Source organism: Melampsora larici-populina (assembly GCF_000204055.1).
Source record: "Melampsora larici-populina 98AG31 unplaced genomic scaffold MELLAscaffold_28, whole genome shotgun sequence".
In the NCBI taxonomy this organism is placed as follows: domain Eukaryota; kingdom Fungi; phylum Basidiomycota; class Pucciniomycetes; order Pucciniales; family Melampsoraceae; genus Melampsora; species Melampsora laricis-populina.
The window spans coordinates 236239-378346 of record NW_006768792.1 but is presented as its reverse complement, the minus strand read 5'-3'; the positions used below and the strand labels follow the sequence as shown (position 1 = coordinate 378346).

Genomic DNA, 142108 nt, shown 5'->3' with positions numbered 1-142108 from the left:
GCTATTGTTTCTATATTGGATTCAGCTGGTTTTTCTCTTACATATTTGAATGAAAGTTTGAACTCCCTTGAAGAAGATTTAAGAATGCAGTCAAAAATTTTATTGCACTTTGGTCAGGACAAGTGCAAACTTCAAAGAGCACATGTATCAAGCATTGCTCATGTTTGACACACTTGCAGGAATGAGGAACCAATACACACAACCAGGGACTTGAATTTGATAAACATTTTCATCACATATAGAAGAATAGTGGTTTGGATTTTTGGTTGGTGATCATGACCATGTATAATACAATCCATGATGATAATTTACAAGCAAGGCTTGGCAAGAGTGAGGGATTGAAGATTTGTGATGTATGCAAATCAGCGAGTCATTGCAATCTCTGATAGTCGTGATAACACTTATGTCTTTCATGTACTCGCGAGGAGAAAACATATTTACTTCAAGCGTTCCATTGATCTTGAGGCCAAAGTGACTTTGTCTTACAGAAGGAAGGTATTCACTCAGTTGAATAAAAAATTCAACTCTGAAGGTAGTCGATTGATGAAGCTTGCCCCATTGCAAAAATGATTATCTTAAGAAAAGAGACTGGCGTTGATGTATATTGGTAAGGTAAAGGAGATAACAGTTTATTCTGAGGGAAAGCATGCCCATCATATGCAGAACGCATCTTAAGAAAGGGATGAAACCGTCAAGTTTAGATATCTGATAAAGAAACAAAAACAGAGAGGTCTGGTATATTAAAAATCAAAAAAGCGATCAGTGTGCAAACTATCTGAACCGGATCCCATTATATTGAGTTCAATCCTTGCAATGTTTGCAGGATAAGCTTGTCTGTTGAGGTGTCATCAAAAGAAAGCAATACAAGAGTACAGAACTAGACCGTGTTGTTTTCGAGCTAAAAGGAGCACTGGAGTCTTCAAATATCTCATAATAACACACGTCCGTGAAATAGACAAATAGTTTCCGAAATAAGATGGTAACCACAAATCTCGAAGTTGAAGCTCAGACACAACTTGAGATCGTATTATGATGCGAAGTTGTCTTCAAGTTGTAGGTGGGACGGACATCCCTTGGCTAACCGGATACGAGGGGGGAACCTCGTTTGGACGAGCTGAAGTATCAGGTGCGAGCTGTTGAGTATTGGCGGCATATCGGTCCTTGGAAGTATCAAGACTCGAGCCGCATATCTGAGGCCAGCAGTCGCATGAGAAACAGCAACAGGTAGAATTAGATCTACCTACTCAGAACAAAGAACCAGTCAGAAAACCTATCAAACGATAGAACAGAATTGAATAGAAGAAGTGGTGCTTTACCATTGGTGGTCGTCGCGCAAGGCCAGATTAACGATTCACAACAGGTGAAGCAGGCAGCACTCGCAAGCCTAGAAAAGTTCAAATTAGCAAGCTACTTGATATGCTCGGTAAACTTGCGAATTACTCACCCGCACGCACTGTCCATTATGATCTGATTAAATGAATTATGAAGCGGTCTGGGTACTCGTTTTAGATTGAAGTGAACGAATGTTGCTTGGAAGTGTTGAGTGTTAATGAGGAACCAGGGGGCAATTTGGGGTACGAGTTTCTGCGTTTGAGAGTCGAGGAGGCGTTCAAGATTTTGGATGTGTTCCAGCTCCTATTTAGAGGCACAGGGCAACCACGTGTTTACCAACTCAACTCGTACATACATGCGTATTCACGACGATCGTGTTGCAACCTTGAGAGGGTAACTTTGCATACCGAGGACTGGAGCAGTCTGAGCCTTGAAGGGAATAAGACTGAAGCAGCCCGAGCCTTGAGGGGATTGTAACCAAAGCAGAGTGAAATCATTCCAGCTTTCGGGTCTCGGGGTGACTCAACTGTCATCCTCATACGAAAAAACAACTGTTGACCATTTACCGGTCCGCGGCCCACACGCTCACGTTCATCTTTGTCCAAGCTCCAACTGAAGGTTCAATGCCAAACCCAAAAGCACAGCAAGCTGAGCCCGTCCACATCTTCTGAGTGGGATTCCGAGGCTGCATTCCACCGCAATCTCATTTAATATTAGACATATACGTTCGCACTATCTTCAAGTAACACCTCGAGCCAAAGTATCAAGTACTGTGTCCAATGCTTGCATGCAAATTTGACCATCTACCCTGTGGATACTCAGCCCAGAAACTGACGAAAATGGAACTTGAAGCCTAAGCCTCTCTGACCACTGAGTCGTGAGTCAGACCCTCGCCAATCACCACCGCTTCTGATGAAAGTTCTTTTTGTCGAGGATACCGCGCTTGCACAATCCAGTCTCGTCAATGTCCTACTTGTGCTTTTGCTTGCCTCGTTTCACTACCATTTTCTTGTAAATATCACACTCACAGTGAATGCAATCAGTCCCTCAGAAACCTGTTGCAAATATGTGACTTTGCCTATCTTTCCAATTTTCTTGAGTCACTCTTGTATCTCAGTGGATACCACAAACATATTTAGACACTCACATCATTGGGACTGCCCAGCTGGGTCATAAAAAAACTTTGATAATTTCTCAATTGTAGAAGCCATTTTTGTAAGCAAGTACTAAGGTTCTTGGCATCACCGTCAACGTAAGAATCGTCGGTATTCTTGAGCCAACAAAAAATACCCAGATAATGACATGAAAAATACAATTTACACATGAGGAGGTGTCCATATCTCCAGTTCATTTCAAATTTGTGCAATTGATTGTCCATCAGCACGTGGATCTGAACCAGAAGCCCATACAAATCTACCGGTATTTTTGTCCACCACCTTTTGAATTACCTGACCTCGTCCAAACATCCCCCTTTTGGGACCCGTGATGATCTTGACTTGATGTCCCATGTCAGTGAGCGCCTTTGCCACATTTTGCTGCAGGATGGATGTAAAATAAGCATTGTCTTTCTAAGAAGGCATTTAATAAGATCACAGACATCGATTCCTTCCTCCAAGAATATCTCACCGTTTATATCACACGCGTCCGCCTGATCATCGGTTGCATCGGGCATGGCTGCTGAGATACAGAAGCGCGGTGCATCTATTGATCCATTCCGATCAGTCCAATCTTCTTACAAATCAAAAAATCAACCTAGTCAAAAAGCTGACCAAGAGCAGATTGAACACTGAATCCGCGATGCAACATATTCATCAAAACTTGCAGATGGCCTTGGGGTTGCATGAAGCCTGGAAATGGCGTTCAAAGTCATTTGAGCGGATCAAATTGCGCATCATGATGATCTAGATGACCAGTCACTGACCTCCCATAACGCCAAAGGACAAGAACAAGTCATTCTTACGGGTGACCATTGCTGGGATAATTGTATGGTATGGCCGTTTTCCCGGCTAGATTTTGGTACATGTCCGACATTTGGTTAGTAGAGCATGAGAATCAAAAGGCTTTCGACAGGAATAGGAGGAACGTACTTCTAAGCAATTAGGATGTTTTGGATCAAGAGTAAAGTTACATCCTCTATTCTGTAAGGTGAAACCACATCCAGCAGGTATAGCACCAGTACCACTGGCCTCCCATTACATTATCTCGTGAACTCGTACAAAAATTGAGAAAAGACAAGCTTACAATCCGGCATAATTCGACATGATGAAAGAGCAAGCATTCCCGTCCTTATCACCTGTGGTAAAGTAAACTGTTTCCTGAGTTTTGATGGGAGATCCTCTGCTGACATTCGCTTTAGCTTTCGTGGGATCGAAAAGCTTCGACCTACTCCTGAGGTATTCTTTATCGAGCATTTCTTTCACCGGGACGTCTTGCTTGGATGGGTCAGCCACATAAGCCCTGGTATCCGCAAACGCTAGTCTCATGCATTCAATCAAAGTGTGTAGCCACTCTACTGAGTTGTGTTCCATCTTTCCCATATCCACCACTCCCGACTCTTCAAGGCATTCAAGTATACCCAAAGCCATTAAGGCAGTCAGTCCCTGTCCATTAGGGGGAAGCTCATGCAACGTGACGCCGCCTTGGTTTGCGGCATGGTAGGCGTATGAGATCGGATCCACGGGCGTGGATGTATGCGAGTCAAGGTCAGACAATTCCATGACTCCGCCCTTAGATTTGATCACTATCGTCGGAAAGAAGAATGAAAGATCAAATAAACGTAATCCTGCGGGGTGCCACATGCACAGATGCACTCACACTTCACGATTTCTTCCGAGATTCGACCCCGATAGAATCCGTCCCGCCCATGCTGAGCCACTGTTTTGAATGTTTCGGCTAACGTTTTGTTCGTCATGATCTCTCCAGTACGAGGTGCCCGTTGACCATCAAGAAGCATCTCATGACCATTCGGACTGGCGGCCTTTAAAAGAGACTCTGAACGCTGCCATTCCACAGACACAATCTCTGAGACTGGAAATCCTTCATCGGCTAGACGTATAGCGGGCTGCAAGACTTCAGCTAAAGAGACACGACCAGAGCCAAATAGTTTGATTGTGTCCACCCAAGCTGCACATGAGCCTGGCACCGTAACACTGAATACATTACATTGACCGTAGCGAGTCTGACGTCAGTAAGGGCTATGCCTTCAGTTTCAAGCTGAGTAAAAACAAACGAGTTGATGTTCTTTATAGGAATCTCACGACCAGATATGCCCAACTCGCGAGCCTTCTCTAGACTCAAAGCTGCTGGACTTCGCCCACTCCCATTGAGTCCCTTGAGGCTCTGATCGGCCGAGTTGAAGAATAAGCAAAAGGCGTCCCCTCCTATTCCACAGTTACAAGGATCGACGACATTCAAAACAGCAGCGGTAGCCACGGCGGCATCTGCTGCATTGCCACCTTTGTTTAAGATTTCAATTCCTGCTGAGGAAGCTAAAGGATTAGGGGAAGCAATCATGCCCAGGGTTCCTGTATCATCAAGACAGTTAGATGCAAAGCCTCGGGCTAGCTATAGAATGAATGCTGAATGACAGGCCATGGTGATCGATCTCATGTGTGACCAAGCAAAGCTGATAGAAACGAGGACACAAACCGAAGACGACGCTCCGCCGGCTTGGAAAGGCGGCATAGTCAGAATTGAAGGCAGGCTCGATTCGGTCCCATTGGATACGAGACGAAAGATCATTCATATCGAATGAGAAAAGGGCTAGACAAAGCTAGGGAGAAGTCTTAGAGTGTGTCGTTCTCCCCTGGTTGACTGAAAGGAGTTCTTGTATAGTTTGAAATCTGGCGAATAGAAATGGTGTGATGACGTAATGTGGGCTTGGGGGTCAAGAGTAGATTCGTTTCTTTGAGTAAGATGGATTGTTTGTGTAAGATTTACACAACTGGATTACAGCTGATTACAGTGGCCGTGAAGAGTTCTCATGGAGAAAAGGCGTGCTAGACGTCGACAAGCATACAATAACTCATTGAGCAATTGGGTGAGCTTAGACTCAGAACCATTTTGACATTGTCGTTCTTTCAACAAATTGAATACAATGCAGAAAGAAAAGTCTACAAAACTTGAGTTGCAGAAGGCTCGGAGGCCAAGTTCACATGAGAAATTTTGTGATATCAAAGGCAAAACATCGGGCATACGACAGACAAGTCTTTAACGGCCCAGCGTATCGGTATAATTAAAAATGTGATCGGAGGTATAAAAATTGTGGTGAATGTAATAAGAATCTAGTCAACGAACTATGATCGAAAACAAAGTCAGCGCAGCGCACACTTGGCGGAGGTGGGGAAGACTATGAGACAAACCTCTTTCCGCACGACATACAAGGACCCATGTAATATAAGTGATATCAAGGGGAACTGTGCTTCATGAGATCCTCATAGATCGCGAACGTTATAAAGCCGACGATAACCCCGATCATCTCCCACCAATCGTCGACTACTATTCACAGCCATCTTCATTTCCTCTTCTGTGACATTTTCGACTTTGAGAAGTTCTTTAACATTGAGAATTAAACCGGCAGCATCAGGTGAATGTCGATGATAGACTGTATTCATTCTTTTCTTGAGTCCTAGCGAAGCCAGGGTATCTCGTTTCGGCTTGGGTAGACCGATTGCAGATCGAAATAAAGTGACTCGATAATGAGTAGTTTTCGGTTTAATTTCGCATTCTTCTGAAGCCACTTGACTTGTTTTCGTTTTCTGCTCAATAGGTTGAACAGAGCTAGAGGTGGAAGCTGTCGTAGCGGGAGGTGTGGGCTGAGTCGAAAGATAACATCGATTAATATTTGCACTCGGAAGCGTTCTAGTGAGTGGATGAAAGCGAGGAGCGATCAATCGAGAGACTTGCTGGGTCGCTCGGTATGTCTGGGTGACATTTTGCAAGAGCATCGTATGTTGGAGGACGTTGTGATAAATTATTGTGTGAGGCTGAAAATCTTTGCAAGTCCCTGGACCTGGGGATTTGAGGTTGGTGGTGCGGTACCGTAGGGAGAAAATGTGTTCCGGCCCCAGACTTCACGGTCAGTCACCGGGCCGGTGTGGATCCGGCATGGGCCCTGGGGTACTCAAGAACGGTACCGGGTCGAGCAGCCCCTGTTTGGGCCTGCCATTTTTTGAACTAGTTTGAGAGCTTAGGAGGTATTCTTAATAACATGAATTGTTCACAATTAAGCATACAACCAAGAAGGAAAGAACAAGAAAATGATGGACTTTGTACCTGCTATACCAGGTGTATCATCAAAGAGATGTAATGCTTTTGAACCAGAAAATGCTTCAGCCTTCCCCTGGACTATCCTTTCAAGAAAAATACAGACAAATGGGGGGCCTCAACTTCAGAAAATTCACAGTCCAAATTTAAGTGTAATTCAAACTGTTTTCCGAGCAAGTGTGCTTGTTTAATATCGGAGTAGGGCTAGGATTTGGCCCTGGCCCTGCCCAGCCAAGTGTGCCCAAACATTTTCCAGGCTAGGTCAAGGCTGAGCCCAGGGCCTAAGCCCTAACCTGATGATAGAGACAAGGGGACATGGCCGCTCTATGTTTTCTGTACACTTGTTACTTCTCGCAGTTGTTTCTTATTTTTCCTTGTTTGCTATGGTTTGGTTTCTTTACACTGGTTTGTTTTCTTGTTCTATCCTTTTTGGCTGTATGCTTAATTTCAAACAATTCATGTTATTGAGCATACCTCCCAAGCTAGCAAACTAGCTCAAAAAGGGCTGACCCAAACCAGGGCCTGCCTGATGCTGCCTGGTTACTGTCTTGAGTACCCCAGGCCTGAGGCGGGATCCAAAGCAGCATTGCAGCTGGGTCATAGCCCTATATTTGAGCAAGGAGGCACATGTGTTATGTTTGTTTCATGCATGGGCCACTTCCTCAGACACCAATGTGATAGATCCCCAGAACAAAAAGGTTGTGTCTGGTGACCAAGCAGGAATTAAGTATTGGTTTAGACAAGGCAGTTTGCTCCTCTCCATTTGTGAGGAAAAACAACAAATCAAGAGTCCAGTCCAACAGCATTTGTGATTTTCCACCTTACAATTTTTCATACCCACTTTCAACACACCCACCTGCCCTCAAAAGACACAGATGTTGATTCACAAATTTTGGTCAACTCTTTTACCTACCACTGTGAACATCATTCAACTTCCCCAAATGGGAAGGGCAAACTGATTAGAAGTATGATTTGTCATAAAAGTATCTCTCACTGCACACCTGAGCCATGCCACCCACCCTACATATGGCAGCAGGCTGAGTGAATAGGTGGTTACCATGTACATACAGGTTTACTCAGTTATGTGCTCATCTGGATGTGTGAATCATATGTAATACGTGCTGTAACATTTTCCAGCTTGACAAAATCATACCAAAAATTGACTACATACACTGATTCCAAGACTTTGTGTAAGTTTGTCAACTAAACTTCATGCAACACCCTTTTGGTTACTGACAGATGGCTACAGAAATGTTGCCTGAGTAGCCATGATGATTTATGTAGTGGATTGTTGGGACAATTTTGTCAATGGCAAAAAGCTACATGATGTATCACATGTAATTTATTTAGTGTAAGGATTACATGGGATTACAGCATGGGTTATGACAGGGTGGCATCATTACTTGTACTTCACCCTAGCTCCACGAAGAGATTCTTCTTCACCGATACATTTCGGCTGGAGCTAGGTGAGTGATCATCACAATTTCTCTTATTTTGTCTTATCTTTCAATTCTTCTCTTATCATAGTTAGTAGTAGAGGCTAATGACCGATACATTTCGGCTGGAGCTAGTTCTAAGGAATTCAGGAATAGATAGCGGGGTTTTTTGATTACGTTTTGGAGCTCTGCTCCTGTGCCAACTGCCAATCTCCCACATTCAGTGAAGACTTCTCTAGAAGCCTTACACTTTTTTAATCAAAAACTTTGTTGATCAACTATAACCACCTCTCGAACAACCACCTGTCAAAATTCAAACTCAATTTTTCTATCTTGTTCCTTTTCTTTTTTTCCTTCTTGACACCATCTTGACTGTGCGACGTGACAACTGCGAAACCTTTGACACCACGACACCCCATTCACGTATGGGATTTGACTTGCCTGCCAACTTCATTTCCGACCTAGAGAGCCTTTTTAGACGCCTTCGACAACAGCCAGCAGCGACAGAGACACCTCCAGCACCACCACCTCCTAGGTTTAATTATAAACCAGAAGCAAGTGACGAGACGAATATCATACCGTATACTTTGACAGCTTCGACTTCAAAAGCCTCGACTGGACCGTCAGATCAAGATTATCAAGATCCTACCTTAACTGCAGACCGCACAATCGTCAAAGACTACTTTGAAGCCGCACTGGCTCAGTCTACACCTCATCCTCCCGGACTTTTCGTTTTGACACCACCGCCAATGACCGATCAATTTATATCGGATAAAGGAAAGGAACGCAGCAATACCATGGAGGATAAAGACGCCCTCATAGCACGTCTGCTAGCCGAGAACTCAGCCTTGAAATCCGACAGAGACCGGATCAACTCACTCGAACACTCAATGAATCAATTGATGTTGTCTATACGCTCTTCGGACAATCGTAGTCCTGGTAGTGGAATCTCACCCGGCACGGCTCGATCGACAAATATTTTTTCACGTTTCCGTTCCCCGGGTACTCCAACACCAGCCAGTTCAAGGAATCTAGCTACCGTACCAGAAGAAAGCCGACCACCAGTTTCACCACCACCACCTTCAGCGACGGTGCACGAGCAAACCCACGAGTCTGTACCGCACACCGTGCACAGACCCCCGGCCATCATGACAGGACCTGAAGGTTATGGCACGTGGCCACGTCATGCTAGCGATGGAGGCATAAGATCACCCCAACGACCATCACTTATCGACGCCATCAATCCTGAACTGCTCCATCGACAGCCCGTAGTACAAGAAGTCGACAAACCGGTTCGAGCCTGTGAAATCAAACTGAACGAAGCGCCAAAATTCACGGGTCTGATAGAAGACCCGGCGGCGTTCTTTAACTGGAAACGACTTGTGGAACAATTTTTCAAATTGAAACGTCTCGATGATACGAGTGAACGGTTGACAGTACTCGGATCAATTGTCATCGAAGCACGTGCGGGCAACTGGCTGAGAAGCTGTGAAGACAAACTTATGAATCTCTCTTGGAACGAAATTATGCAAGCGATGGCACGCGCAACGCTCCCCTCGGGTTGGCTGCTAGAATCGGAGAAGGGTGTTCGTCAACTTAAAATGAAACCGAACGAAGATTTTAAGACTTATGCAGGTCGTGCTAGAGATCTATTTACCTTAATTGAAGCACACACCTCTCTCAATCTCAAGAATCTAGCGGAGTACGTTGTATGGGGAGCGCCAGAAGTTTTTCAAAGGTGGATCACTGATCGAGGGCTACTGCGCGTGGAGCGTTTCTCGTGGCTTGAGTTCGTGACGGCCGCCGCAGATATATGGAGTCTGTTACAATCGAGTCATCTATTACCGGGGCAAGGAGTTCGACAAGCGTCCAACTATAGTTATAACAACAGGAACACGTCGACTCACCCTAACACAACGAGTGGTAATGAGAACCGTACTGCCGAGCAGCGAGCTGACTACGCTTGGCATTTTCATCAATATCTACGTCATCTTGGAATCTGCTCCGCCTGTCGAACGAAGTGTGGTAATCCTCAGTGTCAAGGACCTATCCGAGGCCCGTACATCAACTTACCACCACTGAGTGTATTCAACCCGGGACCACGACCCCCACGTCGTACCAATGGTGGGAACACGACACAAACAGCACCGGCAGGAGCACCGATAACCAAACCAGCTGGACGACCACCAGCCACGGTAGCGGTGAAGGCAATCGATCAACGCTCTGAAGATGAAGAAACCTTATCACTATTTGCCAAAGAAATTGAAAGATACGAAGAGGCTGATAAGGTGTTGATTGCTCATATGGCGGAGGACAAAGGCTCAATGTGTGTAGGAACTCAAGCTCGTAGCAAGTCTATCATTTTGAACCTTGTGATTAACGGAACTCATGTTCGCGCGTTAATTGACTCCGCAGCCGAAACCAACCTGATGTCCGAGGCAACAACAAAGAAAGCACGAATTCCGCGTAGAAGACTGGCAACACCAATCGAGGTGAGTCTCGCCATACCCACCAACACCAAACCTCATGTGATCACCGAGTTCTCGTTTGCTAATGTCAGTTCGGCAAATCCCAAACTACGCTTCGGATCAACGTTTTTCAAGATCGCTCCCTTAGGCAAAGGCTACGATGTTATCTTAGGAACGCCATTCTTGGAAAAGTTTCATCTCGATGTTTCTCTGCATGACCGAACGGTCACACATGTACCTACTAAGACAATCTTGTTAGAAGAATCAAAGAGAAATGAAATTATTCATTCATTGCAAGGTGCCATGGTTTCGTGTGTAATAAACAACCTTGAAAAAGTCCAAGAGAGTTGTGAATTGTCGTCACGAGAAGAACAAGTTCTATCGGAGTTCTCTGAGTTATTCCCAGATGAACTACCATCAGTGGAAGATGACAAGAAAGACGATTTCATTCCGCCTGAAGGGCAGAATGAATCTTCAAAAGTTGAACACCGGATAATATTGACCGATCCCAATGTGCAAATCAATGAACGGCAATATCATTACCCGCCTAAATACCTATCATCATGGAGGAAATTGATTGATCAGCACGTGAAAGCCGGCCGTATTCGCAAATCAACCAGCCAATACGCGTCACCTTCAATGATAATCCCCAAAAAGGATCCATTGGCACTACCGCGTTGGGTGTGTGATTACCGCACTTTGAACAAGTATACGGTCAAAGATAGGTCACCTTTACCTAATGTTGATGAAGCAGTACGCCTGGTCAGCACTGGAAAGATATTTTCCATCATTGACCAAACAAACTCATTTTTTCAGACGAGAATGCGAAAGGCGGATGTGCCACTTACCGCGGTGAAAACACCTTTTGGATTGTATGAGTGGCTTGTCATGCCTATGGGGCTGACAAACGGTCCGGCAACGCATCAAAGTCGAGTAGAGGAGGCGTTAGGAGATTTAATAGGAGCTTGTTGTGTGGTTTATATTGATGATGTTGTAGTATTTTCGGATAGTGTGGAGGAACATGATGAACATGTGCGGGAAATTTTGCGTAGATTGAAGGCTGCAAAACTTTATTGTTCACCATCAAAAAGTAAATTATTCCGACAGAAGATCAATTTTTTGGGGCATGAAATCAGCGCGGATGGAGTTTGTCCAGATGATGCTAAAGTGGAGAAAATTTCAAAATGGAAGACACCATCTTCACAAAAGCAACTATTACAATTTTTAGGAACAGTACAATTTTTGAAAAAATTCGTAGATGGATTGTCACATACGGAATGCGAGAGGTGTCAAGGTGACAATGCAAAAATCAAAAAACAAAAATCACAATTCCCGGGTGCGAAATTCAAAAATCAAAGACAAAACTACAGAAAATACTCAAATACAGGGCAAAAACCCCTGTACCGGAGTAAAAGTCATGGCAGAAACCCCTTTCAGACCAGGTTACGGCCCAAATTTCAGTAGATTTACAACTTGAAACTCAACATTTGTCACCCCATTGTCGCATTGACACAAAAAGTACCAGGAAACCACAAAAGAGGACATCAAAATTCAAAAATCAAAAAATCAAAAAATCAAAAGTCGAAAATCAAAAAACAAATGTCGATAATCAAAAAACGACAATTAACAAACCATAAACAAAGACCCCAAAAATGAAAACTTCACATTAGATGATGAAAAGTGTACCTCTCTACCTCTACCTCTCAACCAATCACACAACCCACACACCATCACCGATCATCTTAGTCATTCCTCCAACTTTTGTTATAGTCTCCACCCATCCACTTGTTCAACCAAACCTACACTACACTGAACCTCTTTGATTGTCTCCACTCTTCTTCATCCTTATTTGATCGTCTTCACTCTTCTACACTACACTGAACCTCTTTGATCGTCTCCACTCTTCTTCATCCTTATTTGATCGTCTTCACTCTTCTACACTACACTGAACCTCTTTGATCGTCTCCACTCTTCTTCATCCTTCTTTGATTGTCTTCAATCTTCTTTGATATTCTTGGATCGGCTTCACCCTTCTTCAATATTCTTGTATCGGCTTCATTGTTCCCTAGTATTCTTCAATTCTCTTCGATCTTCTTCAATCTTCTTCAATATTCTTGAATCGGTTTCAATCTTCTTCAATCTTCTTCAATCTTCTTCAATCTTCTTGAATCGGTTTCAATCTTCTTCAATCTTCTTCAATCTTCTTGAATCCTCTTCAATATTCTTCAATCTTCTTGATTCGGTTTCAATCTTCTTGAATCAGTTTCAATCTTCTTCAATGTTCTTCGATCGACTTCAATCTTCTCCGATCGACTTCAATCTTCTTTGATCGACCTCAATCTTCTTCAATCAGCTTCTTCTTCGACTTTGGTTTCTCTCAGATACTCATATTTCACTATCATGAACCGACCTACTTGTCCCTTATGTCAAAGTACTCTCCGTCAAGGCGAACACAAAATATGTGGACCCTGCCTTGAAAACATCAATGCGGACCGAAACAAAAAGGTTCCTTCTCCCCCCCAGCAGGCACCCACCCAAGCTTCTCAACCCCGCCCTGCCAATCTCAAGGTCATCAATGCCAAAGCAGCTGTTGCAGCCCGTACCTCGACTTCCACTGGTACTCATGTTCACCAACTTCAAAGCGACAAGTCAAAGCGAGCTGCTGCCAAGAAACAAGCTAGCAGCAACCGCATGTTTAATGGTCACCCAGCAGCACCTAAACCTCCACCTTTCACTACTCACACTGGCCGAGTATGCTCTGTAGGATGGATGGTGATATACGACACCGGCTCTTTCGCTCATGGTCTACTTCGGGGAACTTTCACTGTGGATAGGTCATCGTTGACACTCTTGGACGACACCAAGGAAGGCATCTTCAACCTGTGGGACCACTCGGTTGACTCTCCTCTTTACCCCCAGGCACCCAAAGTTTACAACTCTGAGTATTTCAACCTGGCCAAAACCGGCCGTGGCCGGAAATCACCTGTGGTCTTACATAACAATGAAGTTTTTGCCAGATATCTTGATGACACTAAAGGAGAACCTAGCCTCGAGCTAATTTTTCTGGCTGACAAATATGTCAAAAATAATCCTTGGCTTCGACCTTCCACCAGTAAGCCGGTACAACCTCAACGACAAGCTAAAAGAAAGGCATCTCAACATTTGACTTATGAGGAGATGTTATTAGATGATGGAGATGAAGAAGCGGATTATGGTGATAGTGATAGTGATAGTGATGGTGATCTGCCTTTGAGTGTCGAAATATTCCAGCCAAGCAAGAAAGCCAGGTGTACACCTTCAACTTCAACAAAAGTCACCTCACCACGAGTCACTCGAAAGAAGGCTTCTAATTTTAAAACCAAGAATAGTACATACACACTCCCGCCACCCATCACCCCACGAAAATCTCCCCACCGTGCTCAGAGTGATGTGGCTCCTGTAGCTATGACTCATGTGATACCACCTCACCAGACAGGTAAGCTCACCGCTCTTGTTCACTACTCATTTTTGGTCTGGCTGACATGCCCTCCTTAGTACCGGCCTTTGATTTCAGAGAGGCTATTGATATCTCCGTATTTGGTCGAAAGCTTCCCATGGCTTGCCCTGTTCCACCTGCTGAGACTACAGACGGTTTCACCGTTGGGAAAAAATGCATTTTGACAGGAAATGCAGAAGGTAAACCTGAATGGGTGGTAACACCGTATCATTTCAAAGTTGATGAAAGTGTGGTGATTGGAAAAGGTTCTTTCAAGACATGTTACAATGCCTTTGGAAGAACACCTGGTGGTGAGGTGACTCCGATGGTTGCCAAGAAGCGGAGGGAGCTGCCTCCCAATATGACTCATCTGGCTGTCCATAAAGAATCCGGTGGAGTGTATGCTGCTGTTTCCATGGTGATTGAAAAGTTTAAGAAAGCCGCTTTGGGACTGAATGAAATTCAACTTTTCCCTGCAACGGTTGAAGCTATCCAAAACATTCGTGTGAGTCAAATATATGGATCTCATTTTATTCAAGCTTTCTCGATGACATGTTTTTATTTTCCAGATGGTTCAAAACTTTCCGGTCTATGCAGGAAGCAGTGCTACGACAGAATGTGCTTATTTCTTTGAAGAAGTACTTGATGTTACACAATACCGCAAGTATACCAGCAATCACAACTTTGAACTCCGGCCTTCAGACAGTCCTTTAGTCAATGAAGTAATGCAAGCTCTCAGTCATTGGTCTCATAAACACTATGGCGGAAGAAGAATGGTTGCGGATCTTCAGGGGGTAGGTTTGGTTTTGACAGACCCTTTGATTGTGGATACGAGCAAGTAAGTACTTTTGTGCTTGCATTCCAACATTTTGCCTGACGGTTTGTTTTGGCCCCAGTATGGCTTGGTGCGAGGGAAATACTGGAAGGAAAGGCTTGGAGAACTTCTCTACCCAGCACGAATGCAACAAGATATGCAAGCACCTGGGGTTGCTACCGCCAAAGGTAGCAAAATTAAGTCTACGGGAGGAGATGGAGCTGTTGTATGGAGGTAAGTCTGGGGAACAGACTCATATTCCAGCAAGAGATTAGCACAAGGCCGAAATTCAGGAGTAAATTCTTTCCTTTCAATCTGTATTCCAAAATTTGTTGCTCTTAAAAAAATCAAAAATTTACAAAATCCCTTTGCTCACAAAATTATCATCTTAAAAACAAAAAAAAAACATGTATATATCATTTTAAAAATCTGAGTGCTGAACCTTTTGTTTCCTTATAAGAAGTAATCTTATTCTGAAGATGGTCCAAATTGGCCCGTTTCCGTTGCATCTGCTTATCGTAGGTCTCTGCAAGGCCGCTGTGCAATTTTTCCCAGCTCTCATCATCCAAACCAACCCGCTGTTCCATAATCTCCTTCATTGCTGCCACCACAGTGGTACTGATCTGAGTGCTACAAGCATAAGCAAGTACATGGTCTACTGCCCCTTTACTCTTTCCAATCCCTTTTCTTGCCTTGGTTTTTTCCCTTGTTACAGCACCCTGCAAGTATGTTGTCTTTTTTTTTCTCCTTCAGAAAATAAAAAATGTTCGGTGTTGTGGCAAACATCTGTTGCCCACAGTAATTCTACCACATCAGCTGCATTGATGTCTACAATAAACTTGAAATAGTTACTGATGTGAATTACAAACTTGGCACCAACTTGGGGATGCTTCTTATCAATGCGGTGTCCAGTCTTCTTCTCTAGTTCAATTTCTTCCTTCCTCTCGGCCAAAAGTTCGAGTCTTCTTGCCGGAGTAATAATTTCAGCTGTAATAGATTACATATGTCAGCAGATTGGTCATAAGACTGTGAATATTAAATACTCAACATGTGTTCGCATCAATTAAGCAGAAGAAACCCGAAGCAAATCCGGTGGCATCAAAGTCACAATGAACTCCGTTGCGGAATCCTCCAGTGGTAGCAATCACATTGGATCCCACAAATGCCTTGTCCCCAAAGACTTGGGCATTGGGTGATTTCTCCCACTCTTTGCTACCAGGCACCGGCTCTTTTGATCCCCACGACGGGGCATCAGTGTCTTCGGCCAGCTTCTTGTTGGAATCATACACAAATAGAGATAATGAACATGTCCTTTCAGCATGAAAGTCCACTACCCAAGGAAGTTCATCTTGGCGGGCTTCGTCCTCGTCTAGTTTGGCTGGGTCCTCGCTGGTAGATGAATTTTGGGCATAGGTTGCTGGTGTTAAGACATTGAACAAATTAACTTTCTGAAATGTCCTCCTGTGGAAAGGTGAAGATAAACAAACCAATAACTGTTCCTCTTTGATATTGTCCAGCACGCTTAGATGATCTGTGACCAAATGCTTTCATAGTACCTTGCCGCTCGTGGGGCGGTAGCATCTTGACTGCATGATTTTCCTTGATTACACCCCGTGCTTCAGAGTGTTGATGCATGATCTTGATAGCCCTTCGAAAGTCTTTCCAAAGTTGCACTTGGGCAGGGTCAATGCTGGCGGGGTCCTGCAGCAAGAAATGTCAGCCATGTGGAAACAACAGAAAGTTCAAGGGACTTGACCTCTTTGTTGAACCTAGCAACACATATAAGCTTATTTCCAGCCAGATTCACAAGTACCACAGTCCCATAGGTCACTACTCGCTCTTTCCTGTTCCCAAATTGAGGAACTCGGAATACATCACAGTCCTCTGGCAAGCCAAACCGGTCTTTGATTCCTGCTTTGATTCTTTGACTGACATGTTCTCTTCCAACATCCCGGACCGGATCCCGTTGGGCATTGTGTTGTTGAGCCTTCTTCCGCTTTTGGTACTCGACCATCTTTTGCTTTCGAAGTTCAGATACTGGTTTGGGCATCTACAGGGAAAAAAACATAGCTTTGATTAATGGTATGTTCAACACGTGAATATTTTGGAATGTGTGTGGGGATGCAAAGAAATAAGTGAATAAAATTTTGGTTGTATGAAATGATTCAATGTGAGATCTTATGAATGAATAATTGAATGAATAAGTATTGAGTAAATTCTTGAGGAATGAAATGCGGAAGCACTGAGATACATTTAGCAAAGGGTTAGGCTGGTAGTTGGGGTACCCCTCAGTCACTTGCCCTGCCCTTCACGAGACATAAACATCTCTGCATGTATCTCAAGTGCCACCGTCTTCAATAATTGTTCGTGAGTAAATCATGAGAGGTAAATGTTTTGAATTATATGAGTCTTCTTTTGCGATGAATTGAACAGATGTTTGAGAAATGTTGATTGATTTATTCATCTACATTCAATTAGATTCGGCTTCTTGTGGATTCTTCAAGTTTCCATTTCTTCTTGAGGATATAATATATCTTCTTATATGATCTGTCTTCATCTCAGTGAAGTAAAGAACAGACGGGAAGACAAAGGAAGAACATGGATTACCTTGGTTGATTCAACAAATTGAAGGAAGCGGACAGAACAGAATTAAATAATAATAAGATCGGAAGAAACTGGGAACAAAGGACTGGTTAAATGCTTCCACTCAAATGGTGGCTGAGTTGTGGTCAGCCATTACATCATGTATACACATGTAGCCTTACATGTTACAGTTGGTATGTTTACATATCTCACATGTCATCATATGGTTCACACAAGGTTGTACCACGGAAAGTTTTATTACTCAAGAACCAATGATAGTTGACATTGCTTACATAAGAGTATTTTGGTGAGAAAAGAAGAAAACAAAACATAGAAGATACAAAACATTTACTCAATATCCATTGCATCTTCCTCTTCCCCTTCAACTGTCAGCTTGGTGTTGTTGATCTTCACCAAAGGGATATAAGCTTTAGGAAGAATAGCACAAGTCATACCTGGTACCTGCACCGACCAATAGTATCCAATGTCGTAGGCCAGGCATATGGCCAGCTGAATCTTTTGAACCTTGACTTCACCAAACACTGATTTCCCTGGATGAACTGACCGCTTGTGAGGGAAATACCCTTTGACCAAAAGTCCCATAATATAATCATGAGTCCGGCACCAAATCTTCTCCAACTTTTGAATTTCTTCCGCAGCCTTGATGATTGCCATAGCATTGCCCACTGGCACATGCTTATCTCTTGAAGCCAACATTAATCCTCTAACACCACTAGTTATGAAACCGGCCAAGGAACCCCATGCAAACCCAACCTCCTTCAATTCGTCAATCTTCTTATTGATATCTTTTTTGATTTGTTTTTGCTCCGTATCAGTTGCTTTTTCAGGAATTTTTGAATGTAAATCCATTACAGCTAGCCCCATTAATACATCGTGAACACTGACTGAAAAGTTTTGAAGATTATTCAATGTACCGGCTTTGACCACTGCTGATTCGTGTGCAATTAATTGAGATCCTGACGAGCCTGAAGTAAGTAGATTTTCTCCGCCACCGCTGGAGCCTAAGGTTGGACGAGTTAATAATAAATGAGAAACAAATCTATAACTATTTTCATAAGGAGTAGCATCCGGGTTTTCTTCAAAGGTATTCTTGTGAATGACTTGATCCCCAGCCACCGCAATAGCATCTTGAAATAAATTAGAAACCTCTTGACGTTTCTTTTTGGAAGGACATACAATAGGCCGCACAGTCCACCATACGTGAAAAGGCCATAACTTTGTATCCAGGTCCGGATTGAAAGAATCTTGAAACAAAGAAGGGCTCCATAATTCGGAGCTAAACAGCAATTCACCTTCAGCAGGTGTGAAGAATTGAAGTCCTGTGACATAAGGGTATGTCAGTTGATTTACTTTACCAAAATTCAATAAATCATATGCACTAACCTTGCTCATTAACAAATTCAAGCCATGCTGAATTAGACATCTTGCTGCCTGAAAAACACGTTCCCGGAGGTAATTGGAAAGATGGCTTTTCCAAGAGAGGAATATGTTCAAGCCTCATGGCGATCAAGTTGAAAGCACTGTCTCTACCTTTGGCAAAGGTAGCTGAAGACATCTTTTTGGCCGGAAATTCGGTGAAACTTTGACAGAAAACTTCTTGATGCTTCAGGATAAAATCCGTCTCCGAGATTGCGGGAGGTAAGTTGGCTGGAATAGTTGCCACTTCAGTTGTGTCAAAGACTGGAATGTCTAGATCCATTTCGTCTTCACATGGTGTGACTTGGACATTTGTTTCTATGAGAGACGAGAATGGTCAAAAAGAGAGGAAAAGTTAAAATAGTGTTTTCACAGAGTTCTTACCCTGGTTATGACCTGGCCAAACGTAAAATACAAACTGACCCATTTGGTTCTTGATGAGCTGAGTAATTGGTTCCACACTGACCCATTTGGTTCTTGATGAGCTGAGTAATTACGGTTCGAACCAGGTCCCACGTCGCTGGTATTACGTTCGGATGCCTCCGTAGTGACCGGATGGGGGTCGCCGAGAACTTCTGCAGGTAATATATTAACATCTGCAGGCAATCTCGAAGGCAGATCAGAGGCGGAGTGCGTTCGGGAGCCGGAGGCTGTTTGGGAGCCGGAGAGCGTTCGGGAGCCGGAGGCTGTTCGGGAACCTGAGATTTTTCGTGGGCCGGAGATTGTTCAGGAGCCGGTGAGCTTCGGGGCTCCCTGATTTTCCCTAACCCATCTTCCTCATCCTCAAGTTCGGAAGATGGGCCAGGAGAAGGTTCCGGGACGGGTGGTGGAGACGATAGTGCTGAGGAGATTGGTTCTCCATCTAAGTCTGAAGAGGTTGATCGAATGACTCCTTTCCGTAGAGAATTTTGAGATAAGTTGACCGGGGGAAGATCTAGTTCATCTGAGGTTGAAAGTTTGTCTTGATCTTGATGTTCTGCTGGTTCTTTTTCATTTTGAGATTCGTGTTGAACAACTTCATCATTTGATTTTTCTTCTTCCTTGTCCTCATGGCCACCAGAATTCGAATCATTGTCTCCTTCGGCATCCTCATTCGAATCATGTTCATTGATTGGGTCTTTGGGTTTTGAGCTAAGATTCAAACGGGTCCGTTTCGAGCGCATCTGAGTGCCGGAGTAGCTGGGAGCGGCTTCGCGGGTACGTTCAGAACGCCTTCGGTTGGGCGGAGGCGGGGAGTCATCTTGAATCCAGATGACCTTCACATTGGGTCGAGTTGGTGGACGTTTTCCTCGCTCTAAGTCTGCAAAAGAAAAGGGGTCAGAAAGCACCCAAAAAGAAAGAAGTAAATGAACAATAGCAACCTTCAAAAGCGTTATCACATTCCTTTCCAGCTTGTTCAATCAAATCATAAACTCGAGGAGGAAGACCAGCAACTTTAAGCTGTTCCTTGAGGATGGCCGAAGTCGAGTTCACATTCCGGTAATATTCTTCCTTTGAGATTTCCTGGACTTCGTGATCGGATAAACCAACTTGTTGAACCGCATCAAGAGGACCTGGAACTGACGGTGCTTGAGAGAAAGTTTGGAAACTCGGAGCAGGAAATTTCGGCTGTGAGGCGGGGTTATTCTTCATCTCGAGTTTGTCCTGGTCCGAATCTGAGTCTACAGAAGAGGCCTGACTTTTCTCCTCACTGAAATTCATGTGAGGAGGTGATGGACGGTTCTCATATGGCATATCTATTGAGGTATGTATCAGTTTATTTGAAATGATTGTAGCTCAGGTGTTTGAATACTGACTTGATAATTTTTTTGAAACTAGGTTATCAATTTTATTTGATTATTCCAAAGAAATGAATATAACAAACTAAAAAAATCCAAAATAAAGTTAAAAATTTGAGTTAACAAAATTAACAAATTGATGATTCAAGTAATTTGATTTTGTTTATCTCCCTTCTATGAGTTTATAACAGTAAAAAAAACACTAATTTGATGAGTCAAAGTTTTTTTTTGTTTATCTGGTTATGATGAGTTTATAACAGTTAAAAAATGACACTAATTTGATGTTTCAAAAGTTTTGAATTTGTTTAAATTGTTTTGATGAGGTTATAGATATAAAATATTAAACAAATCAAACAAATTTGAAGAATCAAAAGACTTGATTTTGTTTATATTGTTCTGATGAGTTTGTAAATGTAAAAAATTAAATTGATGATTCAAATGACTTGATTTTGTTTATTGATTCAAATGATGTGGATTTGTTTATCTTGTTTTGATGGTATTATAATATGATGAAGACCTGATATTGATTGTAACCTAAACTTTTTTGATGATGTGAAATAGAGAAAAAAAAAAGAAAAGGAGAGAAAAAAGAATCATATTGTTAGTGAAAGTGTTTTTGAATTTGTTCTATTGATGATTTGAGTCTTTGAGGTAGATGAAACCATCTACCTCTAATAGCTGGTTAACTGTGTCCTTATCGACGGGTTCCAAAAAGGTCACGATCGATCGAACGGCTTTCGATCGGTGTGATGGTGGAGTTGGAGAGTGGAAGGTGGTGTTGGAAGATGGGGTTGATCGAATCGATTGATCGATTCGATCAACCCCTTAACCGCTAGGTGGCTAGGTCACCTAGCGGTTAAGTGACCTAGCCATCGCACGATCACTCGGTGATTGTGCGATGACGCGGCCACCTAAGCGCTAGGTCACCTAGCGCTTAGATGGCCTGGCCACCTACCGCACGATCACTGAGTGAATGTGCGGTAGGTACCGGGGCCTAGAACAATCTAGGCCCCGGCGCAACCTACCGCACGATCACTCAGTGATTGTGCAGTGGGTTGCACACCGCGGTTAGGTAGACCACCTAACCGCTAGGTGGTCTACCTTTCCATAGGTAGACCACCTAGCAGGTAGGTGGTCTACCTAGGTGGCCTGGCCACCTACCGCACGATCACCGAGTGATCGTGCGGTAGGTACCGGGGCCTAGAAGTGTCCTAGGCCCCGGTGAGGCCTTAACCACCGCACGATCACTCGGTGATCGTGCGGTGGGACCACCTAGCGGTATTAGGTAGACCACCTAGCGGTATTAGGTAGACCACCTAACCGCTAGGTGGTCTACCTTTCCATAGGTAGACCACCTAGCAGGTAGGTGGTCTACCTAGGTGGCCTGGCCACCTACCGCACAATCACCGAGTGATCGTGCGGTAGTTACCGGGGCCTAGGGTGTCCTAGGCCCTGGTGGTGCCTTCACCACCGCACGATCACTCGGTGATCGTGCGGTAGTTACCGGGGCCTAGAGTGTTCTAGGCCCATGTGATCGTGCGGTAGTTACCGGGGCCTAGAGTGTTCTAGGCCGGTGGGACCACCTAGCGGCAGGCTAGGTGGCCTATTCAAACAAATAGGCCACCTAACCCTGTTAGGTGGCCTAATCGCTTACTGCACGATCACTGAGTGATCGTGCGGTAGCTGTCGGGGCCTAGAGTGTCCTAGGCCCCGGCCTAGCCATCACCACCGCACGATCACTCGGTGATCGTGCGGTGGGACAACCTAGGTAGACCACCTTATCGCTAGGTGGTCTACCTGTCGATAGGTGGACCACCTAGCTGATAGGTGGTCTGACCTCTCACCGCACGATCACTGAGTGATCGTGCGGTGGATCAGGCCGGGGCCTAGATGAGTCCAGGCCCCGGTTTCCACCGCACGATCACTGGGTGATCGTGCCATAGGAACCGGGGCCTAGATTATCTAGGCCCCGGGCTTCTCCACCGCACAATTACTGAGTGGTCGTGCGGTGTGTCATATGTAATAAATATATAATAATTTTTTTTTTATTATATTTTCATTATATATTCATATAATAAAATTTATATATTATAATAAAAATATTTTTTTATCATATTTTCATTATATATTTATATATATAAATTTATAAAATTTATTTTTTTATCATGTTTTCATTATATATTTATATATATAATAAAAATATTGTTTTATTATATTTTCATTATATATTTATATATATAAATATATATATTGCATATTTTATTATGATATAATAAATATATCATAAATATATATTTTGATTATAATCAAAATATAATCAAAATATAATTTATATATAATAAAAATAAATATATAAAGCTCAAACCAAAGGATGCCTTTGGTGATTTGGTTACTCGCCCCAAAATTGATCATTTCCACGGTGTAACAAATCAATACCAAAAGATGAATCAGGAATCATCTTCATATGACCAAACAGGATATACAGTAGATAACGTTACGAGAACTTGATAAACATTTTTTGAAACATGCGACCTGAGATTTGCATCAATCTCAGGAGCTTGTGCGTGGATCTGCGAGATCCACAAATGTTATGTAAATTGTGAAAATCCGCACAGCAAATGTGAGCTCATATAAAGCGTGCCTCAAGCACCCAAAGTATATTGTCCCTCAATCAATTTTTTTTTTTGCCACTCCGTCTTTTTTGGTCAATCATGCCGCTCACACCTCAACAAAATCCAAGCCAACCAGTATGTGCTGGGATGATATCTTTCCTGGTGGCATCACCCACTTCCACAGCGGCCAAATTGCAACATCCACATCAGTCACCTGTGTTCTTGAAAGTCTGTGATGATGGCCGTGGAACACCGGAAATCACTTTATATCTCCCAAGTGGTCATTCATTGGGGTATGTCCCTGCAGGAGTTGATAGTTGTCTATTGAAGCTGCTTGGAAGTACTCCGCGTACATATAAATCTGAACCTGCCGGTGGATGGAAGTCTAATACTTATTTGGAACCAAGTCACCCAGTTCTCATCAGCTCTACTGTCAACACAACTATTGTAGAATGTCATGGACTTGATGCCACTCAATTGCAAGTCAAAGTACTTATATTTATACCAAATTGGTATCAAGCAACCCTTGTGAAGATTGTCAAGACTTTCCAGATCAAACTCCAGCGTCCTACTCATTACCAACCTCACCAACATCAACATATTCCTCTGGTGGATCTAGAAGCACGTACAACCCCCAACTGGAGTTCTGCTTTTCCTGATCATATTTTGACCAGCCAAGAGGCCTCAAGACTCGCGTCCATTTCTTGCGGTTCAGATCTTCAGCCTGTTGAACCTTCAGATATAGTTACTTCTCAGCTGCACCCCCATCAAAAGCAGGGCCTGGCATTTTTGTTGGACAGAGAAAATCCGGATTCCAAAACTTATCACTCCCTTTGGTTTTATAAATCAATGCCACCCTTCAACCGGTGGTGTCACCGTCTCTGTGGAGAAGAATTTATTGTCACTGAGGAACAAACCGGACCAGTCAGCCCTAGGGCATCAATTCTAGCTGATGACATGGGGCTTGGAAAAACAATTCAAACTATTTCTTTAATTGCTACAACACTGGATGCGTCAAGACAATACGAACATCAGCATTCAGCATCAGCCGTCAACCCTCTAGACACTCAGCTGCGAGCTTCTCACACCACTCTTTTGATATGTCCTACTAGCCTCATGGACAACTGGGAAGAGGAGGTTGGAAAACACACTAGAAAAAACAGCTTGAAAGTCTTGCGCTGGCATGGCACCGACAGATTCAAAATACCTCTACGTGATATCCACTCAGCCGACATTGTCATTACAACCCCAAAAACACTTATGTATGACCAACGGCTTGGTGGATCAACCCAGGTTCCTTTTACAACCAGATGGTACAGGGTGGTCATTGATGAAGCTCAGTGAGTATTCTCTCTTTGCAACCAAAGGTCTGTGACCAAACTGACCCTTTACTGGTGCCAGTGTAATTCGTAATGAAACCGCCTCCCATGCAGTCCTCACCTCTTTGGAATCAGTCAACCGGCTCTGTCTCACTGGTACTCCGCTCCATAACAGAATTGGCGACTTGCACATGCTCTTCAAATTTCTGCACATCAAACCTTTTCAAGAAGACTCAGTATGGTACCGTCAAATCACTCTGCCGGTTCATCAAGGAAATTTGGACACACTCAGCCAGCTTCTAAGATACTTCATGCTTAGGCGGACCAAATCAAGCCACCTATCAAATTTACCTCCAATATACCATGAGACCATTTTATTGGAAATGCATCAAAAAGTGAAAGCAATATATCAGCAACATTATGAAAGATTTCTTCAGGATTTTGGTGTGGAATCTCAAATCCAACATAAACAGGGTGAATATTTCAGACAATTGATGAATCTCAGGATGACATGCAATCACCCTCTTTTATTCAAGCAAGAACAAGAGCTCAATCAGACCAAGATTACGGAGATGGAGGAGGAGCTTGGAATCATGGTGCCGGATGGGAGGGCACTGACTGCTGATGCCAGGCCAGCCTACCTGGAGGACTGGTCACTGAGTAGCAAGCTTGCATACTTGGTTTCCCAGCTCAAAAAGAAGCATAGAACTTTGCATAAAGGTCTATGCAAGAAGACTGTTATCTATACCCAATGGAGGTGTTTCATGGAGTGGTAATTATATTTTATGTCTCTGTTATATCACTTGGCCTGTAAGCTAACCTGCACACCCCACAGGATCAAGATTGCTTTGGATTGTCACGGCATTGGCAGCGGCACCTTGCACGGTGACATGACAACTCATGAGAGGACATGCCAACTCAACAGATTCAAGAACGATAACAACATTGAGGCCTTTATAGTATCTATTGAAGCTGGAGGTGTGGGCTTGAATATGACCTGCGCTGACGAGGTCTATCTGATGGTGTGTTTGTTATCATTCATTCATATGTATGCAGTGGTCAATATTAGCTAAAAGTAATATCATTAGGATGCCCATTGGAATCCACAGATTGTGCAACAGGCAATTGACCGTCTACATCGAATAGGGCAGACTCACCCCGTGAAGGTGTATCATGTGGTTGCAGGGCAATCTGTTGAACAGCACCTATTCAATGTGAGTCAAGTAATCAGCTTCCAGAAAGGGCTACACTCACCATCATCTGCAAAAACATTTTATACCCCTCAGGTACAGAAGAAAAAAGCATCTCTGGCTAGAAAAATAATTACATTGTCAGTTCCAAAGGATCAACTTAAAGATTACCTCCAACCTGGGGACACGATGGATGTCATGGATGATATAGGCAATGTGAATGCATGCTATGCAGAATATGTCTAGATGATGGAGGGTTCCATCCAAAAATATATGTAGAATTTGTGTTTCAAACCGACCACAAGTGGCTTTTATCCTTGAAAAAATTCTCTTCTGTCCTTTTTTTTCTTCTTCCGAAAACAAGAGTATTGTATCTCGTAGTGTGATTACTTTTAGAGTATTGTATCTCGTAGTGTGATTACTTTTAGAGTATTGTATCTCGTAGTGTGATTACTTTGCTCACAACAATCAATACCATTGACCACTACAAAGTTTACCACACACAGAGATGCAGGTAATAGCAAAATAAAGTACTCAGTTTTCCAAAACCATAGAATCATCACCTTCAACACGGGCAAAGGGAGTGTTACTCCAAGACAAATCTTTCAATCTTGCTAATACAACATCAAAAGAACCCCAAAAATTTCCAATGTCCAAATCCCCGCTCACAATTCCAACCTCTTCCATGACTTGATCAACCACCGGGGAAAACCACTCAGGGGTTGTGCTCCACAAGTGTTCTTGCTCCGGGTAATCATCAGCAAGGATAGCATCCACCGCTTCACCCGGGACAGGTATGAGGTAATCAATGCAACCAAATTCGTCAACGGGGTTTTTGTAGCAGTAGTCTGCAGAACATCCAGTAGGTAATTTCGACCGCTTGTCGTGTCGTCTGCAGAAACCATTGTAAAACCTGACCCATTTGTCCAGAGCTCGTTGAAAGACGGGGATAAATAGGTGGAGAAACAAGGTCCTGAAAAGCAATAACAAAGATTTCAGCATGGAATCACCAATTAAGAAAAAAGGAGCTTCACCTAGACATTGGATCATTGTCATTATATAAATCTTGATCAATGCGCTCTTGAATTTTAGCTTTGATATTTCCAGTCAGTCCACAAGTCATTTTGTCCCAGAAGCACTCAATCTTTTGGTTACGAGGGGACGGGACATATTGATGATAAGGCCAGTCTGGAGCTCTGGAACCGTAAGTTTCTCCAAAATAAAGTTGATGTCCAGCAAGAGGAACAGTCTCAGTTCCTCGATCCGTGGTGAGCTTTTTGGGAATGCCACCTTGTTTCTTGACAAAGCCCAGATACCACAAGTCAACATGGCGGGGGTCGCTGTTGGTGACATGAGCATGAAGTCCCAAAATCTTTCGAGACCAGCAATCAATGAATCCATATATACCGATTCCAAAGTTGATCAACTTGTCGTGTCCATCGGCCGCCCAAACCTCATTGGGACCGCCCGCATAGTATTCCCGTCGCTTGAGTTTAGGAGCAGCTCTCATTCTGACAGCATCTGGGTCCATTGCCTTCATCATAGCCGCAATAACATCACTATATCAAAGAGGATTTCAAATGTAATTAGCATCAGAGCAAATGGAATCAAGAAGGCCCAAACACTTGCCGGTGGATGTGAAGCTCGTGTTCCTGAGCTAGCATCTTCTTGATACTCTTGATTCCAAGTACATTTCCATATTCAATCTGAAGTTCTTCAATCTTGCTACATACGGTGGCATATGTTACTACACCCATGTCAAGATCATCCTTTTGGCGGTGAAGATTGAGTTGCTTCTCAACTCGAGCTAAAGTTGACCGGCTGATGATGATGTTGTGTTCGTTTTTGAGGGCAATGAGAGCTCGCTTTTGGTTCAGAGATTGTTTGTAATTATCTAATACTGCATCCTTTACAACCTCCACATCATAATTTCCTTGTTGTTTCAAGTCCCATTCTTTGATCCGTCTTCTAACAGTTCTTACACATACTCGGATGTTGTGCCGTTGCCAAACAGTGTCGCATACTGTTTGTGCTGGCCAGTTGTTAGCCACAGCTTCTTCCAAAAGCGGTCGCAAGATTTCATCAGATATTTTCGCTGGCATGTTGGTGTGTAGTTGGTGATGGAGATTGAAGGTGTTTGGATGAGGATTGCAGAAGATTGAGGACGGTCGAAGAATATTCAGGATAATCAAAGAAGATCGAGGATGGTCTGAGAAGATTGAGGACAGTTGACGAAGATTGAAGAAGATTGAGGACGGTTGTCGAAGATTGAAGAAGAATGAGGACGGTTGACAAAGAAAGAAGAAGATCGAGGACGGGTGACAAAGAAAGAAGAAGATCGAGGATGGTTGACGAAGATTGAGGAAGATCGAGGATGGTTGACGAAGATTGAGGAAGATCGAGGATGGTTGACGAAGATTGAGGAAGATCGAGGACGGTTGACGAAGAAATAAGAAGACTGAGGACGGTTGACGGAGAAAGAAGAAGATCGAGGACGGGTGACGAAGATTGAGGAAGATCAAGGACGGTTGACGAAGAAAGAAGAAGGTCGAGGACGGGTGACAAAGATTGAGGAGGATCAAGGACGGTTGACAAAGAAATAAGAAGACTGAGGACGGATGACAAAGATTGAGGAAGATCGAGGATGGATGACAAAGAAATAAGAAGATCAAGGACAATCAAAGAGGATTGATGATGATGAAAGAGGTTTTGGAGGAGAGCGAGACAGTAAGCAGGTACTTTGAAGCTCTTGAGACTGATGGTAGAATGTCTCTGGTCGGAGGTGTTGATACCTGTGAGACCGAGCTTGTAGCTAGTTGGCCAACATGTGGTTTTTGACTGCAGTAGAATCTAACTTTGGTGTTTCAATTGTAAAGTTTGAGAAATGTATTTTTTGATTTTTGGTTTTTTGATTTTTTGGTTTTTGGTGTTGCTGGTACTTTTTGTCAAAAGGTGACAATGCAATGAAAACGGTGTCGACCACTGGAAAATTGGGCAAAAAGGGGTTTTTGCCATGACTTTTACTCCGGTACAGGGGTTTTATCCCTGTATTTGAGTATTTTCTGTAGTTTTGTCTTTGATTTTTGAATTTCGCACCCGGGGATTGTGATTTTCGTTTTTTGAAATTTCGCATTGTCACTTTGGAACGTCTCGCATTCCGTAGTCACACTATGTTGGTACACTCTCTCCATTGACAAGTACAAAAAAGCAAAAGGAAACATTCAACTGGAGTGAAAAAGAAGATCAGGCTTTTGAAAATATCAAACGGATTATAACAACCTTACCAGTTCTTAAGAAACTTGATTACGATTCAGGAGATCCCATCTGGCTATTCACGGATGCTAGTGGCCACGGTTTAGGCGCGGCTTTATCCCAAGGAGAAAAATGGGACATGTCATCTCCTATAGCTTACAAGAGCCGGACGATGACGCCTGCAGAAAGGAATTACCCTGTACATGAACAAGAACTCTTGGCCGTTGTTAATGCATTGCAAAAATGGAAACTATTGCTGTTAGGTCTGAAGATAAATGTTATGTCCGACCATCATTCCTTAACTCATTTATTATCGCAAAGAAACATTAGCCGCAGGCAAGGTAGGTGGCTCAAGACGCTGTCGCAATTCGATTTGAACTTTAATTACATCAAAGGAGGCGAGAATACGGTTGCCGACGCACTCTCACGTGTTGAAGAAGTCGCAGTTTGTGAAATTAAAAGCAATCTGGATGAAGATACACTAGAGAAAATCCGACATGGATACACTACAGACGAATTCTGCATCAAGCTAGAGAAGACACTGCCTTTGCGAGAGGGATCCGAGAAGCGTGACGGGTTCATGTATGTTGATGGACGTTTAGTAATACCTTCCGATATACCTCTGAGACGTCAATTGATACAGCAGACACATAAAGCACTGGGCCACTTTGGAAGCCTGAAAACCATTCGACAACTCCGAGCAGAATTCTTTTGGCCAAGTATGACACGTGACGTCGAAAAATTTGTCAGCACATGCGATGTGTGTCAGCGAACAAAAGCTAGGACAACCCTCCCGTCTGGACATCTGCAGTCAACCGACGTTCCAAGGAACCCAATGGAGGATATTTGTTTGGACTTTATTGGACCATTTCCTAAAGTGCGAGGGTATGACATGATTCTCAGCTGTACATGCCGACTTACAGGATTTGTACGAGCAATCCCAGCATGCCAAACTGACACGGCGGAGAAAACAGCTCAGCGACTCTTTGCGGCCTGGCTCGCAATCTTTGGTGCACCAAAGACAATGATTGGTGACCGGGATAAATTGTGGACTTCAAACTTTTGGAAAGAGTTGAATGCATTATTGCAAATCAAGGTGAACCTAACCACTGCTTACCACTGTCAGCCATGAGGAGTATTCTGTGATACTCCCATGTGTCAGCCATCATTTATGTACACATCGGTTCAGAGTTGTTAACACAAGCAATGAATTTCAGGTCATTACCAACCGTGAAAGCAACAAGACCCTAGTCCCAAAATAGGGTATTGATTGACTCCAAGAAGTAACCTATTGATGTTGCGTGTTTCAAGATCAAACCCTGATGACAGCATCCAGGGAAAACCCTGACAGTCTAGCTCAGAGCGAGTGACTTTTCTCTGATATATAAAACAAGGATTCTGTGCATCCAAACAAAGAAGAACAATCTTAACATTATACCGTACCACTTTTTACCGCAACTCATCAATGAATTAGCATTTTACATCAAAATCCTTCTTTGTTTATCTTTCATCTGAAAGAAGACTTATTTAGAATTCTTATCTTTTAGAATCCTTTATCGCATCTTCTTTCATATCAAAGACAACCTTTTTTTCTCTGAGTCACTATCTCTTTATCAATTGATGGTTTCCTTACTATTTGAATTGATATTGTAGATAGTCTCTCATTTTCCTTTTGATGATAAATTCATCAAACCAACGCTAAAGCGTCACCTAAGGAATAACCACGAATCCCTTCGTATTCACCTTAGAAGGCTACCGTCGTGATTGCACTTCGATAAGCTACTGGCAGCGGTAATCATCCCGCACCTAAGACAACTATACGTAACGACTATAGTTCCTTTTACTTACAAAGAATTGAAAAATAATCTCCCTCAAGTTTCAATAATATTGTCTAAAACTTGATAGAATACATTTTGTAAGTACTATTCAGCTCTGAACTACCAGTCATCTGCCATGACTTAGAGTCTCAGGCTGACAACCACCCACAGGCGGACGGGCGAAGTGAAAAGTCAAACAAAACAATCGTGCAGATATTACGTCACCTGGTCACAAATCGACATGGAAGATGGTTAGAAGCTCTACCAGCAGTTGAATACGCAATAAATTCAGCTGTCAATGTAGCAACTGGAGTCTCACCATTTGAATTTGTTCTTGGTCGACAGCCTCGTCTTTTCCCTGTCATCAAAGGGATCGACCAAGTAGGTGGCGACGTGCAAAGTTGGCTGACAAAAAGACAAAGTGCGTGGGCTGAGTTTAGGGATCGACTGTGGTCAAGCCGTATCGAACAAGCAGTGCAATACAACAACCGGAGAGGAGCAGGTGTGACGTTAGAGAGAGGAGACTGGGTTTTGATTGATAGCCGGGATCGACAACAAGTGGTAGGAGGAAACGGACGACCCACCTCAAAACTACAACCACGTTATGACGGCCCGTATCAAGTGGAAGAATGTCTCAATGATGGTCGTAACTTTCGATTACTCCTGGAGGACACCGACAAGTCGCACCCAGTGTTCCATATCTCAAAATTGAAGAAATACCGTTGGGCGGAGGCGGATAATACAAACTCAGGAGACTAAAAGTAAGTTCCTCCCATGAGTATGCACCGCCAGGGCTTCTACCCCTCCCCCTTGTTTCAAAAAACATTACCTCGGCCACGTGTGTGAGCACCTCTTTTTCGTCTGGCGTCTACGCAATTTTTTTCAGTAAACGACTCAAGATACGACGAAAACGAATTCAAGACACGGATGGTATTGCTCAAGATATTATATATAATTTGATGAAGAATTTCTTTTTTTTTTAGTTGTGGTTTGATTCTGTTTCTTGGGGCGAGTTATGCCAAAATTTTGATGGGGCGAGTTATGCCAATTTTTCTTTTTTTCTTTTCTCTGTTTTCTCTTTTAAGTACAATTTAGAGGCGTTTTTTTTAGGAAGGGAGGGATGTAAGGATTACATGGGATTACAGCATGGGTTATGACAGGGTGGCATCATTACTTGTACTTCACCCTAGCTCCACGAAGAGATTCTTCTTCACCGATACATTTCGGCTGGAGCTAGGTGAGTGATCATCACAATTTCTCTTATTTTGTCTTATCTTTCAATTCTTCTCTTATCATAGTTAGTAGTAGAGGCTAATGACCGATACATTTCGGCTGGAGCTAGTTCTAAGGAATTCAGGAATAGATAGCGGGGTTTTTTGATTACGTTTTGGAGCTCTGCTCCCGTGCCAACTGCCAATCTCCCACATTCAGTGAAGACTTCTCTAGAAGCCTTACACTTAGTTACAGTTGCTCCAGTCTAGTCACGACCAGACTCGCTCTGCAAAATCGAAATTTGATCACACAAGTTTACACACTGAACTCTTACTTACAAATCATGTGTAAAAAGTCATTTTTGGGCTCTAAGGGGGGTGTTTGTGTCAGAAATGACTTGGTGAGTCAATCTGCTTGGCCAAATTTTTTTTATTTTTACAAACCTCCAACATTTGGGTCTAGGTACCTAATGGACCTAATATTCAGTCCTTAAGTACCTTACTTAAGTATTTAAATCCTTAGGTAGCCACTTAAGCTGTTACTTATGTACCTTAAGTAAGTAGGTGGAGCACCTCTCATCACAACTCCTGGGGTACAGAACAGCATAGACTTGTATTTTTACAATACAAGGGTGAAGTATGCAGTGATAGAGTGAAGAAAAAGAACTTTTGCCAAAAAAAACCCCTGCAAAATTTTTTTTGGGTATTACTGGGACCCCCCATCATTTGGGTCCCGGGGCCGGGCTCTGGTCGTGACTAGACTGGAGCAACTGTAGATGAGCAGACAGCTGAACGGACCTGTATGTGCATGAAAGGCAACTATTAACTTAGCCTGCTGCACATATGTAGTTTGTGTGTTATGGCTCAGGTGTGAAGTGATGGATCCTTTTATTATAAACTACACTCTTAATTATTTCCCCTTCCCACTTGGGGAAACTGAATGATGTTTACAGGTTTACAGTGTACTCACATTCTGCTTTGGTCAATGTCCACCTTCATTCTTCTTTGTCACCTCGATTTTGCTTGCTTTTCACTGACTGACACTGTTTCTTACTAGTCAGTCTCATCAAGAGTTGACATTCCTCAAGTTGCAGAACACAATTGGCTAACTTGAGACATCATCATGCTAGGATTGTATGTGGCTCTTGATTCCAACAATTATCAATGATTACCATTGCCAAGAAGGTTAGCAAACATGGGAGTGCAATTACAGGAGACCAAGCAAACAGAGTTGGTAGTGGTAGCATTTGTCTCTGTGGTTTTGGTGCCATAGAATGAATGATGGTTTCAGGAAGATGGGAACAACAGCAAAATACTTCATTTGTCAAAAAACCACCTTGTGCATTATCTGTGTCCTCACATGTGATACATTTGTTGTGGTTGTTGAACAAGTCCACAACTCCATATTTCAGTTGGAATTTGTAATTTCACTGTCCCACTTGTCCATCACAGTGACATCAGCTGTTCTGTCAAAAACTTCATCCATTGCATAATAACATGGACACAAGTTCTTGAGTTTCTGGCATACTGTATTGATACCACAAGCTGTATCTGTGTCTGAGGTATCTGAGCCTGTTCCTCCAATTCCAAACTTTACCTTAGTTTGGCAATAGAGGCATTGATATTGTTCAAAGTGTTGTCAAAGATCACTGCCACTGAGCTCCATGTAGTTGAAGTTTGTAGGCCTTGTGTTTTCATTGTACAGATAATTGATATGAGTTGCAAACACATTCCAAGCCACAGCAGTTTGCATAGTCTGACCCATGACAGAAGTCTTCTTCCCATCTGCAAACAATAGGTTGCAGGTGCTGAGGGTGGAGAGATACTTGATAATGTTCAGAAAATCTTTTTTTTCAAAACACAGAGCATCTGTTGACTTTGAAGTGGCCGCAGGCAGAGGCTTTGTCTTGCCCAATAAGCCCTTGCTAGGGGTGAGACTGAGCAATGAGAATGGGCAATGAGACTGTTGTTGGGTCATATGGCCAAGGAAGAGGGTTCAGTAAATTACTGCAATACAAGTGATTTGGGGCTAAGTTGTGCTGTTGAGGTAACTGATTGTGGAAAGGACTGCCTCCTTGATGGGATGTTGGACAATAAATGTGAGCCAAGGAACTACTGGTAGGTTGATCAGGATTGGTTTGTGTGTAAGATGGACTGGCATAATTCATTTGAGTATAGTAAGGAGTAGTCAAAGGGTGTGTTTGTGAGACTTTCAAGTTTCTTTGTGAGCTTTGCACATGGAGTGATGTATGGTGTGGTAAGTTGGTGGTGATATTTGACAAATATGAAAAAAGAGACAAGGGAAAAGAAGATTTGATAGCCATGACGTGAGCAAGCAGACAGAGTGATAATGATTATGGGTTAAAGATTACCCTTTTGGGGGCAATTTCTCTTGGGCCTTCTGTTCATTTCAGTGTGGACCTCTGATTGTTACCTGCACAGAGGCCCTGATCCACTGATTGAATTCAAGCAATTGGCACTGACTAAATGAACAATTTGAACATGGTCCAAGTGCAATCCAAACACAATTTTGCCAAAGTTGCAGACCCCTAATGTGTGTGGCAAACAGGACAGCCAGCTTCAGCCCAAATTTGCTTCACCCATGGACACATGTGTTCTTCTGATCAATGCATCAAACTCTATGTAGGTTGAGTTTTGTGGGAATTTTGGGCTGTCTGATTGTTCTGAAAGCTGCACAGACCTAGGCTCGCCTTTTCTCACTCTAGTGCTAATGAGCTACAGTATACCCCATGGCAAAATATAGATCTTGCTGTGATCCAGATCTCACCCAAATTTCTAAGGGTTTTGAAAAGCTACAAGAATGGCTTAAAAGATTGAAATATGATGTGATGATTGAAGCTGCTTAAAATATACATCACTATGGGTGGAAATTGGTGCTTATCAAAAGGTGGTATACTTCTTACTCAGAAATGAAGAATCTCAACAAAGACAATCTATTCCAGCCTGCCCAGTCATTGGGACAGGGAGGGCCCATTTGTGATCTTGCTATGTAGACCATATACCAAAGCAGTGAAAGTTGAAGTGACTCAACCATGTGGAATGTTTTCCATCATGACTCTGAGCAAGAAATTCTCTCTGAAGGTGACTTCCCATTGTCACCCCTTCAGTCAGCTTAGACTCCCACGTCATCTGACGGTCGATCGTGCAGGTGATTGATGAGTAATGACCAAGTTGTCAATCATCCTAAATTTGTTGTAGGTTGACAAAATTTTATCCATCAAGCGATCCTCAAGTACACACCACAGACCACAGCTCAAATTTCACTCTCAACTTTTCTCAATACAAGTCAATGGCCAACACTTCAGACGTTTTAGGGTAAGTGTCGTTTCTGACCAGTTATGTCTCCAATTCCATCAAATTCGATCGAAGTATTCCCATTGTGAAGTTTAACCCATGAGTGCACCATACGCTCATCTCAACACATAGTCGATTTGAGTTGGAATTGATCGTGATGATGCTTCTTTATCTGTTCCGTTTCTATCAAACGTCGGTTGTTCAGAGCAATTTTCGTTGGAACACTGTTCATTAGTATAGTAACAATCTGGATCGTAGGACGGCGTAGGGTGGAAAAGATTCTACGGTCGGCCTAGACTCTCTTGAACTCGATATCCAAAGATTCTTGAATTTGGGACTGAATCTTCTGTTTCGCATCGCCTCCACTTCTTGAACGATTGGCATTTAAAAATGTATGAAGCGCTGAAGCGGATACCTTGAAAGCAAAAGGCTTCAACATCTCTTCTTCCGGAATGAGCGTTCAAACCAATCTCGATCTCACTCAAGAAGATCTCGTACAACGTACTTCTCATAAAGTTCAAAAGATCAAAGACAGGCTAGAACATTCGCCTGATTTGGTTCACTTTGGTCAAAAGCAAAGCCTTTAGTTTGCAAATCAATATCTCTGCTTCACTCAAACCATTTTTACCTTTTTCTCACTTTTATCATGTTGTAAATTGTCATCTTATCTCAAAAGGCGGTGTTTTGTGTCATTGATTCTACAGTACTCTCCAGTGTTAAACACTTTGACGGTGAGCAACGCCATCATATCACTATTTGTAAAACAAATGTCTCCTACTATCTTGAGCTCCAAGGTAGATGATTGGGACTCCACACTGAGACTGCACCGCGATACTTTGCATACAGAGCCAATCACGACGAAGAAGTGAAGGTGATGCGGTCCTCAGTGGCAATCGATCTCCTCCAGAGGGACCGAATTGTAATCGTATTGCTTGCCCAGAGGCTAGTGCGATGCTTGAAACCCTCGCACCGTGGCCTCTATTATCATAAGGCGAGGTCTCAGATTACATAAAGTTTAAACGGTGATGTCGGATGCGCATAATGACTCAGGATGATCGAAATTCAAACCACCGCGTTTTTTGGAGCTTTTCGTCGCGCCTTTGGCTTCGGTGATTGCAGTGGCAGCGCGCTTTGTTGGCCTGGCCTCTCCATGTCATCTCCCCTATAAATTATTATTTCGTAAACAACGTACCTCGGACTGGTGGTGTACTTGCAAGACATAATCATGTTGAAACGACTACTTCCAGGAAATGGACACCACAACGAGACTCCTGCGAGCTATTTTTCCGCACCTTCCCCATCATCACGCGTCAATTCACCCTCTTTTCTTTCCTCCACGGGGCAAGATTCCGGCAGCGGCTATTTCGACTATCCAGCCAATCAATCGAAGGGCAACTCTCGCGCCGGAACGCCCTTAGGTTCCAGACCCACGTCACCCAATCCCGCCTTTGGCACCGAGGGAATACCAACCCCTTTTGTAAATGAGGGACCTTCAGATCTCCAGCCAATCCCAAGTACGGGCACGATTGATCGATCAAGCATGCTTAAATCGATGAAGGCTATCGAGAGCTTGCTCGAGGCTCTCTCTCAGCTCAATAACCTCCAACAAGCCCTGAATAAATGTCAAAAGAAGATCATGAAGGGTTGTAAAGACCTCGCTCATGTATTGTCAGAGGATACATTGTCGAAAGAGGAGATTGCTGACAATGTGTTAAGTGAGTTCCTCACACACCCTCTTCCTGCTCCCAAGAGCTGACTACAATATGAAACGCATCATTCCTTTTGACGCGACTTTTCGCCTTTCAGTCAATACTCTTCTGTGTGCCTCCAACTTTTTTGGATCTTTCCATGAAGTCACCAAAACAACTGCCAAGAATACGGAGAAAGAATATAACACCTTGCAAGACGTTGTGACAAAAGCGTTCAAGAAAATAGTCAAGGAGGAGCGCACACACGACGAACATCTTGATGCACTGGAGAGCAAGATTCAAAAAGCCAACTGTAATTCTTCTCTACTCATTCACAAGTGGCGAAGTTCTAGCTTAACTCATATCTTTTATCATTCGTAGATACTTTTGATAAACATAGAAAGCCAGCAAAGAAGGGTATAGGGATGTCAGGAGGACATTCAGACTCACAGGATGGTACTGTCGCAGCGGACCGGTATTATGCTTCCATCTCTTCCCTTGGCCTTGATGTCACCAAGTCCAAGGCAGCTCACTCCAGCGTTCTGCACTACCGCCGGGAGTCTCTATGCCGTATATTTTGCAAAAGTCTTTTTCATTTCGCCGAAACTGAGTGGAAAAGAAGCTGTGAAGAAGTAAAGTCTTGCGGAATGCTAATCGGTCGGTTTACCATGTGGGCAAACTTCTGTAATAGCGATGGGATGCCTAAGAAGATTCCTGTAGGTCATCAGGAGGAGGATTCTATGTCTGTTCGAAGCCTATCCTTGCACCCAGACTCTTCACGCCTCCAGGGAGATAACATTGAGAAGATGAAGGAGAACATCGATTACCCTCGTAGCACTTCCGCTTTCAAACAATCAAGTCCAGCCGCAATGTTTCCGCCTGAAAGCCTCAGCTCCTCGACGTACACTACACAAGGACTTGGCTTAGTGAGATCGTCATCCAAGACACTGAGGCCAAGACCACATCCGGGGTCAATCTCATCTGGACCACACCTTTCGGCTTCTCTCGGACCAAGCCGTCCTCCCATGGAGCACGCAAACATGAATTTTTACACTCCTCAGCTTCAACATCAGGTCGAGCAAACCAGTCGAGAAGCACTGATACAGAAAGAACCTTCTCATACGCAAGCTAAGAGTGAAGCTAGTCTGGCTACTGTATCTTCAAATGCGACTGCGCCCCTAGCGGTTCGCAAAAACTCTCGGAACTCACAATCCGGCATGTCACCCAGGCCAGAGGACTATGATTTGAATGTTGGCAACGCATTCTCTTCTGCGAATCAAGATCAGATATCATCACAGCTTCTTCGAATCTTGAATCCTGAAGATTTATCAAAATTCGACTTTTTGAGCCGAATGACACCTGAACAATTATCTAATATCCTGGCGAATAATCGAGCTATAGAATCTCATAGAGCCACTCTTGAACTATCTCGTTTGATAGACCGCAAGCCAATGGGTTCACACTTTGCCGAATCTGTCGATCATGTAGAGTCACCAACACATTCGGAATTTCTCGAGATTCCACACTATGAGGGTATTCCTGAGTGTGGAGAGCAAGTTTCTAGAACCTCTTCGAGCGCAATGCCAACAAGACAATTTTCTACACAAGATAAAGCAGGTATTAATTATCCTTCGGCAGCTGTTGTCGGTGATCAAATCACACAAAATGATGAACCAAATTCAAGAGAATCAGATGCGTCTTCGTTCTTGGACAGGCAGTCTAGCATCGCGAGTGTCGGTAGTACAAGAAGCAAGGTATCAGAAATGAAATATCTTTATTCGAAACAAAAACCAAAAGATCTGGATCCAATATCAACGACTCAAATTCCAACTCAGGTCGCTACTGCCATCGTAGAACAATCATCGAGTCATGGAAGCAGCGTAGCAGCTTTGGCCAGTCGTTTTTCGGCTCTTGCAGACCCATACATGCGTCAATTTGAGACTCAACAACCCACAAACCCAACTAGCACTAGCAGACAAGGCCCTACCTCAACCATCCCTCAGCGATCCAAAAATACCAACCCACGTTTACATGAGGGAGCTACACAGCCTATGATGAGACCGAACCATAATCTTCCTACAGGCCATTTGCCTCTGCTTCCGAACCGAAGTCTTGCACAATCTAATCTTCATCAGTTTCGAATGATGGGACAACCAACAAAATCGCAAGACAAGGATACAGAATCCTAATCAAATCATTTTTCTCTGTTTCTTTGCTTTTGAGTGGCTTACATATCAACTTTCTAGGATCGCACTTTTTCTAATCTTTGTGTTGTATAAGACTTCCATTCTACTAATTACATGTTTGACTTGAGACCTGAATATATAATTTGTAATGTATGCATATTGACGTCACCTTTTTCTTGTCTTTCACGGGATAGATTTTATTTTATCATGATATGATTAAAGTGCTTATTGAGTAAATACCTGTTGCATGTCAATCTGGAAGGCCAACTACGAGCAAGTGCAGATAGCGCAAGTATAAGACTCTTTCAAGGTTTGAAATATAAGTCTTGATACAACAGCATGCTTGTCAGAGCGCTGATGCACTGCACACTACAAACAGCGGCAGACAAGCTTCTCGCTCACGATACCAGATAATATGCTTGTAGTGTTTGTCTAGTCTTTCCATGCTCTGGTCCCTAGGCCAGCATCCTTATCCTTGTATCTCATGGCCCCTCTCCCTATAGGTCACGGTGCAATGTTAGCTAGAATATCTTGGCCGTTCAAAGATATGAAACTCGCCCTTGAATACAACCCCGCCTTCCTTGCGAGTATTGCTTTGCTTTAAAGCTTCCAGTGCGCGCTGCTTCCGCTGGCGTTCTTCGGCTAGTCGCCTTGCTGTTTCTTCCGCTTTTTGAGCCTCTTCAGCTGCTCGATGTTCATCCTCAATCCGTTGAAGTCTTAGTTCCTCCTCCGTAGGGCCGACCTCTGGTGGTGATCGACGGGGAGCATCCTTAAGTTTCAAGCGCTTCGACTTTTTGGCCTTCTTGGTCTCCTTACGTTCGCGCCGACGCCTTTTACGGGCAGCTCCTGAGGATTCAGACGATGCCGTTGATCGTGAAGACTCAGAAACACGCGAGTGTGATGAGATGGAGCGTGAATCAGCACGGGAACTTGAGCGTTCTAAAAAACATAGCACATTTCAGGTCAATCAAGGCCTATGTATGAAGATCTTTCGACCTTTCAACGTCGTAATATGTGGAGTAGATCTCACACTGACTGACTTTTCTGGCGCCCTCGCTCTTCTGTAGGCTGCTGTATCTTTTTCTTGAGTTCGAGCTCACCACAGTGTACGATTTTGACAACGTCATAGCCCCCAAGTGGCCGATGTTTTTTGGGATCTGTTTCCACTGTTGCGATACTTTCGATCACATCAAATCCAGACTGAACGCGTCCGAAAACCACATGCTTGTCATTGAGATGCTCTACCGGGCGGAGTGTGATGAACCATTGTGACTGGTTTGTGTTGGGTCCTTTGTTAGCCATTACGAGTAGCCTGCAAAAGATATAACGCACAGATATCTTGAATAGGTTAGCGCTCTACTCCGTCACTGATAGCATTCATGGGAAAAGATCACTCGCCCTTCACGGTCACATTTCAAGTCAAAGTTCTCGTCCTCAAATTCCCCCCCATAGATGGATTCCCCTAACACAAATGATTTGAGTCAGTCCTTATCTTTGCTGAGTACTTTGTTGCTCTTTCCAAATTGCTTCATCTCCGAATACCCACCCGATTTCCCGTTATGTTGTATAAAATCACCTCCTTGGATCATAAATCCTGGGACTATCCGATGAATGACTGAATCCTACATGAATGTGTGCGTGCGCCTAGTCAGAAAGGTAGACTTGTTCGACTTGCAGTGCCAGCGATCCGCACTTTGAACCATAGAGGCGTTTCTGGATTTTGTGTGCTCATCCCTCGTTCACCTGTACACAATGCACGGAAGCTAGGGGTTCGTAAAATCAGGTATATGTTGATAGTCAGATCCCATTGGTCGATTTATTTGATTTGCAAAACTGACTTCTCAACGGTTTTGGGTACGACATCTTTGAAGAGTTCGAAGATCACCCGCCTAGGCTCCCCTTGATGAATTGAGAAGTCGAAGAAGGTACGAGGATTGAGCATTATAGATGTCCAGCGGGTTGAGTCGACTTTGCAGTATGTAGATTCGATGACTTTTTCCAGCTGACTTTTCAAGTTTCCCTCAAGGCTTCAATAAAATCCGGGGATCCTACGGTAGGAGGCCCGAGTGCACGAGTAATGCGAAATGCGTATTAGCGGGGTGCACGACCCGCACCGCTATGTCAGACTCTGTCATACTTGATCGATCTCAAAGAATCAAGATCAATCCACAAGTACAGATAAGATAACATTCGAGGGTCAACAGGCAAGATACGCGAAGTGGTTCAAGACTTCAACAATTTTATAAACCCCAACGAATTCACTCGACTTACACAAAGGTGGACTTTTATTGGTCTAGGGGTCTACCCAAAGACTTGATGGTGCCAGTGGTAATACGTTGCGTGCTGTGTTATTCGCAATTGATTCACCCACTTACTGACTCTCTGACTGTTTGATCTTCTGAATCTCAGGTGTACCATAACAATAGCCAGGATCCACGAATGGTCCAGGTCTTTTACCTGTAGTCAGATCGGCCCTTTGCCCAAGTTATAGTATCAATGTCGTCTCAAAGTCAAAGCACACCGGCCGCTCGAGAACCGCGTTCCTTCTATCAATATTTCGGCCCCTCCAGATTTTTCACCGTCCTTGCGACACTCTGTGTAATCAACGTCAGCATCGCATGTGTCTTAGTACCGCGACTCATCAGGAAATATGCCACAGGCTTTAAGATTGGAAATATTGGATTGTTTAGTCTCAATGATGTTGAATGGCGGGGTCATCGGGTATGGGTCAAGGGGAAAGGTATGGTGATGAAGAGTGAATTGAAAAGCAAATTGGAAGAAATCGGGATTGGCGAAAGGACCAGGGTCAGGTTAGGATGTTTGGCTTTTCGATTTGGAAAACCCGAAGGTCTTAGACGTCAATGGATCGCCTTGCGCATTAGCGATGTCAACATTCGAATCCCGAAAGCACACCTGGAGTCCTCCTCAGATCCTCACGCCACCGGATCCGCCACCGATGAGACAGCGTCCGTAAATACGGAGTCGACTGACGATCAAGATCGCAGAAGCTCAGTTTCCAGCTTCAAAGCGAGTCCTCATGCTCACTCCGAGCCTAGTAACAGTGCAAAAGCTCTGAATCTACTGAAGATAATCGTCGCGAATGTCTTTAATTTGATAGAAATAGTCACCCAGCATTTGTCATCCCAACCTTCGAACTCGCGTCTCAGATTTTTGTTCAAATGTTGGAAATTTTTACGTATGAAAGTGGTCAAACCGACACTTAGTCGATTGAATCAGCTTGGACGTCATCTTTCCTGGCTTGTCAGCATTTTCGGACTCGAGATCAATGATATTCACATTCAGGTGGATCAAATTTGTGACATTACCTGCAGTCTGAAAGTCGGCTTTGAACTTCTGAGAGGAGAACATGGTCAGGTATGCGCTTGGTTGACCCTCAAAAATGTCCAAGTCCATAGGTGGAAAGAACCTGACGAGGGACTGACAACTCAAGGTAGCGATAATAGTTCTCCGCTCGATGACGCTCGTCCGGCGCCCCCGGTGAATTCTTCCTTAGCTTTTAATCTACCGGGCTGCGTCGAATTATCCGCCGGAGCCAGTCTAGATCCAGTAATCGGTCTCGCTAGTGTATTGATGCCCTCTCACAAAGCTTTCAGGAGGCCCATTCCTGGTGAACAGTCTTATGAGGACCACGCGGCGCCCGTGATGGATCGCAAAACCCGTTTCGTCAGACCTCATTCTGTGGATTTCCATATCAAGTTCTTCGACATGGCTAGGTCAAACGTAAGACTGACGACAAGTGCAGATCGATCGTATCAGGAGAAGCAGACAGTCTCTGGAATCCTACTTGTTCTTCATAATGCTCTACATATAGCCCACTCAATCCCTCTACGTATGCAATCCAAACCTCAAGATGGCTTACTATCTGAACCTGCCCCCACATCACTTCCTTACACTACTAGAACATCTTCTCCCGGCTTTGTTGCGAATGACTTCGCAGAACGTGATCATGATTCGACCCGCCTATCCCCTTTGTCAATCTTTCGCTGCTTCGAAATCGAACTTCCCTGTATCACCTGCACCTATCTTTCCGCATTTTCACTTTCGACCACAGGTGCTGAATCAACCTCATGCCCGGAATCTCCCTCTGCGCCTTTCTCTTCGTCTCATTCTGGGACATCAGCAGAATCTGCGAGGATACAGCCCTCAAATATGTTGAGCCATCTTCGAATCCAAGGCCTAGCTCTCAACATAGACTTGAGTGAAGATAAAACTGCGCGACAGAACACGCGAAAAACTCACACCGAATGGTTCGGTTCCGAAAATTCGATCCTTCTGCGGTTTCATGCACAATGGAAGGAGGTGACCCTACGGGCTGAATTATTGCCGAGTGGTATGAAATCCTTGGGAGATCGCACTTCAGACACAAGTTGAGCCAAGCTTGCCTGACCTTTTATCTCAAAATAAATTTCTCGCCTACGTTCTCATCACTAAGCAAACACGTACTCATATTGAATTCTCTTCCTTGCGTTTATAGATTTTGATTTTCGTACATCTCAGAGAGCACGGGTTCCACTTCTTCACATATCAGAAACTTATTGCACTCTTAGCTCCTCTTGGTTGCCTAAGTCTCTGCGCGAAAAGCTTTCAACCAAACACAAAACGTTGTCTTCCACTCGCTACGTCAACTTTACCGGAGATCACAACGCTCATATGTTGGTCGTGGAAGTTGAGATAGGCAGGATCGAAGGGCAGATATCCATAGATGATGTATCTCTTGTGAATCAGCTCAATTCTAACATTTCATTACGGCAATCTCATACACAATCCAATGTCAAACACGGTAGTCCTGGCTCCATACCTGTGCATCCGGCTCTCTCACACAACAGTTTCATATCAGATCTGCCCAGGCTTGCAACCATAATATCTTTGCAGTCGTTTTCATTCAATCTATATGGTCCATCCGTTCCTGGTCCTGTTGCATTTGGTCCTGGTTCAGCAAACGACATTACCCATACAGAGGCCAATGTTTGGAGAAGCTCAGATACGCTTACACTTGGATGCTCAGCTCTGCATTTCACAACCACAGGGGAATATGTCGATCTATGTGTAAAGCAGAACGAGCACCAGAAACGTGAAGCAATGAAACACGCCAGAGCCAACAAGATTTTTATTCCGATATCGTTGCGGAATGTCAGCATCAGTAAAGGTCATACTGACGCTATTCATGACGATAAGCGTTTTAGTCATCCTGAGGGCATATCTACAAACCCAGACGGAGAAGAGCTTGAGGGGGACGCTGCCAAGAATAAGACCGGCTTATACACGCAAGCCTATCCTTTGCCGATTCCAACAGGTGCAGTTCCGCCCTGGAAGTCTAGACTCGAGATTTTCCGCGAAGCAGATTCGATCGATTTTGTTTATCAATGTACAGCCACATTAATCACGAGCTCCATTGACGTGGTCTTCTCCAGCAACACATCTACCATGAACTCCTCCGTGGGCTTTGGTCCTCTCGGCGTTTTTGATCCTTTGCGTGGTACTAGTACAATAGCGCAACATGAGCTCATGAGTACGACCTCAATCGAACTGGTCACAAGCGTGAACTTGGCGGGATGGGATGATCAGTGAGTACTCTCCGATTTCTTTGAAAAAAGGTTCACAATGACTGATTGAAGCCTTGTACGACGGTTGCTCAGAACGCAACCCGATCTCTGTCCTGTAATCGATCTGAGGTCTCGGGAAGGCACTATGCAAGCCACGATCGGTGATATGAATCTTGACCTGTGGCCGCCAAATCTGATGTCATGTCTTGCTCACCTTTCCCGGGTGATAAATTCGATCAGTTCTCACAAAGCTTCATCACACGCTGTGTTACCTCGATCATCACCTCCTCGTACTTCTCTATTTCCATTGGATATTGCCTTTGCTTTAAGCATTTCTACAATGAGCATCAGAACCGCTAGTTTCGATTCCAAGTGTGACCCCAACATTGCACGAGGAACTAGATTAGAGACCAAGGCGTTTATTTTCGAATTCATTCGACAGTCAAGCGCCCTTCCAGGGCTGTATAGTTTTCCTAATCGACTGCGATTAGACCTCAAAGAAGACATTCGACTGCAGTCAAACTCGAAGCTCTTGCAGAATCCGGAATACGACACCTGTCTACTCAAATGTGATGTAGAGTCTTTGAAGATTGTGTCTATCCCAGATGTAAATGAAGCTCTGGGTATACAGTTTCAAAGACAAGAGAAATTAGAAAAGGACCGATATCAGTCGCCGTTGTTGTGGGAACTCAAGAGCAGACTGCCTAACTTAAAAAGATCGTTTTGCAACTTACCTCCTGATGTAGAAAGCGAGCATGACAATGACGAGGCGACTAAGGATGAATTCAGCTCTGATGTCTTCTTGTGCGAGCGGCTGTCCTGTCGAATCACTCTACAAAGTCCAAAAAAGCCAACTGGAGCAGGACAGGACGAGCTCATATTGGCTTTGGATACTCGGACAATCAAGTTACATGTCAATGCCTTTCACATCTACTGTTGTCTTTTAAGTACTTCCGCCTTGATCGGCCTGATGAAAGCCGGTACAATACCTTCACCTGAACATGAGCCCAAAGTCGTCAAAAATCGTCGGACCCTTCATATTGGCATTCGAGCGGAGATCCAAGCCATTCACCTGCATATGCTCTTGTCTCCACAGGTACCCCTATTCATCGAATTGCGCCGCTTATCTTTTCAAAGGTCTCAAAAATTCGGCATTGATGTTAAATGGGATACATTACTGGCTGCCGGGCGAAATGTGACAAGCCCTCATCTATGGGATGATATATTGAGAATCAAGACATGCAAGATCAAGATTGTAGATACGGATCCCCAAGCCCCATCCAATCTAGCAGCAGGCAAAGTCAATAGAGGTTGGCATCCTTTCATTGTTCTGATTGAGGGAGATGCAGCAAGACTTCGACTGCCATTCAAGTTCGTCATCGCTGAGGTGATCGAGAGCATCTCCACCATCGTCAAGACCACCAAGCAGCTCACACACCAGTTCATCAAAGGCAGCTATAGCTCAGTGTTGCAGCCTGTGATTGAGACTCCGAAACGTCTACCAGAGATCCAGATAAAGTTTCGGATCGTAGTTCTGCAAGCCGAGGACGATCCTTTTGAAAACAAATTAAATGCCATTCGCCGAGCCGGTAAAGAAGAGGTCAAGGAACGTTTAGCAAGGGATGATAGTTTTGAGAACAAAGCCAAGGATATCAAATTGGGTGCTGCGTATACATACCCGGTTCATCATTTCCGACGAGACAGCGAGACACATCCAAAATCTGATGCCGGTAGTGGCAACCTCAGTGAAGAAGATGGATTTAACCGACAGTCGTTAGACTCATCTTATTCAAGCCAACCTGAGACCGGGACTCAGGTTTCGATTGAAGAAGCAGCTCGTCGCCTACAGGAGTATAACGCGGCAACATGGATCAAACGTATCAGGAACGCAATTGCGGAACAAGAGCGACAAGAAGATGGTATTCAGCGACAACTGTATGGACATGCGAGTCATAAGATTCATGACAAGTTCCCAATTGAAATGCTGCCACCACTCAAGGCCAGTCCTCTAGTTCGGGTAGTGTTCAACTTTATAGAAATTGCGTTATACAAAGCCGACTGTGAACAGGAAGAGAATGGGTTGATGGACTATCTGAACCGAGTGGGAAAAGGTCTTCCAAGAGACACAAAGTTTTCTTTGATTGTTCCTTTTCATCTTAGCTGGCATATGGAAGGCGCATCTATCCGACTCCGCGATTTCCCTCTCTATCTATTATCGATCCCTCGACCTCAAGCCAGTGGTGGGCAACACAATCAGCGTCAACCAGATCAGTGCACTTGGCATTTGGACACTGACTTCGTCATTGCGGAGGAGATGTGTACAATCGAATCTGTCCGTACTGTCCCAAGCTTGATTGTCCCTAGAAAATATTGTAGCGAAGGCAAGATCTACTCAATTGAGGTTCCGCGAACTGTCATGCCGGTTAAGAGTTACGCCAATCCAGTGGTCAAAGTCAGATCATGGGCTCCGGTGAGATTGGGTTGGGGTAATTCAATGCAACCTGCAATCCAAGATATGCTTCGTGTGCTTGATACCTTCAGTAAAGCACCCGTAGACCCCTCAGACCGGCTTGGCTTTTGGGACAAAGTAAGATTAGTGCTTCACTGGATCGTGGAGATAAACTTCATCGGAAGTAAGACAGACGTGGTCTTACATCTGAAAGGTTCCCGAGATCCTTACGAATTGCTCGGAAACGGTGCTGGATTTGCGAAGGTATGGCGAGGAAATGTGAAATTCTTGCTCGGACATGACAACGAAGATCAAGAGTTTTTGCAGATCAAGAGTGATCAGTGTATATTGGGAATCCCTAACTTAAAAGACCTTATAGACAATGCTGCTAGTGGTACGGCCCCGTTGCTGACTGCTACCTCTGCAGATAGTTACAAGCGACGTTATCGTCAGGCTTCTGGCGTATCAGATTCAGACGACGAAAGCGATTCTGACGCAGTTCGGTCAAGAAAGACAGAATTTTTGAAAATTGTGGGCAAGCTCACTAACGGAGTCAGGTGGGGAATGGGGATTGTTTTGGAAAGGGCTTGCGGCGATCATGACAACAAGACATGTGGATGTGTTGGAACGACGTTTCATCGCAAGTGTCGTATCTTTACATTCAAGCCACACTATCAAGTGGTCACTAAAATTCCGCAGTTTGTTGTCACTCCTGCTGGCGAGGTTAGTGCTTAGATGTTATTGTCATGCGAATTGTGGGACTCAACTGACACACATATCCTATTCTATAGCGACGCGATTCATTCGAATCTTTTCGATCCGATTTCATTCACTTTTCTATCTCACTTACATCACCCACCGATGATAAATACTTTTCAAAACGCCCTTCAGGCCAAAACTCCTTACATTTCGCACCTGAAGCTTTCACTCACTTCTGGTCATGGTGGAGAACATTTGACAGTGCACTCTCTCTACCAATCCGACAGGGCGCGTTATTTCCCTCCTCACAATCTCCTTCTAAAAAATTCGGACGACATGTGGCCACGATCAAGTATCGTTTCAGCATCTCGCCACTCTTCATCGCTCATACATACAGGTATGAAAATGCTTCGGATTGGGTGAACGGTCAAAGCGTTGTGCTAGGCTTCAAAGCCAAGATTTCGAGCTTCAATGTGGATATGCACACTAGAGCTGTTGAAACCACAATCCGCTCACCCGCAATGAAACAACCGCAGAAGATTATCCGTAAAGCATTTTACAGGGCGGAAATTGATTGCCAAAATGTCGACATTCGAGCGATCTCGGCAGTCTTTGAATCGATGAGGAAAGCGGCTTATGCTGCCGACTTAGGCATGGCGACGGATGTCGACGAGGCAGAGACGATCTCTGTTTTGGATGAGGGCAGGGATAAGGATGATTACTTTGTGGACAGCTCGGATCCAACCCGGCGAGCTTCCTCGGTGGGGCGTGAAGGACACAATGATAGGAATTCAGAATGGATTGACATGGATGATTATTATGATATCCTCTTTTGGCCTCAACATAATCTTGGTGAACATCCTCATGTCAAAGTCTTGGACGTCGTCTCATGTCCAAGGATCAGCTATCTTCGTCGACCATCTTCTGTCACCCATTCGACGCTTTCTCACACAGGCGGTAGCGGAAACACGTCTGATCTTGAAGATAGTATCGACGGTCAACCGATCGAGAAGACCAAATTTGGTGAAGAAGGTACTCATACCTGCCTCATTGGGAAAGCTCCAGGTACGTCACATGTCTCTTCCGTTGATCTGCAATAGATAATCTGAGTGCATCTATGTCTGCTGTGCGTTTAGACCCGCTATCTGTCCAAGTAGGCTTACTGGATTTGAGATTGAAAGAGCTCGAACGCGAGAAAAGCTGGTATGACGCTAAACTCTCTACTAGAGTTCCAGTGACAGTAAGTCATCACCCAACAATCGTCTTTGTGCATTCTTATATTGAAATTCTCCTCTGCGTTCTTTGGTACTGCGATAGTCGTCATCTGATACAGTTAAGAGACAAGAGATTGGCGTCCGTATGGAAACAGTCAAGGAACTCCGAGCTAGAATGCTGGAAGTCAGGGACTCTGTCATAGGAAATAAGGACCGTGGGGGCATCCATGTGTCGTCCACCTCACATGAAGATCGTAAGGACTTCAACATCCCTTCGGTATATTGGGCTGAGGAAGAAAAATTCTTGAGTGAAGTTGCCAGACAAGTCGGCGATGAGAGTAGTATGTGGTCTAATAGGCTATTAGTTCACAATCCATCTATCTTGATTTCGAATTCAACGCGCGACGTTTTACTAAAGTATTATTACAGTTCATCCCAAAGAAGAGGGTTTATGTATCACGTATGTCCAGATCCAAAGTTTCTTCTTGTGATATTGAGCTGATCGCATGGGTTTTTCCTCTGATGATTGAACAGATCTCAGCCAGAGCTGTGAAATTCATTCTGGAGTTGGCGGATAAAACCCCTGGCTCAAGTAAGATGAAGCAGGAACCATCGAAGCGAAAATCTCGGATACGTAGTGGTGACTTTCGGAATTTGAACCCCAAATCGAGTTCTGCGCACAAAACAGACTTCAGCACCCGCCCTCAGTTCCATCGTCAAAGTTCAGCACCTACAATGAGTTCAGAGTTCAGCACAGATGAGCAAGCTGAACAAGATATTCCTGATGATTTTATGGTCGACTTCGCTGACCTCGTGCTTCTGATGAGACCTCAAATCGCGTTCAAGAGTGAAGTCGATGACATGTCGACTGTGATCTTGACTGCCTTACAAGTTCAATTAAAGAGTTATGAAGTTTTGGATTCAGCACACCTTGACGATCCAGTCAATGCAAAAGTGATGAGAAGAAACTTCAGCACAATCCGTGGTTTTCAAGTCTACTATCCTTCACATGCGCCCCTGATGCCTTCTATAAGAGTTTCAGGTGCTGGGAAATCACTTGCTCATCAATCGCTGGTCCCGGTGGAAGTCTTAGTCGATCTCCGATTAGAACCTTGGGGTTTTGATCGCTTAATAGCACGTTGTACAGTTGACATGGCATATGATACTTTCAATCAACTCAGGATCAAACGTCGATCTGCAGGTGCCAATTCCAGCTTTTCGTGCGCAAGTCAACCTCACCTTCAAACATCGACCAATCTACTTCGAGTCGAGGTAGACGACGCACTCTCAGTGCACGCCACTGCTCTTCATTACAGAGCAATCTACAATGTGGTCACCGATCTGTGTCTTTATACCGACCCAGCTCAAAAGAAGCGCAATGCCGCGTTGGAGACAATGCAGTATGCGTATGATGTGGATGATTTGAGTGGAATGGCGGAGCAGATACAAGAACAGCAATCACGAATCCGCTTGGACAGAAGACGGATAGTGGAAGAATATGCACATCTGACTGCACTAGACGATAGTCGAATGTTCGAATTAACTCGAAGGGAATTCAATCTTTGGGCGAACGGCTCAGATCTCAACCTTATGATAGAAGCGATTCGTCGTTCGCAAGAAAGTCGGCGGGGAAGATCCGCAAAGGAAAACCAGGCCGGAGTGCAACTTCAAGCACATGCCAAAGTCATCACGTGGCACATGATCGCTGAAAACGGTGAATCGATTGCGAAGCTATCCATCACTGACACAAACTTTGATTGGTGTTCTCTCCCGGATACCTCTGTCACTAATCGGCTATACGTTCAAGATATGTTGGCACTCAACATAAGTGCGGACCAAAATCGAACGTTTGATGAGATCTTATCGCGGTACGAGTCCATTGGACACTTCGATGGTCAGCCAAAGAAGTTTTTAACAGCTGTTTGGAAGACTCTCCCTCCAGTTGGTGGGATATCGATTGTGGAATCTTTTCTGCTGGACGTCCATCCAATTCGATTGCAAATCGAACATGCAATCGGGGTCAAAATGCATGAGTATTTGTTTGCACGCAAACCTCTGCCAGGGGATGTTCTTGAGCGCGACACCGTCGAACCTCAATCAGGCGAGTTGCATAGGTCTGGCCGGTCTGGCCACGGTGATTTGAGACCATTGTTACCGAGATCCCGATCAACATCTCAAGGTCAAGCCTACAACCAGCGCTCCCAGTTTGGTGAAGTCCAGTCCGACGACAGGCGAAGTGTATTGATATCCTCAGTACATTCGCAAGACCTGCCTCACGATCTCTCCACTCGTCCACGCGGTCGACCTGGAGAAACCACGATGCATCTCAAGCCTGACTGGAGGTCTGCACTCTCCGGGCCTGTGCAGGCTCTGTCTAGTAGTGCGAACAGCTCTCGTAGCACCCGTGCTCCCTCTATCATCAGCGTTTCTTCAGATGGGCGCCGATCGAGCCCGGCGTTGGGGGCTGCATCTGATACGTTACTGCATTGGAATAAGCACAAAAATGAGGATGCTGCAGAAATGAAGAAACGTGCTAGGTTGTATAAATCCTTTGCTTTCATTGATGTGGCACCGACGACCATATGTGTATCTTATAGTGTAAGTGAAACTTAGACAGGCCTTGGGCCTCTTACTCAGATCTTGACAGACTCCCTGATTTTTATCTTCCTTGTTTGGCTGAATCTATAGGGCCCGAAATATCCTGATATCTTCGATCTGGTAGTTAAAGTACCCCCATTCCATTTTGAATCTCGTACATGGTCCTACAGCGAGTTTTTTGATGAAATACGGAAGACTTGTGTTTCTTCACTGTTCAAACAATCGCCATCAATCCTCGGGCAGATCATCACCACGGCTCGTAAAAACAAGTCGGTGCCAAAGTTCATGGGCAAGAAAGTAACATCCGGCTTCAAGCTGAAAAAGCGTGGAATTTTCGGTACTTCACACAGCGATTTAAGATCGCAAACGCAAACTGATACTAGTCCGCACCGCGGTGCCAAGGCAATACGCGATGATGATATTGCAGGCTCGCGCGTCTTGCAAGGATCCGACCGCAGTCTCATGTCAGCCTCCGGTAAGTTTGAAAGATCGGAAATGGGTAACACCTACAACACGCCTACAAGATCATTGTCTCTCGAAGATCTAAAAACAACAAATGAACCCATTGGACATGGGTCTCCCAAATCTTCCGAAACATCTGACTCTCGTTCACGTTTACGACTTCCGCGGCTGGGATTCATATCGGCACCTGGCTCAAGTCACAATCGACGTGATCCTTGGGACGACCCACCACGCCCGTTAACTATCCACGAACTCGAAGAGTCCACCTCAATCACTGGTGCTGAAGTCTACAATAAACCGGTTACAGACGTAAGTTTTCGGCGGTACCTGATGAATGAAAGCAGTGTATGGGCTTTGGCCAATCAGCATGCTCACTGACCTATTTACAACGCTTTTCTTGTTTACAGAGTAGTCACCATTTGTATGAACCTGAAGCAGTCAAATCTCAGCCAAATCAGGTGTCTCATCTATCGCCGGAAGACCTTCGATCTCGATCGGTCTCAATGATGAGTAGTTCAGGAAGCCAGGCGACCATTTTGCCATTTCCCGGCGAAGACAGAGGTGCAAAAGGCGATCAATCCGGCCAAAGGAAGGACTCCGCAGAATCATGGCGCTTCCGGCGAAAGAGCGATGGACCCTTATCGTCCCGCAGGCCAACCGAAACCAATCATCCCGCTCCAGTACCTCCACTTCCTTTCAACTATCGAAATCAGGATAATTAGCATCTTTCATCATCACTCCTTATCAACAAGTTCATCAATCGAAATTATCGGCGCCTCATAACTTATATACCAATCAGAACATGAATGTCAGTTCAGTTAGTACGTTTGAATAGGCTTTGGAGCTGAGACCTGACACAGGTTCTATGACCATGTGTGCACTCTGAATATTTCACTTTCCCTTGCTCTGTATACATAGTTTCCCTGCGAAGTCATTATTCATGTTGAGGCATTATCAACCAGTATTTTTGTAAATTCATTATCTCTTCTTATCATAGAACATTACATTAGTTTTCCGTTCAATTGTTTTACCTTCCTTTTTCTCTTCATTTTCGACATCGTTTCTCTGCCAATCAATTGCAAAATCCACCATTGAGAACTTTATCCTCTTTGGTTGGTCATTTTTGACGCATGATGTTCTGATTAACTCATAGCCAAGAAAACTGGCAACTTCTAACTATTGGGTCATACATCAGGTCAGCCCACAACATTGTCAATGTGTATCAGCTCCGGGGTTCCCAGTGCCTGCTATCAGGCTGGGAGGATTTGTGATCTTTGCACTTGCCTATCTCCCAAAGGCTTATCAAGTGTGGGAGATACCTCACTGGGTCTGCATACCGGACTGGGTTGTACAGCAGTGGGATGGAGTGTCCAAAAAAACATTGCATACTGTTACATAAGTGCACCAAATGTTTGATGTGTTGCTGGAGCAATGGTGTGCAGCACCTCACAAGGTAGTTGCAGTGCAAGTTGCATGCCTTACTAGCAAACTAGTGAGGACCAATTATGGAGTGGACACACCCACAGATGGTTTTGCTCTAGTCTGCCCAGTTGCTGAGTGAACCTCGGTGGCTCCTTTGGTCTTAAAATCCACAACAAATCCCAACACCCACCTACCACTATTCAACACCTCAAGTACATTCCTAAAGTCAAATCTGGCTTACAAAAGTCAGTAAACTGGAATCCAACCGCCCCTGGAGTTGGTGAGTCTTGACATTGGATGTCCTGAACATATCATATTCAAGTTATTTGATGTGTAGGTGAAAAAGAACCAATGTTAATATCCTGCATGGTGTTTTGATGACCAATCTTTGGGATGAAGGGAAAGCTGAAACTCCACTGTTCTTTGCCATCCTTAAGAAACTCAATCTAACTGTTTCACATGTAGTTTTGAGCCTGATGAGCTAAACAACCACCAAAGACTATCTCCCATAGAGTCAGATAATCACAAAATGTGTGATGCAGACTTAGAATGATCAGGGATAGGCTAAGTGAAAGATATCTGAAATCAAAACCAATCAACTCCAATCTATCAGCTTGCAAAAGACCAATCAAAGTGATACTTTTATGTGTTGAATATTCAAATTGGTTGTAGGAAAATATTTTGAACTTGTGAGGCCTTTTTTGAAATACTGGATTGTTACCCACCTCCCTTTCAATTGCCAAGATGGGATGGGTGTCTGATGGGGTATGTAATGTGTGTTGCATTGAGGCAACACCAATTTGCTTCACAAATCATGCCCTATTTAAGTGGTGTTGCAGATCACCTGGTCTGCTCAGGATTAATATTTATTTATCATCCTTTTACTCTCAGGGTTTTGGGGTGGTGAAACCACTAAATTATTGCTGTATACAACACTGTTTTGCTATGGTATGGGCCAGCACCAACAATTCATTCAATTGTGTTGAATTTGTATCAGACAATAAACAGAATCAACAGAAAGAAAAAGAACAAAACATTTATACATCAAGCACACACAGAGACTGGAATTTGGGAAAAACAACATCTGCTATATAGTGGAGAATACCTAGCCTGCTGGTTTGTGCCATGATTGTGGTACTATGGGAAGTCCCCCCTCTAGTTGGTGGTGTACAGGATCCGCTATATATATTGGCAAATATAGTAGATCCCCTGGTGGTTTCCACTGTGCAACTGCAGCACTATCACTCTTTGAGGGGAGTGGTTTTGTCATTGTGGGTGCAATTGCTATGATCTCAGGACGCATGTAACAGCCCATGAAAGTCTTGTAAGAGATGTCACAAGATCAGACACCAACTCATGCTAGGGGTATGACCCGGCCCTGCAGCTGCAGGGCCGGCCTCGGCCACGACACCCTCAAGAATGCTGTCGGGCAGGCCCTGGCTCGGGCCAGCTAAGGCCTGCACCCGGCCCGCAATTTTGCGGGCCGGGCCGGGGCAAGCCCGAAAGGCCTCAAAAAGAGGTTTGGCCCGTGAGTGCTTTGCACTCCAGCCCGTCGACGGGCTGGCCCGGGCCAGAAACGTCTCAGCAAGGGTTTAGAAAACATGTTTTTCATTTTGTTTTTCAGGAAAACTCATCTGTAATCAATACATTTAAAGAAATAAAACTAAGTTTTTTAAGTTGTTTTGAATGTGTGAAATAAGGACAGCTTGTCCCAACTTTTGAGGCAAATTGCTGCCTCAAAATTCAACGGATTAACAGCAGCCCAATCATTTGTCCATACTCTCCCACCAGCAGAAAATGATCGTTCGGAGGGTGTAGAGGTAGCAGGGATAGACAAGTAAGCTGAGGCCATTCGAGCAAGGGTAGGAAATTCCGCCGCGTGAAGTCCCCAAAATTCTAAAGGATCAACGTTTTTGTCGACACACCCACTAGACAAGTACATCTCAACTTCTTCTTCAATGGTGAGATTTTTTTTACGTGTGATGAATTGACGTGGCCCATCTTCTTCAGGTTCTGATTTGGGATCATCAACATTATTGGGCTGTTGTCCTTGATGAAAAGCCGCAGCCTCCTTGATGAATTTGGATCGCAAGTCCTCTTGGTCGTACAGACCAGCCATCTCAATGGTTAATGTTGACAATTCAAGCAATTTACTTTGGGGATCGAGGATGTTAGCAAACAGATAAACAGGTTTTCGAAGCGCAGATTCATGGTATTGTAGGAGCTTGGTTCTCATAGGTCCTATGGCTGCTTGAAGGGGTTCGTTTGCATTGCCTTGCCAGGCCTGTGGACACAATAATTTGATACAAATTAGTGTAAGTAAGTTGTAAAGGATATTGGAGATGGTTTGGAAACAAACCTTGTCCAATTTTTCCAAGATCCATTGATAGACTGGTGCGGCATCGGCAGTGGTTGAGTATTGGAAACCAGATAGTATCTTCGTAGCTGTGTTAAGAGGTGTGAGAAACGCAACCAGATGGGCGACCAAATCCCATTCACTTTCAGTGAGGGCAAATTTTGCATATTCACGATCATTTTTTGTGCGATAATCGATGGCAGCCTTGAGTCGATAAGACCTTTCATGAGCTTCACAATCTGAGTTCCACCGTGTGTCAACTCGTCGGATAAGTCGAACGTGATCCTTCGCTGGGAGCATACCCTTAACAAGGAGAGAAAAAGACTCCACACGTTGTGGAGAAGCCTCAAAATGATTGGTAAAGCCAATCAGGCAGCTTAGAGCGCTGGACATTCGATCAGTGTCTTGATGTAGCCAAGCAGCGAGGGCAGGAGGTAAAGAAGGATTTTTGTCGCCTAATTTCTCAGAGAACACATGAAGTCCAGCTTTAGCAACTAGGTTGATGACATGTGCGATACATCCGAGGAGGTGTTTGTCAGCTTGAAATTGAGGGACTAGTTCTTCCACTTTTCTCGCCATGACCAAGTTGTTAGACGCGTTATCAGCAGTGATACAAAACAATTTATCGACTAATTTGTATATCTTCAATATTTCAATGAAGTGTTCGCAAAGATTTTCCCCGGTATGCGGACCATCAATCAACTTCATTCCAATGATAGCCTTGCACAACTTGAAGTCCTTGGAAACCCAATGAGCTGTCACTCCGAGAATTGATTTGTTATGTTGACTCCAGCCGTCACAAGTAAAATTGACGTGTGTAATGTCTTTGAGGCGATGACTAAGTAAGCGTCGACCTTTGATAAACTGAGCCTTGAGGGTATCGGTAAAGGTAGTATGACCAAAGAAATAAGGCTGAATGTTTGGATTGACTAGCATAAACGCATTCCGTAGTTCCTCAGATTCGACTAACGAGAAAGGAAGCTCTTCATTGATGATGAGGCGTAAGATCGCTGACCGGAAGGTTGAATTTGAAAGCTTGTCACTCTTTCATGAAATAGAAAAGAAGGAGCAGGAAATCAGATGTGAAATGGAACTATGTACAAAGGTTTGAGGCACTTACTGGAGCAATTCGACCAGTTTTGAGGTACTTACGCATGTCAACTGCTCCTTCTTCGAGATGTGATTCTTCATCCAGGCCGTGCTTGAGAAGGTGTCGACTCATGGATTTTGTACTGTGAGTTGGATCAACTTTGTAAGTCTTTCCACACTCCTTTCCAGGCTCAAGTTCGTAGGTGCAAATGGTCCTGTCCTCGTCTTTGTTGGTGATTGGATTGACAGTTGTTTGAGTCTTAAAGTATCTCCACACCCAGGATGTTTTGCTCCCGGTTCTAGAGTTACTTTGACTAGTTAGGTTGGGGCGAGTGGAGCTGGTTGATCGTACGTTGACGCTGATACAAGGATGTGAGGTATCGGAATCTGCGTCAGATAAAACGATGGTCGATTGTGAAGTACAGTCTTTTGAATTGGAGAGATGAGTTTGCTTGGTTTTCGAGCTGGGTAGAGGGCTTGCGTTTCTCTTCTTTTTTGATGCCATTGTATCAAACTTTGCAGTATAAATAGAAAGACTTCAAGATAAAGTGCAATATATTGGAAATGATAGAGCGGTGATACTCAAAAACGGAAAAAATCCAACATTTTCTTTTTTTGGAAGAAAGATACCGGGCCGCCCGAGGCCCGCCCGCTCTTCTCGCGGGCAGCTTGCGGGCCGGGAAAAGCCCGGGCGGGGCGGGCCGGGTGCAGGCCTTAGGGCCAGCCCTTTTTAAGCCTGTTTGAGAGCTTAGGACGGATGCTTGATGACATCAATTTTTCCAGAAAATTGTGTCAACAAGCCTTCAGCAATGCCTCCACATTTTTTTTCTTGACGGTGTAGAACTTATAACCCAACAAGGGTTATACAGAGCTGGAAGAGGATAATCTACTAATAAAATGACTAGTAGAAGTTGTCTAAGGACTGCTCTTCTAAAACAACACAATCAGAAAGAGCTCTGTTGTATTGAGTACTGATAAGGCACCAGAGAAATATAACTTCACACGTAATTTTAACTTCAAAAGCACACTTTGTATTACTATCAACACTGCTATAGTGTTATTCCCAATTGATAACTGAAAAAAAATAAGCAATATCTGATTGATATTATTCCCAATAAGTCTTTATGACTATAAAACTAAAGTAAATTTCTCTTTATAACTGTAATAAAGGGCGTATTTAAGTGAACAGGTACTATTAAAATAAGTTTATGATGATAAACAAAATAATAATGGCGTAAATGATAAAGAAAAAAAAAGGGGAACAACAGTCCCAACACCCTCTCAAAGTATATATAACAATGTACTAGAACTTTTACAATGGTCAACAGCCTCAAAACCAATCAAATCCGCCCAAAATTCCCTAAAAACCCTATGATGACGCAATGTAATGGTTTTGTTACTAATAAATGATGTAATTTTCACAGCTAAAAGTGATCAATGACGCAATAATATGATGTACAGCACTTCTTATGATGAATACAGGTGATTTTTTCCTTGTAAACTAGCTGAAAACCAATTTTTGAGATTACGAATTTTTTCAGATGTGCTCCAATTTTTGATTACTAAAGTGCATCTTGTAGTCCACGTGTTACTGATCATTTCTGACACCTACATGACCTACTTCTGATGAGTGATGAGTAAGATATTGAGTTGTGAAGTTAAGGTTTTTAGTGTTACATATGACTTGTGACTGTAAATTCGAGATTCACACCAATTCTTTATTTGCCTTATAACTTTTTACACACACCTCCGTTACTAATGATTTAAAGATTGTACATTATGTAATCCACTCTTCTGCGTTGAATGAGCCATCTACCAACCTATTCTGACGTCATTTGACATATGTAATTAGCTGAAAACCTCCATTTTCCACGAATTTCACCCATTTTCTTCACTTTTCACAGCTACTACTAAGCCTTTCTTGCTCATGTAATATTACATCATCATCTATAGCCTTAAAAATCCCGGAAAATCCTCTTGGCAACCTTAAATTCCATCACTACCACTATTACACAACCAAACTACATGTGTACCTCTTGTTTACCAACTTCGAAAAAGTGCTTTTTTCCTAATAACTTCTGTTTCTACTTATCAACCTTGAAGATTAAAATTGTCATAGTATCATATAATGTTGTTCTTTCATATTCTAACCTCATAATACCCATAACTTTATTTTTACTAACCTAAAAACCATTTTCCAACCTTTATACCTATAATTTCGAATTTTTCTTATGTTTTTCTTTCTTTCTTTTTGTAATAAATTTGTAAGTAAACTATAATGATCTTAATATATAATGTGAAATAAAATGATGTAATGTTGACCTAATGACCAATACATAAGCCTACAAGAGCTTCAATTGATCAAAAACCTCCATTTCGAATTTTCTTTCCTGCTGAATCCTGCTAATAAACTGGTAAACTGGTAATTGTGAATTTTTTAATTGATCCCATAAATTGATCACCACAACGGCCCCGGCCCCAAGTAGCCCTGGAACCGGGCTATTCTCACTATTGCCAGGCTAGACTTAAGGCCCCGGTCTCGGCCTCGACCTAGCCCAAAAAACTCTCAGGTGTACTCGGCTGGGCAGGGCTAGGGCCGGGTCATAGCCCTAACTCATGCCGTACACATCACACTTGTAGATCTTTTCTCTTTCTCTTTCATCCAACAATCTATGAAATAGGCTCAGCAGATTGCTCCTCAATCCCTGTCAAAAGACCTGTGCCGTGCTTATCCAATGTTCCAAGAACCTCAATATTGACTTGAAGTTCATGTCTCATCAAAACTTAACACTTTTGGCACAGAGGGAAGCACAGATCTTCTCTATTTATCCTCTCACTGACCAGAAATTTTCTGGAACAAAGATCAGCATTGCCCCATCCCCATACTCTGGTCAAAGAACAAACCAATGTGGCCTGCTGGAAATCAAGGACTTGCAAATATTGAAGGTGATATGTTGTTTCAATATTTGACTATACAGAAGTGTTGCATAGTAAAGTTATGATTTAGGTTCTTCATGAGTGATATTTGTTATAACAATTCCAAAAGATTGCTACAGCTTGCCAGATGACTTAAAGATGTCTTTCTGAATAAGGGCTATATTCTTTTGTACAAGCTTGAGCACCCAGTGCCCTGACTGCATCTGAGTTGTTTTTGGTTGTTGACAAGCACACACCAACTCTCTGTGAGAAAGAAACAGAGATTACTCACACTTTGGGGCAAGCAGTAACTACATACCCAGAAATGGTGTTTGTTTAGTTAAAAAGGATGTCACAAAGGTATGATGAGATCAGTTATGCATGACTCAAGTCATGAATTTCTCAGACAATACCTCATGCAATTTATTCCTACCCATATGTACCACCATGTATGGTATGCTATCATGTCAATCAAACCACTCAACTTTGATTTGAATACTCTTTCTATAGTTGCCTGCATACAGTAAGCCCAACCCATTATTTCACCTATATTCTTCTTTCATCCCTTGTAACCAATGATGAGAACAATATCACTACTCAATCTTTTGCATTTGCTGCGGTGATGTGATTGTCATAATAGATCAGATTCATACTGGACCCATATCTACGGAAGTTTCTTATTTAGACATCAGCTAGAGGACCTATGATACCATTTGAAAGATATAAGCCCCAATTTGAAGATACTGACTTCTCAACCAAACTATTTTCAGACATGTGGTTACCAAATTACAGGTGTGTAAGAGATTTGTGCCATCCTCAAAAGTGTCCATTTTGTGTTTTTTGAAGATTGATGTAAAGTTAAGACAAATGCCTCCCTGTAGTGGCTGAAGGATACATCATGCTTAACAAAAGCATCCTGATACAAGGCTGTATTGGTGATCTGTAGCCTAACTCTCTGCAAATCATTGACAAAAAAGAAAATCAGTTTTGAGGATGATAAAAAATTTCTTGAACAGCTGTAAAGAAATAATTTCAATGGGTCTTTTGCAATGGGGAGGAGTGTTTTCATGTACATGGTTCCTCAAGAAATCTGTAGTGGAGGAAGGTTGTGAGGGTGAGCCTTCAGAAACATAGTATGGGGACTGACTTAGGGATATTGGAGAGAATTGAGTACAAAGATACATATGAGATAGTGAGACAGACCATCTCTCACAAAAAATCTTGTGATGAGGCACATCTACTGAAATCATGCAGATCCCAAAAGAAGGTCCCTTCTCCCGTCATGTTTTGCTTAGCCAAACAATATATCACTTTTGTGCAGTGTAGCTCTAGAATGTAGCAATATAATACTGCAATTAGAACCTTGATCACATAGTGAAGGACAATTCTGATATGGCTGCTGTTGTACTATGGCTGTGCATTGAGGCAATTGGTTGATTTCAGATGGAGATAAAAGCTCCAAAGACGAAGCTTCCATTGTAGAAGGGAGAACTAGGATATAGTGGATTGATTTTGGTTGTATAAGAACAGTTGAAAAATACTCATAGTCAGATAATTGAGTGCTCTCTCTCATACAGCCCATTTTGCACCTGAAACATAATGAGGAAAAGTCTAGCATTGTACCAGGGCTGGTAGCATAGATCACCCCTATGCTATGCTGAAAACCTTGGTAATGTAGCTCTAGCAGCTATGCTATAATCATGCTGCAGCTTCTTGTACTGCAGCTGAGACAATGTTGACAAAGCTACACCTCCAAGATTCATTGCCCTGGCAACCCCCTTTTCATCACTTTTTCCCTGTTGTTTTTACCCATTTGGCCATACAATCTTACTAAGACATCACTATGCTACACTTAGTGACCCAATGATATGCAAATTAGTCCCTGCTTTCTGCTCTGAGCTATTATTCTGGGAAGACCTTTTGTGGCACCACCCCCACCCAAAACACACCTCCCATAATTTATTCTCCTGCTGCAATGAGTGAGTGCCTGCAATTATATAAAGCATAGGCACTAGGTTGGTATTCTTGGTGTATGTAGCTACTTGTTGCTTGAGCTTTTGGGTCACCAGTAGGAAGTGCTGAAAACATGCTTGAAAGTTTGATGTAGTACAAGAAATTGTTGGTTGATGGCCAGAGGATTTTAAATGTAGAACAATTGAGATAAAACCAGATGGATAGAGTAGGAAAATAGTCAGAGATTAGCATATTTTTCAGGCACAAGTAATCCATCAATTTGATATGACAAATTCAAACCATAAATACTATAAACAAATTGTCATTTATTTTCTAGGTTGCTCTCATTAGCAAAACTTCTCAACTACTTACAGTTTGGAAGCTGGCCAGATTCTACCTGTGTGAATCCTTCAAATATCCCACATACATTTCCAGGATACAAAGTAGAACCTGGCCTTGTTCCCAGATTTTTTCAGCAGTAAATTTGAATCCCAGGCCCGGAATTTTGCCCAGAAAATCGAAATTCGCAGCAAACAAAACGCTGGGCACAAGGCCGGGCGCGTGCCGGGATCCTACTTTGTATCCCACATTTCTAACTGAAACTGTTGTATGCCCTTGCACATGTAAAACCAGCCAAACTTCATAGGTTTTGGTGTTCACCCAGCTGACATGGTCCAAAAAAGGATCTTCATTGCATGATGCATGATGCATAGAGCTATAGCAAAGAATCAGATTTTGGAAGGGGTATTGCACAGGTCACATCCACTGATATGTTGGTGATACAAACAAAAAGCAAGAAAATTAGTTGTTTGAAATGACCTTTGGTCTCAGATTAGACAAATCCATGCAAAAATATACCAAGATGGTTCAGTCAGAGATGTTCTTTGGTCCTGAAAAAGTGGCCATCACTAAATTTTCCAAATGGGGTGAAAATTTCTAATCCCTCAGCCTGTATTCATCTTCTTCTACAGAAGATGCCCTGAAAACAGTTATATTTGTCTCTTTTTATACCCAATAGACATGCACACTGCTTGCTTGTGCCAAATGACAACTGTCTTAAAGCATCAAATTAGACCAATACATCCTTTGATATATTTTCATGCAGTTTGGACCAAAAAGAATAAGCTGTGTAATTGTGTAGCAATACTGGTCACCCAAAATCATGCCTCTGCATGGGATAGACTGCAGTGTGTTGTATGTACACTATTTAAACCAACAAAGTCCCTCTTGGCAAGCAAGCCTGTGAGAGAGGGACTCATGGGTTATCCACAAAATTTGGTGTGTGAGCAAGAAACTTTTGGGTGGTGAGTTTTTCAACCCACCATAACTTGTTACCCTACAAATAAACAGTCTTTGGACCAAAGCAAGCTCCTGTGTGCCTGCTCAACCTCCATAAATTGGTGTATCTCACTGCATATTTGATTCAATTATAGCCAAGCAATAGAAGGCTGAAGTTTGCAAAAAAACCAAAATACCCAAGAAAGCTGTCCAAACTGTTGAATGCTTGTACTGCGACAGCTGAGATGTTACACATAAACCCATTTTTCAAGTCTTTCTGTAGTGCTTTCTTGAAACCAAGAGAGATATTCCAAAGAAGCAGTATGTGTAGGTTGAGCAGGCGCACAGAATCTTTCTTTGGTCTGGAGGCTGTTTATTTTCATGGTAAAAAGTAATGGCGGGTTGAAAAACCTCTTAGCCAAAAGTTTCTTGCTCACACACCAAATTTTGTGCAAAACCCATACATAAGTACCTCTCTTGCAGGCTCTCTCACTGAGAGGGAATTTGTTAGGTTAGGTACACTCACCATGTCTGTATCCCTGTAGGATGTCAATGTGCACACACAGAGAGTTTCCAGAAGGATCTGGAAGAACTTTTCTCAAGTTCAGACTGGTGGATCACTTTTATGCACACACCCTTTGTTGGAACTCAATTGCTCAAGTTTCAACAACCCACTTAATAAAGGCAAAGCCTTAAGACCTCTTTTGAGGCCCTTGCAAGTTTCTATCAAAAGTCTTTTGGGTGTGCACGTCAACGTGTCACATGAATATAGACATGGTGACCATGATGTTTTTGTGAAGCTTGCTCCTGCAAGTATGTAATACCTCACAGCCATCACAAATGCAACTTAAATGTCTAGTCTATCTATATCCTAACTTGACCACGTATAGTCAGATCCGCACAATTGTGTACCTGTGCAACTGCATAACCCCTGTTGGTGCATACAAAAAAAACTCAAAAAATCCTTAACCTTGATGCTTTTACTGCCAAATCTGACTGCTGAATTGCATGAACCATTCAAATGAATACCAAAAGTCTTCTGTGCATATTATGGAGTTGCACAGGTGTGACTGTTGATGATGTTTGATTGTTTTTAAATATTTAAACCATAGATACAGCATTGAAAAAAATACAGAGTCCTAAACCCCCAAAAACATCTGTGGTGTAGGGGTTATCATCTGAGCTTCCCAAATTGGATCTGCTCAGGACCCGGGTTCGAATCTCGGCGGATGTATTTCTTTTGCACTTGGGGCGGCTTCACCTTGGTCTTCCTAACCTTTCCGATGCGAAACGGTAATTAGAGGATAATTTTAATTATCAATGAACCATGTTCGCATATTCCGCTACATCATCCTATGTCATGCCCAAATGAAAAGGCTCTCAAACCTGCTGCTATAACTTGCAAGGGTGAGAATGGATTGGTATAAGTGGCCATGTTGGGCAGCTGGTCTTAACCATTGAGATGGGTCAATGCTATGGACGCGAGTTGATGGAGATAGTCGCGTTACAAATCATCGTCGATCGACGATCGATCCAGATTGACCGAGTTACAGTCGTTTGAAATCGTACGCAATGGGAATGAGCTGGGGATCGAGCACAGCTTTTTGTTACAGTATTTGATGTCGGATGCGGTACTGTCCCGATGCGCGTAGTTGAAATCGGATAGTTTCTATGAATTTCACTCTAGACGCGTCTTCTGAGTTAAAAACCCACTTCACCTCACTTTTTGCCATTCCACTTCTCATCACCAATTTCGGATTCATCATTAGACTTCATCAGTCTTCATAACAAGCTAATCTAGCTACTCAACTATATCACAAAGAACTTTATCCAATCTCTATCTTTTTTTTTCGAACTCAATCATCAAGATGGCTTCAGTCGACAGTGCTACTGCTGCCCTAGATTCCCTTGATCTCAAAGATGCTATCAAGAACAAATTAGCAACTGTAGATCACATTAATGGATCTGATACCATTGATCGAACTCGATTCGTTGGAAATCCCGATATCACTTGTGATGCGGAAGAACCTTTATTGAAGGAAGATGGTCATCGCTTTGTCCTATTCCCAATCAAATATCACGAAGTAAGCTTTTATCTTTTTCATCGTTATAAAATCCTTCTCATGACTTATGATTCAATTCTCCTACTAGATTTGGGCATCCTACAAGCGAGCCGAGGCTTCGTTTTGGACAGCTGAAGAGATCGATCTTTCAAAGGATATGCACGATTGGGAAAACAGGTTGAACGATGATGAGAAACACTTTATTAAACACGTCTTGGCTTTCTTCGCTGCTTCAGATGGAATTGTCAACGAGAACTTGATTGAAAGATTTAGTGGAGAGGTTCAAGCGGCTGAAGCCCGATGCTTTTATGGCTTTCAGATCATGATGTACGTGTAACGCTTTCAATTTCCCCGAATCCCGTCATGGCCGTTTCTGAGATTCACACGCGCGTCTATCCCTGCCCGATTCTAGGGAGAACATTCATTCGGAAGTCTATTCGCTTCTGATTGATACTTACGTCCGAGAGCCAATAGAAAGGTCACATCTTTTCGACGCAATTGATACCATTCCTTGCATACGTAAAAAGGCCGATTGGGCTCTGAAATGGATTTCGGACAAGCAATCCACTTTTGGGGAACGCTTGATTGCTTTTGCTGCGGTTGAGGGAATCTTCTTCTCTGGTTTGTTTCAAGTTTCCATAAGCCCATTACGGTTTTTATGCTTCCTAACCGTTCCGTTTTACCTCGCTTAATAGGATCCTTTGCCTCGATTTTCTGGCTCAAGAAACGTGGCTTGATGCCTGGTCTAACCTTTTCAAACGAGTTGATTTCTCGCGATGAAGGCCTCCACACAGACTTTGCTTGTCTACTTTTCTCTCACCTCGAAAGGCGGCCGCACCCGGATACCGTTCAAGCTATAATATCACAAGCAGTTGAGATTGAGAAGGAGTTCTTGTCAGATGCATTACCCTGCAAGTTGATTGGTATGAACGCGGATTTGATGTGCCAGTCAGTCATATTTAGCCTTTGATGCATGTGAATACTCGTATTGCGCTCTAACCTCGCTGTTCTGTTGACAGATACATCGAGTTTGTCGCTGACCGCCTCTTGGTTGCCTTGGGCAATGACAAATTCTACAACGCTGAAAACCCATTCGACTTGTAAGTTATCTCACCAGGCTTTTTGATTTAAGCGCCATGCTAACCTTGTTCGTTCGTGATTCAGTATGGAAATGATCTCATTATCCGGGAAGACTAACTTTTTCGAAAAGCGAGTCTCAGATTATGCTAAGGCTGGTGTGATGACGCGATCGAAGGGTGAAGATGGAGCTGATGCCAAAGAAGCTGGTGGAGGTGGTCTCTTTTCGCTAGATGAGGACTTTTAAACCCGAAATGTGGTCTACACCGGTCGTTACATCCTGCTTTCTGCCTCTACTAGTCACATCCCCTCTCTTAGTGATGACTGGTCCTTCTGCATTGATCCATCAGTCATCTGGAAAGCTAGGCCCCTTAACAGAGAGGGTACTGTTCTTTCGTTTTTCTTGCTTGTGTGGAAAGCTTGTGTCAATGACCTGATCATCTACTTGGAATGTGTTGATGTTTTTCTTTTCTCTCTTACTTTTTGTTAGACTTGGTATCATAACTATGATGGATTTTTGTAATGTGCGATTGGGTTTATTTTTTTTCATGTGTGAAATACGATATTTGTATAACTCCCTTGACATCATGATTGTTTCCTTGATGATCATTTGCTCATATGAAAAGTATCATCATTGTCATTCAGATTGCAGAATATCTCCATAGATGAGCGAACCTGGCTCTCACTTTTACGAAATGATAGTACTTGCCAATATTGTAGAAGTTTGGAATGAATGCTTTGACGGGATGATCACAACAGAGATTGAGCTTTAGCAGACCACTCAAAATTTTAGAATCCGATGCAGGTCCACTATGGAAGGAGCTCATATATAGAGAGTATTGTTAATTTTTGTTTGAGACTCTTTCTGGTTCCTCTCGTATAGTTTGGCCATTGAAGGTCTTCTGGAAATCACCTCTTGTGGATATTGAGACGTGAATAGATTGAAAGATATCCAACAGATCTCTTCATACATCGAATTTTTAGGTATGTCCACCCCTCCAGAAGATTAAAGGAAAGTCCACGTAATAAACTGTTAGAAAGCCAATTCACATCCAGTTGTAATCAGCATCATATCTTGATTGAGGTGTGAATAAAGTGTGAGGATGCAATATAAAGTACCTGCAGGCATTCAACAGCCTTCATAACTGACATATCCAAAACTTCAACCTCAGGACTGGGGGGTGGCACTGACAGCAAAGGGTGGTAGAAATAGTGACGTGGCTTCACCTACGTCTCAGGAGTGGCTCAGACAGGCTGAGATGCATGCTCGGCCATGATTGAGCAGCAGCAATGAATCTAGCATTCATAAACCAGAAAAAGTTATTAAACCATCTCATTTTTGGACTACAGAAAGTCACCAGACATCACAAAACCACAGAAAAAGAGTCATCTTCATCAAACAAGAAACCAAACACTAATAAATAAAATAAAAAAATTGACTTCCTCAATCCCCCAGAGGAAAACCACATCATTGGTAGAAAAAAACAATCACGTTTGTAATCATCAGAGCTCATCCGAAGAAGACAAAATTTAAAAACCTCTTCCTCAAACCATCATTATCAACTCCCCAAACAAAAAAAATATTGACACCCAGAAAGACCAAAAATCAACTTGCAAAAGAAATAGGAGAGTGGATGAGGATAGAGGCACACGAAGAAGGGAATATATGTGATGGATTGAGTGGAGCGCACACATAAACTATTAGTCTTTGGTGTATACATTCATTCAATACATGTATATGAGTAGGAGAAATAATCATTTTCGGATCTGTGATGTTTACAAGTCATCGAAAGAAAAAGAATAAAGGAATAGAATATATGGGCTGACTCGTTTCAGGAGTAGCTTTTGTTGTCGGCAATCGAGAAGGTGTGATGGGGAGTTGACTGATCATTGATTGGGAATGGCAACTCCTTCAGGTCTCTTCAAGATTGTACGTGGAGCTTGTGATGAGTGTGGTTTAGAGCGAGGTTGTTCTTCAACAGGATTCGCTTTGACGGGAGGTGACGCAGCGGCCTTGGCGAGTGCTGCAAAGGAAATACCCTCTTTCCTGAATGAAGAAAGATTCGGAGATTTGGGTGACGCTACGCTATCACTTGTTGCATTGTTGACGGTTGCAGTACCAGAGGCCGGGGTAGCACCAGAGGCAGCACGAGACGCCGGAATAGTAGATTTTCCATTAGCCATCTTGGGCGTGTCGCGGGCGGTGGATCTCCACTTGGAGGAGCTAGAGTTAACAGGTTTGTTAGATGTCGGCGGGTGGGTATTTGTCGCAGCTGGTGTTGATGATGAAGTGGGCACTGGACCGTTACTTTGTTTGCTCTCAGTAGACGTAACAGGATTGGAAGTCGGTTCGGGCTCGGGGGCGGTTTTGGGTTCCCTCGCCTCCTCGGCCTCCTTCTTGATCTTTTCTTCCAGTGCCTTCTTTTCTTTTTGGAGTTTTTCTTCAATCTCCAACTCTTTTTGCAGGGTATCGACAGGTTTTGCAGCTCCAAAAGGGTTGGTCTTCGGGGCCTTGGGAGCACTCGGGGCGATCTCGTTTGATGCGACAGATGCTGTTTCTTCGTTGGCGCGACTGACAGTCTCTTGACTAGCCTTATGTGTAAGGCCGACAGCTTTCTTCGCAACCAGAGCTGCTAGTTCCTCACGTTCCTTCTCCAACTTTTCTTGAATGGCTTTGTCGCGCTCAGTAGAGTCAACAGGCTTGGCTGAACCGAAGGGAGATGGTTTGGCACTGGTAGTATGTGATTGAGGGGGTGTTGAAGCTCCATCCGATGGACTGACCGTTCTTGCGGATAGCTCAAGCTTACGACGGGTGGGAGGAAGGGTGGAAGAAGCTACAGAGCCAGAGACGATGATTTGTTAGTGCTATTATCAGGTTTTCGTAAGCTGAGAAACATTTACAAGGAGCACTTTCGCGTTCGGATGCGTTCGGCGATTTCGCGCTGCGCCAAGTACCCACTGTGTCAGCAGGTGATAGACCGATCTCACTCGCTTTGCGGTCAGCAAAAGGTGGTCGCCTTCCATTACCACCTGAAACACTGTGCCCATCGTCGGAGCCAACTGGAGTTCCTCGGCTAGGAACAAAGCTACCGCCTCGTTTGGGGGGTTCACGGTCCTTTCTCGGTTCATCGACCGATGGGACAAACCTGCTACCAAAACCCATCCTTTCACCTCTATCTACGTTATCACCTTCGTTCTGGTTCCCCGCGCCTGCGTCACCGCCCGCCCGGCTAAAGCCTCGGCCAGATTGTGATCGAGGTCCAAGGCCGTGGCTACTCGTTGAGGAAGGAACGAACTTCGAGCCAAATCCCATACGTTCGCCACGATCGGCTTCTTCCATTGATGAACGATCATAATTATTCGAAGTGTTGCGACTACGACGATTATCATCGAGAGAAGGAAGAGGCCCGTCACGTCTCCAAGCACCGCCAGTTCGATCCTCCCGCTCTTTCGCTTTGCATACCAAAGAAAATATTCTGATGCATTAGCTTTCCTGCGATGGAGAGGGAGGAAGGAGAAATGGTTACATACGTGGTTCAGCTACACTGACTCTGATCACTCGGCCTCCGACCTCTCGTCCTGATTTGTCCAAAGCTTCTACCAGAGCCTCCCGCTTGCTGAACTGCAATGTATAACGAATCCCATCGGTTCAGCTTGGGTCGACACCTACTGGCAGATTGGGCCTACCTCGATATATCCATATCCTTTAGGTTTACCAGTGGCGCTATCCGTGAGCATTCGGATGGACGTTATCTACACAAAACACTATGTTAGAGTGATACAAAGCGATGAAGAAAGAGTGAAAGTTTGTGGTTATGCTTACATGGGTTACTCCGAAAAATTGTTCAAGGTCAGCATTACTGACTTCCCAACTCAGATTACCCACAAACGCGTTGAAGGGAGGTTTGTCAGGTATTGGTAACTCTGCACGCGGAGGTCTGTCCATATCCCGATCTCCCCCTCGGCGATTGTTATCCCGGTCGCCATATCGGTTGTTACCATCGAATCGACTAAGATGTGAGCCTCCAAGTCCACTGGCGGTGGGCTCGTTAGGATCACGGGGAGCCGCTGATGATGAGCAGAAATTGGTATGTGGTTGGTCAATCAAGGCTGGTGAACATTTCGAGCTGAAAGATAACCTTACGGGCTGTGGGAAGCTCATCCATTTCATCGGCCCACGACATGCCAGTGGCCTGATCTGCCAGGAAATCGCCCAAGGCGACTTTTTTAGATTTTTTTGGTGCCATGATGGTTAGGTGACTGAAAATCGAAAGCGTTCAAGAATATATGAGTTTAAATTACGATTCGAAGAGAAATGTGAGAATGGAAGATAGGAAAGTCGGAAGTGACGGAAGTGAGGTGTATGCGTAAGTTAAATGGTCAGTAGGCGAGGTAATGAAGAAAGTGGGTTATCAACCGATGGATGGGGTTTTCAAGTGGGAACAAACAGAATATCTTCTCAGCCCAAAGACTCACCTTGATCAAACTACCGACCGCTAATAAGTTGAAGTGATTGATTTGACGTAATTTGTCGAAGAACTATTCTGTTCTGATCCTAAAATTAATAATCTCTAGCTTGAGAATGATAGTAATACTCTGATTGTCTCTTTAATCGATCAATCTAAGAAATTTCCTTGCTGGCTGAGATGAAAAATTTTTTCGACTAGGGCCTGTTGACCAAAAGGTTGAATCTCTTGGGACTTTACTCTCTAGCTAGGGGTAGAAGAAACGTGTATGAGTTTTGTCCCCATGTTTTGACACTTATTTTGAAATCTGCGTGAAATGAGTTTGTTGCAAATTAACCACCACAAGCTCTTGTCGGCTGATTTCCTTCATAGTGTTTGATATCATATCTGCTGTGTTTGAAGCAAGTCCAATCATATTCTGAGATCAACACCTCACTCACCCCAATGGAAGACTAGAACCACATCTTGAAACAAAATAGAGGAATATCTCTCAGCAAAACAAGGACCAAACTGTGAGTTTAGCAAGACATATCCACTGGTAGACTAAAAAAGATAAAAAAAGCAATAAAACAGCCAAGTGATGAGTTTTAATGGTAAGCCCGCCCTTACAAGTGCAACCCACTGCAGCATTAGGTATACATAGGGAAGAGGGTGGGGCTCCTAGCTAAACCCATGTTCACACTTTGGCAACTATTCATGGTAATGCCTTCCCATCAAAGGAATCCAGCCCCTCTGTGTCAGGATGTGACACTATATTGTTACAAAATAAATTCAAGTTGAGGATCTGAAATACTTGAAAAGCTTTTGATGCCTCACAAGTACTGGCAAGAAGTGTTTGTGCAAGAAGGCTCATAAGTCTGGTCTTCGACTTGATAAAGGAATTTGACATGATGTAGACAGATAGATTGAATGATTGAACTTGCAGGCCAAGAGCACCAAAGTAGTTTCAATCGAAAGCTTGATATCCACAACAAAGTAGTCATGGGTTCAGGATGAAAAAAGAGAAAGTTGACTAGAGGGCTAGAGGTAAAGCAATCGACCGGTACGGATTCCGTGCCACCTCTTATTAGACTCACAAAGACCTTGTTTGATACAAATCGGCTCAATTGAACACGATTGACTTTGGGATGAAGGTGAGGGGTTCAGATGTTCTGACTCGAGTGGTGTTGTCGACATATCCCGAATGAAAACCGCAGCGAAAAATCCTATCGTAGTGTCCAATTTAGGATCAAAGCGGACCATCCGATCGGTTGATGCTATGTGCGGATGATGTGCCATAGGATCGTGAGCTAATCTGATTGGATTTAATGCAAAAAGTATAGCTTATCCCTACTTACCCTTTTCAGCGTCAGATCGGGGTCTCCCTAATCGCTTCCAAGGTTTGCCAGGTTTCAGCGCATCAGTCAAGTCTTTCAGCTGCCAGCCTTTTTTCGACATTTCGGGTTTGGCCAGAACCCTGAACACGACTTCTTCATCTTCTTCTCTCTATCGATAAACTTGAATCAGTCAATCTTGAAGGTAGGCAGAGGCTCAGGTGAAGCACTGGTCTTACCCAAATTGAGCAGGTCGAGTATGCTACCTGAACCACCGACTTGAAGCGCAACGCATGTGACAGAATCGTGGTCTGAAAGCGTGCTAGTGAATTGATACGACCCTCATCGCGTTTTGAGCCATCAAGGTGATCAAGTCGGTTGGAGATGCCCGAGCCAGCTGCATATCATGATAAATTGCGATAAAGCCGCGTCAGGTCAGCATAGACTCGACTTGAAAAGTAAAGAGTCACACATACAGCACGATGGATCGAGAAGGATATGTGTGACGTCGTGAAACCGTGGGTCATTGGTCTTCACAGATAAGAAATCGCCAAGAATGCATTCAACATCTGCCAAGGGACCCAACGTAGAATTAGTTTTACTGAACAGCGGGACTGTCATAGATTTAAAAGACAGGGAAGGTCACATTACTCCTACAGCCAGCTTTGGCAACCATGCTTTTGAGAGTCTCGAATCTTTCCGGATCTTTTTCAAACGCCCATACTTTTCCACTCGTACCAACTAATGCGCTAAGCATTGTGGTCTTGTTTCCAGGAGCTGCTGTAGCATCAATCACACACATACGCCGTTTAGATTCCTCGGGCGTCGGGCTTCCCAAAAGAAGCTGGGCGGGCATGCAAGAGGCCTTATCCTGCGCGATCAATCTACCATCAAGGTAGGGCGCCAATGTGTTGATGTTGACGGTCCGAGGAAGGGCTAGTACACATGTCAGATGGACATCACGTGCAAAGACCTGCTGTTTGTCTTCTGCTCTCTGAATAAAGTCATCGAAGTGAATCTCAGTCCAGCCAGACGCAACGAACCAATCCACGGCATCCTCGACACTCCATTTGATTATGTTCACACGCATCCATCTTATTGTTGCTGGTGATTCCTCATCCTCGTCGTGGATTTTTGTGGAAGCGCCTTCATTATTCACGCTTTCATCGAACAGAGCCTTGTGTTTTGAGATCTCAGAGGAAAGGAGCTGAGAGTGTGCTTCGACCGCCTGCCTCAGTTTATGACCTTTTGATAAAGAGATCCCACGTTGGGCAAATAGTAGGTCGTGAACTAGGAGAGTTGCCAGGGTTTCTGGGTTGGGGTAAGCGTGGAGATTTCGGGAGGGTGTAGCTGTTTTCCCGGGTGAGTATGCAAATGCTTTCTTTTCCTTGTTAAGTAGATCTATATTCTTCAATGTGATACGAATCGCCTGGCGGTCTGACAAGATCATCAGCTATCTTGGCAAGTTGATCAAGGGAGCTAGAGTTCGTCACACACATCTCAACGTCTGGGCCACCACTCTCAACAATCGCTTTCCATCACTGATGCGCCTGGCAGAATCCGCGGGTGATGACTTGTGGCGATTATGACTGGTCTTAGTATCGGAACCGGCAAGACGAAATACGATCCCTTTGAGGCTGCCTTGACGCTGATCTAAAAGATCTATCGCACGAGCTGCTTTGTTATAAAAATCCATCGTGAATGATCTGGAGGTGGAAGTATGGCGGAGTGGTAGAAAAGATGTCGATCATCAACTTTTTCTGGTCAACGAGAGACTTGACTTTTTTTCAAACAAAAAAGTCTTCTCGTGCTCCGGGTCCGACTCCCAGTACGAGTGCGCCAACTCAGTGGGAGCGTGCCCGAGCCGGGCCATGGAGCGGACTCGCCTCGGGATTCCGTCGTACCCGAGAGCGCTCGGTACAGCCCGAGGCGAAGAATCCTCTGTTGACCTGATTTGACCTCCGGTGTTCAAACCTGCTGAGCCTTTTCATGTTTATTGGTTCTATCATTTTTTTCCCTACTTCAACCTATCTTCCGAAACTCTTGTTAGAACCGGCAAATTGTATCTGGAGTTCTAGAATTTCAATGGTGTGAGTGATCTCCTACCAAATATTTGTTCCGGCGGCCCTAGGTAGAAGAAAGATACGGATGCTTGGAAACTCCTACTACGAGCGATTACTTCCTCGTGAGCGTACCACGCGCTCGTCAGGGGATTAGTTGAGCTTACCTTTCTGGGCTTTTCAAACAATTTTCCGAATTCCCGGCTGCCCAAGATGGATTTTCCTTGGGTTACATCGCGGCATGCAAGTTGCTGTGTCCACGTTTGGCTGTGGTCTCACTGACATGCCGTGACGTTACATGAGGGTGATACGATAAACCACTTGAGCATCTTTCATTGCTTACACAGGACACTCGAGGTGATGGTTCCATAAGGCGGAGAATTTCGGTGGATTAGAAGCCATTTCGGCGTTCAACTGCTTTGCTTTCGGCCTGCATCTGATGGATCGCGATGGTATCCCAGGACGCAGTTGTGTCAGTGAGTGGACCTCTTGAACGCCCCTTTGTCAACAGCTATATACGGTAAACTCTTTGTGTCTTGTGAAGGCTTTAGCTCCAGGCTTTACAGGCTAGAAGGAGTATCAAATTGCAATTGCTTGTTCGAGCTTCAAGGTTCAAATCCTCGCTCGCCCTAGCTTGGGATCTGTAAATTGATTGAGGGCAGGTATGTACATGATCGGCTCACCGTCTACAGCGTGTCGATGCCCTGCCTTTGTCCGCTCACCTACGACAAAAGCAGTGGTCGATTGAGGTAAGCAAGAGCTCGTGCGTACTTACGCCGTCTTCACCCACTTCGCGCATCCTGGTGAATATCAACTGGTGGGTCACAAACTCATAAAGGAATTTTATTTTGAATGTGAAGCACCAGGAAGCACCCCTGACCTTCACCTTTTTCCAATCCATCGACGTACATAAATTTGGTCTTTAACATCTCATTCCACACCTTCGGTTCCCCTAGGCGCCTTCTTCGTCATGGTCAACTTATTAGAGGCCAAAAAGCTCCTAACGCTCTCAATACACCCTAAGAGTAAGCCTCAACTTGTATGGCAGTTTGTAGCGTACATATACTTATTTTATGTTCCATCCGCTTTCAGAAAACAAGAATCGATACCAGGCGTTATCATGGGGCGACGAGGATGAAAAGTACGAAGAAGAGTCTGCCCCTTCGAAGGAGACACAACCTCTGGACGAACCATCAGACATTGTTATCTCGATCCCACCAGATTACTCGCAGCAGTATTCCCCGATCACTTCTCTCAGTTCACCGAAACACATTCCACTTGATTGGAAGTCGAGCCTCGGTCCAAGAAAGAGCGTTTTACGTGGAGTGATCACTGAACCTACTGCTAAGGACGTCGTGCCATCTCGCAAGAATACGGTGAAATTATCACGTGCGGTGTCTAAGAAATGGAAGTCCGTCAGCCATTCTACTGTAATCCGACGTATCTTGACCGTATCGTCTACCCCGTCATGCAGGCCAGTGGGTGAAGATCGTTCTTAAATTTCAGCTTGAGCAATACAAGTTGAGTGCTTTTAGTCATTCTATTAGTTAATGTTTTCTCAATAAATAAACAAAGCCAATTAAACCTCTTCTCGTGTTTTTTCCAGCTTTTTTTGAAATCTGAGTGCTCTGATCCTTGCAGCCTTTACTTCGGTTTCTATTTCTTGTAAACCCACCTCGATCGCAAGACTCAACCCACTTCATCAATGACGTTGGTCGCTTGTGAACAGGGCGGCCTGACTCTCTGATCCTGACAATTAGGATGCGAGCGCCGGGAATCCCATCCATTTTTGTAGTATTAATTTAGGCTTATCAATATTTACACCGCTCTTTCTTGACATTAGCCCCCCTCGTACGGCGTGCCAGGTTCCATAATTCTCTCAATTCATCTTCATCTCTTCGGGGTTGAGCTTGACATTAGAGGTGGAACTGTTGGGATCTGGAACTGTTACCATTTCCCTGTATCAAACTGTGACTCAAACCACGAAATTTGAAAATTGTTCTTCAATCACAACATGAGCACCACCCAAAACCCTGAACTTTATCTTGTCAGACAAATCGGGATATCTGATTGGATGATCCACTTTCAGGCTCCTTGGTTAAGATGTCCCATGTGTGTAATGCCCAACAATCAGCAGAACGCGCTGGCGGGTTGATAACCTAGGACAGATGCGCGCATCCAAAGCTGCTGCCTGAGGCTGCAGGCTGTTCATCTGACATCATAATCCAAATGGTGCAGGTGTCAAACCAAATGCCTGAGGCTGCCGCTATAGTGAGTCAATGAGGTCCTCGATGCAAAGTGAAGCATGAATGAGCATGATTTTGAAGAAGTTTGTCTTAAAAATCACGTGGAAGAACTGGATAGAGAATGCTTCCATCTTTTTTGTGGTGCATGGAGCAAAACTAGGCAATAAAAGTAAAATGATCTGGTTTTCTCCCCAAATATCCTGATAAGCGTCAAATTGAAGCTCTCCCTCTTCTGTTTGTTTCCTTTACTATCTAGATTCATTGAACCAGTACTTCATATGTACCAAACTTACATTCCTGCCTATCACTCACTGACGAAATTGCATCTTGGACTTTACAGTGGCACTGTATCTTCAGACGAAAAAGGAAGAGGTTACTGAAAATGAAGATATGAATATGCAATTTCCAGGGAGCGCTTCAAATTTTTCAAGATGCAATAAAGTCTACAATAAAATGCTAATAGCTATATTCTCATGACAGGGGTCAAATCGGTTGAAGTTCTATGACTAATTTATTGATACGTGATAAATTACCCTTGCAGCGAAGGCAAGAAGATCAGGTGATGGGCAGCGAACATCTTCTCAGACAAACTATATAACCAACCATGTAGATCAGGCTTTAGAATAAGAGGTCGTTCGGGTTTACCCAAGTTTCTTGATATATCTCACAATCAACTTTTAGTCATTCATATATCAATGATCAATCCACCAGAGTATTGAAATTCGAAGTTGAATGTTATCGCTTGACGTACAGTCTCAGATCGCTTTCCAACTTGTTTGTGAGTGGTCTCTTCCGAGGTATTGAGTCTGAATCGAATTGGTCTTCATGAATATGTTCAACTTCTACGTTTGATACCGATCGTATTTTGCTGGACTGAGAATAATGGCAAGTTGATAAGGATGAGTTCAGGTTGGGGTTCAAGATTCAAATTGATCGGTTAGACAATGGATTTTCATTTTGTCTTCAATCGTTATCATCTAAAATTTGAAACTGCAACTTATGACGATAGACAATTCCAATTTTGATTCTGAATTTATGAATCCGACTTTTGATGTTTGATGTTTGATTATCCAGTTTGATGGAATTGAATGAAGAATATCCCGTAGTCGAATTGGAAGAATGATATGTACATAATTGATTATGGTAAATTCATTTGCAGGTTCATTTGGCGCTGGGGAGGATCTGAGGGAATAATTATGTCACATTTGGACATATCCTATGTGAGATTTCTCGGGATGGGCTTCTCAGGATGTCCTTGATTTAGGGGGAAATGATTCATCAGATACCCTCTAGGCTGTAAGAGGACGTTTCTATGTATTGCTTCCTCTTATTCACTCGTGCTCACCCCTTTCAAGAGCTTCCATGACCCCGAAGCGTTCTATCACCAAAAGTAAAGACTCATTTGAAGATTTAGCGAAGGTTGTGACAAACCCATTTGACTATCATTTTATCTTGTCATCTAACGTCTCCCCCGTGACAAATAATCAAGGGAGATCATAGCCCAAATTCAAGCCATTGGGATGTTGAGGGGCGCTCCAAGTAAACTGATGAGGGTATCCCATTTGCTGATTCTTCAACTTCATAAAAGAAAACGCCAACACTGAGCTTCCTGGAACTTCAAAGACAAACCGCCGATTTGATTTTTTAAGTCCAGGAAGAAACCACAAAACCTTCGATCCTCGCCTTCTACTAGCGGCGCATCATAGCCGAAGGAGATACTCATACAAAACTGTTGGATTTCATCTGCACCGTCTATCTCAGGACTTGCTCACCTTGTTCCTAAGATCTTGCTGAGAGGGTTGACCTAATGAGAGGTAGTGGCCAATATGTCGTATGATGTCATTGTTGATGGATTGCCTACTATATCTTATTACAGGGCAGTATGGGAAATCCCTTTCCCGTTTTTTTCATTCTCCTAGTGGAGATTGAACCTTCCCTTTGAAGGTCATGTGCGTGTGGAAGAAAAATTGTGATTCAGACTGTAAACTCGCAGACCTCCTGAGAATATAAAAAGAATGGGTATCTTGAAATACGTCTTTCTGTCTCCCAATTCACAATCTCATTGACAAACACAACCTGATACATCTTCTTTTGATTTTTCTTGCATTTCTTGCCTTTATCTTGATTTTAAAAGCTCATCATCACTCCTAAACTCAACCAAGGCAGTGATCATATCGACTTGTTCACTTTACACCGCACGCCTCCTCTGCCTTGTTCTCGGCATTTTGCACTCCGTGTGATTTAAACACCGCCCCGCTCTAGACCCTCACCACCAGGCACTCAGTACAGATTCGGTGACCTTCCTGAACCCTCTGATTTATTTTCGTCTCTGGTTAGTTTCACAGTCACAGTCTCTTTTAATTCTCACCGAAATCACGCCTTAACTTTCTTTCCATTTATAAACCTCTGGTCTCCCGGCATTTCTCGCCCCAACTCGATCCGAATTTGTTGCCATTCTCATAACGTCTCCATATCAATCGACTTATCATTCTCAGCTACCCATCAACACCCTTGAAAGCTTCGTAATTTCGGGCCCATCTCTTGCTACTCTCGATTCCATACCATTCACAAAAAAATCTCAAATCCAACACCAAAAATCAAAGACGATGAAATTCTTCAGTTACATTTTCCCTTTTGCCCCTTCGGTATCACCCCAAAGTTCGCGTCAGTCGCCATTCTTTTCCTCTTTCATCTTATTTTATCTGCGATTCTTTTGTTCCATGTAAGAACACAATGGCTCAATTTTCTGTTCTTTATTTTCCATCAAACAGCCAGGCTCGAAGAGCAACGACCACTGGCAGATACCTCTGACTCGCCACCTCCATATGTATCACTCTACCCTAACAAGATTGCAATCAATTCAGAGTCTCAATCACATTATCATCTCGATCAAAAATCTCAACAAGCAAGACCTTTCCCTAAAGATTGGCAAACTTCAGTAGGACCCACGAATAGCGTCTTACGTGGTACGGCTAGACCGGATGAGAATGTAGGCCGAAGAGATGAAACAACAGCATAACGATTCCCCCCTCTGGTGCTTGTGAGTCATTTCCTCTCTTCGACCTTTGGCATTTCTATCACTCTGTTTCTAAGAATGTTCCATTTCTTATCAGTTTAGACAAAAGTGACTAAGATGAGGTACATGGAATCTCTAAGTAGCAACGAGCAGCATGAGAATATACTCAACCCATCTACTCGCACCTCAACTTCCAAATACAATTATCCACACTTTCTATTTTTCGATTATTTTGTTTTTCGTCCATTTCTTGTTTTTGTTCTACTTTTTTATTCTATATCTTCAACAACATGTAATATTCTATATCTATAGACAGTTTTAACTTAGACTTTCCTATTGTAATATTATTATCATCTTTCAAATCATTCACACATTTGTCAAAAGAAGCGAAACCACTGTCTTTTTTGTGAGCTTTGTTTTGAGCAGTCTTTTGACTTTAAGGCCAATTAATAAAACTATTCATTTCTTGAACAAATTCGTAGTGAAATGGTTATAAGAAAAACAACAAAAGCCCATAAGAGAAAGAGTCTTTTAAATGATCATTAAGATTGAATGACTAAAATATAGAAGTGAAGTACAAAATGAACAAGGGTGTAAAAAGAATGGATTGGCTTATTGGAATAGTATCTTGATCACATCTCTTGAATACTTTGAGGGAGATTGTTGACCATGAATGGTGAACAGCTCTAATTGGACATTGTATCTTTTCACTTGTGTTTCTGACTCCTGCACATGCAAATCCCAACTGATCATTGTCAATCTCGTGAATACCGATTCTACAAATGTGAACTGTTTATTCTCCGCTACTCATTGACTTTGAGAACGCGCTGTGATTCACTGATCCCACGTGTTAATCTCGATGCCATATCATCTAGAAACAATTGAAATTCTTCACTTCTACCCAAACACCCAAATCAAACAAGATGAATTTTTGGGTTATATTTTCAGTTTTATCACTTCGTTATCATCCCGAAGTTCGCGTCCTATGTACCATTTTATGTCTCTCCTTTTTGAAGTTCTTTTCTCTCTGCAAATCAGAACACAAATACTTAATTTTCTCATATTCATATAACACCACAGCCATGCTCGAAGAGCAACTTGTATCCACACTTACGTCACCACCACCAACCATATCCAACAATCAACTCGAACAAGATTGTGTTGAGTTCTGAACCTGAATTACAATATCATCTTGATCAAAAACCCCAACAAAGACAACATCTCTCGAGAAATTGACAAGCTTCAGTGGACCCAATGACTAGCGTCTTACGCGGTACAGCTAGACCAGATGGGAAGCCAGGCAGACGAGCAACAGTATACATATATATACTTTTTGTGAGCTATCTCTTCTTTATTTTATCTGTCATGTTTTTTTACTGGACTTTTTTTATACCGGAGCAAATTTGTATTTGGGGATACGCACCTACAAGTTCACTTCTTTCATACAAGCTATTATTACCAGAATTCAGCCACTATTCCAGTTGCTTTCAAAGGTACAGCTTCCTAGAGTATAAAGTTTAAACCTCAACATCCATTAATGATCTTCAAGTCAAAAGATTTCAATCTGGTCAACTTTCAAGGTCTCGGTAATTTTCTTCCATTCAACTTTTCCATTCTTTGTTTTTGTTTTCGTTCAAGTGATTGTTCTTCGATTTGAATTTTCTTCCAGTTGCATTGGAATTGAGCATTGACCGCGAAGTCTGGAACGTCGATCACCAATAGCTGATTGCCAATCGTTCGGAAGAGGTCTGGCTTCTAGCTTCTGGCACTGCGAAGGATGTTTTCTTGTAATTCTAACTAAGTTTGATAAACCGGTAAGAGAAAGTTCAATGAGTTGCCAGTGGATGGGATCATAAAGAACCAAAAGACTTACTCAAAATGGATGATTGAGTGAATGATGAGAAGAACTTCTCGAGTCTTGATCTCACACGTTTGACTTTTATCATGATTTGAAATTTTTTAGATTGTAGTTTGTCCAGGGATTATTAAAGGTCAAGATTATTAATGATGTCAAGTCGACCCCGGAGTTCGGTCCGAGATAGATCAAGATGTAGGAGAAGATGATGGTGAAGGTGGTTTTAACATATGAATTGATGGTGATATGACTTTTTCATATAAGACCACATGAAAACAACGATGATAGGCATCACCATGAGGGGATATTGAGTGTCAGATATTGTGGGGGGGAGATAGGGAGAATATGAGATAAGATTGAATTCGCCAAGTTGATGACTCCTTGGATGCCCGCCCCCACCGATGAAATCTCTTTCAAGATTAAGAACTGATTTTGATTGGAGTTAGAGATACATACTCCTGTTGCTCTTCAACAAATCTAAGAACTGATTGAGAGAGGTGAGGCCCGCGTATCATTCACGAGTCATCAATAAATGAGATAAATACTCAAGACCAAATCTGCTACCATCTGCGTGACTTTCATGTAGTTTGCAAGAAATCATCATCGTGTCTGACTCCTGGTAAGGTTTGAGAAAGTAAATTGAAAGTGTTGGTTTATGTAATCCTTCGATCCATATTCAATCATGCCTGCTCAACCTATCAAAGCCCCTCCCTCACGAGTAGTCGAGGTTGAGTAGACATTGACTGGCTGTTTTTTCATGAGCCATCTCGGTATCAGTCATCAAGATTGATCGCATCATAAACATCTTCAGGGGCAGTTAGGGGCGTGTACTTGTTCTACCGCCCCAGGGATACCGAAGTTTTTCATTGAGCAATTCTCAAGCTTGAAATCGTTGTCTTCCATATCTGCAAAGTCGATTTCACAAGGCCCGAGTTCGCCAGTAAAACTCCAACAGGATGGCGGGGAATTCAGTACTTTTTCGGGTCTTACACTTGCAGCTTGTAATTTTGTAAAGCTTGTCCCCTTCGCTGCGCCTCTTTTATCAACCTTCCAATTCGGTCCTAAGAAAAATGATGAGGATTTTGTTTTGAGCGTATGAAACGGCTATGCTATATTGCTTTGGATCACGAAACTATGACCCTTCAAATTTGGATACGAAACCAACAACCTGAATGAAGAAAACAGCGGTGGAAGACAGGAAGGTAAAACAGCGGAGTTTGTCGAACAAAGAGGTGAACACAATTGGACCACCTTGAGTGTTTGTAGAGCGGAGTCTGTTCTTCGCCGAGCTCAATTCGGTGTGTTGTAGAGTGATTGGTGGAAACCCTCAGAGGGGATTCGGGAAGCCATGGTGTGGATGCACAGAGTTTGACAGTGAGTGGTGTTCTGTGGTGCTGAACTCTCGTGTCGATCAAGTTGTCTCAGTCAGGCTCAAATCGATTTGGACATCTTCAAACTCTTCAACACCATCAACTCACCAATCAAACTACCATGGATAACATCGCACTCATCGATCCAGATCTCCCTCTAATTCAACCATTACCTTCACCTACTTATTATCCATTCGCAACCTTAACCAAACCAATTCATCATCCTGGAATCTTCTTACTCGAATTACATTCTCCACCTGATAATCGACTTACTCAACAATTCATCATTCATACTGTTAGTCAATCAAAAACAATCACATATCGAGCTTAATACTAATTCGGGATCTTCTCTTAGGTTTTACCTGCTCTTTCAGATGTCGAGAGAGAATTTAGAGCTTCTCGTATCAATAAGCTCGCACCGGCCGATGGATCTAGTTCAGGTTGGTTTTTGTTAGACAAAACTCACATTCGAATTCGAATCAACGATTGAAAGGATTTGATCACCACTACCAGGTTGGAAATCACCCGAATCACCAGGTCAATATGCATTAGTCACTTGCGGTTCTTTGGATAAGAATAGGATTTACAGTAATGGATTAGATCTTCAACAAGCATTTGCAGACGAAGGCTTCTTTAGACGTTAGTGTTGGTTTTTATGGTTTTCAATGACGATTTGGACTAGAGATGATCTGATTGAAATTGGCGTTTGATAGTTGTATTGAACAAAATGTACTTGAAGCTTTTCACTTTTCCGATCCCTACCGTAGCAGCTCTCAATGGTCATGCCTTTGCGTAAGCTCTCCTTTTCTGTATGAGCTTATTGTATGCTTCCTATAACGGATGTCTGATTTCAATTTTTTGGATCTCTCATAGTGGAGGGTTTGTCTTAGCTTTGAGTCATGATTATAGAGTGATGAAAGATAACAAAGCAAAGGGTAAAGCAGTGATGGCTATGAATGAAATTGAATTTGGAGCAAGCGTTCCGGTCAGTGATCATCGCCTGATCTTTTTTTTCGTCCCATAGAACTACAACACGTTAAAATGCGTAGGACTGACTTGGCTTCTGACTGTGTGACAAAGTAGCGAGGTTTGTTGGCTGTTTTAGAAGCCAAGTTACCAAATAAACAACAAGTCCAACGATGTTTACTCGAAGCACATCGATACGACTTTCAAGAAGCGTGAGTATTTTTTAGCAATTGACATCAGTCATTCCTTTTGTCTCCTGTCTTGATGGCTCTTTTTTGATATATGAAGACTTAAGCTAGGTATCATTGACCAAATCGCACCTGAAGCCGATTTGATCAATCAAGCTCTTCAACTCGCGTCCCAGAAATCAATCCGTGCCACCACTGGAGTTTATGACCTCATCAAGGTTTGCACCTTTTTACCTTGACTTTCAATTGACAAAGTATCCAGTTTCTGACTTTGTATTTTTTCTTTAGGCCGATCTATATAAAAAGACGATCAAGATTTTGACAAACACAGATGAAGGTTATATTCATTATGGTTCAGCAAATGCAAGGAAATTACATCAGTTGGGTATCAAGCATTTTGGAGTTTCTTCAAAACCTAAGTTATAGAGGAAATAAATTGAACTTCGAAATATAAGCTACATGTTCAGGTTAATATTGCAACGTGAAATGATTAGTTCATGTAGGGATTTTAAGACTATCAAAGAAAGATTTTGTAAGTGATTTAGAACATTTGTAGGTTTAAAATAGCAGATGAGGTTCATATGTATATACTTTTTTTAAGATTATGTAATGTTTAACACAGCACTGGTATTGTGACCAATAGGACACCTCTAATTTAGATTCTGTTTCCTTCCTTTTTGATCCATCTTGTCTAAATATGGTTTACAGTCCAATCTTATGTTAAGGTGGGATAATTACCAAAGTCAATGGTATGCTTATCTTTCTAGAGCAAGAATAAATTCTTATTGTCAAATATTGACTTCATCTTGGAGATCAATACCCCACGGATATACTTTATCTTGTGAAGCTTGTGTTGGGGTGATAGCTATGATGGTCAGGGTGAGCATAGCAAGAAGTTACTGGACCATGTGTCTCACATCTTGTTTAGAGTTTCACATTGGTGCTTCACATACAGAGTACCACCATGTCGCACCAGCATGACAGATAAGTTCTGAGAAAGCAAAGAGTCTTTGTTGTGCCAGTGTAAGTCACAATTTTGAGGTATGTTGCATTGGTGAATTTGAATGAACCAAGGAGAAAAGATATGTACAATATCAGGATGATACTATGTGCAATCCCAATGACCATATATCTGGGAGGAGTTCATTTCAACTTGATTTTGTATATGTTTCCTTTGTAGGCTCCAGATGCTTGAAGTTTTTTGTAAATACATAGGTAGTAGTGGGTTGCTCTGGAGCTTCCCAGAGCCTTGTTCATGCACTATCTTGATTGATATCTTGATCTTGATACCAACAGAACATGAATGAAAGGTTTCAAGAAGTTGCTGACAACAGTTAAACAGAGAATCTTCATGAGAGCGGGTGATCCGTGCGAAAGGTGCGGTCATGCGCTGTGGTTTCAGATTACAGTCAAACCTCGATGTAAGCATCGAGTATGTATGCATATCACACTTTAAGCATTGAAAATTGTGCGCTGATTTTTGCTCCTACCAGCAACGGTGCCACTGTTACTTTACTGGTATCGGTATCGTAGCAGTATCGTAACTGGTGTTGAGTATTATATTGATGTTACTCAGTATCGGGTTTCCGATATGTTACTTGGGCTAGGTCCTCATAGGTATCGAAGTTTTGATACCAGTATTGGGTATCGTAACTGAGAAGCGATACAATACCCTGTATCAGCCGATACTGGTATTGGGTATCGATGGTATCTGACCAAAACCCAAGCCCGAGTGGAACTGGCTCCGAATCGGAGGCAGCAGGGGATCATGAGCTGCGCTATAGTTTCAATTATTGTATAATAGTCATTATCGCACCTATTCAATCCACCCTTTTCTATCGCTCAGACATGGCTTGGCACATCAACGTCACCAAATGGGCCAACATGTGGTCAGACCCACCTGAAAACGAAGGAGGAAATTCGATAGAGGTTAGAATCTTTTATCATTTGGTAGATTTTGAAAAGAATACTGACCCAAACGATTTGTTACTAACTTTTAAATATTATTCTTTTATCTTGTTTTATTTCTCATTTGATCAACTTCCTCCAAGATGCCTACGTCTCGTAAAAACCGTGATGATGCAAGCTCGCAACCACCATCTCCTACTCCCCGTCGCACAACGCGTGTTACACCTCTTCGTCAAAGGTCTTCCTCCATGATTCAACCTCCTGCCGACTCGAGATTATCAATTCAATCAGAAAGCGAATATGAATCCGACTTACAAAAAAACCTAGTCAACAAAAAAAACAAGCATAAAAAACGAATTGAAATCGAATCAGCCGTCGAATCGGAGTCAGATGCCTCTCAAGCTCAAAAAAACAATAAAAAAAAAAGCAAGCGTCAACGGATTGAATCTGAATTAGTGGATGAATCAGAAGGCTCAGTCAATCAAAGTCGAAGCAATAAGCAAAAGCGAAGTAAGACAGCGGTGGCGAAGAAACCTCACAAGAAAAATCAGGTATGTTACATTTCATGCTTCACTTATGTGGCACCCGATTCCTATACACAGCTGACCTCAAGTTCATACTATTGTCTGTGTAGAGGTCTTTGGCCTCACCCGCTTCGTCAACTCAGCCTAACGTTGTTGTGGACCTGGCACAAGATTCGGAAGACGAACATGTGAAAGCTCATCCGCGCAAGAAACCAAAATCCGAGGCACCAGATTCTGAGGTAGGCAAGGAATACGATAACATAAGGGATTATTTCAAAAAAAACCCTGTTCGTGGAGGGAACGATGTAAGTAACAAACAAATACATATTTGGTCATTCTTTTTCATTTCTTAACCTTTACTCGGTCATGTGAGGAAGTGGAAGCTAAAGCGGTTGTGGGATTTATGTAGCCCGAGGAAGGTCCTTACAACTCATTTACTTGCAAGTGGTGTGGCGAGGATGCACGAGCGAGCGGTGGTTCTCCTACCAATCTTTTTGTTCACCGCGATGGCGCCAAACAAGCAAGTAAATCAGGAAAGCCTGGTTGCAAAATGCGCCATCGAGCTATTGCTGCTGGTTGTCGGCTTCCCAAGACAGCTTTTGAGAAACGCCAAATTGCCAGTCAAGTTGAAAAGGCCAACTCAACCCAGCTTAGCATGGACTCTTTTACTCACAAGCAATCTCGATTCTCCAACTCCATCTTGAACCAAATGATCGGATACTGGGTTATTCGCACATCTCAGCCTTGGCTCCGAATGGAAGATGAGGCCCTTCGCGCCTGTTTTCGATATGCAAATCCTCAAGCCCAGGTTTATGGTCGAACATGGGTAGCTGCCTTTGCTCATAAAGCATACCTTGGCCTTCGAACATCAGTCATTTCTGAACTTCAAGTAAGTTGATCATCTTCTTTATGTTTTGATATTGTCTTTCTGATTCGTTTGATCACAGGATCTTGATTCAAAGTTCGGATTAGTGCTTGATGCTTGGACTTCACCACGTAACCGTTATGGATTCATATCGGCTTCAGTCACGTACGTCAACAAGGATTGGGAGTTTGTAACCCGCCATCTTTCGATGAAGATGATAGCGTGGCATCACAAAGGGGAGTGGCTAGCAGAGCCTTTGGTGAATGTTCTTGTCAAACACAAGCTTTATACCAAGATCAGTCTTTCTTTCTATCTTTGTCTTAATCTTTTGTGCTGAGGCTGACATCCGACTTTGTAATTTCACATGATTTCTCAGACCCATGATTCAGGTAGCAACAACGATACTTGTGCTCGTGCTATGAAAGCTCGACTCACCAAGGCTGCTGAGGACAATCTTCAGCACTTCGATTGGGACCCAACTACCGATCGAGTCCGGTGTGCAGGCCATAAAGTGGCTCTCATAGTCAACGCTGGACTTCAAGCGCTGGGTATCAAAGCACCACCACCACCACTTGTCAAGTCCAGCATCCTTGGCGAATTTCCTTTACCTGAGCACACCATGCCAACAATCACCGAGGAAGACAAAGAAGATGAAGAATCAGCAAAAGACCAATTGCATCCAACAGACGAGCAAGAAGACAGCGATGAGGAGGACGACCTGGAAATGTCAAACGTACCTGGAACCGATGCTGGTGATCAATGGTATGGCATCATTGATGGGCCTTTTGAGGAACCTTTGGATGTTCCAGCCACCAACCGTAACGAGTCGAATGCAGTATATCAGTTGACTCAGCAGGTAAGTTCTCTCGAAATACTTGATATTTCACTTTTTATACTGATGACTAATGTAATTTAACTTAGCTCGATGACATTGCTCGAAAAATCGGTGGTTCATCAAGGATGTTATGTGTCTTTGATGCTACTTGTTCCAGCATGGGAGTCTCGTTCCCTCGACCAATTCCTGGATACGGTATCCGATGGAACATCAAGTTACAATGCTGGGACCGTTTGTATAAAGCAAGAGAGGTATGTATTGATCCCTCAATATCATCCGCTTTTATCCACTGCTCACCCCTTTATTATGAATGATACCTGTTACAGGTTATTGATCGGATGCTTAAGGACGACCAGCTGGAGGTTTCAAAAGACAAAAATAAGAAGAAAACCAGCCCAAGCGAACAGCCTTCTGATCCTTACTCCAATCGTCCTCGTGGAATTTTCAACAAGGTATTGATCACTCCTGACCAATGGAAGCAGATACATACATTGATAAAGATACTTCGGGTTAGTAATATTCATCTTAGCATTAGAATCTCACCATCTGACTTTATCATCGTCTTTTTTACTATGCATGTACTAGGGTTTTGAAACACTCACCAAATTCTTTGAGGCCGATGCCCCAACTGGTTCTATGATCATACCTGAGTATTTCAAATTGAAGAATTCACTTCAAGAGAAGATCGACGCCTGTTCATCTCGAGCCGACCCCTTTTTCCCAATGTACCATTCGATGCTGGTCCGAGTCACTGCTTATCTGCACGAAGCACTGCAGTCAAACGTATTAATTTTAGCTACCGCCCTTCATCCATCTTGGCGAATTGATTACTTTCAATGGGCTTTTGGAGCCGACTCAATTGAGCACAAAACTGCACGAAATTTGATTGAGATGGCATTCAAGGACAGAAAAAGTAAAGTCGAAAATGGAAATAAGGCTACCAGACAGACCGATCCGAAAGAAGATGATGAGGAAGAAGAAAGTGGTTACCGTGCACATAAAAAGAAATTCCAGAAACGAACCGAAAATGAACTTCGGGACTACTTTGAAGGTGCTGATGAACCTTCTACAGAAGTGGAGAAGGATCCACATTTGGCTCTGCAATGGTGGAAGGTACAACTCTCATTTCATTCGATATACAATACTTAAACCTCTGCTGACATTCTTTTTTCATGAAAAAGGTCAATGCTGGAAGATATCCAGTTTTATCTTCTCTGGCTCAAGACTATCTGGCTATCTGTGGAGCTTCCTGTGCAGTGGAGAGAACTTTCTCCGCTGCTGCAGACGTTTGCTGCCGAGATCGAGGGGCTTTAAAGCCTGCTACTGTTGAGCGCTCAGTAGCGGCTCGTCTCTGGTCAAAATCAGGTATTGTCATACATGGTAAAGAGTTTGAGCAGTCGCAAAAATGTATGGAAGAGTGTATTAAAGTGGACAAGGATCATCGGAAGCGGAGGGTTACAAATAAAGCAGCAAAATGAGTACTTGACTGGTTTTTTTTTGGTGATTCAAATGATGAGCTTTCATGTTATAATCTTTCTCATGGCCCTATCATACAAGTTGTAGGTAATTCATATTATGTTTTGAGCAGTTGGAGCAGCACAATACTGCTACTATATTGGTATTGTGACAGTATCGTGCAGTATCGCCTAGACCCACAATACCAGATACAGTATCGATATCGTAACGGTATTGTGATACGTTACCCAGGTCAGGTCCTTATAGGTATCGCAGTTTTGATACTGGTATCGAGTATCGTAACTAAAAGCGATATAATACTCAATACACATTTTGATGGTATCAAACTTCCGATACTATACCCGGTATCTGCAATACGATACCGGTATCGTAACTGTGGCACCGTTGCTACCAGCTAAAGTGCCTTGTGATGTATGCATATCACCTTATAAGCAAGAGAAAATCTGTGCCAATGTGAATTTCTATGAATCTTCTTCTTCCCTTCAACGTCATCTTCACTGAGTCATCTTCATCGTCATCGAATTCATTAAATTGTCATCATAAACCTTGTAGATTCTAATACCGAAGATCATACTAATCAAACTTACTTCATATATTCACGTATTCACGATGCCTAGTAAACGAAAACCATCTCCAAAGATAAACAAATCAACCCTACCTAATAGTGATCTCACTTCCGCAACTAAAGTAAATGAGAATACTAGTAAAAGAGTGGTATTATCTCCAATCATCAATCCTGCCTCAAATCCATCTAAATTACCAAATCCAATTTCTAAATCTGAACCTTCAAACCTCAAGAAACCAATCTCATACTCATTGCCAGATATAATTGATCTCACCATGTCCGACAAGAGCTCAGCGCCAATGACTATCTATCAACGTTTGTTGCCCTTTCTTAAACCCATCAGCCAATCCTTGTTTACCTTTGAGTATTCGACTCAAGCTTACCCTGTTGATCGTTGCTTGTTGTCCTTTCTAAGTTGCATTGGAAGACGATGGATCACCTTCAAAGGAAAAATCGGTTAGCCGCATTCTCTCTTTTGAGCTGATTGTTCTTTACTTGATAGCCACCCACAAAGCTTTTCATTTCATTAACAAGGAAAAGAGGGTTGATATTGAATTCTTACCATTCCTGTGTAACATTTAAACAGTACATCCGTTTACCCGCGCCATACGAACCTTATGCATTAAGGATTCTGATCGCAGCGGGAGCACGAAGTTCGAAAGCTGCAAGTCTCTTTACTAATTTCCCATTGGATCAAAGCGAATTTGATCGATCGAAGTTTCACGAAAAACCTTTACCTTCCGATACATCTAAACCGATTCAAGTCGATTTACCGATCACTAAAGCTGGAGTGTTTGAATTCTATTTTGAGTATGATGACACCAGCGATTCTCATGAAAAAAGAAGGATAAAAAGTCGATCAGGTTACTTCAATGTTGATCCGATCCTTTCGGTCGCTAGCAGGAAGTCTATACTCAAGACAAGTCAGGACCACTCAGTTCAAGTACTGCCCTTTGGTAAAACCGGCGAGACAATCGATAGGAATGCCCCTCTGGTTAACTTACCCCTCGATGGGCTTGTGATTCAAACCGTGATAGCGAAATGGATGGGAACTTTAAACAATTGGTCACCTTATCTCGATTTAATACGTGATCGGGGTTACAATATGATACATTTCACCCCACTTCAACAACGTGGAGAAAGCGGTAGCCCTTATAGTATCTTTGACCAACTGAGATTTGATCCTGAATTATTCGAAACTCAATCTTCATCCGCTGAGAAAGAGAAAGAAGAATTATCAACTTGGCTGAGTCGGATCAGAGATGAGTGGGGTATATTGAGTATGACGGACGTGGTTTGGAATCACACAGCTCATAACAGTCTATGGCTGAGGGATCATCCTGAATCAGGTCAATAACGATATTTGTATTCTTCCTTCTTAACAAACGGAACTATATTGGCTATCTAATCCATGCCAATCAGATACTGACCAAACTTTTATGTACTACAGGATATAATGTGCTAAACTCGCCACATCTAGAGCCAGCTTTGGAACTTGACAGCGCCCTACTCGAGCTATCTTCTCAACTGGCCAATAAAGGTCTTCCAGTCGAACTTAAATCATCTTCAGACTTGGATCAAATCATGAAAGCCATTGAGCATGAGTTGATGCCTCAACTCAAATTGTGGGAGTACTATGTGTTGGATGTCGATCAACTTGTCACTCAATTCCAGAAAGCTTGGAATTCTACTCAGTCCACCAACGATTCGTCCTCAAACTGGGCTCAACATGTTGATGCATTTGCACTCGAAGCTGCCTGTTTACCCTCATCGGATGATAAGGGTCAAGGAGGTTGGCGTGCAGTTACCGGTCCTCGATCGCATGCAACTCAAAAACTCAACCTTAAAGCGGCTGTGGAGTTTTTTCATTCCAAAGGTTTGAAGGAATGTGATCCTACGGTACCGGAGCTTTTCAAGCGCTTGCTGCAAGAGTTAAACGTTGATAGATATCGAGAGTATGATAATGATGTGATCACGATCTTGGGTAATATAAAGAACAGATTACAATACACTCGATTAGATGAAGGGGGTCCACGAATGGGACCTTTCAATGAAAAGTAAGCCGAACCCTGACCTCTTTCTCGAATCTGATTCACTCGCTCTTTTGTCCGACGGTGCTCAATTGAATGTTTTTCTGGGGGGCTACTGCGAATTGGATAGATATCCCTTGATCGAGACCTTGTTTACCAGATTAGAAGTAAACGAAACGACCAAAAAACACGATCCACGCTCATTAGCATTAGCGAACAACGGGTGGATCTGGAATGCGAATCCGCTCGAAGATTTTGCTTCTCCATCTTCCAAAGCGTATCTGAGAAGAGAAGTTATAGTCTGGGGAGATTGTGTCAAGTTGAGATATGGTAAAGGAGAAAGCGATAATCCTTTCTTATGGAAGAAGATGAAAGAATATACTACGTTACTAGCTAGTCTCTTTCATGGTTTTAGAATTGATAATTGCCATTCGACTCCAATTCATGTCGGCGAAGCTTTACTCGATGTCGCCAGGCGAGTTAGACCGGATCTCTATGTTTGTGCCGAACTCTTCACGGGTAGTGAAGAGATGGATACGTACTTTGTTAGTCGACTAGGCATCAATAGTTTGATAAGAGAAGCGATGAAGTGAGTGATGATCCTTAGTTCTTTTCGCTCTCTCGTGATCACCCGAATTTTCAAGTGACGCTTGTCCATCCATCGTAGTGGTCACGATCCGAAAGATCAAAGTCGATTGCTCTATAACTATGGATTAGGTAAACCTATCGGATCAATGGATACGGACGTTCTTACCGAACAATCAACTGTTGTTGATTCCTCAACAGGGCATTCGAAGCCGTGTCAAATCGTTCCATTACATGGATCAAGGCCACATGCGTTTTTAATGGATTGCACTCATGATAATGAATCCCCATCCAAGAAGCGAACAGCACGCGATGCGCTCTCGACTGGTGCCCTGGTCGCTTTCTCTTATGCGGCTGTAGGTTCGAACAAAGGATTTGATGATCTTTATCCCGAGTTGTTAGACCTTGTCAAAGAGAAGAGAATGTATGAGAAGGTTGATGTTGCTCACGGGATAGGCAGCTGGAAGAGGATATTGAATCATCTGCATACGGAGATGATCCTGGAAGGTTATAAAGAGGGTCACTTTCATCAAGAAAATGATGTTCGTTCCTCTTTGCTTTCCTCTTCTGTTGTCCCTTTGTCTTTGATCTTGCCTAAGTATTTTATGCTCATTTCGCGTTCGAAAAACCTCACTTCTTGCAAAAGTATATTATCTCACATCGGGTTCACCCATCTACTCATCATGGATATCTTTTAGTTGCTCACACAGCTTTCCATGGTGATGGGACTGATCGAGGCCACGGTGAGCTCATTTTGGTATCTTCGTCTTGGCACATGTTATTGACTTGTCGGAACTTTACAACAATTTTTGCGATGCACGCAGTCGAGCCGATGAGATTAAGGGGCACAAAAGCGCAATTTATACTTGGATCCACGCTTGAAGTTGTCTCTAACAAGGACGCATCCGATGCTAAAACACTGAAAGGTCTTGACTCTAAACTTACTCCGATTGAAGCTAACGCCACGGATATAATTTGCTTGGGGTCTGATGGCGAAGGCAATTATGTGGATATCAAGGTTCCGTCAAAATTTCCTCCCGGAAGTGTGATGCTTTTCTCCACTTGGATGGAAGGTATGAAAGTGGAAGGCGAAGGAGGAGCCACGAAAAGTTTAGAATCAATGATGAGATCAGGTGCAGAGCAAGCCTTTGGAAACCTTTCAATCCTCGATTTGAATGTGGTCCTCTTTAGAACAGATGGCGAGGAACGTGACATATCGGGTGGCAAGGATGGGATCTACAATGTACCAGGCCTTCATCCGGCGTTGACTTACTGTGGGCTCGAAGGATGGATGTTTGGATTGAGACATGTCATTCGTAGCAATGACTTGGGTCATCCGCTCTGTGCACATCTTCGAGATGGACCGTGGGCTTTCGATTATGTGGTAGGCCGGTTGAAGAAGTAAGTGGTTCAGAAGGTCTCTTCATGGGTTGATTGAGCTCATGCGAGCTGTTTCTGTTCTGAAGTCATTTGGAATATTTCCCGAACTTGGACAAGCCAGTCAAGTGGTTTGAAGAACGAGTCAAGGTGATCAAAGATTCAGTCCCAGCCTTTCTTCGACCTAAATATTTTGCTCTTTTGATCTACGCCGCATATCGAGCTGGTAGAGCAAGAGTGATTGATCAATGTTCAGAGTTTGTCAAGAACGGTACTGATTTTGTGCACACGTTGGCGATGAGTGCGATCCAAATGTATGGAGTTGTACAATCCAGTTCATTAGACTCCAACAAATTAGTAGGATCTGTAGCAGCTGGTCTACCACATTTCAGTTCAGGCTGGGCTAGAACTTGGGGTCGGGATTGCGGGATCAGTGCATCGGGATTGTTCGTCAAGACTGGACTTTGGGAACCTGCTCGGGCTCATATTTTGTGTTTCTGCACGACTCTTAAACATGGATTGATGCCTAACTTATTAGATTCGGTTAGAACCCCGAGATACAACTCTAGAGATGCACCTTGGTTTATTTTACAACTATTGCAAGATTATGTCAAACATTCTGAAGAAGGTGAAAGTTTTCTAGATGTGGAGATCTCCAGACGGTTTCCCAAGTCGGATGAATGGGTCAGTTGGGATGATGAGAAAGCTTACAAGGAGAAGATGAAAGTGATTGAAGTGGTTGAAGAAGTGTTGGAAAGACACGCAAATGGCATTCATTTTCGTGAATACAACGCTGGACCAGCAATCGATTGCCAGATGAAAGATATTGGATTTAACATTGATATCGAGGTAGATTGGAACTCTGGTTTGATCCATGGTGGAAATGAGTTTAATTGCGGGTACGTTTAAGGAAATGTGTTCTTTTGTCTGCGCTTTTTGTTTGCTGATGACCTTGATGAGAATTGATTTCCGCAGGACTTGGATGGATAAGATGGGAGAGTCTGAGAAGGCTGGGAATAAAGGGATTCCAGGTACATCCAGAGATGGAGCGCCGGTTGAGATCACTGGGTTGATCTATAGTACATTGAGATGGATGGAAAAACTCTCGGATGCAGGCAAAGTAAAGAAGGATGGGGTCGAGATCACCAGTAAGGATTGCTTCCAATGTTTCTACAAGTGAACTTCGTGTGATTGATGTTGACGTTATTCATGTGTCTTTGCTACTGGGAAAACCCAGAAAACGGGACGAAGACTGTGACTAAGTATCGAGATTGGGCTGACTTGATACGTGATAACTTCGAGAAGAAATACTATGTGCCGTTAGGTAAGTGTTTTAAGTCGAGAGATTACATTTATGAATTTAACCGATGAGGCTGGTTGGATTGCAGATCCAAAGGAAGACTCGAAGTACGAGATTGAACCGAATCTAGTAACTCGCAGAGGCATCTACAAGGACGTCTATGGTCAGCCATAGAATTTGTATGTATGTATCCCCGCTCTAGGCAAGACTGATCATTCCGAACGGATAAAATTCTAGGTACTCCAAGTGAACGAGCTCATGCAGATTATCAATTGAGACCGAATTTTCCAATCGCGATGGTTGTTGCTCCCGATCTCTTTGATCGAGATCATGCTCATGAAGCACTTCGAACAGTCAAACAGGCTTTGATGGGACCACTTGGGATGAAGACACTCGATCCAAAGGAGAGCGATTATAGACCAAATTATGATAATTCTAACGACTCGCATGATTGGCACGTCGCCAAGGGAAGGAACGTGAGTGATTTGTTTTGGTATGGCTTTAAAGTCGGTGATGTATACTGATCATCTATCTTATTTTTTTGGAAAATAAATGTCAGTATCATCAAGGACCTGTAAGTATTTTCATTCAGTTGCACTATCCATGTGGGCATCATGAGAAATAAAGAGGCTTATTCAAGACTTTTTTGTGTGTGGGCGTTCCTCCAAAGGAATGGGTTTGGCCTGTTGGGTATTTCTTGAGGGCTTATCTAAAGTTCGATTTGAAGGATCAAAAGGTATTGCACATTTTAGATTGATCTTCATATCGATAAAAAAAAATCGAGCCTTGAAGACCAAGACTGATTAAATTGTCTTATTGTGGTTTCAAAGGAGCGTGGAGAAACGATCCACGAGATTCATTCGATGTTAGCGGCTCATCGCAAACATCTTATACACGATCCTTGGGCTGGTTTACCCGAATTGACTAATGAGAATGGGAATCATTGCAAAGACAGTTGCGAGAGTCAGGCTTGGTCGTACGTTCATTGAATTTTGATCTCCCCTTACCCATCCGATGCGAGAGTTGACTAAATGGACTTTTGGGGTTGATCAGGACATCGACTTTGTTGGACGCTTTGTTTGATGTAAGTGTATTTGTTCATAACTTGATGGATATAAGACAAACTGATTGTGTTTTATTATGTAGATTTATGAAGAGCAGAAACAATTATTAGCTTAAGACGTTGAGGTAGGCAAGTCTTTTCCTTACATGAAGAGAAGATTCCAAGTAATCAAAGTTGTAAAATTGCCAATGATGTTTGGCAAGATATGGGGGTGATAACTTCAATCTAAGAAAAGGATAATGATGTAGGAGATAGTATGAGTGTATTTTGAAGCAATCTTGTTGTATCTAGTTCGCAAGCAATTAGCATATTTTTAGGCTTTTATGTAAGTCATCAATCAAGGATGTGTTTAGTAAAATAGTAAGGCAGAAAGCATTTTGAGATAGGACAGCACTATTTGACGCCCGGTCAAAAAAACTGCGATGCCCGCTTTTTTCGGGGCTTTACCCGGGACTTTTGGTGATACCCGGACCCGGCACTGCCAAATTTCACCGCAGCCGCATCCAAACCGGGTATTCATACCCCTTTTGCCCGGATTTACCACTTTTGCCCGGATTCACCCTACCGTTTCATCTCACACTCCCAGCAAAAGGTAATTTTCCCAAGGAAAAAATGATTACATTTAATGCATTTTTAGTCAAAAATGCTCATTTAATGCTGAATAATGCTGATTTAATGCTGATTTAATGCTGATCAAATGCATTTTTAATCATTTTTTGCTCTAAATGTATTCATTTTTTACTTGAGAAAATTACTTTATGCTGGTAGTGTCAGGTCGCTCAAAGAGGACAAATCCACCTTCGACTGACTTGGCAAAGCATCAAAGCGCTCAACATGAGCCATCCCGAAATGGTAAGTCTCACATGCTCACTCTATTTGTTTCACTACTTCTTCTACGGTGACATTCACCTGACCATGTCTCTCTCTTTTGCCTATCTAGTTGGTGTTTACTTTGACGGTCACACATCTTACTCGCGATAGAGATAATCGATCCCATCGATACATCCTAGTCTCACGCCCACGCACGATGTCCAACCCCATTGGTTTTGGTAACTTGCCTTCGCAAAAGCATCCACAACCACCTCCAGGTTTTCCTCCGTTTAACCCTTACATGTATCCACCTTACTGGCCTCCTTATCCATACGCCATTCCCAATTCGGACCAGACATCAGCAGGAAGATTTCAATCTCATCAACCACCACCGATGAACTGGCAATATCCGCACCCATTCCCATACCCCTTTCCAGGTCATCCCGCATCGAATGACCACATTCTTGAACCCAACCCTCTTGACCACGTTCTTGATCCCAACACTCTCAATGCCACTCCTTCTCATTGCTTGATTGAAACTCATACCCCCGATTCAGCTGCTCAACCCAGCAAAAACGATCTTCCTTTGTCAGCCACACCTGCACTCGAACTTGAACCACCTGTTAAAGATTCACCTCAACTAAACCACACACCCGATGTTCCTAGCTCAGCTTCAGTAGTTCAAGTGATCTCAAATACACAAGATACTGAATCAACTGAACATCGTGAAGCCGTTGAAGAAGATGAACATGATGAGATTGAACTTCTTGATCTTGAATCTGAGCGTGACAAGGATTGGCCGCCGCGTATAGGTAAGATTACCACCCAAGTCGACTTTAATATTGCTTTAAACTTTTCACCAAAACACTGACAATGAAAATTGAATTCTGTTGTTTCTGTGGTTGTGCTAGGAGCTGAACCGGTTCGACTCTTGCAATCACCAGTTTTCGGAAAGGAATTTGTATCTAGTGCAAGTGCGATTATGTACTTGAACGCTGTGGCACGACATCAAGGGTACGGGATTGCAATCAAAAGTAACAAGACCGAACATCACCAGAAAGTTTGCATCTACTTTAGGTGCTCTCTTGGCCGCGCGGTGAAGTCTGTGGCCAAAGAACGCGAAACTTCAACAAAAATGACCAGCTGTCCATTCGAATTGTCGCTCAACTTCCACTCACGTAAAAATAGATGGGTTGTTCAGCAAGATAAGAAGAACACTTCAAAACACGAACACAACCACGAGGCTTTCGAACAACCTAACCACCACTCCAAAAATCACCAGTTTTCTGACGAGGCGTTACACCAGATGGACCTTCTTTCTTCAGCTGGATGTCGTACTTCCCAGATTCGCAATCTTATGAACTTTGCCCCTGGATCCGAACCTCTTTTAAGAGATATTCGAAATGCTTTGTATCGACTGCGAGACGCTTGGTTATGTGGTCGAACACCGATACAAGTACTCTTTGATTTGATTAACGACAATCAATGGGCTCATCAAACAACAACCTCTTCTGACGGTACCCTACAATCCCTGTTCATGGCTAGTCCTGAAGGAATCAAACTGGCTAGGCGTTTTCCAACAGTCATAGGTCTTGACTGCACGTACAAGACAAAACGATTCAACCTTCCTCTTCTTCATATTGTTGGAACTACCAACACCCACAAAACTTTCACTGTCGCCCTATGTTTCATGCACAGCGAAATCGAGGAACAATATGTATGGGCCTTAGAACAATTAAAATCGATAGTTTTTGATGGAGATGCCGAAAACACCCAAATCGAATTGCCTCAGACCTTCTGCACCAATGCAGAGCCGGCTTTGTACAACGCCATCGGTAAGGTCTTCCCAACTGCACATCACATACTGTGCATATGGCACATTAATCACAACATTGGCAAGAATTGTAAGAAGAAATTCAAAGGACGTGAATGGGATGAATTTATGAAGATATGGAACACGTTCTTGCAAAGCACAACAACCGAAGATTACGACAAGAATCTTGAAGCCGTCACCACCATTGCCCGACGTCACCACATACTCGATTACTTGCAGAACACATGGCTTCATCGTACCGAAAAGTTTGTCGCGCTTTTTACAGCTCATCAATCGCCACACTTTGGCAACTCTTCAACATCTCGAGTGGAAGGTGGCCATCATTGACTCAAAAACTTCTTAGAGGGCAGTAACAACGATTTCATTACATGTTTCAAGGCCTTCAAGCGAGCCGGAGATCTACAATACAAGGAGATAACCATCTCAACCGGAGTCGAGAGCCAAAAGACGTTGCTTGGCATGCCTCAATGTTTCCTGGAACTCAATGGTAAAATTACGCACTTTGCTCTCAAGAAAATCAAAACTCAGTTCGATGGGATTGCGGACTCTTTCAAACGCCCTTGCACCAAATCATTTCGTGGCGCTTGGGGTTTGCCATGTTCTCATGAACTGGCTCGGGCTTTTGAAGTTTCAGATTACTTATCACCAAATGCGGTCCATCACCAATGGCATTCAAGCCTTGTAGCACCTCCCGGAAGTCATGAAGACCTCAAGAAAGCTGTGAAATCCAAGCTTGAACAACTAATCAATCTCCCCGAAGATTCACTTCGCAAAATATATGACGAGCTGGCAAAACTTGAAACAGGTCGGTATTCACTCATTCCAATCGAGAACGCTCTTGTCAAACGTAATAACCGTGGCCGTCCTCGAAACAAATCAAAACAGCCAGGCTCTAATCAGGACGGCCGATGGAAGTCAGACTTTGAATTGGAAGAAATTGAGGAGACGAAGGAAGCGGAAATGGAAGCTCAAAGGGAAAGGAAGAAGGCGCGTACTTCTAAATCTAAAACCAAAGTAAATCGACCAATTGCTTCAGGATCTCAAGCTCCGAATGCCTGTGATACCCTGCCTTCTCAACCTACTCAAATCAGTGTAGTTGCTGAAACACTATCTCAGCCGATTCTATCTTCAACTTCCCACATTACCACGAAGCAGGGAAAAGTTTTGTTTTCTCAGCCGGCTCAAGTGTCTAAATCAAGTTTCATTACTCAACCGAGTAATTCTTCAACGCCTACCAAAGCTTCCAATGTTGATTCTGCTTCTCAAGCGCCTCAAGCTAAATCCTCTCAGTCAGTCCGACCTTCCCAACACACAAAACGCCCTTTCAAATGCAGCCTCTGCCAGGCGGCAGGACATCGCGCAAACTACTGTCCCACTTTGAAACAAACCCCTGCTCCCATCAAAAAATCACCTACTCCCATTCATGAACCTTCACATAATTACTTGAGTGACTCTGACATCAGTATCAGTAAATCAGACATCGATGAGCCAGACCTGTTTCAAGGAGATGAAGAATGCCCATTCTGTGAGGACCCGCTTCCTTCAGCGCCGTCCAAGAGACTTCTCCGGATTAAAGCTACCCTATTGGCTTTGCCTAACGCTTTATTGTTGCCTGTAAGTTATGTTTCCTTCCTTTGATACTCAAAAGAGATTTTTGCGGAATGTAGATTCACGTTACGTGTAGTTTCCGCAAACTGCTGAGTTCTGTGATCTCCATCGCACCGAACGCGACGTTGTACCATTTGGGATACGTGAAGGCTGGCCAACTGCAATTGACTTCGACAATATAGAAAAGTGAGTTTGTCATTTTCGTTTTCTGCATCTAATTTGCTCTCTTTGCTGATAGATGAATGATCAATTCCAGCCGCATTCGAAATGATACCAATCATCTCACCCAAGTGATTGATAAACAAACGTCTTCAACTTTTCTGGATGACGCCATGAACAAATGGAAAAAAAGGGACGTGCCATGTTTGGTCTTTCTGGCGAGTTTGAAGGGTTTGAGGTGGAGCAACCCGGGTAGTAAGTGATACCGTCTTTGCGTTTTTGTTGGGTAGTGATAGGACACTAACACTATATATCCTGTACTTCCAGTTATGGCCAAAAAGGTTTGGTCATGATTACCAAGACATTGACTGCAATGTTCTTGTCTAACCAGTCATCCACTTGACTAGATGTCAAAAAGGCCAACCCTTTCCCTCCCGAATACTTTCTTCGACGTGTACTGGTTCCGGAAGTTGCCTCTTTGCTCATCGCCCAAGATTTGAATCTGTCGATGAAGGATCCGAAAGTGAAAAAGACTCTTGAAGCCAGCCGAGTCTTTGGCAACGCAATGTTCCCAATTGAAGACTTTGAAGAAGACGTGATTAAAGAATCGAACACAGTTAGTCATCACTGTGAGAAGAGTGTTCTCACTTCCTGTGAAGATCAGTTAATATTGAGGCAAATTCCTGGATTCATGGTTCCCTACATCAAGTCCACGTTCAACCCACCTGCATTCGGAAACTGTGGATACTTTGCAATCGCACAGGCTATTGGAATCTATTCAGATTCTTCGTTTCGGGACGTCAGGCGGAAACTCCTTACCAAGCTGTCCGAACATGCAAAAGATCACGAAAAGCTTATTGCCCCAACTCCAACCCGAACCTTGATGAGAACTAGACGAGGTCTATCATTTGCCGAAGAAGTTGTTCAGGATATGCTCATCCGACTTGATCATGACGAAGTTAAATGCGATGAGGCGTACTGGCTGCGAATGCCTTACATGGTATTTGTCATAGCTAGTGCTTATGATCGTCCCACAGTTCTATTGGAGCCGAAAGAAGGCCACTGCCAAACATTCTTTCCTTATCGCACCCAGCCGAACAACAATGCTCCCATATTACTGGCCTTCATCAATGGCAAACACTTTTGCACCTTGGGTGCGGAAGACCCATCTCGTTTGCCACTTCCAGAGGTTTTTGGCCGTCATCGCAACACGCCAACACTTGAAAGTACTAGTATGCTGACTTGGATCAAAAAGTTCCAAGGTCAGATGGATGGCTGGGCTGCCCAAAAGCAGGTGGGAAAAGCGGCACAGAAAGGAAGTATTTGCATAGAGTTGTAAGGTTGCTGTTGTGCGGTGCTGTCCTCATGTATTGTCTTTCCTGTGTTTAACTCAGTAGTTACATTACATTACAACTTGATATTCTACTTTTCTTTTCCTTCCCTTCGAACTTGAAATTGAAAATTGTAATTCTAGTGATCCGTGAGAAAAGTTACATTGTGAGACGATGAAAGATGATCGATCATCTCTTTCTCTTTCTCTTTTCATGTTCATGTAGAATGTAGAATTCGAAATTTGAAATTTGCCCGTTTTTGCTGCCCGCTTTGATCAAAGCGGGCGGAAAATAAGTTGTGCCCGCTTTATATTTTGAAAGCGGGCATGACAGTTTTTTTGACCGGGCGCCAAATAGTGCTGTCCTTTGAGATAAACTTCCGGTGTAATAAAAAGTTAGGTTTGATTCGAAAACATTCAATAGACCAAAACTGATAGCTGATTTGGGTGACAATGAAGATTGATGGTGGAGAAATATACAAGGATGTAATATGTGAGTGACTGATATGGATTGTAGTTTTTGTGGAGCATCTACAAAACAAGAGCCCAAATGACAATCGATGATCATTGATTGATGTGTGTTTGTTAGTTTTTTATGTGTATACTTGAGGCAATATTATCCACTTACCCTTATAAGGCTTCTCTCCAGAGTACTCAAGTAAGCCACCACCAGTTTTCTGAGCCTCCTCAGACTCTAGGGCCAAGCAATATTTTCTCTCCATTTCACATAGCTAGCCATGATGAAATAAGAATGTTAACATTTTGATATTGAATAGAACCAGGATGCCATGAATAATTCAACTGGTGGTAGCAGGAATCAGCTGTGTATTGGATGCCAATCACCTTGGCACTCAATTCCAGAAAGCTTAGAATTCTACTCAGTCTAACAACAATTTGACTTTGCACTGGGCTTGACATGCTGATGCATTTGCACTTGAAGTGGCATGTTTACCCTTGTTGGATGATAAGGGTCAAGGAGGTTGGTATGCAGTTACAGGTCCTTGATCACATGGAACTCAAAAACTCAACTTTGAAGCGGCTGTGGTGTTTTTTATTTTGAAGGTTTGAAGGAATATTTCATGAGGAGCACAGCAGTTCAATTCTGATTGAAAATTCTAGAGTCTGGGCTTCAAATGTTTGGTCTCCAATGATTTGATACAGATCACACTAGTAACTTTGAATTCAAACATTTGAAGCATAGATTGGAGACTAAGCTAGTAACTTTGAATTGTATCATTCCTGATACCTTGTGGGCTGTAACAGAGCTGCTGATGAAGGTTGATTCATTGTGATGAGGTGAATAACTTGGATTCCATCCACCAGATGGCTTGGTTTTATGTAGTCCCACTTGATTTCCTAGAATGTCTAGCAGAAATGGTTTGAGACCAGGCAGTAAAAAGCCTATACAGTCAACTCTGATATAACCAATACCCAAAAAATTGTATTAGTTTTCACGGAGTATTGGTTTTTCCAGAGCCAACTTCACTGAAAATTTTAAAAAAATGGCCAAAAATTATTGGTTTTGCCAAGATTATTGGTTTTGACAGCTATTGGTTATATCAGAGTTGACTGTACATCTTCCATCAGGGAAAACAAGGCTTATTTGTGGGTAGGGTTGTTGTTGGTCAGGAATGAATATGTGCATTAGAGAATTGAAAGGATGCCCAAATACAGTGACTGCCAAAGTTAAGCTGACAAGTTAGAAGTAGACACTACTAGCACAGACAAGCTAGGAATTGATTTGTTGAAGAATTCATATTTGAATATATTGGAGGGTAATTGAGTATTGTTACTATTTGATACTCGTAATTTGATAGTCAAATGGTAATGAATGATGATTCTGGGGAGAAAATAAAAAGTGGGGACATGAACTTATCCTTTGGTTTAGCCACATCTTTACTAATGATCTTGCAAGGCTTGAAGCTATTCCTAGCTGATCTGATCTAATACCAGTCACTCAAGTCAGTCTAGTGACCTCTCAGCTCAGACCACATCACCAGCAGGGCCTTGGATTTCTACATGATCAAGAGGATCCACACAATTCTACATTCAAATTTTTATGGCACTCCAAAAGGATTGCTGACTTTAAATCCTGATCAACTTTCTTTGTGGTGAGGCATTCATTGCAACTGATCAACAAACTGCCCCTCCAGTCCTTGAGCTTCAATACTGGCTGATGAAATGAGACTTGGAAAATCAACTGAGGCTAAAGCTTTGATTGCACATACTCTAGATGCAGCAAATGTATACAAGCCGCTGTAGAACTTGAAGCTCAACAAGAGCTTTACAGAGCTTAAAGAGGGATAATCTACTAATATAACTAACTAGTAGAAGTTGCCTAAGACTGCCTCTTTGAAAGAATCAACACGGGGTTTTGCTGAATTCTTTGGGATAAGGCACCAGAGAAATTTGTCTCAATACTTAATTCAAGTATTATTCCCGTGATTTTTAGTTATAAAGAAATCTCAACACTATTGTAGTGTTATTCCAATTTGAACACAACAAAACACAACTTTTAATTACTAACAAAGCAACAATCAGTTTGATTGTTATTCCAATGAAGACTTGTAGTCTTATCACACGTAAAGAAATCTCTCCTTTGATGTAAAGGGGCAATTTAGTAAACTTAGTACTGCTAAAGTAATTTAATAATGATTAAAAACACTCTAACAAAAGTATAAGATGAGTAAAAAGGGGAACAAAGGCCCGTAAAATCCCTAACAATAGTATATAACCCTCTAACAACCTTTAACAATGGTCAACAACCTCCAAAAACCCTCAAAAACCGTCAAAATCAACAGAAAATCCTCCAATGTAACCATATGGTGTCATTATTATTATTGTTTGTAATGATTCAAGGCGTGAATTTGATCAATTGATGTGAATAAATGATTAACAGATCTTCTTATGATGAATACAGGTGATTTTTCCCTAATATTCATAGCTGAAATCCATTTTTGGAATTACGAATTTTTTGTAAAGTTGTTCAATTTTGGATTACTATAGCTCATTTGATAGCCCTCGTGATACTGATCATTTATCACCCCCATATCACCTATTTCTGATGTGTGATGAATAAGTTATTGAGTTGTACAGATTGAAAAAATAAAGTTTTGTCATGTAAATGTCACATGTAACCTCCAAATTCGAAATTCACTCCAGTTTCTTTGTTGCCTTATACCTTTTTCACTACTCCTCTGTTACTAATGATTTAAAGGTTGTACATTATGAAACCAATGATTCTGCGTCGAATGAACTACCACACACCTAATTCTTACAAGTTTTACCATATGTAATTAACTAAAAACCTCCAATTTTGATGAATTTTGACTATTTTCACGTCTAATAATGATTTTTCTTCTATCAAAAGATCATTCCACAGCACTCCAATCAATCACACAGCATTAAAATCAATTTGAAAAACTCTTGGCGCAATCAATCCATCAATGACATCACTACACAGGAATTAATAGCATAGTACCCTTCTTCAAAATTTCCCTTTTCTTGAATAACTTCACACCTCCCTTATCAATCCTCATGATTAAAGTTGCTGATGACCAATGTTATCCTTCTCTTTCACAATAAAACCTTCCTGAACCAATATCTCTTATAATAATAACCTCAAAACCACTTTCCAATCTTTCATACCCATATTTTCGAATTTTTCTCCAACTTTCTTAATATTCTTCTTCTTCTTTCATTCTTTTCATAACATTTTCCATTCCTAAAGATCCAAACTAAATGTTCTTCTTCCTCAAATCCCTTCTTACTAATTCTCTTAATTTGATTTTCACTCTTATACTATTTTTATTGATCTTTTTGAATTTTTCTTTACTCTTAAATGTTCTTATCAATTGATTATGTAAATATATGATTTGAAAGTTAATGAAATGAAGATTTTGAATCAACTTTGATACCCTTGATGACTAATAACTTCAATAATAATTTTGCCTTTGACCAAAAACACGAATTTTCACATAATTTTTAATTTTTTTGCTTAAGTAGAGATCTTGCTCACCACACCGCTGCCTACTTATCATACACAAAATCCCTGTATACCTGTACCTCTTTGTGTTATCTTGAAAAGTTTCTTTTCATTTGGCCTCATTTGTTCTTTGGTGTTCATGTGTAATTGTCTAAAACATAATAGGCAGGAGTTTTTATAGATTTTCAATTGGCCTTCTTTATTGATTGTTGTTCATGTGTACACGTGAAATTACAATTGCCCTACTAACACCACAGGTATTATTATTGAGCTCAAAACCCAATTGAGAAGAATTGCAGTGTCCAAGTCCGCAACTTGTCTCAATTGCGGATCTAGTTCACAGCTTGTTCACATTAGGTTCACAAGTTTCCCTCACACTGTAAATTGTTATCGCGTGGGCTGACAGGTTCAGGACGGGTCGGGCTTCACCCTTCTCAATCCTGACTCCATTGGATTTAAACATGCCACAGTCATCAAATCTGGATTTTCCAAACATTACTGAAGGCATGTCTATGGAAAGCGTAAAGAGAGAGGACAGGGAATGTAATATGAAAGACACTTGACGGTCTCAAAGGGGCCTTTGTATGTATATGTCCTGTGACAAAGGGTTATCAGAGCAAACCCAGGGAAACTTGTGAATGTAATGTGAACATAATGTGAACTAGATCCGCAATTGCGCCAAGTGGTGGACTTGGACACCACAATTCTGCTCAATAGGGGTTTGAACTCAATAAATCCCATGGTGTAAGGCAAATGTGATACGAGTAACATAACATGCTATTGATGAGCAGATAAGCATTATGAATTGTTGTAAGAGGAAATTTGAAATTTTTCTCAAGTCTTAACTTTGACAATTTGACCCGCAATACCATACAAACTTGATACATACATTCTAGTAATCAGTGTAGACTAATTACACCACAACGTATGGGTTTTGATGGAGTATGTGTTATCAAGATCTCTCTGATAACCCATGAATCCTATTCTGGGGCAAAATATGGGTTAGGAGAGGGCTTTTTCTAAAACAAACAATTTTTATTTCAAAGAAAAATATGTAAATAGTGAAGTAGAACAAACCCTTGAAATATGAGATTGGATGAGAACTACATAGTGCTTTAAAGTTGACTGATTCATTGTCTTTGAAGTAAGTTGTACAGTGCGGCAAGGAATCTCAATCAATCTTTTCACCAGTCTGAATGTAAATCACCCCAAAAGCATGGATTTCATTGCTGGTTGGCCTCAAGAAAGTATGGGTTATGGGGAATGATTATGGTATTCAAACTTCAAAATTAATTCGTGCAAGTTTTGTGCAAGTTCTGTGCAAGATATGAATAGAACTTGCACGGACCTTGCACAAAAAATCTTGCACGGATCTTGCACGGATCTTGCACGTCGGTCTTGCACAGTTCTTGCACAGGTTTGAACACCCTAATTAGAAAAAAGTTTCATGTCAAACTTCTAATACCTCAAAGGTTCAAAAATGCAACTTTTGTTGGCCCACTTAGATCCCAATAGTGCAAAGTCCGGGGTCAAGCGGCTCGATTGTTTCGCGGGAACCCAATTAAAGAGCTTTGATGGTGATGACGATGGTGATGACGACTGTAGAGTAATACTCACCATGACTCCATACTAATTTTAAGTCCTGTGACCCTTGTCCACCGAAGTAGATTAGATTATGTTTATGTTGGTTGGGAGTGCTCGTTAATTTTGAACATACAGTCTGTAACGTCAAAGCTGTACTACCCCCTTCCCTGCAAAAAAAATTCAGCTTTTGACCCCAAAGTTGAGGTAATAGTACAATATCATTAGGGCTCAAATCATGCTCACTGGTACAAGGAGGATGTGCTTAATTCACACCTAAAAGGATAAGTCAACTGGACACAATTTTTTATTTTTGTTTTCACAAACACATCAACATTTGGGACCGGCATAAGGGGAGTATCTTAAGCCTTAAGTACTTATTTTAGGTGCTTAAGTGCCTATGCTATGTACATAAGAGGCTAGTTTATGCCTTTAAGATACCTAGCGTAAGGCTTACGTCACTCCATACAGACATCAAACCTTCTGAAACGCATTTGCTGGGATCTGGCGGTGGGATCGATACTTTTTGACGATGTTATGAGCTGCAGCTCCAGTTAGGCCAGCCCTGAAATGACAAAAGGGTCAAGAGGTGCTTCGAGTTTGTAGAAAGAGATGGGTTCAGTGACTTACTTATAGGCTGAGTGTTGCCGATCAATCTTTCGGAAATACTTTCTGATTGTTGACAACGGACAGAGTTTCCTAACTCGCTCAAAGAGATCTTGAGCTTCCTTGAATGTCTTGCAACTGAGACTGTGGTTTCGGAACTCTATCAAACAAAAGCACGATTAGATGCTTATGTATTGTTGTTTACAGGAGGTGTTGGAAAGACTCACCAGTTTTGATAAAGGACCAAAACAGCTCGATCGGGTTGAGCTCGCAGTGAAATTTGGGTAGGAAGAGGCATCGGTGCCCGGCTTCTTCAATGACCATCTGCAAGAGTGGTTTTTCATGGAGAAAATCTGATTGTAAGCTGAGTATCTTAGACCAGCAACAGTCGGATCGAGGGAAGGGTTGTGATGTGGTGGATAGATTGGCTGGCTCCATCTCAAAGTACCCGCGAGCTTCGGCTTCCTGAATGATACAACGAGATCGAATCTGAGCATCTCGAGCGATTCCTGAAAGACGACAGTCAGCACACTTGTGAAGTAGTGCTGGCCTTCCAAGGTTCCGAGCCTCATCTTCGTAATGCTTCCATAAGCCTCGCTCTTGTAATACAACTCTGATCCCTTTCGCTTTTCCAGATAAAGTGGGATCGGGATGGTCTTGTGAGAATACCATAGTCTGGGGTTTCCCTCGTAGAGATTCGGGGATCCAAGAATCGTCAGATGGAATGATAGTATCTCAAAGCATACCTTGCTTTCCTCCAGATGACAAGGACATATTCTGTACTCGTAGAGCCGAAGGGCCGTAGGCTTCGTGGGCAGAAGAGCAATCAAAAACAAAGACCCCTTGCTTATCGGGGTGGAGAAGATCGAAAATTGGTAGGGCTCGTGTCTTGATCTGATCAATAAGCTGAGACATGTCCCACCACGGATCTCCTTTGGTACCAGGATGGATGACCACCGCAGCATCGGTTACAGATGGTGTTGAAGACTGACATTTGATGAACTCGGGGGATAAAACAAGTCGACCGGTTGATTCAAGTATAAAGTCTGAGATGTGTATCAGTCTACCTTTGTTCTTGGATCGTAGCTCGGTTACACCAGGTAATAACCAAGAAAGAGTTGGGCGCTCTTGTGCATGTACTGTAGACTCGTCGTGATAAACAAAGACAGTCTCGCGGGCGTTCCCCAATACCTTCGGATCCACCTCAGAGAATTGATCAAGATCGTCTCCATGGTATTCTCTTGAGAGCATTCGCAGCTTTTCAACCTCCTCGATGAATACTTTTCTTGATGCAACCACATCTGCCCGCTCATGGCCATCAAAGTATATTGATTTCGAGTATTCCTGAGGTCAATAGCCTAGCTTATACATCCATCGATAAGCTGTCATTTGTGAGATTGTTTGATCATATCCACAACTGGGTAGGATAGAATTGGTGTGTTTGTGAAAGCTTCGAGGGGTAACCTGAAGAGAGTGAGTGGTCAACATGATGCAAGTTGAAAATATTGAATACTTTGTACACACCTCGCCAGGCTTTTTGGTTGATGTCCAGCTCAAGAGGGCTTCGGCCACACGCTTGTCATCAAGCATAGATTTGTGTTGTGTTGCATGTCCAGTCTTCGAAAATGATAGTACTCCATTCTTGAGAAGATGATTTGCTTGAAATCTGATTTTCTTGGCTCGTCCAACTCCAGAGCTGAATTGTGGATTTGGAGAAGGAAGACGGCGGCATGAGGACTGAGCCGTGAGAATCGAGGCGTTGGTGGCAGCAGACTTCACGCCAGACCTTGCTAGTTCGTGTTTTCGATTGTTGTATTCTCGAAGCTCATCCAACATTAGGGAAGGGAACTTGAACTTCTTGCTTTCTGTATGTAACCGCTTGTATTCTTTGGTTGCTTTTGTAATAGCCTCGTTCAACTCCACCCAATCATCTTCAACCTTCTGTTTGATCTTCTGCAGCTTTTCTGGAATCAAAGAATCATTCTTGGATTTCTTTGGTTTTGATCGATATCTGTCAACTTGATCATCTACCCATGAATTGTACCAATCTTCTTCAACTGAGACTAAAGATCCATCATCGGCAGGGACATTGGCAGCTTCAGCCTTGTCTTCTGTATGCTGACCGTCATTGTTGATGTCCGAGTCTACCCAATCACCACTATGTTCTTCCTGATCACTATCTTCAATCTCATAGATATCCACAGGTGCTGGTTTATTTGCTGGATCTGGATCTGCAACTTGTGGTTCCTTGATTACCCAGTTTGACATGAATGTGATATTTTTTCCAACAGCTTGTCGAGCCTTCTGTTGGCGGTTATGTCGGGTCTGCTTGGGTTCAGGCTTGGGGACTAGCTTTTTATTTGATGGATCCAAATGCGCCACAGGTTGGTTGTAATGCCGTATTGCTTGTCCAAACCGGTTCCTACGTTTCCCTAGAGTGGAGGTGGAAGTATCACGATTTGTGAAAACTGGCCATAGTCTTTCTTGCAGTTGATCATCAAATTCATCTTCATCTTCAGTGTCCGCAATCTCATTTTCAATAAACATCACAATTTGAGCCTCTTGATCAATTCTTTGACGTTCTGCTAATCGGCGTGCGCGTTGGGCTCTCTTCAGTTTACTGACAACCATTTTGTTGATGTAAGAATGCTGGTGTGGTAAGGTGTTTGGTGTGTTGAGGATGATCTTGGACAAGACAAAAAACTGCAAGTTACAAATGTATTGTTCTGACACGTATCCAATTATCATGTTGAATATATGTACTTATGTTACTTGTACATAAATATCTCAAAATACAAAGTGAACTTCATGTGACAGCCTCCAAAATAACAAAAAATCGTAGGTATTTACATGCACCTATGATGGTATGTGATCACTTGGCCAAGATTTGGGACCGGTACCAGCCCCGAAAGCCCCGTTGGACCTCCTAGTACGGCTTTGATGTTACCAACTGTATTGCAAAAAGACCAAGAATTACGACCGACCCGGTCTACTTACAGTCAATCCAGTTTTGCTTGTCCATTCGTATTTTTTATTTTTTATTTTCACATCAATACAGGCCAATACAGGCCATTTTATAAGCATACATAGCCTTCAATCAAGATACCACAATTGAAGTGTAGAGGGTTGTTGATGATCGATGCTGCCAAGTCTCGACCCATCAGATTCAGGATTCAGCATCAATCCATCCTCTCCGAACTCATCCATGCATCACTTGAATCATCCAATCGCTTCTCTCTACCTCGTCACTATCCTTTGAGAATTGGGCTTATCACTTAGGCTTTCATTCCGCAATTCAACCCTTTCGGTCTCGACTGAAACATCTCGGCTTTGACTCAAGTAAGCTCCTTGAATATCTTACTCGTATTGAGATCAGTCATTGGATTGCTGAATATCTTCCTCATCCATCCAGCCAGGTCAATGTTTTGGTCCGTTCATCGGATATGTTCGAGCTCATCAACTCAAATCGTTATCAGTCCTTACCCTATCGCTAATTCAAGGTATGTTGTTCTTTGACTCAACTCTTGTTAACCAACTAAACACGCACTAATCGAAATGGTTCACTTCTCTCAAATCCCTTCTGTCTGTCAACTTAAGCTCTAGTCTTTGGTTCAGACATTTCAAAGTACTTTGAAGATCAATCAATCCACTAAATCCAATTCCGCGTCATCGATCAATCCTGTGTAAGTTGATTTGTGTTGATACTGTTAGTTCATAAGGTGTGACTTGTTTATTGCAAATCATCAGTAAAGCTACTTACCCTGGTTTCTCAACGCTTCACATCAATCTGCCTCAGTCTGTGGATCTTGTAGTTTTTTCTTGCTATGTGATTTTGTTGTTCCTATACTCAAGAAAGAATAAGTGTCTTATTTGTATATAGAAGTTTGTACCTGCCATCTAAATGGCCATTGTTAATAACATCAACAGTTTATATTCATCATTCTGAGTTCTTATGATTGATATACTTTCTGGACTCTTTCGGTTGCCTACGAGTACAATGTGTCTCATTAGATCCACAGTTTGATCTTAGAGTGTATGAAACTCCTGCAACGGTATATAGAAGCACTGTTTTTATGAACTGTCTTGTTTCCTCGTGCCATCTAACCTGAGCTCATACTTGGTGCTAGTAGTCACTGGCTTCCTTGCAGACTTCCGGTCTAAGAACTGTTGGTACTCAGCCTATCTGTGACCACTATCATTGCACATGATCTCCTCACCTTGAGACATGCTGGCAATGCATTTGAAAAGTAATTGAAGCATCACAGGAAGAGACTGTAATTCAAAGAGTCTTTTATTACAACAGCAAACTGAGGCAAGATGAAATACAAGCAGAATACACATTAAGGCTTTGGATTTGATCTGATGCGACAGATTCCCAAAGCTAAGAATGCTATATAAAAATGGAACGATCGAGTTGACCAAAAAAACATCCAGAGCTCAACAATTGGATGTGACGTTTACGAATTGGAGCTGAAGCCTAAAGGAAGGATTTAAAAATGAGACTAAGATCTAAAGACAATACTTCACTAAACATAAGCTTGAGTAGATTAAACCGACATTGGGGTGATCAAGTGATGGCAACAATTCACCTTCTTTTTTGATATTGTGTGGGTAGCAATCGAGACTTTTTATCTTCAATCCTTTATCATCATTCGCTTGAGAAGGAATTGTGAGTGTTTTGGAAGTAGCTGATAAAGGTGCTTTGAACAATCCACTCGAATCTAATGAACTTCAACTGAAAATATAATTCAAAGGAAGATCAGTATTGTGTTCAAGCTAGTTTTTGATTGAGTGAGTGAACTTTACATAATCAAATCAAAGACACCAAGGGTTGAGTTGAAGACGGGAAGGTTTGAACCGAAGCTGAGAGGTCTGAATCGAAACAAAGAGCCTGAAATCAAAGCCTAGAAGACTGGGTCAGCACTCACCTTACGGTTCTTTGGCTGAGAGGATGAATGATGAAAGATAGGATTGAGCTGGAACGATGTGTGTGAGGACAAAGGGATGGTGATGAGGACAGGTTTGTAATAATCAAGCACTGTGGACTATGGTCAGCTGTGGTTGGTCAGACTCACAACTCCAGCATAAGCATATGACTCATATCTTTATGCTTATAGAATCACCTGTATTGCAGTGAAAAATAAATAAATAAAATCCGATTGGACAAGCAAAATTGGATTGACTGTAGGGTAGTGACATGCAACGATGTGAGCTTTGAGGAATACAATCAGCACTCGTTCTGGCGAAAAATGCAACACACTATGAGTGCCAGTGACATGTGGCAGCCAGAAAATTCTTCGACTCCAAATGAGAAGTTCTTGACTATCTCGACGCACGGAAGACGTTAAGCTTCACGACCGGCTCTGAACGACGTGCCGTCAGTGTTGATCAGTTCATTGGAGACCTATGAGGACCGGTGACACCGTCAAGACCATGACATATCGGTAGCGGACGCGTTCGAGAATTCGCGTGATCCATTGCTATGTACCAGTTGCGGATCATTCAAGTTGAACCGTGGTCAAGCTATCTAGAGACTCGAAAGATAGGAATGCTGACTATCTTTAGGAATCGTCACGTCGATGACCGAAATGATGCAAACGTTCACCGAGACCTGAGCTGTTGGTTGTTGCACCTCGATCAACTCGAACCCTGAGGTGGCCATACGACACTCATTGGACTAGGTACAGTGAGTCAATCTTCGTTGGCTCAGCATCGAGTGTATAAATACCGGGCCTTGAAGAGCCATATGCTTTCCTCTCATTACTCACCAATAAGATCCAAGTGCACACTAATCGAGCCAAATTGATTACAACTTTTTTCAATCTGTTTAATCTGCCGGTCAGATTTCCTGATAATCAGCAAGATATTCACAGACTTTGAAAATCACTTTGTTACTTTTCCGTTGCACCCACAGAGTTGATCCAAAGAAAAGATAGTTTTAGCATGTTTTCCGGAGCCATTTTGGTTTTACTGTTCGTGTATTGTTCAACATCCGTCGTATGCTTAGGACCTCCTCTTAAGAATGCAGTCACCTGTTCCTTTGGGTATCGCGTGCGTCCTGAAGCCAATGGAAAAACTCAAGGAAGTGAGTAAAGACGATCATCTACTCACAGAAAACTGAACATTAACAAAAACCTTTCGAACTTTTCTCCAAAGTGTGTACCATTAAGCATACCACTGATGACTATGCGTGTGAGGGCTGTAAGGCCAATGTGCCTCGTAAGTTGTAATCTCCTGATATGATTGCAACAGGATGTTAATGTACTGATGACATTGTATGACATAGTGGGTTTGCAATGTGTTGAGGCCAAATACGACGTTCCACTAGCAAATTTAAAGCAATCCCATCAAAATATATCATGTCCTAATTATGAGAAATTGATGCCAAATGGAGTTTTTGTCGGATATGGTAAGCCTGTTTTTTAATCATCAACCGCTCATAAACAATCTCAATATTGAATCTTTTTTTTCATCAGGTTGCGCTGAACCTAGACAGGGTCAGAAAGCTCGATGTTTTGACATCCAGGATCCGTGAGTAGATATGACATATAGATCTCTTTCAAGAAACTCTTTAGCTTCACCGTTGCAGATAGAAGCTGACCATAAAGGGGACTATTCTTCCATCGTTCTACTCCTTGGGTGATTTCTAACAAAAGAACTAGTAAGTTCCTTGGTTTGACTCATTTTGACATGAAAGTCATGTTTGACTGACTAGGTTATATTTTCTCAGCCTGCCCAGCGGGAGCTTGCCGTCTGAACATACCTTAGTAGTATACTTTCAAAGCAATGAAATAAATTCAAAACTCAAATGATGGAATGGACTGAGTTGGACATGACTACTGGGGTAGACATGCAGGGACTGGTATACCTTGTCATCTTCACTTGAACACATTGTGACTGGTATTTTGCAAATCATTCCTTTGTTTTGCTACGATATCAATGTAGCAAGCTGTTTGATTGCTTGTGGGGATTTTCCTCTATGATAATAAAGCAAAAGGGCCACACCCCTTTGTCATGCCTGCTTCATCAAAAATTAATGCCTTTGCCTGACCTAAGTCCCATGTTTTGGTTGCCTTCTCCGGTCCTCTATACCTCTACTACAATGAAAAACAGCCTCCACTGATCTCATCTCAATTTGCCTCAGCCTGTGATATCTACATCCTGAGTTACAACTATCTCATTGAAGTTCAATCAAGTCCATTTCTGGATTTATAGCTCTACTAGCCAAATGGGCGGCGAGCGCCGCACTCAACCTCCTTATGGGAGCTTTCAAGTCCTAAACATGATGTGGTGTCCTTCTTTGAACTTATGAGCTACAGATCGTTTTTCATAAAATTCTGTTTTCATTCTGTTTTAAAGTTGAAAGTTTTATAAACTTTGAAAAATCAAAGATGCAATAAGAGTACAACATTTGTTGGAAAATAATTGTCCAGTGAACAAAGTTGAGATTAATGTAGATAATTATGTTCTAAAGCCTAGTCGACTTCACACTTCTTGATAGGATACTAAATCCGTCCTTCACCTGGACCGAACTTGTCGTTGCGCTGAAGTAGCTACAAAATGGAAAAACCGAGTAACAAAGATTGAACTCGCGTAGATGACATAACGTGCAGGACGGTCAGCTATGGTAAGGAATGGGTAAGGAACTTGATCATGTCGACAATTGGAATGGTACACATGAAAAACCCATCCAGAACCGTGTCATGAGTCAGTGTCTTTGATAAAAATGAGATGAATAATGAGAGCATGAGGATAAGTAAAGACTGACATTGGTAATCGTTTCCATATGCAGAAGAAAATTCGATCCAGGAAGTGTATAAGAACCCAAAGAAAGCGATTAAAAGGGTAGGTGTACTAGAAGATGTCGTGGAGGCAAAGAAGAGATGATCCAACCAAAGAAATAACGCTGGATAGAGATGTAAGGCAAGATCGAGATTTAGAGGTGGTGCGAGAGCAGGCTCAGGAATCATCTGATGGATCAATTTCATCCGGAATGAAGTCAGTCGTCTATTTTGAACAGCACGTCGAGATGAGTCAGAAAAGGCTTACTAAATCTGGTTTGCAGGCTAACACGGACCAATAAATGAAAGTGATTGAGGACTCTACTGAGAGTACGATCAAATTAAGAGCCGCGTGAAATTTTTCCAAAAAACCTTCATGAGGAAACACGCATTCATCGAGAAATGATAAAGGGATGTGGGAAAACGGTCACGAGGGTTTGGAAGAATCAAAGGGGTCTCTTTAGCGAATATAAAGATTGGAAGCTATACCGGATTCAGTGATAGGACTTTGAATTCTTATTGATGATACTAACCTGGTTTGCTTGATTTGAAGTGAAGGAAAAGCTTGAGGGCAAACACCATCCAAGAGGAAGCAAGACTATAGCAGGTTTTGGTGAATCAATAAAGGCTTAAATGAAGTAAAGTAAATTGAATGACTGACCCCCATAGTGTTAAGAAATTAGAACGACCTCCAAAGAGGGTATCAAAATGTGAAGACATTGGACCTACGTCATGGAATGTTGCATTCATCTATCAATTCTTTATGTCCTAAATGACTACCACAAGTTTGCTTCAAAGTGGTCCTTCACAAGCTTACCTGGCTGATAGATCTGCCATACTGAATGAGACAGACTCAAGAGACTGATGAGATGGAACCCGAAGGCTGTAGGGTTTTTAACGGACAACATATGCGGTAAAGTTGATGATGATATGTAATTGAAACAATCTGATGGAATTCGATTTGGGATCTCAATGGTCAAGAGAAGTAAAGAGAGAGAGATCACAAAGAGACAAGCGAAAAGTTTTTTAAGGTACCACTCAATCTTGGCATGATTTCAATAAAGAGCTTTAGGTTCACGTGATGAGTTACGTGAAAAAAGGAGTGGTCTCTTTTCCCTGCCTGAAATGAATTATGTACTATCTCACCTTGATTTCCAACTCGGCTCCGGCCTTCTTGAACTCAACTAGAAAATGTTTTGATAACGCACACCAATCGTCTAAGCAATCAGGGTGATGATTCGTACTTATCCTCCTTAACTCAAATCAAATCTAGGGTGATCGCTATTCTCTGTCTTGGAAGGAATTCTCCTCTTTTGCCATTTTACTACAACATAAAGGCTAGCTGCAATTTATGCATGTATGTACGATGGCTCTTAGCGAGAGCGATAATGAAGGATTGAACAACTCATCCATTTCTCTAAACAAGACTGAATTCTTCAACTATCCAATCTTGGTTTCATAGATATAGCCACCTTAAGACAATCAACATAGATTTAATCATCGATCTGATTTCAACTTTTCAAACCTTTGATCGAGTTGAAATTGAAATGGAAAGTTGAACTTGTGGATTTCAAAAGATTTCAAGCTAATCAATCTAGTGTAAGCTCTCTGACCTTAACATTCGGAGTCCGCAGTTTCTCCGAATGCAATTCATAAAGAACTGGTATTTGTAGTTGGAACTCGTTTTAACGAATTGGAATAGAGGAAGGCGGGAGCTGGCTTTGTAAAGACGATTCGTTTGTTCTGTGAAAGACGCTCCTCATCATCTATAGAAGATCTTACTAACACTTTGGATAATCACAGTGTGACGTATTCTGTAGCTCTTTACCATGTACTTACTTCGGTACTTTTTGTATGATCTTCTATCTCTTTACAAATTTCGTTTCTGATTATTTGCATCATCCACATCTATTATCAACGGTTTTTTAGCTCAGTTACTGTCTTCGACTATCTTAGCTTCTTTAAAAACTTTATAAAATTTGTTTTTGTTAATATTATGGATGGTACTGCTAGACAAGATGTTATCAATAGCTTCGAGTCGCACTTTCATAAAATCGATGATTTTCTTAACTTCTGCGAGAGAATCGGCGGCAGTAGTAAAGTGTCGATGTGGCAGTTTCGTGACCAAGTCACGAAGAGGTTTTCTCCCTCCGATCCACATTTCATATTCCATTTCTCTGCTATCGCAAGAATCGCCATTGAAGCGGACCGCCGAGCTGGACGTCGCGTCTTCAAAGTTGGTGGTGTTCCCCCCCCGGTTGGCGAAATTCTCTCACATGAACCTGTCGTGCTGGATGCTTCCTACCCAGTGCCTCACACCGACGTTCCCCTCTACCGCCCCTACAAAGGGCTCCTCGATGATTTATCAGATATCACGAACAAGTTGGCGGAAATTTCTTCATCAAGAAGGGTTTCTCAAAACGCTGTCGCCTCTTCCTCCGTCCCTGCGACTTCAGGCATCATTGCTTCTTCTAGCAAGGATGACCGACCTGACGATGTCGTTAAAAACCCCCCGCCTCCTTCCCAGCGGTCTCGTTCTCCCTTGGCTTCCCGAATTCAACCCTTGGGTGCCGGAAACGCTAGACGACGCGAGAGGAAATCTCGTTCTCGAGTTCCCTCCTTGCCACTACCAAAAAGTCCTGGTCCTTTCAGGCATTCTCGGGGCCCTTCTCCACAAGGGCCTCCGAATCCTCGCTCTCTTCAACAGCGAGTGGATCGCAGGGGTCTCCCAATCCCCAATCCGACAGCTCCTTGGCCTATGGCCACTCCACCTAGGTCTGCGTCCCGCAACAAAGGCAAGGGTAGAAGGATTTCGTCTCCTCCCCTTCCCCAAGAACGAAAGGTGGACTCTCCTCACACTCCTCCTTTTGAATCTGATCCCGACTCATCTGATAGCGAGCTTGGTAATCCGGGAATTGTTTCCCCACCAGTTTCAAGGGCCTCGACCTCGGCTCCTTTATTCTCAAAACCTATCAGAGAATTGGCCAACACTAAGGCCTCTCCCACCGCGATTTCACTTCAACAGTTGGTGGTTCGATATAAAAAGGACATCGACAATTGTGTCACCCTTTTTAATTCATCTCCAAATAAACCCTCTAGTTGGCCTACTTCTCTTACTCAGGACCTTTCGGAATACAAGGTTATCGATCTTAACAAGCTGTTTGGAGAAATGTCTTCAAGACCTTCCAACGAAGTCTTTGTCTTCAGCAGGAAGTCCAGGAAGATGGACGTCAAGGGCACAGTTGAACCTCGTGAAGTCGAAAACCTCTCCGATTTCATTCAGGTCATGGAAGTTCTTCGACATGCCTATTTGGCGGCTTTCTATTCGGTCAGGCATCCAATCAAAGCCTATTTCGATTACATCTCGGGTCTCATCAAGCATTCCTCCAAAGTACCTTGGGAAGCTGTTAAAGCCTACGATGAAGAAGTTCGATATGAGTTTGCTCAACGGCCTTCTATCGCCTGGGGCGATTACGACGTTCCTGAACTCAAGATTTCCAAGGCCGAAACCTTCACGACAAAAAAGAAAGTTTTCAGTCAAATTCCAGAAGCTCCTACCAACCTCAACCTAAAGCTTCCTCTAACAGGAATTCCGGTCAATCATCGAATCGGCAGCCCACAAATTGGAACTCCGGAAACTCTTCTAATCGAGATTCTGGCCAGAAAGCCAAGAAGAAGACAAAACGAGATTTTCCGCCTTATCCTATCAAAAGTACTGTTGGCGTTGATGATCGTGACCAGCCTTGCAACAATTGGAACGCTAACGTCTGTCCTTTCACCGCCGACACATGCCTCCAACAACATGACATTTGCAACAAGTTGGGATGCGATGAGCATCATCGAGGAGGCCGCGCTCACGGATGAGCCCAACGGGCGCAGGTTCCTGCGCAATATGGAGGTCGATTCTCTGGTGGATGGCTTTTCAGCCTCAGTCGACTTTTCCTTAACCGCCAGACCCCTCCCCTCCGCTCCCCCTCTGGCTTCTGATACCTACGCTGCTAGAGCTATCCGAAGACGCCCTGATATTTTCAAAATTGTTTCTCCTATCAATGTTTGACGTTTCCGTTTCCTCCTTTGAAATCACCCAAATCGCCCTTTTGTGGATTCCGTTCTTCTCGGCCTTACAGACGGATTTTGGCCTTGCTCGGACAAACCTTCGGACGAAACTACAAATCCTAAGAATCATGCCTCTGGAGAAGAAGAGGAGGCCTGTCTCAGAACGACTCGTGATAAGGAGATGGCTCTTGGCCGTTATTCACCTGGGTTTCAGTCTCTTCAACCCGGCATGAAAATCTCACCCCTTTGCCTAGCTACGAATGCAGTTTCCGGCAAGATCAGGACTTGTACTAATATGAGCTATGGTAATCCTTCCCCAAATAGTCTCATCGATAGATCAAACATCGCTATCCGTTTAGACAGCATTGCGTCTTTGATTCCTTTTTTGTTACGACGCCATCATTTTAACAAAAGATCCCTTATTTGGAAATCTGATGTTGACTCTGCCTTCAGGATATTACCAGTTCATCTTCAATGGCAATATCGTCAAATTGTAAGGATTGATGGGAAATTACATGTCGATCGCTGTGTCAATTTCGGCTCCGCCGCCTCTCCCCACATATGGTGCAGTTTTTTCTCATTAGTTCTATGGATCGCCTATTACATATTTGGTATCAAAGAGTTGAATGCTTACATGGATGATTCCTGGGGCGTTAGTCCTCCAGAACTAGTTACTTTCAAGGATCATTCGATACCTTTAAACCAGGCCAAGTTTTTGGAACTTTTCGATTTCCTTAACATCCCTTGGGCCTGGCCCAAACAAGTGTTTGGTTCTGAACTTGATGTCATTGGACACGCAATAAATTGCGATGCTCTGTCAGTTTCACTTCCCTCCGAGAAAAAAGACGGTCTCGTCAAAGCTCTCCGATCCTTTATTATTCCCCCTTCTCAACCTCTTGTAGCTTGGCAACGCATCACTGGCTGGGCCAATTGGGCAGTCAACATGTTTCCTTTAGGACGATGGGCTATCCAATCCTCATGGGATAAGATAGCTGGCAAGAAGATCCGCAACGCTCATGTTCCACGCAACAAGGAAGTTACCGAGGACCTCACTTGGTTGGCAAACACCCTCGAACTATGGCCGGGTAGGTTGATGTTGAAATCCCTTTTTTGGAACCTTGAGCTAGCCGACATCACCTTCATTTGCGACGCCTGCCCTACGGGCATGGGTATCTGGTGCCCAAAATTGAAAAGAGCCTGGAGCAAGCCTCTTCCTGCACCTTCTCGTGAGAATTTTTGGGCCGAACTGTACTCAGTTGTCACTGCAATCGACCTTACACCTTCATTCATTTTACCGTCGTCAAGGCCGATCAACCGTGTTGTCATCTTTTCGGACAACACCTCTGTGTGTGCCTTATTTAATTCTCACCGCCCTAGTCCTACTGCTAGATTACTTTTCAGGCACGCGGTTTCCGTCATGCTGAAATACAATCTAGATATAAAGGTAAGGCACCTCGCAGGTGACAAAAACGTCATCGCTGATCATCTCTCAAGAGCTCGAATCAAGGAAACCAAAATCTTGATTCCAGGAATCGTTCATTCCTTCCTTCCCGACATTGACCCCTCAATCGACGGGGGTTTCAAGTTTCATCTTCCTTCTCGCAACCGTCCTTTCAATGCCCAAAGCTCCGAAGGTCAAATCGACGGTTCTCTCTTTTGCTGAGCGCGAAGCGCTCAATCAGCAGGACATCTCTAGACGACTTGAACCTGCCACAGTCTCAAAGTATCAATCAGGAGTGAATAAATTCCGATCTTTCTGTCTAGAGCAAAATACCGAATTCATCCCGAATGAAGTAAACCTCTCTCACTTTATCTCAGTCGTCGGCCGAGAAATCAAACCTGGCTCGGTCTACGTCTACCTCACTGGCATCACTCAACTTCTCCAGGACGAATTTCCTTTCGTTGTTGAGGCGAGAGCCTCCTCCCGCGTCCGTCGCTCCCTCCAGGCCATCGAAAAACTTTTTTCGGTCCCTACCCATCAGGCCAACCCAATGACCCTTCGCGACATCGGTTTATGCGCCTCATTTTTCAACTCCACGTTTGACGATCAGTTATTTAACACCATTATTACTTTAGGTTTCGCTGGTCTTCATCGTCTAGGTGAACTTACAGACCCTGACAATATCTCTTGTCGTAACCCTCGCAAATATATTCGACGTTCCTCCCTCCAGATTTCGAATTGCGGCACGGTGGCAACCTACATTCTTCCATACCATAAGGGCGACCGGAAATACAAAAGTAATAAAGTCGCCATTTACCATCGCAAAGGAGAATATACTTGTCCCCTCAATTTCCTCATGACTTATACCATCAACAGGGACCTTTGTTTTCCCAGCAATCCTTACTGGTTAATCCGAGAAAATGGCTCTCTTCCTACCTTCTCCTGGGTCATCAATCGCCTGGATATCATCTTTGGTGGCACTCATTCAGGACACTCTCTTCGCTCGGGTGGCGCAACCGCCTTAGCCCAAGCCGGGATGCCTTTCGACTTCATTCAAACCATGGGTAGATGGTCCTCAGACGCTTATCGAGCTTATGTCCGAGGCCACCCCGTCTTGAACCTCCTCGCGTCCCGCAAACATGTACTTTTGTCGGGTGCAACAATCGGAGAGCAGATCTCATTTCCTGGCTCATCTCTCGTGAGTCCAGTCAAAATTCTCGTCGAGTTTTTTGATACTTCAGAGGCTAACTCTCTTTTGCGTCCCTACAGTCCAGTGATCGCACTCTGACTTAAGGTGACTTATATTCTGGTCCACACCAAATATACCAGCGTTTGGTACGTTAGCTCCGCTGACTGCCTTTAAAAAGACTTTCGCTAACCCATGTCGTTCTCAGTTCTTACAGATCAAGTTCGTACATTTCCACCAAACCTTCTAGCCCGCTAGTAAGCTGTTTGGTCCAGCCAGTAAGCGCTCATGTCTTGAACGCGTCTCTGTGCTGAGTCTGATTTTTGCCACGTTCCTTCGCTGGGTTTTTAGTCTAAAAACCTTCATAACCGGTAACACACCCTTCACGCGGTCTTTCATCCCGCTCTCCCCATCAAGAGTTCTTTATTTTTACCATCATCCGGTCATTTATTTAGCGGGTGGAAGGGTTTGTCTGGTTGTAGCAGTTAGGAGTCAGACCCTCCGGGGCCGTCTTGCGTTAATCAACATGTCTGTATCATAACGAACTCAGAGTCTCGTGCCAAACCACCGCGCCACACTCAATTCCTTGTAGTTGGAACTCGTTTTAACGAATTGGAATAGAGGAAGGCGGGAGCTGGCTTTGTAAAGACGATTCGTTTGTTCTGTGAAAGACGCTCCTCATCATCTATAGAAGATCTTACTAACACTTTGGATAAGCACAGTGTGACGTATTCTGTAGCTCTTTACCATGTACTTACTTCGGTACTTTTTGTATGATCTTCTATCTCTTTTACAAATTTCGTTTCTGATTATTTGCATCATCCACATCTATTATCAACGGTTTTTTAGCTCAGTTACTGTCTTTGACTATCTTAGCTTCTTTAAAAACTTTATAAAATTTGTTTCCCGCCATCCCTCCCGTTTCTGGGACATATTTTTTATATACTTGATCTTAATTGTTTAGTGACCACCCCATCGGGTTTGTCTGGTTGTAGCAGTTAGGAGTCAGACCCTCCGGGGCCGTCTTGCGTTAATCAACATGTCTGTATCATAACGAACTCAGAGTCTCGTGCCAAACCACCGCGCCACACTCAATTCCTCAAAGGCGTCAGCACAGGTGCGCATCAGGCGTGTTTACTCCGTTCCAGCTTACGTGTGCGTATGTATATGAGTTTCAGAATAACAAAAGATGCGAATTTTTCAAGGGAAGCTTCTATTGTAACCTCACTCTTACTCAGGTCAATCTGACTGGACTCCTCATCCAATCCAACAACATGAGACAAACACGCACAATTGAGCCTGAGGATTCTATTTTGAATGAATCATCACTAGCAAATCTCTCTTGGATGAAAGGACCTCGGCTATGCACATATCAGTGGAACCGTACACTTAATAAATTCACCCCCCTGGCTACACACTGGTCTTGTACCTGAACATGAAGGTGTTCCTGTCTTACACCTTGCAGCAGCTGGGCCACACTTGGGTATCTTTGGTGCAGTCCTACTTGGTGGTCCCCCATGGCCGTTTCCTGGTGACATCCTTCTGCCTTCGGCAATGGGTGCAATAATTGCAATGAGGCTCAAAAATACCGCAAGGAGTTTGAAAGACCATTGAGACATCTAGCGCAAATAAACGTGAAAACTGCATGTCAACATTTACAAGTTGCCAAAAAATTATTTTGTAAGACTCCAAAAACTGACCATCTTAATATGGTTTGGATTTGACAAGTTCCGTTCTGAGGATAATAGCTTCAGTGAAAATCTTATTCTGGAGGAGCAAAGGGGTTTCAGAGGGAAAAATTAGGTGAGGTAAGTAATTGACTATAAGAGTAAGTAAAAAGATAAGGGAGTAATCACAAGGTATATTCTGTGATAGCTGAATGAGATCCAGTCTCAGTCAAGTAAAATTAATATCAGATGATGATTGATAATGATGGGAACTTTGAGCTTCAAACAGAGCGCTTTTATCTGGCAAAAGTAAGCCTTTCAGAGACGGTGAATCGTGATACTCACCTCTGACCAGCCTTTGGATTTACTTTGGTCGCACTGTAGGCATACCCACTCTTAATGACTGGTGGTCACGTTTGCACATTTGCACAATCATGAGAGCCCGCATTGGGGGTTGGTTCACGTGGATCCACGAGATCATGGGCGCTTGGCTCGGATCCTTCCTTGAACAGTTCACGACAAGGCGGGCCTTCTTGTCTTCATGGTGTAAGTGCCGATGACGAGAAACTGTTTAACATGGGGAGCTCATTATGTAGCCCCTCGATTGAGGAGCGTGTTTCATTTCTGTAGTCACAGAGCCTATCAGTCGGGGTAGTTGTTAATTTAGCGAGAGGGACTTTGTTAAGTTAAGGGTAGTCGTTTTGAAGCAATTTTCTTGGCAACATCACTTCCAATCATTGTGATCAGCCACATGAGTGTACGGGGAGCATCGGGGAATCGTACATTCTGTGAGAATTCTCATGTGAGAATACACCCATGAGAATACAGCATCAGGGCATTGGCATACGTGTATTACCCAGATGCCTGTAGTGAGGGAGGTCCGTACTCACATGCTGCGCACGGGGCTTTGTGCCCAATCTAAGCACCTCGCAAAAGCCATAGACTTGATGTGTGCTGTCCTCATTGGGATATCTTCCTTCAATTTTTTTTCACATGAAACACCCCTTTTGTCAACTTTTTCAAGTCTATGGCCAATGTATCTCATTTTATCACTCAATGGCACCACCATCCTCGCCTTTCCTTATCCGTTCAAACCACCCTCCTCGCACGCAATGGTCGGAAACCCTTATATCGGTGCAAGATATCGGCAAATACCCTCGCATCCCACCTTACCCCTCCCAGCACATAAAGGTCTCGTGGGCCTTGCATGTCCTGAGTGCCCTGCTCCACACGCTCGCTCGCTGGTTTATCTTTCCGACAACGAAGAAAAAGATACTGTTAATGTAAAAGTAAGTAGATTCCTTTTAGTTTGATCTTGATCGAACTCGCCGTCCTAATACTTTATTCTACCTTTCGTTATCCTTGCTTGACCCCAGTGCCCAAACACTACGCATTATTACCGTACTTTCAAGCTCAATCAACTGATACACAAAATTGGATGCATCAACGCTGGGGCACCTTACCCCATATCTTTTGATCTTTCAGCCTACGGACCCCCAGTGAACATCCGTGGCTTACCAGTGGCCCCTCGCACCAGCCCTAACGAGAGCCAGTCAAAGACTTTCAAACAACCCAAACGAGCCGGCCCAGGCCTCGAATGTACTCGCCCAACCATAGGACCCACAGCTAATAAACATAAGAAGGCCGGGCATGCCGGATGTGCCCTTTGATTCTGTAAATCGGTCAGTTCAGATCGTTGGGTTTGGCAATACCTCACTGACCTTCGCTGACTGATCTGCCTGATCTGCCCCCAAATGTGCAGTGCTGCCTTGAATATGGCACCCCTGGACAATGTTATGTTCATCGAGTCATTGACACGCCACCGGTAGTTCCTCGGTCCACCTTCACATCCGCCAAGTTCGACGAAATGCCCGTGGTGCCCAAGCGTCCAAAGGTCCTTCCGGCTCAGTGTGCGCAGAGCATTGGCAGAGTCGGACGTGTTCTCACCGATGATGGCATGCTTGTTCTGACCGCGGCTCGTCTCAAACACGCGGAGGCTGTTCGAAAGGCTTCGACCCCTTGAATCGATTTAGGGAAGGTAGTCAGCCTCCATCTTGTTACACACGTAAGTCACTTATGAATCAATCTATCATTTTACCCATTGCATAACTGACATTTTAACCGGTTACAGGGTACCGATAGTCCCGTGATTTCTCACTTTTTTGAGGAGTGGCCTGTGGCCATTCTCAATAGCTGTCAGTCTCTGCTACGTGAGGCTCAAGCGGCGGCTGGAACAAATTGGAAGGGTCAGCTGCTAGTATGGGAAGAGTCAATTCACAAATGGGTAAGTTCTTTGCGCTGTTCGTTAATCCATCCCAAAAGACCTGATCCAAACGTTTGTCTATGTTTGGTTTTTAGCGGGAGATCCCAGTAAATCTTCCTCATCGCTACACCCAAACCTCGAGGAACCTGGTCTTGTGCGTACCCAACCAGCGTGCCTACCTCACCGACGAGGTCCGTGATGTCCTTGAAGGACTTGGCATGGGGAAACCGGTGGTTCCCAGAAGTTCGACACCCTCCGGACCCGCTGCCCCAGCGAGTGTCGTACAGGTGACCAGCACTACCAACAGGTCGGATGGTGATCCTCCAGATCCAGAACCACGATCAACATCATACACCCCTCCATCTGGCCAGGCGCCAGTCAATCTGGAACTTGACTCTGACACCGTTCCGCCCAAACAGCTAGAGCCACCACAACCTGCACCCATGCCATCAACCCCGGAATCCCTTCACAATTTCGACGACTTATATTCTCATTTGGACCCGGCATTATTTGGTCAAGTCGACAAGGAGGTATGAGTTTGTTAGCTTTTGATCAGGACAACAATGTTGATGATGCCCAACATTGCATGTTTTGCCAGGTCGAAGGGTACATCATCTCGCCCTCACACTTCATGCCACAACAAACACAAGGTGCCGCGTTGAAAGAGTGGCCTGGTGAAGATACTTTGGTATCTTCACTGCTTGCTTGGTACACGTCAGCCGGGGTTCCACCGCGGCGCAAGGCTCGTATATCCCTATGGATCAAGCAATACGGAAGCAACTACACGTTTCACGACAAAACTGTCTATCGCTATGCAGCCTGGGTTGATTTAGTTGGACTAGAACGGATGCAGGCCTGGGTCAATCAATGGCCAGAAGCGGGTACAATCACCAGCGACAGTATCACCGTGGCATGGACCCGGAGGAATTTTCAGAAGGAATTCAACATGGTCAGTAGCTTAGGTCTCAATGCAAACAATCCAGGCGAGCATGGCCTTGGCAGTCCTAAACGGGTGTTGCAGAAGCGCCGACGACACCCTGAAACACCCACACCCAGTACCAAACATTAATCTAGTCAACCATCAGGATGTGAAAGCCCTCGCAACGTCTGTTTTCTTGTTTTTTTTTCCAACCTGATGATGGGCTGGGGTCTCAGTGTGGTGGATTATTGTGCGACTCACATGCAATCTGAATCTCCTTGACCCTTTTGGTCCATTGACCCTTTTTTCCAAACATCATAAAACCGCTCTCTTTAACGGTATCATTTGATTCCTTGATTCCACATTGCCTCTCCCATCTCATTTGACCTGCTCTCTCCGCCTGTGAATATTCCACCTTTCCCTCTGACCTGCGATCGCCGCATACGCCAACCCCATTACACCTCATCCCCTCCGATTACTTCTGACATCTGTCGTTGTTTGTTTTTGTTCCTGATCTCTGCCGCTACAAACTTGAATGATGAACCTTAACACGTCCTTTCAATTTGGTGGGTACTCCTCAAAATCGACCAGTTTGGATTAGGTCCTTTCACTGATTGATCTTCCGTTTTCACTCCCACCCCTCAGCATCACCTGCTAAATGCTTCACCTCCTCTGAGGACCTCGGTTGGAAGGCACTGCCTTTTGACCAACCGGAGGACAATCTCGTTTCAACCAACAACAAAGACAAAGCTGGCTTGAGATCCAACCGGGTCTTTGGCCTCGCGGAACGAGGCGGTATCACCCGGCGGACCCCAGACGCCTTGAAGTACAAATGGGCTTGTACTTCTTTCAACATCGATGTCGACCAAAACAACCATCGCTTCTCATGGGACGGCCGTTACACATACCCTGCAGTGTGGCACAAGGGAGCCAACAACATACCATTAGATGCCTGTGCCCTCCATCCTAGAAAGGATAACATCCACAATCATATGCGATTTGCACAGATGTACGCTCACGCGGAATGCCTCCTCCAAAAGTTCATACCAGCCCTTTTCGAACAAGTCGAATTCACCGGAGCACTATCTCGTGTGCTTTGTCATTTGCATGTGCGCGATTAGTCAACTAATCACCCCACACCCACACAAAAACTGACTAATATTCCATCTTCTGCCCCCAGATCGTCCAGAACTTTATTTTGTTCAATGCCAAAGGTTCGAACATTAGCTCCACACGGTGGTTCAATCTCCGTGAGAAGGTAGAAAGTACTCCTGCTTTCATAACTTCTGATTTCCAGTTTGGCCCTCTACATCGGGCTCCAAACTATCTCGGGCGATTCTTTGAATGCTTCACGCACTGGACATACGAGTATCATCACCACCAAGCCCTAATCTACGGGTTCCGTGGTGATGGGTCCGTCATTACTGATTTAGCTATGGAGGATAATACGTGAGTTTTTGTTGTTTGTATTGAGTAAGTCACAGTCTCAATTGTCCTCAACTGACCCGTTTCGACGGCTCTTACATTATGGAACACAGGCGCGATTGGTTTCTACAGAATCCTTCAACAGCTGGCTTGCAAGTATTTGCGTCCACACACGAATGCAACCACTTTTGTCGTAGCTTAGGGATGACCCCACCACCTCCTTACTATCCGGTTGAATCTCCACCTGTTAACCCGGAGGATTGAATATGATTTGAAGTTTGAGGTGGATTGATTCGTAGGTTGAAATGGACCAGAAAGGCAACACAGGTTGCCTTTATCACACTCCTTTACATCGCTTTAACTCTTGATATTTCCTTTCAAAAAATATCTTTCTGTCTTGTTATCTTCACAAAAAAAACCCTTGTTTTTTTTTGTCCATGAGGTATCTCTTCTCTTGCATTTTTTCTTGTTTCACTTCATGAGATATCTTTTTCCAAGAATAGAATTTTCTGTATATTCAAATTAAAAAAAAACAATTTTTCTTATCCAAATAGATACTTGTTTCATGTATTTTCACTGTTTGTAACATCCCTTTGTGCCAAAAGGGTACAAAAACTGTGTACACTTTGTCAATTGACTTTGTCAATTGTTGTGTAACAACTTTTTCTAATCATAGTCCACAAAAAAATGGTAAAAGGTAAAAGTAGGTTGAGTGAGTGCCAAAGGACTGGTTTACAAAACAGCCTGTGTTTGGTCTTAAAAATCCCAGAAAGCTGCCATGTGATCAAGCAGCTTCCTACTGTGGTCATAGTGGGTGTAATTAGGAAGGTGCGTACCAAGGAAAACACTTGTTGCAAACCACAACTGATAGTTGTTTCCAGGCCTTCATGCTTTCTGCATAACAAGTGAGACCAACAAAGTATGTGGTCCTATATCATGGTTGGTTTTGTTTCTTTTCAGGTTTCTGGTTGGTTTGAAATGGATCCCAAACCAATTAATTACCCTGGGGAATAGGTTTGTGGATCCAATGTGTATGTGACAAAACATGGTAATGTGCAGTAGATTTGTAACATAATAAGATATTACGAGCTGATGTTAAGGGTAAAATGGTCATATACCATTTTAATGTGTACATGGTTAGGTTATAATAAGACAAGGTCACTTGTGTGGTGATGATCACCCATCAACCTCTCACGTCAGGTGCCGTGTGGGCTGCTTGCCATGTAATGTGAAGCCTCATTACGTGATCATCCACTCAACAAATGTGTGTGTGTTGTTTTGCTCTTCATCCATCACATATCGCAATTCACAACAGTGAAGCCAAGCCTTAGGTGGGTTGACCAATGTTGGCATGTTAACCCAAGGGTATATAGCTGTTGACATTAGGGGGCTGAGAATTCACCATAAGTTGAAGGTTGATATGTCCACCTTCAATCCAACCCCTGTGATTGTGGTGCAGGGTGGCCCAATGCAAAAGTTATGTTACAAAGCATGCAGCTCCAGTATTGACCACCCTTCACTTTACTGTATCTTCTACTTACTTCATGTGGCATTGGTATGTATGGGCTAAACCCATTTCGTTGGGACTGTGGCACACAGTCCCAGCGCTTGAGTCAAAAATGTGCTTGCTTATAATAATGTATAATAATGCCTCTTTGGTTGAGGAAAAATCTACATTTTTGTGGAACACATATACATGAGTACAGGGTCACATGTAGATCAAACAACAATTTATCAGTCAATAATCTATAAAGGAGCAGTTGATCCGGAGAGATAAATGTGAGGGTAAAGTGTTTTGATAGAGAAAGTTTTAATGATGAATGAATAAGAAAAACTTCCTGTTATCAGGAATTTGATAACTACATTCAGTGGTACAATATGTGGTTAGGTTAATTGTAGACAAAAGTTGTCAGTAAAATCTCTGGACAAAATGCTATGTTCATAACACGCACATAAAAGTAAAAAGAAAAAGACAAAACATGAAATTCAACTAATGTGAAGTATTTGGTTCCAACAAAAGATATTTGAGTGACATAGAAGTCCGAGTCACCAGAATGGTCCCATGGGTGTGGTCAGTTGGTGGCCCTGATTGATTCAAGGCAAGGTAGTTGCCAAACCTCATAGCCCCAGCAAACGGGGTTCTCAGCAAACAGTTGTGACTTGTGCAAACAGGTGTGAGTCTAGCAGCTCTGAACACCAGAGATAAAAGTAGAATTGTACTTGGTTTGAGCTATGTGTATGATGAATTAGGTTGGATATGTGGTACTTGAGTTATTTGATTTTGATGTAATGTATTTTTGATCATGTGGTAATGTAATGTATTGATGTGATTTGACATGATTGATAAATTTAATTAATAAACCATTTATTTATTCATTTTCACAAAACCAAATGAAGCAATGCTCCAAAGGCATGAGACACCCTTTCCCCCAATTTATGCCCAGCTTGGAATCCTACACAACAACCCTAGACAACCATGATACACATATATATATAAGACTTGGCCAAGAAGTTCAACATCCCAAGAAGCCTGGAGACAAGTCATCAGGGTGGATGTCAATCAATGGCTAAACAAGGATCACTAGCTTATTAACTGTTGGATGTTGGATGATCATTCTAAGTAAAGCATTTGGTGAGCATAGGACAGTGCACAAGCATTGTGGGATAACCTTCCACTCCAGGGAGAACCTCATGGAACCTCATGTCTGAGAAATCAGGTGCACATGTCATGTCAGACTTTGGCTGGCTGGTTGTCATTTGTAGTTTATCCTGACAGTAACATTGAGATTGTGCTCTACATGTACAGATGCACTCAAGAAGTGTGCGTCTCTTGTTGATGACAAGACATTGTTTTGTTCGCTGTGACAAATGCCAAGCTTCTTGCTGGCCAAGAGGGATTGATTATCATGTGTGTGATAATCAATTCCTCTGTGTCAAACACTTGAAAATTTGGCATAGCATATTGGATTCTTAATACAGTGGATATTACATACATACAACCACCATTGGTTGCGGTGACAGAGGTCTTAATGTTACTTTGGGAGTAAACTGATGGTTCATTATTACATATACCAGCCTGCAAGAAACATCCCACAATCCAATGGGAGTACATCAAACACATCAATATCCTTTGTCTTTCAAGCACCATCATTATGGACCAGCATAGTTTCCTAAAATCAAAAAAAAACAATATCCTTTGTCTTTCAAGCACCATCATTATGGACCAGCATATTTCCTAAAAAGATTGAACAATGAATTGTGTCATGATGTAATAAAATAACATGAAAACATACATAACCATTGCACCTCACCAGGGGTCAAGTTGCTTTGTTTTGATTGCTACCAGCCGTAATAAGACCAAAAAGAGCAGTGTCAACCATTTTCACCCTGGGATGCATCCCTCATGTGCCTCATTGTATTCAACTCATACATACATACAAACAGAAAACTCACAGTGACTGTGTTCATACATTCAAAACCCCTGACTGTTATTGAAATGCCTGCAGTGATCACAAACACAAGCAAAAAAAATAGATCCACAGAGATCACTTGTTCACAAGAGTGGTGACCACAGTGTTTGATGTTGCAATATATATATATATAAGGAATGCCTATCCTTTCAAGGACACATCAAATATAAAGCAACCAAATATAAAGCAACCTCTGATTTATTTCTTTGTATGTGACTTTATGTTTTAAACACCACTACCAAAATCCCACATATATTTCATGTATGTCTGAATGAACGCCAACGCCAAACCAGGTACAAACTAATAAATGAAAGATAAAAGAAAGTTACATTATCATCTTTTTCATTACGTGTCGGTCCGGAGCATCATCACAATGGTCCAACACCAATAAACTCCATGCCCTTACGACAAGCCAAAGCGGCAGTTAGCCAATCATTACGGAACTCAACCATCTCTTCAAGAAAGAACTCATACCTGGTTGCTTCCATGTTGCGGCACATGGAAGCAAACCCGCCATACCAAATGTTACTTAACTCACCAGCGGATGAGTTAAATATCCAGTTGCCGTCTTCTTGTAAGTCCGGGAACAATTTGGGGTCGTTGTACATCCGACAGAACTGGTCACTCTCAGCGTGAGCACAGTGATGGAAAGGGTCAACAGGTATTATCGTGCGTTCGAAAGGTTTGGGATCCTTTGTGCCATTGTGAATGACACGCAGCAGATTACACGCGTTGTCGTAAAATATAACATCAGGGAGTCCATCGGGGAAGGCTTCGACTAGATAGTCCTGGAACCGATCAACATCAGCACATCCAGGGTCACACGTCAGATAAAGGAAACAATCAACGATGGAAGGTAGAATGACTTACCCTTAATGCACTTGGAGCCTCAGAGTTGTAGAACGTCCGTCAACACAAGATGATGCCACACGCCCCAACAATCAGTTGGTCGTTGTGCGTGCGTGCTCGGCTGGGGGTAGGGACGCCTGTAGGTTTGGCAACTCCGCCATCACGAGCCGCCTCATGAGCTCGAGCCGCCTCATGAGCTCGATCCGCCTCATGAGCTCGATCCGCCTCATGAGCTCGATCCGCCTTGTCAGCCTGGTGAAGGTGGTCTAGATCGATCAGTTTGGCAGTTTCGGGATTCAGATGGACGGATGGATCCGATGGAAGATTTGATCCAGGTCGGTTCAGCATTGCCTTGAGCGAAAAATTCTTCTTTTTGTTGCTTTGAAAAGCAGCCATTGCTGCAATGTGGGCGGGGTTTGAGCAAGTCTTCGAGAATGGATTTTGTGGGACCACTAGTCAAAACTGCTAATGACAACCAATTCCTTGCAACAGCAATTGTTTACGGAACCGGTTGGGCCTACGTCAAGACCTTAAAAAGAACTTCAGCTAAAGCAATTATAGAATTGGCCAAGGAAATAATCTTGAACCATGGTGTACCAGTAGAGATAACTACTGATAACAGATCAGAGTTTATCTCTAAGGGCTTCAAAGAGTTCGTAGAGACCCACGGAATACAACACGTGACAACCACACCCTACCACCCCCAAGCAAATGGACTTGTAGAACGGTTTCATGGGACCTTCCTCAACGCGTTACGTAAAATGTGCAGCCCATATGATCAGGACCTTTGGGATAGATATGTGAACTCATGCCTTTTTGCATACAGGGCTTCTTACTCCCACTCGATGAAGGCGTCGCCATACTTCATGGCCTATGGAAGTGAGGCATGACTGCCTTCCGAAAGAGTAAGCATCATGTACAGTGATTCGATTGAAAATCTAGAACTGATACATTGCCAACACAACCTAGCAATTCAAAAACATAAGAGGACCAGGAAGGAGCTTATCGACGACCTCAACTCAAGGGCTAGAACAAGACATATGGAAACTGAGGAAACATATAATGAAAGGAACCTCAGGGTGGGAGACAGAGTATTACGAAGTTTTGAAGGACGGCCCTCAAAATTGCATCCCAAGTGGGATGGACCTTTTATACTTAGAGAATGCTACCCCAACGGTACGTACTCTTTGATGACATCTAATGGTCATATTTTGGGAGCTAAGGTCAATGGCTCTCGGCTAAAACTATTCAAAGGTCACTCAGACGAGTTCTTCTACGCCTCTCGCGAGCTCCACAAGTGTGACAAACATGCAAGAAGAAATAACTTGACCCGTCATTGATGAAGAACGAGAAGAGATTTTAGCAAGAAAAGAAGAACACCTCATAGACTTAGCAATCAAACTACACAACGAGTTGTACATGATAGAAGCTAGCAAAGATCTGAAGGAGTTCTCAATATCAGCTTTGAGTACACTCTATTACTATCTACATAGCTTGTTGGGAGTAGTGAAGGACAAAGTAAACAACAACAAAAACCATAACAAAAACTAGGAAGTTTTTCATCTTAAAAAGGGGGTGATGTGATACCTGATTTCCCTGTTTTCTATTGTTCTCACATTTCTTTTTGTCACATGCTTTTCAAGCATGCTTTCCCTTACTTGTGCGCTTTTTAAATGTAGTCTTTCCTTTTCTCTGACGAATCCCCTCCAGATTTGTCCCACGAAGTTGTATGCCGGATCCAGTTGTATCGGATCCGGCCACCTTTATTGTTAGACGTGATGTCATAAGACATCACCAAGTTGTACCACTCCGCTATTTCCTTATCAGGACTTTGTAGAGACGGACACCCATATAAGGCACCCTCTCCTTGCTTCAGGAATCAAACCCCAAGCAGCTTCCCAACAATTTCACCGTACCAAAATTCCCTTGGAATCACAGCCGGTTGACACAAAAACCCAGTTACCCAGTTGCTTTTCTGGTGGTAACTTTGTGTATCCGTTGACAGTTCTTGACAGCTTCCAGCCAAAAAGTCCACCGGGTCAACTGGGTTTTTTGAAACCAGGTCAGGTTTGAACGCAGCTAATGATTACCCTATTTGAAATTTGTTGTGTATGATTTTCATGTAACACCTTTTTGTTTTTGTTTCCCTTTCAGGTCTGACTTGTTCTTTGTGTGTTATTTTTCTAATGTTGGCCATGTAATGCCTCTACAATTTGTTGAACCTAACATTAAACTGCTTCTTCATTTAGAACATACAATAGCTTTGGGTCAAAACATTTTCTGAGTAACGGCTGTTATCCTTGCTTTTCATTTCAATGATATAAATTGGCTCCTTTCTCCCTCAAGCAAATTCAGGCGCACACTCCCATCCAAGTTTCTCATTAACAAATAAATTTATACATTAAAATACTTGCACAACTGCAAGTTATTAGATAACCAAATCACTCATCCATGTGTCCTATTCATAGAAGTTCCCCAACTATTGCCCTTTTTTGCTGTTTCTATCTTTAAAAACACATAGAAGTGTTGGACCTAAAGATATACCATACATAATTTGGAACATTATATTATTTCACAAATGAAAGTATACAATGGAATCAAATCATTTGATGTGATTTGGCCCTGTCCCCATCACCTCTCTGACAGATCCCCTTGATTCACATGGGTAAACTGTCCTGATACATTGTTGATTGAATGCACATAAGCATTTGGGTGACTTTTCAAATCTAAATTGCATCCAAAGATGAACATTTTCATCAGCTGTGTTAAACCCCATACCCAATCCACTATCCTCAAAAGTCCCCTGGTACTATCATGTGCACTCGTTCTTCTCTTCTCAACACAAATCACCAAATCATTTTTTCAACTTTTTTGACTTCTTATTCTGCACCCTAAGGTTTTCGCATTGTATCTGTTCATGTCCCATTTTCCTTTTTTCATCACTATTGGAATATCTGCAGTCACTTCAACATTCTGTTAACATAGTTCTTTTTCAGAATCTGGAAATACTGAACATATATTGCCATATCTGTACCTGATCAATTCAAACCTAAACATTTACTTACTTTTGTTTTTAACAATTCAAACTTTGAGTTCAATGCACTCACCCTCCATCTTTGTTTTACCCATTGTCAATTCATTGTGTTTTTGGAATGTCTCATCCCAACCTGAGGTTAGCTCCACCTCCTATTCACACCTTCTCAACTTCCTGCTATTTTTTGTCTACTTTCCATCTCATAAGGAAATCTCCTCTCAACATATAATATGTTGTTGTCTCTTTCTATGTCCATTAGGCAACTCACTGTTGAGCCCATTTCCATCACATTGATGATTTTCACAATACATCTATGCAGAAATTCCTCATATTTGAAGACAGTTCTCTCTGCCCTGTTGTTCAGCTTGAGGAGGGGGTTTCACATTTTATTTTATTTGATGACATTGGTCTTTTTGAACAATGTCAGTCTGAAGTGTTGGTAGTAGCAATTTGGTTGTATCCAAACTTTTGCATACTCAAAAACTGCATGTTTTGAGATGTCTTTCACAGAGAGGAACAGTAAACAATTTGGTACTTTGAGTTTGAGGGAATGAAAAGTGACCCCATGGAACACTCCAGTTCAACACAGCTTGCTGGAAAACTACCAATAGTTATCTGGTAAAATCATCTTGTAATTTTTGCAACTGTGTTGGGGTACCACCAATATGATGGGATTGGCAATGTGCACTGATTAAAAGTTGATACAGTGTACATAATGTGTGGAGATTAGTCATGAGAAGATATAATGTATCAATTCAGCCTTTGTGGGTATGCCCACATTGTCTCTAGTCCACCAAATTTTGTGTGTGAGCAAGGAAATTTTGGCTAGGGAGCTTTTCAACCCGCCATCACCATCAACATATTTACCTCGGATTTTGTAATCCGAGGTATCCTCGGATGCAAAACCTCGGACAGAAGCTTCCCGAGGTTTTGATCCGAGGTAATTCTCAGGGCAAAAAAATACCTCGGGCAAATACCTCGGACAAGGTTTGTCCGAGGATTTGCCTCCGATGGTGCCTCGGATTTCTCAACCCGAGGCATCTATGTTGGCAGTGCATAAGAGCATCCCCAGAGGTCCCCCAATTGTGCGGGCTCTCAATGATGTGTGGTAGGTCAAATTGCAAAAAACCATCCCACATAATCTGGGGTGAGACGTCAAGAGTCTCCAGATTTTGAGAGGGGCCCTCCACATCTGCAAGGTCTAGGTGGGCCCTTGACATCACATGCAACTGCTTCCATGTGACCAATACAGAACAGGTGGACTCAAACCTCACTCAAACACAGGAGTATAAGCATTCTTATCTCAATCAAGTATTGAACCCTGACTTTTAGGTACACTGTTGTGCAAGGTGTGTTTGTTAACCCCCTACATCCCAAAATCAGGATTGGGGTCTGTTTCAGGGCTCACACAATCAGGGGACCACTGGGGATGCTCTAACTTCTTACCCTGCAGATAAATGCCTTTGAGACCAAAGAAAGGTCCTGTGCGCCTGCTCAACCTACACATACTGGTTCTTTGGAATCTCTCTCTTTTGGCATCAGGAAAGCACTCCAGAAAGACTTGGAAATTGGGTTTACGTGTAACATTTCAGCCTGCCTGGTGTGAGCTTTTGACGGGTCGGACAGCTTTCTCAGAGATCTTGAGTTTTTTGCAAACTTCAGCCTTCCATTGCTCTGCAATTGCATCAAATACACATTTAGTTATTTGGTGCAAAGGGGTTTTTTGGAGGGTAAGAAGTTATGGCGGGTTGAAAAACTCCTCAGCCAAAATTTCTCGCTCACACGCCAAATTTGGTGGTAAGCCCTAAGTCCCACTCTTGCAGGCTCGCTTGCCGAGAGGGAGTTTGTTCAAACTTAAGGAAATTCGTTAAGCTTGGAGTTTGTTGGGTTAGCACAGTATGATATCATCACAATCCACCACACTTCGGATGAGCACCCGTTTGTAGAAGGTGCTAACAGGGACTGATTACAATTGTAACTCAACAAACATACATCAAGCTTGTCTAAGCCACTAACAAGGACCCAGGGGAATGAGTCACGTGTGGGACATCAATCGAAGACATTGTTTGGCCAACAGTGCAGAGACAAAAAGTTTGGGTCTTTTTGGCAAAACATAGTAGCAAGATGTGAAAAATGAATTGCATTTTAGGGGTCATGCGTGTTTTTGCCAGCACGCGTCAAAGCCACTACCAAGCTCAAACATCATAAACGGAAATATTGATAAAAACAAAGTACACTTGCAGAACTAAGAAATATGTCAGATGGTACGAGCGTATACTAACGAAAAAGGAAAGGAGAATGAGCGCAACCGATATATAGAAGGAGAAATCTAAAAAAAGACGTAAAAGGTTGAGAGCGGTCTAATCACAATTTAACTCCAAATAATAAATCGAAACAATGATAAGAATATGAGCATCAGTCCAACAAAAAACATCGCAGCAAGGCGGTAATCGGGCGTGATCGGAATAGTATGCGCCTATCAAACAGGCACCATTTTTCTGGCAAAGGGTACATATGAGACGTGCGACGAGGAAAAGTACAAGTAGCGTAGAAGTATGAGTGCGCCGTTGAACGACTACCAGTGACCAATTAGTGGCGACTAAGAGCAGCACCGGAGGACACGGCTTGGGCAGACGAAAACCTGAATAGTGATGTAAGAAAATCAGCACACAGTATTATGGCTTTGTACAAGAGACTAAAGTGAGGGTTGAAAACTGACCGACGAAGTTCACGGTCATCAGCGTGGACTCGGCCACCGAGACCAGTTTTGCGCTGGGCACGTTGCAGGAAGCTGACCCGATTGGAGTAGAGCGACTCGTGGATAGAGGCAGTACGCGAGGTGGTGCGGGCGAGCTGGTTGTGGGCAATTGGCTTCTTGTTGTCCACTGGGGGTTTGAAGACCCGGATAGTAGCACGCATACCAAACTTGACGAGATCTGTGGTGGTGAAAGGGAAAGGAACATGAGCAAACATGATGTATACAACAAGTCTCAAATACTGACCTAATGGCAAGAACCAAATTATGTTCCAGATCCAAACGATTCCGATCCAGGAGAGGGAGATACCCTTAACGGCTGTAAAGCCCCAGTTTCCGAAAGCCGCAATCAAGGATGAAATGAGTTGGGCAATGATGAAAGCTCCGAAAAGGGCGGCAGAAGGACGCTCCATGAAGAACCAGCCGTGCGACCGTGTCACGAAAATCAATGCTTGTGAAATGATGGCAACTTGCAAGTAGATGATCATGTGAAGTTCATCATCGTTAGCTTCTTTGATAGCGTTGACACCGAAGCGATCTTCGAAGAAAGAAGTGTGAAGAATCACAGCAAGTAAGACAATGGTGGAAAGTGCAAGACAAGTTCCATATCCAACAGCGTAAGTGAAGATCTCGGTCAAGTCCCAGTGGTCAGGTTGATTGCTGGGTAAGACTCGGTCTAGTGACAAAGTCATGATTGTACCATCGTTCAACAGGGCAATGACCAAAACCATGAAGGGTGGGAAGTCGAATTTGAAAGCGAAGGCCATGACAGCAAACCCAACGACGATACGAATCGTAACAGCGCAAGCGTAGATAGAGTAATTTCGCATACGTTGAAACACAATTCGAGATTGACGGATGGCGTGAACGATGGTCGAGAGACCGGGTTCGGTAAGAACAATATCGGCGGCGCCACGAGCAGCGTCAGTTGCGCCCTCAACAGCGATACCCACATTTGCACGTGCCAAGGCAGGTGCATCGTTTGCTCCGTCACCAGCTAAATGAACTATGTCAGCAATTGGAATGATCAATCGTGTTTGGGAGGATGTCTACTGACTCATTGCGCATAAATGTCCAAGTCCTTGCAGTCTCTTGACGATCTCGTACTTGTGCTCAGGGAAGACACCGGCAAAACCGTCGGCGTCTGACAAAGAAAAGCGAGTTAGCGCGATGTCAAGCGATGAAAATTGAATGAAAGCTTATGTACCCAAAATCATTTCATCCAAGCTGGAGAATTTGCCTCCGGGTTCAGGGCCATCTTTTAAGACTTTGGAGGGGTACATGTGGTCACCCATACCGAGACGTCTTCCGGTTTCCTTTGCAATGGCAAGTTGATCACCAGTTACCATCTTGACTTTGACTCCGAGAGCCTGGGCATCGTCGATAGTTTGTTTGGTGTCGTCACGGGGGGGATCAAAGATAGAGAGCAGTCCAATGAGTTCGAAGCCGTTACCGGGTGCGTCGACTTGGCCAGCGGGAACATCCTCGTAGGCTACAGCAAGCGCTCTCAAACCACGGCGAGCGAATTCTTCGACGTCGTTTTCAAGAGTCTGTTCCAAAGCTTCGGTCTTGTTGTGCGAGCAAAGTTCGATGATTACACCAGTCATACCCTTCGTGACACGTCTCATTTGACCAGAAGCAGTGTCGATGTATGTGATCTCGGTACGCTTATCAACTGGATTAAAGGGCTTGAAGTCGAGCAACTGGATTCCTCGGCGGGCGACTTCAGTTCCGACATTACCGACAACACAGGTATCGATGGCGTCCTGGTTTTCAGTCCGGCAAGCATACGCTGCCAACACACAGACCTCTTCGGCGTTGTAGTCAGCGTAGGTCTTGACAGTGGACTTGTCGATGGTAAGTTTGTTGGTGGTCAAGGTACCGGTCTTGTCAGAGCACAAGATGGTGACACCGGCAAGCTCTTCAATGGCAGTGATCCTGGTGACAATGGCCTTGTACTTCGCCAATTGTTGAGCCCCAACGGCAAGGGTAACTGATAGAACAGTAGGCATAGCGATCGGGATACCACCGATGAGGAGGACCAGGATGTTGTCAAGCCCACGACGGTACTGGTAGCGGAAGGCTCCATACAAGATGATAATTTCTGGGAAAGGGGAAATGAGATCAGATTGAGTTGGATAGTCAGGTGATAATACTGCAATTGAGCGTACCCAAAACAACAAAGATTCCGATTGAGACGAGACAAAATGTTCCGATCTATCAAATGGACATGTATAAGCTCGGGCGTGAAAACGTAGTGTGATAAAAAATGAGAGGCTCACCTTAGCAAGCACAGCCTGCATGTGTCCGGTGGAGTCGTTATCAGCTCCCACCAATGTAGCAGCTCGACCAAAAAATGTGTTGGGTCCGGTGGCAATCACAACACCTTCGGCCTCACCCTGCTTGCAGGTCGATCCTGAAAAACACTGATCACCAACGGTCTTGCTTGAGGGTAGTGATTCACCCGTGAGAGCAGCCTGATCGATAGAAACATTAATGGCGTCGTACAGCCTGCAATCTGACGGGACAACATCTCCGATCTGATGACCAAGGAGTTAGCATGCGACATGAGGGCGATGGAAAGACAAAAAGCGCACCTTGAAAGCAACGATATCACCGGGAACGAGATCAGCCGAGTCAATTTCAGACCATTGTCCAGCACGTCGCACTTTAGCTTTTGGAGCCAATGAGTCCATCAAGGCTTTGACGGCGTTTCCAGCTGATCGCTCTTCATAGTACCCAATTCCGGAGTTCTGGAGATTGGGAGTCAGGCTCTGATATTTTGGGTGGAATACCGCAAAAAAAGCATACTAACAATGAACAACAGTAAAACGATACCAAGGAAATCTTGCCAGTCTGGTGGGCGGCCTTGACCATTGGAGAGTACGATGGCAACGATGGCAGCACCTTCCATGACCCATGAAAGAGGGCTAAGAGATCGAAAAAAATATGCCATCAATATGCTGAAAAGATGGAAAAACGCAGACGAAGTGCTTACTTCCACATGAAACTAAGGAAAAGCA

General features: G+C 43.1%; 22 protein-coding genes across 22 annotated transcripts in view; 12 read left to right on the top strand and 10 right to left on the bottom strand.

Moving 5' to 3' along the window:
- Positions 1 to 775: 775 nt before the first annotated feature.
- On the bottom strand, positions 776 to 1348 carry MELLADRAFT_72321 (uncharacterized protein; the record flags this gene model as incomplete). The annotated part of the gene is made up of 2 exons (XM_007411964.1): positions 776 to 1240; positions 1317 to 1348. 2 exons carry the CDS (start codon positions 1317 to 1319, stop codon positions 1028 to 1030), a joined length of 216 nt encoding a protein of 71 aa, XP_007412026.1.
- A 1137-nt stretch (positions 1349 to 2485) lies between these two features.
- Positions 2486 to 5145, bottom strand: MELLADRAFT_44118 (uncharacterized protein; the record flags this gene model as incomplete). The annotated part of the gene is made up of 9 exons (XM_007411963.1): positions 2486 to 2867; positions 2930 to 3033; positions 3102 to 3179; positions 3254 to 3338; positions 3420 to 3513; positions 3574 to 4072; positions 4147 to 4481; positions 4562 to 4856; positions 4981 to 5145. 9 exons carry the CDS (start codon positions 5075 to 5077, stop codon positions 2685 to 2687), a joined length of 1770 nt encoding a protein of 589 aa, XP_007412025.1.
- Positions 5146 to 5398: 253 nt separating this feature from the next.
- Positions 5399 to 6313, bottom strand: MELLADRAFT_72318 (uncharacterized protein; the record flags this gene model as incomplete). The annotated part of the gene is made up of 2 exons (XM_007411962.1): positions 5399 to 5627; positions 5694 to 6313. The coding sequence occupies one exon, from the start codon at positions 6276 to 6278 to the stop codon at positions 5766 to 5768; it is 513 nt and encodes a 170-aa protein (XP_007412024.1).
- Positions 6314 to 13577: 7264 nt separating this feature from the next.
- On the top strand, positions 13578 to 14435 carry MELLADRAFT_88631 (uncharacterized protein; the record flags this gene model as incomplete). Its single annotated transcript, XM_007412079.1, has 4 exons — positions 13578 to 13613; positions 13676 to 13976; positions 14036 to 14375; positions 14417 to 14435. 4 exons carry the CDS (start codon positions 13578 to 13580, stop codon positions 14433 to 14435), a joined length of 696 nt encoding a protein of 231 aa, XP_007412141.1.
- Positions 14436 to 24157: 9722 nt separating this feature from the next.
- Positions 24158 to 24761, top strand: MELLADRAFT_30108 (uncharacterized protein; the record flags this gene model as incomplete). The annotated part of the gene is made up of 2 exons (XM_007412080.1): positions 24158 to 24540; positions 24602 to 24761. Coding segments are annotated over 2 exons (543 nt in total), but the record flags the coding sequence as incomplete, so codon positions are not given.
- Positions 24762 to 25091: 330 nt separating this feature from the next.
- Positions 25092 to 25955, top strand: MELLADRAFT_88629 (uncharacterized protein; the record flags this gene model as incomplete). Its single annotated transcript, XM_007412081.1, has 3 exons — positions 25092 to 25291; positions 25355 to 25541; positions 25608 to 25955. The coding sequence occupies 3 exons, from the start codon at positions 25092 to 25094 to the stop codon at positions 25953 to 25955; spliced, it is 735 nt and encodes a 244-aa protein (XP_007412143.1).
- Positions 25956 to 36844: 10889 nt separating this feature from the next.
- On the top strand, positions 36845 to 39181 carry MELLADRAFT_108235 (uncharacterized protein; the record flags this gene model as incomplete). The annotated part of the gene is made up of 3 exons (XM_007412082.1): positions 36845 to 37019; positions 37111 to 37305; positions 37374 to 39181. The coding sequence occupies 3 exons, from the start codon at positions 36845 to 36847 to the stop codon at positions 39179 to 39181; spliced, it is 2178 nt and encodes a 725-aa protein (XP_007412144.1).
- A 1023-nt stretch (positions 39182 to 40204) lies between these two features.
- MELLADRAFT_37272 (uncharacterized protein) lies at positions 40205 to 41120 on the bottom strand (the record flags this gene model as incomplete). Its single annotated transcript, XM_007411961.1, has 5 exons — positions 40205 to 40490; positions 40547 to 40640; positions 40725 to 40800; positions 40872 to 40941; positions 41017 to 41120. The coding sequence occupies 5 exons, from the start codon at positions 41118 to 41120 to the stop codon at positions 40205 to 40207; spliced, it is 630 nt and encodes a 209-aa protein (XP_007412023.1).
- Positions 41121 to 41366: 246 nt separating this feature from the next.
- On the top strand, positions 41367 to 52886 carry MELLADRAFT_78278 (uncharacterized protein; the record flags this gene model as incomplete). Its single annotated transcript, XM_007412083.1, has 11 exons — positions 41367 to 41506; positions 41588 to 43529; positions 43674 to 44763; positions 44836 to 47914; positions 47983 to 48955; positions 49027 to 49130; positions 49208 to 49445; positions 49534 to 49564; positions 49650 to 51702; positions 51793 to 52473; positions 52572 to 52886. The coding sequence occupies 10 exons, from the start codon at positions 41675 to 41677 to the stop codon at positions 52884 to 52886; spliced, it is 10419 nt and encodes a 3472-aa protein (XP_007412145.1).
- Positions 52887 to 64940: 12054 nt separating this feature from the next.
- Positions 64941 to 66565, top strand: MELLADRAFT_49061 (uncharacterized protein; the record flags this gene model as incomplete). Its single annotated transcript, XM_007412084.1, has 6 exons — positions 64941 to 65262; positions 65330 to 65568; positions 65654 to 65862; positions 65937 to 66189; positions 66261 to 66341; positions 66406 to 66565. The coding sequence occupies 6 exons, from the start codon at positions 65047 to 65049 to the stop codon at positions 66563 to 66565; spliced, it is 1158 nt and encodes a 385-aa protein (XP_007412146.1).
- A 1051-nt stretch (positions 66566 to 67616) lies between these two features.
- Positions 67617 to 70952, bottom strand: MELLADRAFT_117005 (uncharacterized protein; the record flags this gene model as incomplete). The annotated part of the gene is made up of 7 exons (XM_007411960.1): positions 67617 to 69152; positions 69220 to 69771; positions 69850 to 69940; positions 70006 to 70071; positions 70142 to 70386; positions 70463 to 70578; positions 70767 to 70952. 6 exons carry the CDS (start codon positions 70563 to 70565, stop codon positions 68206 to 68208), a joined length of 2004 nt encoding a protein of 667 aa, XP_007412022.1.
- Positions 70953 to 71804: 852 nt separating this feature from the next.
- MELLADRAFT_88623 (uncharacterized protein) lies at positions 71805 to 73187 on the bottom strand (the record flags this gene model as incomplete). The annotated part of the gene is made up of 5 exons (XM_007411959.1): positions 71805 to 72040; positions 72122 to 72269; positions 72337 to 72494; positions 72568 to 72666; positions 72749 to 73187. 5 exons carry the CDS (start codon positions 73185 to 73187, stop codon positions 71805 to 71807), a joined length of 1080 nt encoding a protein of 359 aa, XP_007412021.1.
- Positions 73188 to 73488: 301 nt separating this feature from the next.
- On the bottom strand, positions 73489 to 73793 carry MELLADRAFT_52966 (uncharacterized protein; the record flags this gene model as incomplete). Its single annotated transcript, XM_007411958.1, has 2 exons — positions 73489 to 73526; positions 73595 to 73793. 2 exons carry the CDS (start codon positions 73791 to 73793, stop codon positions 73489 to 73491), a joined length of 237 nt encoding a protein of 78 aa, XP_007412020.1.
- A 1472-nt stretch (positions 73794 to 75265) lies between these two features.
- MELLADRAFT_56604 (uncharacterized protein) lies at positions 75266 to 75993 on the bottom strand (the record flags this gene model as incomplete). Its single annotated transcript, XM_007411957.1, has 2 exons — positions 75266 to 75677; positions 75764 to 75993. 2 exons carry the CDS (start codon positions 75942 to 75944, stop codon positions 75616 to 75618), a joined length of 243 nt encoding a protein of 80 aa, XP_007412019.1.
- A 3016-nt stretch (positions 75994 to 79009) lies between these two features.
- Positions 79010 to 79422, top strand: MELLADRAFT_108228 (uncharacterized protein; the record flags this gene model as incomplete). Its single annotated transcript, XM_007412085.1, has 2 exons — positions 79010 to 79067; positions 79175 to 79422. The coding sequence occupies 2 exons, from the start codon at positions 79010 to 79012 to the stop codon at positions 79420 to 79422; spliced, it is 306 nt and encodes a 101-aa protein (XP_007412147.1).
- Positions 79423 to 82765: 3343 nt separating this feature from the next.
- MELLADRAFT_72314 (uncharacterized protein) lies at positions 82766 to 84439 on the top strand (the record flags this gene model as incomplete). Its single annotated transcript, XM_007412086.1, has 8 exons — positions 82766 to 82939; positions 83000 to 83084; positions 83158 to 83283; positions 83358 to 83436; positions 83518 to 83629; positions 83728 to 83822; positions 83899 to 84016; positions 84087 to 84439. The coding sequence occupies 8 exons, from the start codon at positions 82766 to 82768 to the stop codon at positions 84222 to 84224; spliced, it is 927 nt and encodes a 308-aa protein (XP_007412148.1).
- A 5576-nt stretch (positions 84440 to 90015) lies between these two features.
- MELLADRAFT_117001 (family 13 glycoside hydrolase) lies at positions 90016 to 96680 on the top strand (the record flags this gene model as incomplete). Its single annotated transcript, XM_007412087.1, has 18 exons — positions 90016 to 90286; positions 90387 to 90427; positions 90558 to 91320; positions 91422 to 92028; positions 92132 to 92590; positions 92669 to 93128; positions 93233 to 93329; positions 93411 to 93987; positions 94053 to 94862; positions 94939 to 95111; positions 95201 to 95287; positions 95352 to 95426; positions 95501 to 95739; positions 95823 to 95837; positions 95934 to 95999; positions 96094 to 96239; positions 96317 to 96347; positions 96410 to 96680. 18 exons carry the CDS (start codon positions 90016 to 90018, stop codon positions 96440 to 96442), a joined length of 4950 nt encoding a protein of 1649 aa, XP_007412149.1.
- A 17502-nt stretch (positions 96681 to 114182) lies between these two features.
- MELLADRAFT_88618 (uncharacterized protein) lies at positions 114183 to 115007 on the top strand (the record flags this gene model as incomplete). The annotated part of the gene is made up of 6 exons (XM_007412088.1): positions 114183 to 114324; positions 114396 to 114458; positions 114526 to 114648; positions 114716 to 114770; positions 114848 to 114900; positions 114970 to 115007. 6 exons carry the CDS (start codon positions 114183 to 114185, stop codon positions 115005 to 115007), a joined length of 474 nt encoding a protein of 157 aa, XP_007412150.1.
- A 3009-nt stretch (positions 115008 to 118016) lies between these two features.
- Positions 118017 to 120077, top strand: MELLADRAFT_108223 (uncharacterized protein; the record flags this gene model as incomplete). The annotated part of the gene is made up of 1 exon (XM_007412089.1): positions 118017 to 120077. One exon carries the CDS (start codon positions 118017 to 118019, stop codon positions 120075 to 120077), a length of 2061 nt encoding a protein of 686 aa, XP_007412151.1.
- A 3987-nt stretch (positions 120078 to 124064) lies between these two features.
- On the bottom strand, positions 124065 to 124406 carry MELLADRAFT_124482 (uncharacterized protein; the record flags this gene model as incomplete). The annotated part of the gene is made up of 2 exons (XM_007411956.1): positions 124065 to 124322; positions 124404 to 124406. 2 exons carry the CDS (start codon positions 124404 to 124406, stop codon positions 124065 to 124067), a joined length of 261 nt encoding a protein of 86 aa, XP_007412018.1.
- Positions 124407 to 125482: 1076 nt separating this feature from the next.
- On the top strand, positions 125483 to 129241 carry MELLADRAFT_88616 (uncharacterized protein; the record flags this gene model as incomplete). Its single annotated transcript, XM_007412090.1, has 9 exons — positions 125483 to 125659; positions 125747 to 126029; positions 126179 to 126369; positions 126502 to 126654; positions 126729 to 127163; positions 127232 to 127582; positions 128230 to 128661; positions 128733 to 129001; positions 129091 to 129241. The coding sequence occupies 9 exons, from the start codon at positions 125483 to 125485 to the stop codon at positions 129239 to 129241; spliced, it is 2442 nt and encodes an 813-aa protein (XP_007412152.1).
- A 9201-nt stretch (positions 129242 to 138442) lies between these two features.
- The window catches only part of MELLADRAFT_44104 (uncharacterized protein), a gene marked incomplete at both ends in the record, with an annotated part of 4424 nt that continues 758 nt past the window's right edge, over positions 138443 to 142108 (bottom strand). Inside the window, 10 exons of the mRNA XM_007411955.1 lie at positions 138443 to 138971; positions 139050 to 139266; positions 139333 to 140082; positions 140143 to 140229; positions 140293 to 141189; positions 141257 to 141302; positions 141368 to 141625; positions 141683 to 141838; positions 141901 to 142015; positions 142084 to 142108. The exon at positions 142084 to 142108 is cut by the window's right edge and continues 95 nt beyond it. Coding sequence (XP_007412017.1) covers positions 138920 to 138971; positions 139050 to 139266; positions 139333 to 140082; positions 140143 to 140229; positions 140293 to 141189; positions 141257 to 141302; positions 141368 to 141625; positions 141683 to 141838; positions 141901 to 142015; positions 142084 to 142108 — 2603 coding nt within the window. The remainder of the gene's footprint in view (positions 138972 to 139049; positions 139267 to 139332; positions 140083 to 140142; positions 140230 to 140292; positions 141190 to 141256; positions 141303 to 141367; positions 141626 to 141682; positions 141839 to 141900; positions 142016 to 142083) is intronic.